A 121896-nucleotide genomic window follows, 5' to 3' on the forward strand; every position below is an offset into this window, starting at 1 on the left:
GAAAGAGCATGTTATTGCAACTACTTTAGCAAGTTTTCCAGCTCAAATAACGGCTATAACATTTTTAAACTTCAATTTTAAAAATGGTTTCGAATATGAACCTTGACACTTGTGATCTTGTTTGACATTCACTTTTTCGACAAAAATGCCACAGGGCATATAGTTTGAACACTGGGGTTGTTCCTGTCTGACATTTCGGAAGGGACAAAATATACCCAACATTTGAGTTTAAACCAAAAGGTGTGACAAAATCATAAAAAAATGTTTTTTGTACTTAAACCAATGAAAATCAATTAAAAATTGAGTAAACATGTGTTTCTGCCCTAAACTTAAGCGTTTGGTACTAAAATTGAGACAGGGCTTTAGGACCGAATTCACCACCCTCAGCGCTCCCATCGTTTTTGTTCGTGTTTGACATTTATACACTACCGCCATCTGTTGGACCGTCGGCCAAACACACCGATTTTAGAATTGGGCATACATGTCTTCGTCACTATGATTTTGATCGAGATTTGTTCTAAAGCCCTAAGCACAATGTGAGCGGCAGCACGGTACAACGGCAAAACGGCAAGCCCATATTGAGCTACACTCTACTTGTCAAGTCAATGTTGAAAAGGATTTAGTCAACATGGGATTGATAAGTAATGTGTAGATCAAAATGGGCATGCCATTTTGCCGTTGTACCGCGTTGCCGTTCACATTGTGCTTGGGGCCTAAGTGTTACGTCTGTTTGTCTGTGTCAATATGGTCTTATCCACTGGTGTACTAAACTGACTCGGTCGAAGAATTTTGACACTAGAGCGGGTCCAGATCCCGTGGAGATCATACGGGAGCGTGCCCCGCTCAAGTGTCACAATTATCAGACCGAGTGAATTTAGTACACCGGTGGATTAGACCATAGGGGGTGGGAACAGAGCTGCCAGATGATTTGATAAAAAACCTGTATCTACCAGGTTAGAAAATCTGTGTCCCATACAAAAAATCTGTGTCCATACAAAAATTGTCGAAAGAAAATCTGTGTTCCATACAAATTGAATCTGTGTCAGAATAAGAAAATCTGTGTAATACAGGAAAATCTGTATATGTGGCAGCCCTGGGTGGGAAACTCGGCTCACCTAAAATTGGCTTGTTTAGGGGTATCGATTTTCTTACATATTCTGAATCTACGTTAAAGCGAAGTATGCACTTCAACAGAAAAGTAATCGCCTATCTCGATGCGTGGGAAATGTCTTGCAAAAAATGCTCAAGAAAAGCATTCTTCTTTGATCGCAGTACGCAGTTGAAAAGAAATGTCAATTCAAATGGAGCTCACTGTACGAAATTTCTTGACCATTTCTTGGGCAGAAATTTTTACTTTTCTTGAGCGGAACAGCATACTTAGCTTAAAAATTAAACTAGAATCCAAAGTTTCACAATTTTCCGTTACCTGTAACTATTTTTAAAACACATTTGAAATTAGTATGGAAATCACTTTTGAATAACCCCTCGGCAAATTTTACTTCGGGACGAACTGTCATTGTGTAAATTGAAATGTCATTGATTCGACGGATTGAATTCTTTTTTAATCATTAATAATATCAACATTAAGATATTGAAGTGCAATAAAATCGGGTTATACTTAGAGAGATGAGCTCTTTCGATCAAGCTGGAACAAACAGTGATTTTTTCTCCACTAAACTGTGCCGATTTGTGCCGAATGTGCGGAAGTGAGCGATCTAGTTGACATGTCATATTTGTCTGGTTGCACTGCAATAACTGGCAACTCTGATCGTTCTTTGTTTTTTTTTTGTTTATGTTTGAGATCACCGAAATTGTTAATTTTTCTTGGCGGAGGCGGCTTTTTAGATTTTTGAACATATTTATGGTAAGTTTTAGGAATAATATAAATACATATGTTTTCAACGATACATTTATACAATCTTTCAGTTTAGTGACTTAGTAATCGAGCAGAAATTATCTTAGATTTGAATGCCAACCAGAACAACGGATGCGCTACGGATTTGATGGATGACGGCGGATTGTGTTGAAATAAATGACTACTAAACAAGGCTTTTGTTCCACACCGCAGGCTACTGACTGATATCGCTACCAGCCAGCTCCTCTCTTTTATTTCATGTCTGGGTAAAGATCTCTACAATAGGCCCATTCACATGACGTCTCAAATCAGCTGATCGGGAAGAACTTTGACAGTTCTTCTATGAAAATGACAGGCCCGTGTTAGCACCGGTCCTCCACCGATGTAAATAAATGCATAGACGGATCTGTCACATGAAAAAGCCTATTCATTCACTTAAAATACTACCTCTACATTTCTTAGGGCGATGACATATTGAAAGAGAAGAGAAGTGAAGTGAAGTGTTGGCGAAAAGAGAAGAGAAGAGGTAAAAATGGTATGGCATACTGGGAGAGGTTTCGAAAGAGTTTCAATGCGCTCCGTGTTTTCATTGAATTTGTGCTTCGGCAACAGCATGCTGCCTGCGACCGGAGAGAGAGCGCGCACGGCTGCTTTATTCGGTTTCTTCTCCTTTCCCATGTCCCATTCGCATCAACAGAGGCCTGTAAAGGCGACTCTGTAGAATGCATCAAGTTTGTTAAAATCATTTCTCATCAAGCAGGAAGACTGCTTCTCGATGGCGTGCGAAGAAATCTACATTCTTTGGATGCGATCCATAACCGTAGTAAACAATCATTTCCTGGTCCATATTATGGATCACTAGTTAGAAGTGCTAATATTTGGTATTTAGAATCAACAATCAAGAAAAATGTTTTCCCATGATGATTTCATACTGAATCGAAGCGAACGAGCATGTTTTATGCTATAACATTTGAATTTTACCACCTGTGGGAGCTTATGAATGCTGACGGCACTTCTTACAGAAAACGACCATATAATGATAGCTTTGTGGTACCAACTAAACATTTGTCAAATACACCGTTATTTAGCGGTTGAACATTACAAATGGTAGAAGACAAATAGTATAACATGGGAACAATATGTTTTACGTAAACGTTTATGTTTTGGGCAAGTTATTCGATGTTGAACGCCAAAGTGATCCGTCACTGTGGGTGATCCGTAACTGCGTGGGCATGGAACAACATAAAAATTGGAAAAAAAATATAACAGAATAAATAAGAAATCTAGAAACATTTTTCTCAATTAAGAAACAAAAATTTTGAAAATAAAATTTCTCAATTGTACATTGGCTCTAAGCATTTTTGGAAATTATCTAAAATTTAAAAAAAAAAACCTCAGAAGCCAATACCGGCATTGGAAGAAGAAAACAAATTACTACTAACTAATTGCGAAAAAGCTCAAAAACTTTCTATGCAGTTTGAAAGCGCGCACAATTTTAATTAAGGACTTACTAGTCCAATATCAAGTTACTCAGGACTTCGAAAATATTCTCAATCAAGAGAACGTTTTCGAAAATTCCTGGGATACTGATTTGGAAGAAATGAGAACTATTATTAAATAATTCAAAAATATGAAAGCTCCTGGCGATGATGGAATTTTTTACATCCTCATCAAGAAACTTCTCGAGAGTAGCTTTTCATTCTTAGTTGATATTTTTAACAAATGTTTTCAATTAGCATATTTTCCTGACAAATGAAAAAATGGTAGGGTTGTACCAATTTGGCAACCAGACACAAATCCTGCAGAAGCTTCTAGCTATCGTCCAATCAGTTTGCTTTCCTCCATCAGTAAACATTTTGAAAAGGTTATTTTGAACAGAATGATGGCCCACATCAACGAAAATTCAATTTTTGCCAATGATCAGTTCGGATTCCGCCATGGACAGTCGACCACTCATCAACTTTTACGTGTAACAAATTTGATTCGTTCCAACAAATCTGAAGGCTATTCTACTAGTCTTGCTTATCTAGATATAGAAAAAGCATTCGACAGTGTTTGGCACTGAAGGCTTGATCGTAAAATTAAAAAACTTTAATTTTCCAACATACATTGTTAGAATAATTCAAAGTTATCTGTCAAACCGTACATTTAAAGTTAATTATCAGAACTTCAGGTCTGAAAGACTTCCTGTAAGAGCTGGTGTTCCCCAAGGCAGCATTTTGGGACCAATATTATACAATATTTTCACATCTGACTTACCAGAGTCAGGGATGTCAAAAATCTTTGTTTGCGGCTGACACAGGCCTCTCCGCCAAAAGACGAAGCCTGCGTGTCATCTGTAGTCGATTGCAAAAAAGTTTGGATATTTTTTCTTCATACTTGCAAAAATCCTAATGCTTCCAAAACTCAACTAATAATATTCCCACGTAAACCAAAAGCTCTTTATTTGAAACCTTCAAGTAGACATGTTGTCACGATGAGAGGGGTTCCAATAAATTTGTCAGATGAAGGTAAGTATCTAGGGCTCATGCTAGATAAGAATTTAACTTTCAAAAATCACATTGAGGTCATTCAAGTCAAATGTAACAAATATGTAAATGTCTCTATCCCATTATTAATAGAAAATCAAAACTTTGTCTTAAGAACAAGCTTTTGATATGCAAACAAATTTTCAGGCCAACCATGTTGTATGCTGTACCAATATGGACTAGCTGTTGTGATTGTAACCAGGAAAAAAAGCTCTTCAGAGAATTCAAAATAAAATTTTGAAAATGATTCTAAAGCTTCCTCCCTTGTATAGTACTAATGTGTTACATAAAATATCCAATATTGAAATATTGGAACAAATGTCAAATAAAATAATTGATAATTTCAGGCAAAAACGTTACAATCTTCTATTGCCACGATTAATGCGTTATATTTTTAGGTTAAGTTTAGTAAATTGAAAACGTTTTTTTTCTCTTACAATCAGGTGAAATCAACTCACCTGTAAAAAATCTGAACTGCTACGGCAAATGAAATGTAATATGTTGTTAATAAAATCTTAAATTTGTTTTACCGAATTAGGATGATAGTGTTGTCTAATAACACAGAACACACAGAAGAAATGAATGTAATGTTTGAAATGATACTAATAAAGAAATAAAAAAAATGATATCTATCAAGCCTACCGAATATTTTTTCAAAAAAAGTTATAATTTTCGAGAATTTTGAAAGTGAATGCCTTTTTCCACTCAAAATTAAATTATTAAACTTCTGCTGTTATGAACGAAAAATTTCTTTAAATTCACTTAACACTTTAGTCGTCGCGCTGTTGTATTTTGTACAACACTTTTGAAAAAAAAAACTCGCTTTTCGTCCACAACAGCAGTGTGGTGGTTTGGACGGTGGTGAACCGCGCGACGACTGGAAGTTTAAACAATACACTACACTGAGGAAACGGAACGTATGAGGTACATAAGAATTTCTTATGGAATAACGACATAAGAAGTATTTTGTTCTTCATTCGAGAATCTTATAACATTCCACAACAGACTTATGAAATAACACTCATTACATAGACAGATATAATTCCATAAGAAACTCTTTTTGGATATCAAACGCATTGATCATTGACATTCATAAGACAATCTAATGGAGTACGATTTTCTTAACAATTTCATACGAAAATCTTATGGATAACGTGGAGAGATGCTAATAACAAAATATACACGATTGAGATTCATAAGCGCGCGTATGACAATGATTAGTAACACTTGTGAAAAACAGTCGACTTCCTATCAAAAACCACGTAAGAATTTCATACGAAATTCTTTTGGAATAAAGACATAAGAAGCATCTAATGAGACTCATAAGAAAAACTTATGAACTTCCATCGATCATTGCGTTCATAATACAAATAGGTATAATATCATAAGATACTCTTATGAAGGATCATAGATATCAATTATGGAATTCTTTAGGACCATTATGTATTTAGAGAATCGCTCTTTGAATTTAGGAAAATAAAGATATTCATAAGATTTCTAATGATAACGACAAGAATTTCTTGTGAATATCGGACGTTTTGTGTTTCATAAGAATCTTATGAAAGAGAGAAAACCAGTCAAGAAATCAATTCACAAGCGTTCTCTTATGAAATTCGTACGCAATTTCTGGCTCAGTGTAGTTATAGATATAATATCATGTTTGTATCTATGGAATGAAATAGTATGTTAATTGCATACCTTTTCTACGAGTACTTTAAATGGTTTATGGGAATCTTTTCTTAACTTGAATCATCGATATTATAAACAAGATCACGAATGGTTCCAATTGCAGTTAATTTTTAAGTAAATATTGATTTTCCGAACGGGTAATAATCGATCAAATTTGAGAGCAATTTCCCGTTTTATTAAAGTAAAAGCTATGGTTTTAATGATTGATAACAAATCGACTCTCTTATTTATAAGTCATGGAACATTGTGGTTTTTCTTTTTTTTTTCTACGGAATGGCCGAGTGATAATTTTGCGTTGGGGAATTTAATGTATAAGATCAGTTCAGTGGTACAAAGCACACATTTTTTTTTTTTCAAATATAAAAAAGAACTTTTCTTTTGTGTTTGTTAATTTAGTTTACTGCCAACTGTTTTCATCAGTTCGAAATTCACGCGCAATATTAGTGCTGCCAATAATAGTTCAAATTATCTTCAAGCGTTTTCGCGCGTCGAAGCACCACACGAACTGCTTTCACGCTTGACCACACTTTCCATCCCTCTTCGCAACGCTTCAGTATGCCAGGTAAGCGCGATTTTCATACAACATGCATGGAGAGACCTTCAACGCGTACGCTCCTCTTTCACATTCTCGCTTTCTGTCTGTACTAAGTAATATAGTTTGAGATTTTATCAAACATGCCTTGTCGATTTTTTATATACCGCATTGACAAGTGATCCACAAGGAGCAAGTTAGTTTTACGTAAGCCATAATGTTGCACAAAATATCTAGATACATATTTCACAAAATTTTATTGAACTGGTGCTTGATATTGAAGAAGAACTTTAGGAAGATTTCCTGTTTTTAGAGGCGTTTTACAAACAATTACTTAAGGTTTATCCGATCGAATTGCCCGGAACCCATAATGGCGTTGTTTTGGTTTTGTTTCACATTGGGCTGGATAGATTATTTTAGATAGGTGAGGTTGGGACGGAGAATATTGCTTTTACCTTGAATTTCAATTTTCGATGGAAAATCCTTGAATTTTTTTTTTCGAATTTAGATGTCAGTATTATCATTCTGTATTTCTGTTTATTTGCTGTCAAATCATCTAACAGTGAACAATCTGCTTTTCAAATCAGCAAAATGGAGTCACATAAAGCCAAGAGTACTCTGAAAATTATACAAGAGTTCTTGTTTATATTCAAATGCCATTTCGATCGAAAACAGTTTTTAATTTTCGCCAACAATACCAAGTAGGGATTCTTCCACCACATTTAATGATAAAAGATGTTCTGAAGTAGTTATTAACTGGAGAAAGCAATAAAATAATATAGAAAACAAAAATACTGATTACTGTGATGCATCAAAACCCGGACACCTAAGATGATTCACATATTCAAATGCTCGCATACGATTGGTTAATCGTTATTTTATTATGTATTTTTTTTTTGTTGGGTTAAGCCACTGCGTCCATTGGATTGAACTTTTGTGGCATAATGTATTATGTATTACTTTGAGATGATAGCTTTTAGGTTAGAACTTGATAATTTTCACCAAATTTGCAATGAATTAAATGAAAATTGAGTTAATTCTACATTATGTCGTGTCCATAAATCCGGACACATGAATCAAAATCCGGACATCGGTGCATCAAATTCCGGACATTCAAAAAATCGCAGTTGTTCTTAAAAAAATAAAAACCATTAAACATACCTTGATATCACGATACAAAGATTCATGGATTTGTAAAAATAATGTTGTTCCTCTGTTGGATTATACAGAAACATCATAAAACGTAGGTTTTGAAGTCTTCAAAAGATACTTGTGATATGTGCATCGTTCCCCCAATAATTACACATAATTTACAAACATTTTCAGTTAATACTATTTAAAATCACAACGGTACAACATTCAACGAGTTTTCCAGGTTTTTGAACAATTATGATGTTGTATTTCTTTTTGAATTTTGAAAAATTGTATGCTAACACACTGTGTCAGGATTCGAAACCACACATATAAGTATCCGGACAGTCTTCTTCTAGCACAGAATTACATGCATTTCATTCATTTCTTCGAACCTATTGACTTTACCGAGAACAAAATACAAACAAATCACTACAGAACATGAATCACATATGATAAGCACGTAGCAAACGCGTGATGAATTGCCGAAACGCGATGGCACATTGAGTAGAATTTCTTTGGTTATCGTTAATTTTGAAAGCAAACGCGTCCTAGCGGAACCGACTTTTGTTTTTGTCTTTATTAATGATTTACAAGACTAACTTGATGTCGATTCATGTTACAATGGTCAACAATAGTTAACATTAATAGTAGGAATAATATTCTCACACTAGGAAGGATATTGACCATTGAAATGATTGAATTTCACCAGAGTGTCCGGATATTGGTCCTGTCCGGATTTTGATTCATCACGGTAACAGTTTATCAATAAATCAGTTGTAATTATGATAAGTTACAAAAGTTAATTCATTTAATTATAAAATTCCCTATTTGTGGATTTAATTTACTAGCAAACGTTCTGATCCGTGCTCCATTTACGCCAAAAACGAGCGCAGTCATATCATATTCCTCTAGCGTTCACTAGCGTTCTTGCGCGTCGAAGCAGCAAATGATTTCCACAGATCTCTTTGAACCTCTTCACTTCGCCTTCAGTATACCAGGTAAGCGCGTTTTCCATATAGTTTGCATTGAGAGAGCTTTGACTCTTTTCTCTTCTCTCCTTTTATCCCTTCTCTACTCCTGCAATATGTCATCGCCCTTACCCATCGACATCTCCACTGCAGGGTGTGTGATGTACCTGCTCTCCAACAGATTGTGTAAAACGGTTAACTACAACTCTACAACTATAGGATCTATCCGAGGAACCCCAAGGCAAAGCTGGCAATCAAGAGAGTGGTTGAGCTGAAGCCCTTCGTGGCAGATGAATAGCATTTGCGGAAGTTAAGAAAATTGTTGAGAATTGATCTGGCACAGTCGTTTCTATAAAAGTTTTCAAGACCAAACTGGCTAATCCACAACGCTGGCATCAATGTGCTGAAAGATGACCCATCGGGATTGTTCGTGACCGTGGAAAGTCGCTAGTATTGCTACTAAGTGAAAGCTGGGCTTCAAAAATCGACGTGGTCCATCGCGGATCCTAACATCAATTTGTACGCCAAAAACCAGCTTCCGGAGAACTAATATATAAATGGTTGTGATAGCTTTGACGGAACAATATGAGATGCATGCTGCAGTATTAAAATAGCTGTTACGTCTGTTTATCTGTGATACCTATATACTTGCCAATAAATCTACCTTCAGGATGTGACTTCTATCAACATCAAGAATATAAACCTGAATTCATTAGTTTTCATATATTTGAACCACTATGTATGACTATATACTAATTTGATTATTTCAGCAGCTTCTTTCTCAGCTGCCTACCCTCGACCGGCACATAAATACAAAAACGAATTTATCTTGTGCATCTCTGCCTTGTGCCGGTGGACTCTTCAGCTCTGATGACAAATTCCGCTTCGGTCTCGTCGAGTTGATGTATTTTAATAAAATAACGGTCCAAACTTTTCCGCGTCCATCTGCAACGTGCCATGATTTGAATACTAGGTCAGGTCCGTCGCACTCGGGCTCAGATTGGGTACCACTTCTAGTACTGCATTTGGTCCCTCGGTAGTGCAAAAGGTACCCAAGTTTGGCAGATCGTAGTACACTTTTCACGGCATTCTAGATTACCTTATGAGCCATAAAATTTTGGGAAACTGCAAGGGACATCGAGGTCTTTAATTTGTCTTTGTACTAGGTTTCATTTGACTATTTTCTAGTTCACTTTCAAGCATCTCTTGGCGGAGATTTGGAAACTTGTTTCTCAATCTGATCACAATCAATAATTGATTTGGATTTGGAATTAGTCCACCACTATATTGGGATGGGCCTGCACAAAGGAACAACAGACATCTAGAAAACTTCCCAACTAACATTTAGTGCAAATGTAAACATTCTCTAGGCCCTCTTTATACGGCTTTATACTGAGTAAAGGCGCTGTACATACGAACGAAAGCTTCTATGCGATCCTTTTACCAACAAATCTGGCGAATCTACTCAGCTACTTTTAAGCTGTGTTGGCAGCTCTTATTCATACCGATCATTGCTCTATCTCGACAGTTATACGACAAGTAGCTGTGCAACATCTTCGGAAGGCGCTTTCTCAACCATTTCGCAACTGTTGAATAATTATTATACAGCTTCGCTGTATTATCGATTAAATATTATTTTCAAGCTGTTTCACAGCTTCCGGAATTCATATCATAAGTATCTGAATTTAATGTTCCCAACGTTACCTGCCACCGCTTGGAATCGAACTCACGATCTCTGCATCCACAAGTCTCGACGATGTCCTTGTTGCCACCACAGTCTATATCGAAAGGCAAAGAAAACACACCGTTTTGTTCTACATCGAAAACTATTCACACAATATTTTATAATGATCGTAAAAGATGCCATAGCCGCGCTTACACAACTTCATCAGGCTGTAAAAGGGTGCGAAACGTCAAACGCAATGTTTACATCCAACAAGCTGAGTAGATGCGCCACAAGTTGTTGTTTTACAGCATACTGCTGTATGCTTGCTGAATTACTAACGACAAAGCGCTTCTTAAATATATATTGAGCATCATAACAAATCATATTGTATAGAAGCAGCCGGATTGACGATGGCGAGTTTTATTGCACATCATTAGGTTGCTATCTTTTACGGTGTTGAGTTACAGCTTAGTGAAAGCAGCAAAAGCGATAACTGACGAAATTTATTCAGCTAAGATTTGTAGCTGCAAAACGTTTGCGTTACAGCTGTATTAACGCTAATCGTTCTATTTTTGACAGCTTTCATTTTTTGTTGCGTTTGCTGCTTCAATTCAACTGTTATACAGCACAAAGCAAATAATCTTGGCTTATAGCGCTAAAATTGTTAGTTGGGTTGGTCGTCGGTTTAAATTTGCTCGATGAGAATTTTCTGACCCTTGGTGAGCAAGGTAAAGTTTCATTTCTCGACGCGGTTGTATTGTTGCGGAATGGCCACCTTTCACTGGAAGCTATCTATAAAGAAAGGTACATTCGTTAGACTGGCCATCGTCGGGTGATGTATTTCGGTGGTTTAAGAATGCCTCATACACCGTATACCTTTTGCATTTAGTACTTATGTTCCAAACAAAATCACATTCTGGATGAAAGAAGGTGGTTGAGCTGCACGACAATTTTTTTTTATTTGCTGGTTAACAACAACAAATGTTCAGTTGTCAAATCTAATCAGAAGAAAGATAAAAAAATGTTGATGAGAAGGGTGCCCAGGTGTGCGGAACTGTGGAATAATGTGCCGGGCACAATGAGCCGAGTTTCTCACCCCCTGTGTTAACTATGTTTTGGTAGAGATAACAGATTAATCACAGACAAACAGACGTCACACTCCCATCACTTTTCATCGACCTCCTTTTTAACGGTCGATTCAAAAATATGGTAGGTGGCCAATCCGCCACCCACAGCGCTCGTATCGTTTTTGATCGTGTTTGACGTTTACACACTACCGCCATCTGTTGGCCCGTCGGCCAATCACACCGATTTTAGCATTGGGCGTACATGTTCTTGTGACTATGATTTTGATCGAGATTTGTTCTAAGTGTTACGTCTGTTTGTCTGTGGATTAATGTAGTCGGTTGAAAATCGTTGGTGCAGTTCTCGCTAAGAAAATATTATACTAAATAGATGGCTTAAATACAATTCTAAAATCATATTCGGTCTATTCACTCATTGCTATGCATTTTAGCGTATTAATCTTGGCTAGTATAAACGGATTTTATATTGGTAAATGATTATTCAGACACTATGCATTTAATGCTTAAAATCCTAAAATCCTGTGCTATGAATTAAATAAGCATTTTTTCTTTAATTAAAGTAAACAAAGACCAGAAAAATGTGACAATGTGAATTTTTGCATGTAACGCATTTATTTCTTGTTCTCTCTGTTTTGCTACCCATTGCTTCTGCCAGTCTGTTCCTGTTCTGCTTTGATCAGAATTCATTTCTACCATATTTGCCGCAAATTCGTCTTGCTCACGATGACCGGAATGGATAAGGTCTCCTGCATTATGAACTGTAATAGTGACAAAATGATAACAAAATTCCGAAATAAATATGATAAACAAACTTACCTGTATTCACTGCTTCCTGTTTGTGGTAAAATGTCCTTTACGGGTGCTGTTTCTGATGCGAGCTGAACCGGGAAAATCGCGGAAAAACCGGGTTTGTGGCGGCAATGGATGATCTACTCCTGCTACTTTTTATACACATTTCTCGATTACTTTTTCAAATCGACGTAAGTAACTTTTATACGGTTTTGAGAAAATTAATAAGGAAAAATTACAATCTATCTTCTAAAACTGTTTTAAAATGAATCACCTTTTTAACATTTTTTTTGCCGTGTACTTCGCTCAAATTTTGCATACACCCAGCTCACGTTCAAAAACTAGGTAGTTTCTATTATTTCCCACAAAAATAATTATAAGAAAATGATAAGCCGTTTCATTCAGTTACTTTCGACGTTTTTCTACCAGTGTAAAATCGGCTCAAGTAGTGTTTTGTTTTGATTCGTGGTTAAGTCACTTTGTCTCTCCATACAGCGGGGCGGCGAAAGTAGTGGTTAGGTTGCGAAAGTTGAAAATCTTACTTTCGTCGTTTTGTAAATCCGGAAATTAAACGTTCTAAAAGTGAAAAGTTGAGTTGGTACAGAGCGGTACGTGTAGAATTCCGCCTGATTAACACGTAGGATCGATAAAGTAAGTTTGTATACTTTTTTGACTTGAGTCTGTATGAATAAGTTTTCGAGATTTCTGTTTTTTTTTTCAACGAGTGTCACTTGAGTGGAGTCACAGCCAAATAAACTCGGATTGGCATGATACTTGGAGTAATGTTATTTTAATTGCGGAAAATGCTGAAGAACACGTTGTGATGTTGATACTGACCTAAACAAAATGGTATTTTATTGACCATTGCACGAATTTTTAGATTCTAATGCAATTCTCGCGTAACTTTTCAAAACGTCCTAAGTAACAAATGTAAACAAATCGAGATTATCATTGCAAATCACTTGCGTTGCACCACTCAGCAGCACACTAGAACACTCGTTCTGATATATTAACAATAAATTAATCTATTAAAAGCTTAACAAAATGACCAATGTTCAAAACTGCATCACTTTTAATCAATTGTTACATTGGACCTTTGATCAGAGAACCAACCACATATCCTATGTAACATTTATGAATAAACACGATTCTAATGTTACATTGGACATTCCTGAATAAAGCTTTGGAATGGAGTTTAAAAGGCAGAATGATTTGTAGAAGCGTGTCTGAGACACTACTTAGATGTATAGAATGCCATAATAACTGCTTCTCAATCATTTCAGTCGATATTTTCAGAGTCGCACTGCCTTGCAAAATTGAAAACACTCAAGTGACAAAAAGAGAATGAGTTACACAAATCTGTATTTTGGTCATTTTGCCAAACCATGTTTTACCGTTTCGCTGGATTGGATCAGCTGCAACTTCTCTTTTCATATTATTAGCGCATTGCGTGCATATAGGGGAATGATATTGAGCAGAAGATTGAGCATCATGATGTCATTGTATCAATCTGATTCAGATGCATGATCGATTAAGCATATAAATATGCTTCCCGACAGCAACACGAGCAACGTACATTTGCGACTTGCTCACACATATTTTCAGAGCGATCAATCACCGAAGGGAGGAGAAGCTGTATGTATTTGTTAGGCGTGGGCTCCTTTCTCAAGTTCCTACAACAAGATGGACGGCGTCGTCATCGTCATCATTCCCCACCGCAATTTCTTGTTTCAACCGACGGCTGGTGCTGATTGCAACACAGCCGTCACCACCACCACGTCATGCGGTGGGAAACTCACACATGATTATGCGGGCGAAACCGTCATAAAAACGGGGGGAAAATTGAGGGAGAATCAGTGAGAGAGCAAAATGTCCTACATACAGTTCAACGTTTCCCCTCCTTCTGTTGTTACATAGGACACATAGACGAAGGGAAGAAGTGACGTCGTAGGATTGAGTGAATCAAAACAAAGCACAGCTGGTGTCTGCGATTAGCACACCGCAACAAAACAATTATTGTTAATTTGCTGAATACAACTTACACACTCGCTAACACCAGTAGGCGTATTTTTTAAAAGCTATGACGTTTCAGAATTAATCAAAACAGTAAAGATGGATGTTATCAAAACATATTTATTTTCATGTGAGGTCCTTAGCCTCCAGTCACCCCAGCCACTTCTATCTTTACAGAGGCTCAATTTCATTTTCGTACGGGGCACTGTTTTCATATCAAGTTGATATAAAACTATTAAATGGTGCATGGACTTCGATATACTTTATCAATAATGAAGGTTATAGGTGTCATCTATTCTTTGGCAATGACAAACTGTATTCATTTGCTTAAATCTTTGGAATAATTGAAAAGTATTGAGATTGTGTCTATAATTGACCCAATTCCATATTCGTACACCTAACAAAAAAGAAATATACAGCATTCAAAACTAATTTTCAATGGACTAGATGACTACTTAAGCTCTTCGTTGTGTTGTTCAGATGCAGTAGAATACATTTGGAAAATTTATAAACGGATATATTCGAAACTTAAGTAAATTTAAGAAAAATACCAGTTTTCCCATGTTTTTTGCTAAAATATTCGGTAAGTCGAAAAATAAATTGCATTTTTTTCATCATCACTTCCTTAAGGATGATAATTGCGAATATTTCACAAGTTTTAAAAAATTATAATCAGTTTTAGAGTAGCTAAGAGTGGATATCGACAACTTATACTTTTGAATCTTAGGTAATATAATATTTATAACAAATCCAAAACCAAAAATTTTAGTCAATTTCTTTATGTTTGGCTCCTAAATGTATATACATAATCCATAGTTAATGTTCCTATCAAAACATTGCATAATTATCATTTTTAATTTACATTTTACTACCAAACATGATTACCCGCATAGAGAATCACAGTTCGCCTTACATTCGAAACAATTAATCACTTTTATCTGTTAAGGTTAATGTACTCCGAACAGTTGATTTTATGTTGAACTGTATTCAGTCTAAGGCTTAAGACGTTTAAAAATGGTTTGCGTGATATTTGTCAAACAGTAACAATAAAAGATACTGTCCAGATATTGTAAAATTATACGGAGTTTCAAATCTGCAAGAAATGGTAAAATTATTACTTGACATTCTGCGAAACGGTCATTATCGCAAAACACTAACACATTTACATTTTACCGTATACAACCTATTTTTAACAGTTTGGCAAACAGTGGCTCGCTTTAGTGTTTGTGAGCGAAGTACCTTCAATATTTTCATCTTTTCGCCATTTGTTTTGTTTGGTTTAGGAGTGAAAAAAAACTCGTGCGGAAATAAATTTTCAAGTGGCGGATCTTTATTTGAGAAGGATTCAAGCTTCTTCCCTCTGTTTTAAGGCTTGTGAGCTAGATCCCAAGTGACCTGTTTCATATCCAGATTTCTCAGGTAAGAAGAATTTATTCTGTGTATTGTTCATTTTGTTGAGGAATAGATTCTCGTGCACATTTTGAACGTGGAAAAATAAATACTCACACGTCAGTTTCTATGGCACTTTAATAGAAGCACGCAACTTGCATTCAATGTACAATCCAACATGTTGCGTTACATGTGCGTTACTTGTTGGTTTTGTTAGCTACGACGCCATCCAATATATGGCAAACATAGTGGGAGAATATTTTGGTGGGACAATATTTTTTAGGTGTGAGTCTATTGGAGGGCAAAATCCTCAATAACTTAGATCCAAGTTTTAACGGTCACCAAATTGTTGTTTCCAGGATGTGTTGTTGCAGTGACCTAGAAATGAAACCAACAAATTATTACCGTTACCGATCTTCCCGTAATCTTCTAGCTGAGAAATCGTGCTTCCAAGGCCCAGGATTGTGTGAGCATAAACCTCCAGAGTTTGGAACGGCGAAAAGAGCAGAAAAAAGTTGTGAAATAAGAAGCGCAATCTGTTTTACAGTGTAATTGCTCTAATATGAATAAAAATGCATAAAAGATTAAATCCATTCATCTTTCATTGATTAATCACAACAGGGATAATTCTTGGGTTAAATACCATATCTCACAATTAAACGATAATTACATATACAGTATTTGTTTTGATTTAAATTATAAAGTTCAACCATTCTCTACCTGTTTGGATTACAGTAGATTGATCAAAAAATGGAAGGTATGTGAACCGTTTGGCAGATTGTAATGAAAAAATTTTGTTCGACAAAATCGACCTTTTTAAATGGTTACATAACTTAACCGCCTATTCCCCACATTGTAATTTGTGCAATTACCATTCCCCGAACTGTAAAACCCGTTTATGGTACTGTTGGTTTATTGTTATTTTTAATTTTACACCGAATTATGCGAATACTGTTGTTAATTGTTGTGGATTGAATGGGAAACAGTAGATGTATGGTTCATAATTATGCGGGTATAGAGATTTATAGAATAAATATTATTGCCATAACCGCAACACAAACGTGTTTTTAAAATGATGAAAACAACAGGATATATTCTATTAAATAGTGTATTAATGCTTACTGCTCATTCAAGTTATTTTGTATTTTTCTTATAAAATCAATAAATTGCAAAATAGGGTGCCATTTTGAATATAATTTAAATATTATTTCAAAGATAATTGAATATTACGATGACATCAATTATGTGGAGGTATGTACAGCGTAGTTTAGGGTACTTTATTGTAAAATGAAGTTCGTAGTTCAAATTATTTTTACAGACAAATTCGAAATTAACATTTAACTGTTGTTTAGAATGAAAATTTGGTTTACATTGATTAAAAATATCATTTTAGAAGAGTTTTGAACTTATGGCACAACAATTTTCTGAACTCAAAAGGGATAAAAACTGTTTATGATTTCTGTTAAGTGTATAAATTTCAACTAAATTTCTATCAGAGCTTACGAGTATAATCTATAGATTGGATCCAATGACAAAAATAAACGTAATTGTTCGAATTATTGGATTTTATAGCAAAAATCATTGGAAAACTGGCATTTCTCATAATTTTACCTAAATTTTATATATGTCCACTAATAAATTGTCCAAATGTATTTCACTACATCTGAACATCATAATAAAGCACTTCAGTAATCAAATAGAGCTTCTAAATTTAGTTTTGAACGTTGTGCGTTTGAATTTTGGTAGGTGTACGAATATGGAATTGGGTGAATTTTAGACATCAATTCAATACTTTTCTATTAATCCAAAGATGAATGTAAATGGAAATATTTTGTACTTGGCAAACAATAGATGACACCTATTACCTTCAATGTGGATAAAGTATTTGTAGCTCAATACTTCATTTAATAGTTTTTTACTAACTTGATGTGGAATCAGTATCCTGTACGAATATGAAATTGGGCCACTGTATCTACTCACGGTACTGGCCGGCTACAACCAATCCCGATAGGAACTTAGGTCGTGCGTTGACAGGAAAACGGGAGGGTTTGCTTCTGCAGTGTCTGTACTGAATTCTATCGGAAGTACTTCAAGCAGTCTTAACCGTTCAGGAACGAACTGAGCTGCAGAATCACCATGGACATCTGCAAGTATAGTTTCTGCGCTACTCACTGGAGCTTTCCAGCGGAATTTCTGGCAATGATCGGATTGCCTTCTGAAATTTTAAAATGATGCCTAGAACAAGATGCGTTTCGAGAGTCAAAAATTGATCACTAAAATACGTCGAGTTTCAAACGAAACACTTACCAGAGATAAGTTGAGATAGTTTTGATGTAAATTTAAAAAAATGCACTAGTTTTCTCAAAACCTAATGTCTTATTTAGGTATTATCACCTCGCTCGCGTAAAGAAAAAATAAAACAATGATGAAAAACGTTGGTATCGAAGCAACTTTCATGCTGTTATGCGAGTGTTTAGCCCCACGCACAATGTGAGCGGCAGCGCGGTACAGCGGCATGACGGCACGCCCATCTTGATCCACACTCCACTTATCAATCCCATGTTGACTAAATCCTTCTCAACATTGACTTGACAAGCAGAGTGTACCTCAAGATGGGCCCGCCGTCATGCCGCTGTGCCGCGCTGCCGCTCACATTGTGCGTGGGGCTTTTGTGTGAGGTGTGAAAATGTTCACTGTGCAAAAATTATTTGCACAGTAGTCTAAGAAAGTTCAAAATGCTCAATATTCTTAATAAGTCCCAAGAGTAGCGTGATTCACTACATAAGCATGGTGAAAAATATTTCGCGGATAAGCATGATGAGGGATAAAATATAATAACTCGGTGAATAATTTTTAAGATTCTGAAAGCATAAAAGAGCATTATATTGAACAAATATTATATCGTACACTAACTAGTATTTTCGTTCTTCTCCGTGTACCCACTTCAGCGTTATGAAATTTGTGAATGGGCCCCATACGTGATTTTTCATACAACCTTGAAGTTTGGATTATTTTGAGTGTGACTATCGTTTTTTTTTGAGTGTACATTTATCTCTTTATAATATTTCTAGCGTAACATTTGAAAAGGGCCTAACTGCAAAATGTAAACAAACTTGGTTATTCATTATTCGTATCATTTTTTTACGTAAATTACTCCTACATACTCTTACGGGCATGCAAAATGCATTATTAATGGTAATTTTATTCAAATTTAAAAGGGCCTATCTGAAAATGATAAAACTAAGAGGGCCTAACTGGTCATAAAAGGGCCCAACTGAAAATTTCCATCAAAATCAGATTGGCCCTTCCGTGCATTTTTAATTTTTCTCCATATTTTTCAATATTTAGCCATTGTATAGTGTTTTTCTCACATAATGGAACCTAGTGAAATATTTGAAAAGGGTCTATCAGCATAACGTAAAAATTGAGAAATTCTCGATTGAAGATTCTGTAACATATTGATTGTTACTATTTTAAACTCATTGCTATCTAATAGTTTTAAACTTTTGTTCGACACTCATAGTCTATTACTGGGCCACGTAACGTTTTAAATCTAACATAACATAAAAACTAGTAAAAAATGTTGAATTCAAACATCATCGGCAGATAGGCCCTCTTACGAGTCTTCAAACCAGTTAGGCCCTTTCAATTAGGCCCTTTAATTGAATATGGTTTCAGTTAGGCCCCTCCAGTTAGGCCCTTTTATTTAACATAGTTCCAGTTAGGCCCTCTTGGAATTTGTTAATTTTATTGATTATTGAAGTGAATTGAAGTTTTAGAACAAAATCAATCGATTAGGTATGTGAGAAAATCAACATTGATTAATAAAAATTCTTTATTGAAGATTCAGTACTATATTGATTATTCATATTTCAAACCCTTTCTCCTATTTACTAGTTTTATACTTGTGTTCGTCACTCATAATAGTCTACTAGGTGGCCCATAACGTTTTAAATCTCAAATAACAAAACAACTCGTGAAAATGGTTGAATTCAAACATCATCGGCAGATAGGCCCTTTTACGAGACTGCAAACCAGTTAGGCCCTTTCAGTTAGGCCCTTTGCTTGAACATGGTTTCAGTTAGGCCCCTCCAGTTAGGCCCTTTTATTAAACTTAGTTCCAGTTAGGCCCTTTTGGAATTTGTTGATTTTATTGATTATTGAAGTGATTTTCAAAGTTTTAGAACAAAATCAATCGATTAGGTATGTGAGAAAATCAACATTGATTAATAAAAATTCTTTATTGAAGATTCAGTACTATATTGATTCCTATTTCAAGCCCATTCTCTTTTTTACTAGTTTTATCATAATCTTAATGCGAAGTTAGTTGAAAAACTGATTTTTTATCCTGAAAAAAAAAATCAATTACATTAAAAAATTTGAATAATTTTTATTTGTTGCCTCTAGTTGTGGATTGAGTTCCAAAAGTCACGATTTTCACAAAAACAAATTCGTTTGTTTTGTAACAGCCCTGCAAGAATTCTTCTTATACTTCTTCTTGGCATTACGTCCTCACTGGGACAGAGGCTGCTTCTAAGCTTTGTGTTCAATGAGTACTTCCACAATTATAAACTGAGAGCTTTCTTTGACAAGTTGCCATTTTCGCATTCGTATATCGTGTGACAAGTACGAAGGTACTCTATATTCAGGAAAATAAAGGAATTTTCCATTACTAAAAAACCTGGACCGAGCCATTCTGAAGGTATCTGAGTTCCATTCCCACTCAGATACCTTCAGAATGGCTTTGCTTTGTAGCCGCGGACTTAAACTACTCGGCTAAGGAAGGCCATCAAGTATAAAACAAGTAAAAAAGTGAATGGGTTTGAAATAGATATAATCAATAAGGTACTGAACCTTCAACCGAGAATAGCCAACATTTAGCTATTACATTGTTTTCCTCTCGCTTTATTTTATTTAAGAACTATTAAAATCACAATAAGCAATAAAATCAACAAATTCCAAAAGGGCCTAACTGGAACTATGTTTAATAAAAGGGCCTAACTGGAGGGGCCTAACTGAAACCATGTCCAATCGAAGGGTCTAACTGAAAGGGCCTAACTGGTTTGAAGATTCATTAAAGGGCCTAACTGCTGATGATATTTGAATGCAACCAATTTCACGAGTCGTTATGCTATTTGAGATTACTAACGTTCTGGGCCACGTAATAAACCATAATGAGTGTCTAACACAAGTATAAAACTAGTAAAAAAAAGTGAATGGGTTTGAAGTATCAATAATCATGTTGCTGATTTTGTATTCGTGATCAAATGTCAACATCCCACCGCAAAATCGCTAGTGTTTGGAGGTGATGTTAACCTCCAAATTGCGAAATCATCACCTCCAAATTAGTTCTAATACCCTCCGTTATATGAATTATGGTGGCGCGTCGATCGTCACAAGCTTCTCGTTAAACAGTCAATAGAATAGTTTCCAATATTTAGCTTGTATGATATTGTGTTGTTTTCTCACGTAATCATTAAATGTTGTCGAAGAATTATGCAAATCACTTCAATAATCAATAAAATTAGCAAATTCAAAAAGGGCCTAACTGGTTTGAAAATTCGTTAAAGGGCCTATCTGCGGATGATGTTTGAATTGAACTATTTTTACAAGTTGTTGTGCTATTTGAAATCAAATCGTTGTGAGCCACGTAATAGACCATTATAAGTGTCGAACACAAGGGATTATCCCAAAAAAAGTCCATCAATCCTCCAATGGGGGATGTACGGAAATGTGACAGTGCATGGATTGGGTATTGGAAAAAGCGTGACAGAGGGGGTAGAAGGGTTCTAGAAATCCCGAAAAACGATGGACGTCTTTTTGGATCTTCCCCAAGTATGAAACTAGTAAAAAGCGAATGGGTTTGAAATTGGAATAATCAATATGGTACTGAATCTTCAACCGAAAATTTCCAATATTTAGCTGTTATATAGTGTTTTTTCACATAATCGCTAAATTTTGTTCAAGATTTATGCAAACCAATTCAAAAATCAATAAAATTAGCAAATTATAAAAGGGCCTAACTGAAACCATGTTCAATCAAAGGGCCTAACTGAAAGGGCCTAACTGGTTTGAAGATTCATAAAAGGGCCTATCTGCCGATGATGTTTGAATTCAACAATTTTTACGAGTTGTTTTGTTATTTGAGATTAGAAACATAATGGGCCACGCAACAGACTTTAATGGGTGTCGAACACAGGTATGAAACTAGTAAAATTGCGAATGGGTTTAAAATAGGAATTATAAATATGGTACGGAATCTTCAATTGAGAATTTCTCAATGTTTACGTTTTGCAGATAGGCCCTTTTCAAATGTTACGCTAGATTTGATACCCTCGTCGCGGGCGAAAAACCCGATCAAAACGTCTGGGCGAAAATTGTGCTCTCTTTCTCTCTCGTTCGTTCTTCGCTCACCTCCGCTCTGGTTGCTGCACTCCACTTCGCACCGCGCAAAAGAACGCGAAAAAGGGAAGCAAGCGGAGTTGACATTTTCTACCAGAGACAAACAAATCGATATTTAAAAAGTTACTACACAAGGAGCAAGAAAAGTCTTTAACGCAATTTTGTATTTATTTTTAACTTATATAGTATTAAAAATTATATATAGTTACAAATTTACAAGTTAACAATAGTAGCAAAAGGGCAAATAATCCTAAAAAACATGAACAACAAAGCAAATAATGGTAAGTGGCGATCGAGACGCTGTTTTAGAATGATGGTGGCCTAGCACCTATGCATGAACTTGATGCAATAAAAAAAAACAAGAAATCACAAGGTTCTTCAGCTTAAGGAAACCGTAGGAGGAATTCCAATGTTTCTGATGTACATCCTCATGCTTAAAGTGAGAAATACATAGGTTTTCTAGACCGGAACAAAGAATCTATAGAACCAATTCCACAATCATAATAAATTGTGTTTGGGGGGCAATTATTTTTATTAGCTTCGCACTTATCTTTGTTCTGTACTCTTTCTAATTACAGTCATTAGGCTTAGAATTTTGAAATAAAACAAATCTGGTGAAATTTTAGTTTAACATGCCCTACAGTTAGGTCAAAAAATGTTCTTTCAATGAATAATGTCTTAGTTTAGTATTTCATGAAGTTACACGAAATGATTATGGCGCTATGACTCATGTTATATAAACTTCGCTATCACTCTGTGCATCATTCTTTCTGCAATCTATATCTTTAGTTGATACTAAATTGACACATTTTTGTTTTGCAATTCCAGGTTATCCGTATGATGCGGCTCAACAAGGCGCATATCAGCAATATGTGAACAGCCAAGTAAGTTTAGTATACTGACTTTTGAACAATTTACATTTGATACCCATAAATTAGTTAATAAGTATATACATGCGACGCATCGTCGTTAGTCAGCAAAGTTTGACTGTTTTGACATCCTTCCTTAGCCGAGTGGTTAGAGTCCGCGGCTACAATGCAATGTCATCGGTTGATCCAGGATCTTTTCGTAATGGAAATTTCTTTGACTTCCCTGGGCATAAAGTATCATCGTACCTGCCACACGATATACGAATGCTAAAATGGCAACTTTGGCAAAGAAAGCTCCCAGTTAATAACTGTGGAAGTGCACTTTGAACAATAAGCTTAGAAGTAGACTTTGTTCCAGTGGGAATGTATGTCAAGAAGAAGAATGAGAATATCCCTTTTATACCTAATAAAAGCCTATTTTTCGCTGAATTTATGATCTTTCCCTAAAAACCATTGGTAATCAAGCGTGTAGCTTATTGTTGCCGAATAAACTTGGTTCACCGATAAATATAATTGTTAACACAGTCAACTCTCTCTTAGTTGATATTGAATGGACCATCGAGTTAGGGAGGTATCGACTCACAGAACACAAAACCAGTGCAACTGCGATCCATGGGACCATCGATTTAGCCATGAAAACCAACTTTTACTATGGTTCTCTAACTCGATATCGAGATACGGAATATGAAGTAAGGGAGAGTTAACTGTAGTTATATTCCTTCTATCCATAGTAGACAATGATAATCGGCTCGGTAAAGCTCTATACGGCGTGTGAGTCTTTAAATAAAAAAAACTGGTAAAAGAAACTATGCTTCTTAGACATGTTTCACTTGTCTCATTGGTAATCAATGTTTCCAAATATTTTATTACCTTTTTTTCTTACTATCAGAATTTGATTTTTTATCTAACTTATCTGACTCGAAGTTTCGAATCAGAATTTAAAAACTTCTTGCACAATGTTTAAGTACTCAACGAAATTGGATTTAACATTTTCTTTAGTCACTGAATAATAATGATGAATAATAATGAAATCCGAATGTTATTTATGAAAGCTGCTAATGTGTCTTTAGTTATCTAATCGACTAAGAATTGAATAAGTAAGGTGATAGGTACACATATTTGCTTCTGCGAACTCTTCATTCTTTGAAAAAAAAAAATCGATAGATTAGGAATTGAAATACTTCCAATTAGATTAGTAAGATGCACAAAAGGTACATATTGTTTATAAATATAGGCTTGGCAGTTTTTAAAACAACTCCCTGATTTAAGGATGCTGTTGAAACTCATTATTTAGCTTTCTTTTCTATAAAAAATAGTTAGTAATCTAAACTAATCTAAACTAAGTTTATTTTTTATCTTTCTTTTTTGCTGGGAGTAAAAGGATGGTCAATTCGCAAATTTTAACATAGAGGTCACTAGAGTGACCTAGTGTCAGAGAATGGTAGAAAATTTATAAATTATTGACTTTTTCAAAGCTCTTCGTGCCCGTAGAGAGCCACCGGAAGAATCAATGTTTTATACAGGGTGGATTTTCTTTCCGTTTGCAAACTGCGGGACCTAAGCTGGTTAGGGGCCGTCCATAAATGACGTAGCATTTTTTCACTGATTTTTTACACCCCCCTCCCCCGTCGTAGCATTTCGTCACAAATTCTAATACCCCCCCTTGGAAAATACGTAGCATTTCAAGGAGCCCCCCCCCCCTTTTATTTTTTTATTTCTTCAGTTATTTGGCTTAAACGGAACATTAGAATCCAGAAATTCAAAACAAGGTTTGGTATCAATTGACAATATATGAATAATAGTTTAATATATCGTAGCGTTCAAAAGTCATTAAGAAACAGCTCAAGCAAACTTATTTCCTATTTAAGTTACATAATTTTGGTATCGAGTTTATACAGGTTGAATTTAATTTGTAGTACTTTTGCTGCTTTTTTTCTACAACTAAAAATGTTGCAAAAAGTAAAAATCTTTGTTCGCATTGAAAACAGTAATGAGTAAGGGTACAAGATATTTCATAATATATTAAACAGAAATTCCGATATGTTGGAGGATTTTTTTTTAAATTATTCGTTGTAAAGAAACAGACTTTAGTAAATAAAATCAACAAAATACCTGCATTTATTTCCTGCGAGTTCAAAAAGTCAATAAAGTTTGATTAAAAAAACTTTGTAAATTTTTTTCAACGCTGCTCTTTTCCCCGAGATGCTACGTCCACTAGTTGGGACCCCTCCCTCCCCCCCGTCACACATCGTCACAAACTCGTAAAGACCCCCCTCCCCCCTAAAATGCTACGTCATTTATGGACGACCCCTTACGTAGTCCGTAAAAGCCCTATTCGCATCCGCAACACGTCTTTTCACTTCGCGGGAAACGTCGTTGTCACATGTCACAAGTGTTCCAAGGTAAACAAATTCTTCAACAACTTCAAACACATCCTCATCAAATACTACCTCAGCACCTACACCACCAAGCCTGACTCTATCTCTACCTCCAACCATGTACTTCGTTTTGGTAGAATTAATGGTCAGGCCTATTCTCACTGTCTTCCTCTTCAGAGGCACGAAGGCCTCTTCCACCGACCTGCGATCGATTCCAATTAGGTCTATATCGTCTGCAAAGCCAAGGAACATGTGCGACCTTGTGATAATAGTACCATTTCTCTGCACGCCAGACCTCCTAATAGCACCCTCGAGTGCAATGTTGAACAGTAAATTCGAAAGCGCGTCTCCCTGCTTTAATCCGTCTAACGTCACGAGCGAGGTTGACACCTCGTCTGCGATCCGAACACTTGATTTCGAACCATCCAGCGTAGCACGTATCAGCCTAATTAGTTTCGCCGGAAAACCATGTTCAGTCATTATCCGCCAAAGCTCATTTCTTTTCACTGAGTCGTACGCCGCCTTGAAATCAATAAACAGATAGTGTGTCTGCAAGTTATACTCTCGGAATTTGTCTAGGATCATTCGCAAGCTAAACATCTGGTCCGTTTTCGAATGGCCCTCACGAAAACCAGCTTGGTATTCGCCGACGAAGGACTCCTCGAGCAGTCGCAGTCTGTTAAACAGGATGCGCGACAGAATATTGTACGCCAAATTCAGCAGGGTAATTCCTCTATAATTGGCACACTCCAGTCTGTGCCCTTTCTTGTAGATAGGGCGGATAAGGCCATCCAGCCAGCCGGTGGGCAATTCTTCGTCCTCCCATACCTTCAGAAGTACTCGGTGGATCGACTGGTAAAGCTGCTCACTTCCGTGCTTGAGAAGCTTGACCGGGATCTCTTTCTTCCCAGCAGCCTTACAGGTCTTTAGCTCACTGATAGCCTTTTTGACCTCTCCTATGGTCGGTGGGTCCACAGCTTGATCGTCATTATCTATGTTCATCCTGTTCCTCGTTACATTTCCATTTTCATCGTTCAACAATTGCTGAAAGTTCACCTGGCAGCCACCGCCGTTTTATCGGTCAGCAAATTCCCTTCTCGATCATTGCACATGGCGGGCACTGCTACGGTATTGTGCCGCGCACCATTGATCGTTGCATAGAATCTCCGCATATCATTCCGGTTTATGCTTTCTTGAGCTTCAGCTACCACACTTTCTTCGTGCTGCCTTTTCTTTCTGCGGTGGATTCGCTTTTCTTCGGCTCTTGCTGCCCTGTACCGCTCTCTGTTCTGTCGGGTACCGGTCACAAGCATACGGCTTCTGGCGACATTCTTCATGTCTGTCACTCTTCATCGAACCAGACGTTTTGTCTTCGTCGTTGACCAGTGCCGATCACTTCCCGCGCCTTTGTTGTCACAGCTTCGTGGATAGGGTCCCACAGGCTGTCGACGTCTCCAGCAACGTTGATTCTTCCCAACTGCTCGTCTAGTTGCTGACGGTACTGTGCAGCTACCCCATTAGTCGACAAGCGTTGTATATTGAAGCGCAGCGTTCTATTTGTTGTGGCACTCGTGACGCTGGATAACCGCGCCCGAATTTTAGCTACAACGAGATAATGATCCGAGTCGATATTAGGGCATTGGAAGGTTCTGACGTCCATGACATCTGGGAAATGTCGCCCATCAACCAGCACGTGGTCTATTTGGGAGCAGGCATCGCCACTCGGGTGTCGCCAGGTGTGTTTGCGGATATTCTTTCGTGCGAAGTAGGTACTGCTGATTGCCATCGCTCTAGCAGCAGCGAAGGTTACTAGTCGCAGGCCATTATCATTGGTAACGGAATGGAGGCTTTCCGTTCCAATGAAGGGTCGGAAGAAATCTTCTTTCCCGATCTGCGCATTTGCGTCGCCGATGACTATCTTGACGTCTCGTTTTGGGCACTCTCCGTAGGCCTTATCCATGCTCTCATAGAACTCATCCTTCATGTCATCGGGCTTATCGTTCGTTGGCGCCGATCAGACTGTAGTTGAAGAACTTGCCCTTCATTCTCAACACACAGATTCGGTCGCTTACCGGTTTCCACCGAATAATTCGCTTCATCTGCTTCCCAATCACTATGAAGCCAACTTTACAATCTGCTCTGTCGCCACCGGTGTACCACATCTACGGTACTTGAATGAAATGTTGGCGATGGGGTCCACCGCTCGGAATTCGCGTTCTCCGGTTCTCGGCCAGCGTATTTCCTGGATAGCTGCTACGTTGATGCCGAAATTCCGCAGTTCACGAGCCAGGAGCCCAAGATGCACGGGTTCATTCAAACTTCTCACGTTCCAAGATCCAACTTTCCAATTGTTGTCCTTTATTCGTTGCCGGGTCTGTTGCCGTAAAATGAATCCGTTTGCTCTACTTTTGCCTTTCTTGGTTGGTGAAGAGTCTTCGATAGGCCACCTAACCGGGGTTGCGCTACCTACATCGTGCTAGAGGGGCTGCCTCCTCGGTGCTGACACGATACAGCGTTGTCCGTTTGTTCTCCGGGAAAAACCCGGGAATTTGAAAACTGGTTTTGAATGGACACCCTGAATATGCGATAAATCCAATATAAAACAGAGAAATTCCGTTGCCGTTTATTAAATTATAATGTTTTCTTTTGATATGTACGATTGAAGAGTTGATTTTGATTTCCAATACTCGTCAATATACTGAATTTCCCAAGTGTTCACATAAAAATATGCTTAACACAAATGTTATATTTTTTTGTTTGTTTGTTTTGAAAATGTACATGGAAAGGTGACACTACTACTACTACATCAATGATGATTCTAATGATTCTTTGAGTTACACGCCGCTTCATCTTAAGCAAATTAGAATTCAATTATATTCCTTATGTTGTTGAAACTAACTTTACAGATTAGAAAATTGGAAATAGGACAAATTTTCTACGATCGTTCATATTAAGTCCTCGAATGGAAGAAGAGAAGGAAGAAGAGATTGCAATGAATTTCTCAGCTCAGGGACAGTTTTGATGTTTTTTTAATGTCAATCAAAAATGACGTCCACCATTTGGGGGAGGGGGGTCTACGGAAGTGTGACAGTTCTTGTATAAGGTATTGGAAAAAGCGTGACACAGGGGGGAGGGGGTCTAGAAATCCCGAAAAACTATGGACGTCATATTTGAATCGTCCCTTATGGCTTTTGAATCTCAAAAAGAAGACTTTGGTTGATCAAAGATCAAAGCTTCCTCAAAGTCCTAATTAGTTCTGTTACTAGCTCTGAAAGCCCATTTTTCTTTTGAAATGATCATAGAGCTGAGTCTTTTATACATCTTAGCGTTAAGAAAGAAGAGGATTCAAAAATATACTTCATCATAGATTTAAGGCTAAGTAGGCCGTCATTGAAATTTGTACGCGTCGTTGATGATTGTTGCTAATTCATCTCACGATTTCGAATCAAAGAAAATCAGTTGGTTTTGCACTGAAACAGCTGAAAAAAGTATCAGCATACTTTATGCATGTTAGCGCGTACAGTGATACATTTTCAAGTCAATATAAACTATCAAGACTGAGTTTTATCATTTTGAAATGCTTGCTGAAATGTCATCATTGTTGCCAAAACGAATGATGGACTACTTAGCCTTAACTAAACACAAATAAATTACTACGACACTCTGTTTAAAAAAGAAAAAAAAACTGGAATACCTGCAGCCCACGCCATGTTTCGAGTGCATTATCAATTAGACTGAGGACCACGGAAGTCCTTTTAAGAAGAAGAAGAAGAAGAAGAAGAAGTAATTTGAACAATTTGCTGATTCTAAGTGCTGTGTCAATCTTTGACAAACAATATACCGTTACCGACACAATGAAGCTCAAAGTGTATGCATAAAGTATATAAGTTGACCTACCAGATTTTAGGATTCGACGCAGGGTAATTATTTAATCCGTCTTTGATTAAATAATCATGTCTGACCAGTGGCGACTCGTAACCTCACTTTTTACCTGTTCTACGACTTTAAAAATGACTATTTCGGCAAATTTATCCTAAAATTAATTATTTAAATCGTCCTTTCTAACAAATCTCTATTCATTACATGCAAATTTGTTGCTGAAATTCAAGGATTTCTATTCGTGGAACAGGTAGATTTGAGGTTAGGGAATCGCCACCGTGTCTGACATAAGTGCTGAAAACGATATGAGCAAGAGAAAAACGGTTGTTACTAAAAATGACATCGCCGAAAACGATTCCGTAATCAAAACTTTCATAAATATGTTAAGTTAAGCAGAATTTCCAAATTATTTAGAAGAATGCAAAATTTCCTTAGGAAATGCCTACATCTAGGCGTATTCCAAAATTCAATGTGTTTTTCATATTCAGCATCAGGGACCATGATTTTAGTGAGTACCGTAAATTCGGGTGAAATTGATCAGTAGGGTGAAATTGATCACCGTGTCACTCGATTTTATTTCTTAATAATGGAGCAAAAATATCAATGTAACCTGCAGTGAATGAACGTTGTTTGTCGTAATTTTTGTTGAATTGTGTGTTGTAAAGTGTTTTGCGTTAAAGAATGTTTATTTCTAGGAAAATAATGTAAAATTCCAATATCATGTGCGGTGCAATATTGACGAACATCCATAAACTTCTAGTTCTGAACAAGGATTTGAACATGGTATAAACCTGAAAGTTTGTGAGGATGCTTGAGATATATCCCCAAACCAGATTTCATAACCAAAACTCGTACCAATTTGGTCATTCGGTGGAAATAATTGAATTTCTGTTAGATATCGAGATATTCCTTAGGGAATTGCATACATTTAGGCGTTTTTCGCGAAATTCTTGAGATTTAACTATTCAATTTTTCTATAATTATTGTATTGTTAAGAATTTAGCAAGCATATTCGGATTCAGGGACCTCAAATTTATTATATAGAGTTGGTTTGAAAACTAACAATAATCGCATTGACAAGTGATCAATTTCACCCCGAAATGAGATTTTCCGATTTTTTATTTTAGAGATATTTCTTAGCACTAAAATGACATTTGTTAGAAAATTTCGGTACATGAGTCAATGAGACTCACCTTCGTACTTGTTTTCCTGCATTCAATTGTTTGGCATTGTCAACATTATAGAAAACGGACCAGAAAAACCATGAAAACTGATCAATTTCACCCGAAATTACGGTAATGCTTTCCAATATTACCGAACGTTGTTTTCATGGGTGTTACCCCATAGGGTAAATGATGGCCTCGGCACCCTGAGGGTATTTTCGGCAGCACTCACTTATCGCCCTTGTTAAAATTTATTTACGGAACAAGAGTTACCTTCAATATACTCAATATATTCCTTGAACTATAATCTTCCATGTAAACCTCATCTTTCACAAAAATATTATATAACATGGGTTTTATCATTGAATGAAATAAATGCTTACGAAATTATCGTCATTTGTGAGCTGCCGAATAAAACAACACAAGAACAGCTTAAGAAAAACTCACCACTTTGAAATGTCCAATTCTCCGCTCCAATACCAATTTGTCACAAAAGCTACGCACCGATCACACATGCACTATTAAACTTTTGATTAGTCTATAAAGCACTCGAAAATACTGAGTTTTTATGCTTCAAATCACAAATTAAAATTAATGCACTTTGCTTTCCTCGGCAATAACTATTTATTACGGGAATAGGTTGCCAGAAAACCATATTCAATTGCGGTGTGTTTTTTATTCACATTTCAAATTCATTGAAAAAATCGAACACAACTAATTAATTCATTGGAATTAGGCAACAAAGCATGCATTGGTAATAATTGAGCCTTTCAATACTTTTCTTATCTGAAGATTGTAGCGCATAAACTTCAATATACTGAGAAACATATAAAATATACGTCTTTCAATAGGTTAACTATTTTGGCAACACTCCTGTTGTTCTACAGGCAATCAGCGGATGATGTATTTGTGTCAAATCATAAGTGAATTGATTTGCAAAGGGCCAATTTTGATTTTCTCATACACTCAGAAATAAAAATAGTCACAGAATTACTAAAGTTTATGCATTAATGACTATTTTCTATCTGCCTCTTTTTCATTCTGCTGTGAATTTCTACACTAAATGTTATTTCACCAAGGTTGAAGCTTAGTTATAATTGATAAATAGGAAAAAAATTCCCTGCAGAATGAAAGAGAGGCAGATAGAAAGTAGTCATAAATTACTATAATTTAGTCATTCTGTGACTAGCCGTGTTTCTGAGTGTACACTGAGAATAATATGAACGTGAAAAATGTAAAAAAAGCCTGTAGAATTTCCAATTTTGCGTTACCTTTAAGCGATTTTTTGCGCATAGACACTAGGGTGTGGCTTATTTTTCAAAAGTTCTCAAAACCAAAAATTCGTGTGCTCTTATGAATCCAAATCATATTAGAAGAGAAACCTCAAAGTTTGAGCCAAAAATATTAAGATGTAGGCAAGCGTCTTGAAGGTGAATTTTCAAGTTGAAAAAAATGGCCTTCAGTGTAGTCACCATAATTTTGGTTATTTCTAACCGATTCTGAAACTTTTAGCATCATTATTTTCAAAATTAAATTTATAAAAACTTTGTAAAACATGAAATTTGACTTAAATCGAAACGATTTTTGTGAAAAGTAGTTTTCTCGAAATTTTTCTTCATTTTACTGAAAAATTCATATATGTTTGACCATACCTTCATAAATACTCAACTGATTTCAAATATTTGTATGTACATGTTTTTGAAGCAAAACATAGTTGTTACCATACTGTTCACATTTTTCTAAAAAAATTTCTAAAAAATTGTTTTGGCTTAGTTTTATAACAAAAACTACCCAAAAACATGATTTTTTAAAGAAAAAATCTAACCTCTTTGGATTATTTAAGTTTTTTTTTGCCAAAAATCACATTTTTCCTATAAAACTTGTGTTTATAAAGCATTTTGTTTTATTTACAAGTTAAATAATGCATATATTTTTTAACATGAGCAAAAATATTATTGTTTCAAAATTATTCAAAACTCCTTTTCAAAGGTTTAACAAAATGAGGAAAACCAGTTTCAGCTTTAAAAATATTGTTTAACTAACAAAAAAACTGGAATTTTTGGTTAAAAAATCATGTTTTTGTGCAGTTTTTGTTGAATAACTTGGTCAAAACATTTTTTTAGTGAAATGTGGCGTATGAAAAGTTTGAAAACAATTAAGTAAGCTACTAAACCATGCAAACAGAATTGGAATCGGTTGAGTTTTCATGAGGTTATGGTCAAACAAAGATATGTTTTTAGTAAAATGAGGAAACATTTGGAGTAAACTACTTTTTATTGAAACAATTTTTGATTTTACTCAAATTTGATATTCTACAGTTTCCAAAAAATACAATTTTTAAGATAATGGTGCTGAAAGTTTCAAAATTGTTTAGAAATTACCGAAGTTATGGTGACTTCACTGAAGGCCATTTTTTATAACTTAAAAATTTACCTTCAAGACGCTTGCGCTTCCTCTAAATCTTAATATTTTTGGCTCAAACTTTGAGGCTTCTCTTCTAATATGATTTGAATTCATAAGAGTACAAGAATTTTTGGTTTTGAGAGCTTTTAAAAATAAGCTGCACCTTAATAAACAGTAGTGTGAGTAGCGAAAAGGGGCATGCATGTAACCCATTCAAACGCAACTCTGAAATTCAAGTAATCCGATAATCGTGTTCCGTGGATTTTTCTTGCAGAGCACAATATTATGAGTCAATTAACCATGACGTCACGCTGCAACTTCTAGGTTGGATTCGCACTTGCTGCAAGTTTATAACCTTGACATGGCAATTTTTACAGCCGAAATGCTGCCGTAGTTAGATTGAATACAAAAAATATTCGATGAAATAAATGAACATGAAATCAGGCAGCGTCTATTATAACAAACGTTAAAATGTACAATTTTCGACCATTCCCCCCTCCGCAACGGTCTTTGCATGAAAAAAATAATTTTGTGTTTGAGCCGCAACGTTTGAGCCTATTCCCCTCCCCTTAGAGCGTTACGTAATTTGTAGACGGCGCCTTAGTCTGCATAAAATTAGTGGTGTTGTGTGTACAATTTGACTCTGCTATTTTATTTATAACTGCAATTCTGTTCTCAGTGTAGTCTGTATTTTTCTGCATTAGCCCTTTCAACGAGTCGAACATAATGAGTGACGTTTAATTTCAGGATTTGTCAACAAATACGAAATGTTACCAATACAAAAACTAATTTTTGCGCAGTTTTGGATTGCCGAAGTGAACATTTTTATTGCCGACAATAGTAATTGCATTGCCGATAAAAGAACAAGTGCCTCGTGACTTTGGTGAGGAAAAATAGAAGATTAACCCGTTAACGCTCAAGGTATCTCACAATTGGAATTCAGCTCCGTTTTTGTTACTCATAGTCGTATTCCCATAAATTAAACCTTATTTCACCAAAAAATTCCAAGTCTATGGTGGGGATCCGAAAAAATTCTTGAAAGTGTGTCGTCCATATCTAGCTGTTCTACAAGTTTATTTTCGAGATTAATCAAATATATTTTCATGCAGTTCGACCCATTACAATGTAAACAAGTTGGAAAAAACTGCTGGTGAGGGGTAATTCATAAATTACGTCACGTACAGAAAAGGAAGGAGGAGATTACAATGAAACGTGACTACCCATATAAAAATTGGAATCCATACAAAAAATGTGATACAGAGGAAAATTGAGGAGGATGAATATGGCAAAACTTTGCGTGACGTAATTTATGGACGTACCCTGATTAAGAAATTGCAACATAAAGAATAAAAAATTCAGAGGCGACAGGTGCATGTCAGAACTAAATCATTTAGTGACTTCAATTCAATTTTTTGTTCTACCACGTAAGTAAGATACAGACATACATACATTTCCATACATGTACATGTACAATAATGCACACTTAAGCCATTTATACCAAACACAAAATAAAATCTTACATCAAATTTAGAATTTAGAAAACAAACCTACAGATGTTTCAGAATAGTCTTCAAAAAGATTATATAAAATGGAAACATAACTATCAAAATATTTTTTCTGGCTCAAGTTATCAGTATACAATGTGACTCTGATCTGACAATGATCAAAATTTATATTTGGCAATATCAGAATTTCGTTAGTGCTGATCAAAAGTTAGTCCTTCAGTCCCATGACAGTCAAATATTGGACTCCAACTATTACATGCTTTACAGATGTGAATATTTGAAGCCAACATTATTCGGCTATAACGTTTAAGTTACTGCATCACTGATGCATATAGTCTTATTCACTGATAGAACCGAATCCACGCGGTCCAAGCTTTTTGACACTAGAGCTGACCAAAATACCTGGGGAGCATACGGAAGCGTGCCCGCTCAAATGTTACAATTTTTGGACCGAGTGAGTTCAGCAAGGAAGGCTCTTTACAGCTACCTCAACGCGTCGCTGGTTCTAAAAGGTAAACAGCCATACAAAACTACGACCAAACAATGGTGAAGCCGTAATAAATTTTCGCGAAAACTTTCATTTTGGGAAATAAGTAGAATTTTCTGATTAAATTGGCAACAAAGCATTGCAGTTTATTACCTGTAATTTTGCGAATAATTATTTTTACTTTTCCACGTTTAAGTCATAAAACTGGTTCTGGACTTAGGTTGGCGGCTATTCAATTTTACTCCCATTTGACAGCCGCCCTTCACCATTGGAGTTCAGTTCATGGATGGATAAGTCAATTTGTCGTTTTTTTCGTTCTTCACTCCCTTCAAATCTCGCATAACTTATGATCTCGCCCTAAAAGCCATTGGTAACCATGTGTGTAGATCATTGTTTCTGAGCATTTGAATGGATTTACACGTTGTTGAACAATTCTATGGTGAAGAAAGGATCATTATCTACCTACCAGTGATGTTGGTTTGGATATTTATTCCTTCACTTGCTCAGAAACAACGAGCTACACACACGGTTACCAATGGCTTTTAGGGCGTTATCTCAGAGTATGCGAGAAATGATCTAAATGGTGAGAATGACTTCCGAACTAAGAAGGTTTTAGGCGAATAGCTTTCTTTGGATTTAATCAGTGGACTGATATATAAGCGAAAAAAATGTGTGCCCAGTAGTGACATTTAGGTGATTTCCAAAGTAATAAGATTCCAGGCAAATAGGTCTCATTCAGTTCTCCAACTTTGTCAAAAACACTAACTTTGTATCCAATCTCTAGATTGAGACAAAAGTAAATAATGTGTTTGTCTACTAGCGCCTCCTTGGGAGAATTTTCCAAACTACTATGTTTCTGGGCGAATAGATCCCATTCAGCTGAACACTTTTGACGAAGATACCAAATTCGAGAGTTCGATTTTTTTCAGTCTCATCGCTGGACTGATATAAAAATAAAAATATATTTGACCACAAGCGCCACCTTGTGAGTGTTTTCAGAACTAATATGGTTTTAGGCGAATAGGATTCATTTAGTTGTTCAACATTGTCCATGACACAAACTTTGTATCTAATCACTTGACTGAGATATTAGCTAATAAAATCTTTGCCCACTAGCGCCATCTTGTGAGTGTTATAAGGTTTTATGTGACTAAGTATCATTTAGTTGTTCAACATTGCCGAAGACAACAATTTAGTATCTCATAACAGAACTGAGATGCAAGCAAATACAATATTTGCCCACTAGTGCAATCTAGTGAGTGTTTTCCCAACTAATACGTTTTCGGGTGACTAGATCTCATTCAGTTAAACACATTTGTCGAAGACACCAACGTTGTATATCATCACTGAACTGAGATATAAACAATCAAAATGTTCGACCATTAGCGCCATCTTTTGAGTGTTTTCCGAATTTATAAGGTTCTATGCAAATAGGTATTATTTAGTTGTTCAACTTTGTCGAAGACACCATTTTTGTATCTCATAACTGGACTAAGATATAAGCAAACAAAGTTTTGGCTCACTAGCGTCATCTTGGGAATGGTTTCCGAATTTTTAAGGTTCTATGCGAATAGGTGATATTTAGTTGTTCAACTTTGTCGAAGACACCATTTTTGTATCTCATAACTGGACTAAGATATAAGCAAACAAAGTTTTGGCTCACTAGCGTCATCTTAGGAATGGTTTCCGAATTTATAAGGTTCTATGCGAATAGGTATTATTTAGTTGTTCAACTTTGTCGAAGACACCATTTTTGTATCTCATAACTGGGCTAAGATATAAGCAAATAAAGTTTTGGCTCACTAGCGCCATCTTGGGAGTGTTTTCCGAATTTGTAAGGTTCTATGCGAATAGGTATTATTTAGTTATTGAACTTTGTCGAAGACACCAATTTTGTATCTCATCGCTGGACTGAGATATAAACGAAGCAAATATTTGTACGCTGGAAAGTTGTTTCATATGTTGCTTATATATGCGACATTTGTTGGCGTCTGTGCGCCACCTGGTGAGTTAATTCTGAATTAAAATAGTTACCAAGTGGAAGTCAGCAGTCCTGTGATCAACTTTGCAGAAGACAGTTTTCTCCTAAACCTCTTTATTTTCAAGATATTTGCTCTACAAGTACTGTCCTATTTATAGGACGCTGAGCGTTCGGGGCTTCTGTCCTATTTTTAGGACGCTGGGCGGATATGGGTTAAGAGAATAAAATAGTGTTTTGTGTATACTAATTGATAAATAAAGAGTGCTCAAGTGTAGTTCCGGTGTCTCCTGCTAATTGTTGTGCTCTATTGTTGCGTAAAATTGCCCTCTTAAAAGTTCAGCTGCTTAGGCTGCCGGCAATACGTAAGTTCCCCTAACAGCCAAATAAAAATATCACTTAAAACATTTTTTAAACATGCTTTAAACTTTCAGAAAACAAAATATAGTATATAGGCATGAGCAATAGGTGTCAGTACTTGTTTTAAAAATATAAAACTGGCAAGATATGCATTTTCAAATCAAATGTTTAAGTAATATCTAGAAAAAATGATAAATGTTACCAGGGATTATGGTAATTGAAATGAATTCGGTGTGCTACATTCCTGAGGTGACGCTACCTACAATCTTAAATTATTAACATGACATTTGTCTCCATTTAATTTCAGATTCCCGCGCACGCACAGCTACCGCCATCTTACAACTCCGTGGTAACGAGCATGACACCGGCCGGTTATCCACCGTATCCGCCGGGGATTGTTCACCAGCAGCAGTTCTATCCGACCAGCTGGAGCGTGAATCCGTCCGCACCGCAGGCCGCCCCGATGCAGTACGCTCCTCACCATCTTCCCCCGCCGCCCCCGTATGCCGCTGCCACCCAACAGGCAGCCGTTGCGGCCATTCCGGCTCAATCCGTACATCCGACGATGTATCAGTATCCGATTGCGACCGCTCCGCAACCACAACCACCACAAGTGTATCATCAAACGCCAATGTATCAGGTCCAGGTGAGAGTCGTTCGTCTTCAGGTTTCGCCATGGGCAAAAAGCCTATTTAATAAAGATAAATAATAATAATAAATTCTACAGTATAAGATCACGGAACTCCGGTTTGAAATCTAAGATCGGTTTTATCTCCCACAGGGTGCAATGTATGACGCAGGGGCACGGTTCGGCAAGTCCGGTGGGTCGGCCTCGATTCCCCCTCCGCCACCTGGAATCGCCCCCAACGCAGCCCAGATAGCCGCCATGCAAGGCCAGCAGGTTGTGATGACCAAAAAGAAGAACAACTTCCTGCACGGTGGCAACGGATCCGGTTTTACATTCTGGTAAGCACCGAACTCTTCGGCGCAAACGTGTTTCGTTCTGCGCGCTGCTCATAGCGGTCACCCAGAAAACCACTTATTATCCAGTGATGCCGTAGTTTTCTAGTATACTGATTGGTTCAGTTTAGGAGTGAAGCCCTCCGTTCCATTTATTTACACCTGGCAGACTTATATATTTTTTGTTTCTCACTGCCAGGAAAAAATGCCATTGATGTATTTCGATTTGTAGTCAAATTATTTGATTTTTTTGTTCCCCGTTGTTCCTTTCCATTTACGACTAGATTGTACATTCTGACCATTTATAATACGAAAATTAAGAGAAGCAACCAATAAATTTCTGAAACGAAAGCGAATTGTAACGAATTGTGTAAGACGACGAAGATAGACGACGCAACAAATAGCAAACTACTACTATCTACCACAAAACAAGGAGTTATTGAATTACTATTAACCACGGCACGATGATTAAACAAAATGGAAGAACAGTCAAAGTGAATTACAATGTACCAAATTAACGTGAATGCAGCAATTATCAATTAAATTTAAACGGTATAGCACAATTATTATTCACAAACAAATTAATAACAACTGATGAAACAAAAAAAAAGCTAAAAACCATACTTATGGAAACAGATCAGTTACAGAAACAAAACAAAAAGCACACACACTCAAAGCCCATAGAAGACATGGAGATTTCAAAATGAGTTTACCCAACATGGTATGAAACAGTTATCGGTAGAGATGGTTTACCAAAAAAAAAAACACAAACGAAACAACTAACACACAAACTAGTTTAGAAAAGAAAACGGTTCTTAGGATCCCCGGTTTGCGTTACCACGGCCCTGCAGGAACATTACCAAGAGCAATCATGCCTCCTCATATACAGACACACACGCGCAAGCATAGCAATAGAGAGTCCTTTTTCTGCGGAAAACGGTAGCAATAAATCGTCCCCAAGCATATTATTTAGGTATTTCAGTGTAGCACAGTACCGTGAGTTCGGGTGAAATTGATCAGCGTGTCACACGATTTTATGTCTCAATTGTTTTTTGAAAACTAGTCATGGCTTCGTTGTTTGCTTTAACTACCATCAATTTGTAGTTTGTAAAGATTTTTGTGATAATTGTTCACGGAAATTTAATAATTTTGCAATGTTCGATTTAGTGAAGCAAGATATTTATAAACTTTTAATTCTAAACGAGGATTTGCTCATGGTCTGTAGCTTGAATAACCTCTAAAACTTTTATATAGGTACCTAGCTTGGAATGTTCAATTTGAAGTTCATAGCTACGATGTTTAATTTGAAAATAATGTTGAGAATAATTGATGAGAAAGAAGGAGGACTTAATTTATCTCACATGACTTTCTTCACAATTTGATAGACAGAACTAAATTTCTGTCAAACTTGAACAATAGTTGTGAGTTGAGATGGTTCAATTATGGGAGCAAATCGCAGGTGCCTCACCCAAAGTGAATCGACTCTTTTTGATTTAGTGATTCATTCTTTAGCACAAAAATTGAATCATATATCTCACATAAGGACGACAAACATAATCATTTTGAAACTAAAAATTTTTCCGTATAATTAATTTAACTACTCATACATATCTACTGCCGTGAATCGCAAGTCAGTCCCATCTGTAAAAAGTATGCATTGAGAAAATGGGCTGTGAAGTTTTTAAACTCGTTTTCCATACGAATATTCAAAAAATTCCAGAAGATTTAAACATGTTCAAATCTTAAACTTTCACAATTTGCTTTTTACTATGATATCTTTCCGAGAAAAATATATCAAAACACGGTTCATTTTTGTGTTACACGGTGCGAGAATCTGTAGTGGGACTGATATGCAGTTACTTTTCATTATGGGACAATTTGCCTTGCTGTTTTTTCCTATTTTTTTCCGAAAAAAAAATTTGTTATCTTATTAGTGCAGCTGAAAGAGCATTGGAAGATATGTTGAAAACTGAACTCAACTCAATTTTGACAAAAATGCAGATGGGACTGACTTGCGATTAACGGCAGTCTGGTCCACTTAACTACGATAAGTCCAAGTCAAATATGTTATCCCTGGTAATTTTTAAGTACCCCTACAAAAATTGCGGTGCAAGTGAATCAAGACTCTTTTTAAAAGAACCCTGACTCGTTCACTCATTTTTGAGAGTCGAATCTTTTGAATGACTCGTGAGTAAGTCGCCCATCTTTAGTTGTGAAAGGGTTAAATTAATCAAAATCAATCACCACTTATCATAAAAAAAACATGGGCTAGATTATCACATGATCCTGGACATAACTGTACACAATTCTGGGATAGATCTACGCAAGATTCTAACATAAATCAAATAGATTTCTCACATATTCCTGGACAGAATTCACTTAGAACAGTGGTTTATAACCTTCTTGGGGCCTTCCTTAGCCGTGTGGTTAGAGTCCGCGGCTACAAAGCAAAGCCATGCTGAAGGTAATGGAAATGTTGGCTTTTTGTTTCAAAAGTACTGTTTTGGAAATTTGACTCGCGAATCAAAAACTGCAAATGCCTAAAATGATTCCTCAGAACAGACAACGTCATCCGAATTTGTACGAGTTAATTTATATCGTAAAAATAATCAAATTTCTATGCTGTAGAAAATATCTACCTTCAGGTGTTTTACACTGTAGTCTTCAAGGGTAATTCATATTATATCATCGCATATAGAGGTCGTTTACTTCAGAATAGGATCGAGCGATCTTTTTTAATCACCTTTGTAAAAAGTCTCGGCTTAAAGTTCAAAGTCAACTATTATACTGGTTTTCCTGCATTTAGTTTGTTGAATTTTATACCGTACTATATTAGGGAGACATGGAAATTTGTAGAAAATGATCAATTTCACCGGGAAATCACGGCTACCTACATCAAACAGTAAGCAATGCCATACTTGAAGCGTGAAACGGAACGGAATATCCATCACAATCTGCAGCAACGCAATCGCCTGAAATCTACCCGTAGAACGCCATTGTATTCTGTTGTTTCTTCGAGCGTCGAACGCTAGTCAGCATTCACTGTATTAACTCCTCCTTTCGATGTTCATTGCGTTGAAATGTTTTACACGGTCAAGATTCTATGATTAAGTGGCAAATAAAAGTGTTTGTAAAATGCTGAAATTAGGTGAATGATTGATACTGTGTGTCATGCTCAAGGGACTGCGTGGCTTATTTTCCGGTTTAGATGTAACTATCTCTTATTTTTAACTATATTTTCAATACCTTGACATATAAAAAAAATTAACGATTTGTATGAAATTTTAACAGCACTTGTCTGTAATGTGGCCAGTGCTAAGATTCTTCCTTTCCTTTTTGAAATACACTTATGTCACTATTTTCACAAAATTGATCTTCAAAGTCACTATTTCCGTGATGTAAAGATAAAGCAACTATATCGTCTTCTTTAACTAAAACAGCAAGATGCGGGGATTTTCGTTTTTTTTTTCAAACATTATTTTTGATCTTGACATCTAAACTTCAAGTAAGGGAGGTATCCCAGGTGAATTCTCAGCAAAACACCAAACAATAATTTGTGGCAGAATGCCCATAATTTGTAGAGGTCTAGGCAAAATTTTGTGGTGAAAACTCTGGTACAAATTTGAGGAACAATGTTTGACACAATTTTATTTTATTTTATAGTATGATTGAAACCCGTGAGAGTATTTCCGTCAGATCTGTTTAACGAATTGCTATCTTCATACAACAGTAATTCTCGGCGGATATCCAGAAGGCATCTCTGACGTACCTTCTAAAGAAATTTCCACAAAACCATCTCAGAAAATTAGTTAATAAGTTCACTGGAGTTCCAAAATTCGTTCAGTAATTTTTATAAGAATGCATTCTTGGTTTTCTGTCCATTCCACTAAAAACATTAGAAATCAATCCTCAAAGTTTTCAAGAAATTCACCAAAAAATCTTTAAAGTTTTTGTTTAAAATTAACCTTTTAACTCTTCCAAGAATAAGTCGGTATTTCTGGACTTAATAAGACGTTACATATGAAAAATGTTGGAATAATTTTGGTTCTTTATAAACACTTCAATTCCGGAGTACATCGATTTGCAATTTGTATTGACGATCCATACATGACGTATTTTGATGAATAAAACCAATTAATAAATTCTAAAATTGAGCAATTAAGTCGTGTCCTGGACTGATAGCTGCTAAGACATATTTAAATTACCCCGGTGAGAATCAGCCTATGGTATCCCACAATTTTTCGGAACTGGCTAAGAAAACTGAAACTTTCGCGTTGAAAAGTTCTTGAAGTCGGTTGGTTTACTGGAAGTCCTGAGTCAAGATGTTCCTCAAGCCGCTCTAGAAGCAGTCAATTTAATCGAAAAGGATAGCAGGCATTGAATTATCGACTTATCGACCTGATTCGTGACAAACAAACTGCGGAGGAAATCTGGGCAACTATGACTAACGTATATGCGAAGAAATCTGTTTAATCTAAAACGCTAATGTGGAAACAACTGGCGAAGCTGAACATAACTGAAGGATCGTCGGTAAAGGATTACCTGAAGACTTTCGACGAACTTATTCAGCTGGCGCTAAATTGGAAGAGGGTAATCTAGTTTTGCAACTGTACCTCACACTTCCTTCGATCCCCTGGTGATCGCATTAGATAATCTTAAAAAAGACAAGCTGATGTTGAATGTAACGCGAGAACGTGGTGAAGAAACGCCTGCAGCATTTGTTGGATCCAAGCAGAAAATATGGAAATTCAATGGAAAATGTAACAAAGGCTCGAAACCAGGACATATGGTCAAGGACTGTTATCTGAGAAAATCGTTGGAAGAATCTGTCATAGTTAGCAATGGAGGATACCAATTTTACAGTTTCAACTTATATAATTTAGTACTAGAGTCCCACTCGTATGTGCGTTTTGAGGGATATTCTAAGACTAATGTTTTCAGTTTTGAAGTCCCTTTTTAGTCATAATTTAATCACTTTTATGTTAATTAAAGTAACGATTATTTCGCTGTCTAGTCGCTACCAGCCCTGTTTTAGGTGAAGATGAATCGAAGCCAAAACTCACATTTTCAAGAGCACAAATCTGGAGAACCGAACATCCGTTTGAGCTGAAAACTTAATCGATTGGTCACCTCCAACTAGTGACCAATCGATTAAGTTTTCAACTCAAAGGGATGTCTGGTTCTCCAGATTCGTGCTCCTAAAAATTTTAGGTTTGGTTTCGATTCATCTTCACCTCAAGCCAAAGATTTAGTACTATACCAAAAGTTCAAGCGTGTGCTGGAATAAGGGCGTAAGTCGATTTCTCTTCATCGATCTTCTCTTCTGTGAATAAAAGTGACAAGATGCAAATTTGTCAGCATTTTTTCTCACCTCAGGATGCAAGATTGCATCACTGCCAAGCGATCTGAAGTGAAAAAATGTTGACAAATTTGCATCTTGTCACTTTTATTCACGGAAGAGAGGATCGATGAAGAAAAATCGATCATGCGACTTACGCCCTTATTCCAGCACACGCTTGAGTTATGGTTTCGATGTTCATTCGTTCATTTGCTCTGAAACGACGTGCTACGCGGACCCACAAATCTATTCAATTTTGACTTTTTCAAACAACCCAACTGTGGGTAAAAACTAAATACTCTTTCCCCAAATTTGAGTTTAAAGAACATATTTTTTGGGTAGTCTGATTTCTCCGTGTACACACGCGTATACCAATGACTTGAGGCGCGTTATCATAAATTAAGCGAGATTTATTGAAGCTACAAGAAGACATTGTCAAGCATATCTGTTAAAAAATCTCCGAAAAGACTATGCTGATCCCTTGACATCGACTATCACTATTCGCTCGTTCCCACAGCTATTGCACATTACAGCCTTTCTGGTCCCGATCAATCATTACATCTAAGCCATCGAAAAGCATACAAAAATACAAACAGCCCCCGCCTGCAAGCAAAACTTAAACGCAGTATAGTAGTAAAGAAGAAGAAAACACAAGTGATCGACTTATAGCAAAACATTTTATTCCAAATTTACACTCTAGCAACTATCGCAGAGACACAAAAAACATTGAGGTGAGTTTTTTTTTTATTATTATTTATAATTCCGGTTAATTTTTTGAACCGTTCTAAAGTGATTACGTTCTAATGTATCGTTTCGAACTATCGCGCGACTATATTTAATGAAACTATTACAATGAAAAAGGAAAGAAATACAATAAAAATCAATTAAATTGAGACCAAAACCGGAAGTGGCATTTTCATTTCGTTTCTTCCCTCACTCGGCCATCTTCTCGACTGGATCGGCTTTCGGTTCCTGGGCGTCGACCACCGGAGCAACCTCCGGCACTGGGTCTTTTTCGGGGGGCGTCGCTTCCGGCTGTTCCTTTTCGGGTTCCTCCGTTTGGTTGGGTTTTTCTATTGGGATCGGCTTGGCAATTACACTCACGGGAAGGGAGTCCTCGAGGCTTGGCGGTTCCACGTCGTGAGCGATGGTAATGTTGTGCTCGACCAGCGGGGGCTCGGAGGACACTTCCTGATCCTCGGTTTCGGCTGCTGTCGCGGTGGTGCTGGACGACTGCGAAGGGGAATGTTTTTCGAGCTTTGGTTCCGACAGCGGCTCTCTTTTGATCTCCTGCGACTGCAGGTCTTCTTCCCCTTCCGACTCGGATTCATATTTCTTTTTGGTAAATGTTTTCTGGGCAGGAAGTTCTACATGTAGGTAGCAAGTGGCATCCTCAAAGATGTTTGCCAAAGGCTCTTGACACACGACGCCACTCTTCTCGACTCCACAGGATTTGAATAACACTTGTTTCTTATCCTCGAGGATATGTTTCCGGCAGAATTTGCAGCATGGAAGAGTTCGCTCGCCACACTTGACGCCTCCCTCGGTAAATGCACACTTCGGATGTTGCGGAACTTTCTGGTGCAGCCCTTCGGTAGCTTTGGCGCGCTTTTCCAGATATTTCCGGTGCAGGATAGCATCCATCCCATATTTCCGATGATAATGATCCAAAGCTTTCAACTTCTCGTACAGCTTACGCTCCTTTGGGGAATCCTTCACCTGATCGTGGATACTGCAATACTGTTCCCGTTCGCGACGCACCTCGTGAAGATATCGCCGTCGTTTCTCCTTCAAAACGTGCTGCAGACGATGAAACTGATCAATGTACAGCGTCTGAAGCCGGATCAACTTCTCTTTCGTTATCATTGTGGCTTCCTCGGCCGTGTAGATTCCGGCATGTTTCAGCAGATCTTCGTTCTGTGAATCGACGCTCTCATTGTCCGAATTGTCCATATCGTACCCTCGCCAGGTGTTTCCCACCAGAGTGGCGTCTTCATCAGTACTGCTATCCGAAGCATAGTCCAGGACAACGCGAGCCGAATCGTTGATCGTCGGCACATCGATGTCGACTGAAAAGAAACAACCAAGATTAGTTCGCATATCATAATTAGGGCTGGTTAGTGAATGGGTGACTAAAAAGACAAACATGGAATGAACAAAACAAAATAAAACCATACACAGGGCTGGTAGCAAAAAATGGTACCGAAAAAAGTTATTTTAGTGACCAGATTTGAGAAAAAAAAGTGACTAAATAGTTATTTATGCAACAAGTTGCAAAATGATGATTTTTTCAGCACGAGTTGTAATTGTAATTTGTAATTGCTCAATCCACACCCTGGCAGACAATTATCCGCCCATCTAGACACGGGCTGGGTGAGGACCTACCAAGCCTCCCCCGTTAACATGTCCTATACCGTTTAGCACACCGGGATCTTCCACAAGCAGGCGCCGGAATTAAAGCGGTCCCACAAGCTTCAGATACATTAAATAGATATAGTCCCTCTGGCACTAAACCGAATGGCGCCCTCCGCTTCACCACTAGTACTGCTTCCCCACACGCCAAGCACAATATCGAAAGTAGCGCGTTGTATAGCAAATACAGTACACCACCTCCGACACTATGCCAAATGTACAGGAAAAACAGCACCAGTAAGAAAGCGGAAGGCGCACCACTCGGTTCAGTGCCAGAAGGACTATAAGTATAACGAAGAAGAAATGAAAAGATAGTAGAGTTGGTTCGGTTATTTGATTGCTGAAACGAAAAAAAACAGAAAAACAGAAACAAAAACAAAGTGTTAACATTAAAACGGGGTTTTATAATTGATAAATGTATCGATAGTTTCTCATCTGTTACGTTTCCTTATCGTCGCGCTGTCGATTTTTTCCATCTCCAGGGTGTTCGTCTCCGCTCGAGCAATGAGGACCATGATGAAATGAGAATATAAAATGTGAGCATTAGTGTTGATCTAGTAATAGATTAATTTAAACTGCTTTTCATGTGCTAAGTAACTTGTAAACTCCTACTCAATTATGTTTTGTTGGCCTACACGTTTTATTTAGACACAATTTTTATTTAGAAAACTATTTGGATCCGAGATTTTAGGTGCAGATTGAGCATGTTTGATAAAACAAGCATCCTGTTTTCAGTTAAAGAATGTTCAAGAAGTTGATGATTCTGTTATTTATACTGGCTACATACAAGAATTCACTATTGATGTAATATATGGATATTGAAAGTTCCAACGCGCGATTATAATACTTCAGTTTTCGTGCTGTTGTATTGGTGTAAGTAGTGGGAAACCAATCAGTTTGGTGATTCTAACGGTAACAAATAGCAAGACGAAAGGAAAGTTGATAATCTATCATCATTATGATTTCAGTCCTAATTTCATGATCCGTTTAATAAATTCCGCGTATGATTCGGCAATTTTAACAATTTATACATGTGTATTCGAAGAAAACAGACTACGAGCATTTATTACCTGTTGCAAGGTTCCTAAGTGATCAGATATTTATCATTTTCTACAGCCTAATTTAATAATACCTACATTGGGTTGTAACAAAAATTTGATCTTGGGATGTTGATTTGCCTCCTAATCATAGTTTCGACAATAGTCACATGCTTACTATCCCTTATGGCAGTGTTGTTGATTCTATTGTCTATCGCTCATCAGTTTCGCGCTACCCGGCAGGGACTTGGTCCTATGTACCCAATACTCTGCTGTGTCTTAACTTCACGCAATACATTCTGTAGATGTGTGATACAGTTTGCGGAATATTATGATTTATCACTTCGTTCAGATGGAAAATTCTGTTATGGTACCATATTCACATATCAGATAACTCCCACCTGGAACGATGTAATACATCGGAGACATGTAGATTCAGATCTATGCCTAGTTCGGCTCTGATCGACAGGCAATCAGTGTATTCAGTTTTTCAACTAGCTTGAAGCGACGAACGTTTCAAGACAAGCTCTCCACTATATCTGCTAGCAATCACCGGTCGTCGATAGACATTTCGGTTCTTTTCTGCTAAAGATAGATCCGATTGTATGCCAAAGACTATGGCTCATGCTTTTCAATACAGCTGGAAAAACAAGAACTACACCCAGCACCAAATAGTACGTAACTATGAGGCGGACCGGAAGGTTTGATGAGCAATCCCCACCAACGATTTTTTCAGCACGAGTTGTACATTTATCCAACGAGGCTCGCCGAGTTGGATAAATACAACGAGTGCTGAAAAAATCGAGTTTTGCAACGAGTTGCATACAACATTTTTTGCTATTACGAAAAACTCCGTTTAAGCTGCATCATTTCCAAAAGCACAAACAAACATTTCAACAGAAACCACGTGAGCATACATCCACGCGTATTACTTATCATTTCAGTATTTTTCAATCGTGTAGGCTGCGACTTAGTAGTATCTACGAATGTCACAAAGTTTGTTGTCCACAGACCTACATTTCCTATTGGAGGACAGAACAGGTAAGACAACGCGTATAGTATTGGATTCTGCTGCAACCTCTACGAATTCTGGACGATGCATTCTCAGTTCCGCAGTTCGCTGGTAACGGATGTTTCTCGGTATCCTAGCAAAATACACTGCATCGAAAGTAGGGTGCATAAGTGCATGTCCGGATGCGTATTGAATGCACCCCTGCCGAAGTTAGGCATCTCGCATAGTTTTTGAGAAAATCCAACTTCGGCGAGAAACCGATTCAATGTTTTTATCGCGCAGACAATATCACCAGTCTTGCATCTGTATCGCACATCAGCTATAGAATCAGATGCTATAGCAGAATAGACTGGGATATTTTGCTGACGCCTTCCAAACAGAACTGAAAAGTGCTACTTTTCAGCACCGAAAACAGTGCTGAAAAGTAGCACTTTTCAGCATTGTTTTTTTGGTAGGAAAAGTAGGCCATTATGTAGAGCAAATTATCAATGAAAAGTTGATTAGATTGCAACGGAATCGCAAAAAAGTGACTTTCGATTCTCGAAAAAGTGACTAAAAGTGACTTGAAAATCCAACCGAAATCAGTTTTATTTCAATTCTAATATACTGTTTTACGATCAATATCCAATAGATTGGGAATATTCAATATGATCTTCTGCAAGTAGTAAGTCTAGTTGAATACCATATTTGGAAATTTTTATTGTACTTCCAAAACTTTAAGATATTCCCAACGATTTTTCAAACAGAAAAGTTTACTTTTACATAAATATTCCTTTTTTAGCAAATTTTCAATCTTTTCAAAATGTTGTGTCTAAGTATCACCAAAGTATTTTATTTTGTAAATTTCAATACGATTTGGAACATTTGAAAAAATAAAATTTTTGTCGTTTCACATTTCCATCCAAACTCTCCTACCTAATAAGGTTAATATTTTATGTAACCAGATCAAGATTACGGAAAATGTTATACTTGGGCATTAATCAATATTGCAAATAAAAAATGATGATAGAAGATCGAATATGATTGAAATACCTCTTAAAACCGCGTCCTTCAAACGCCGACTTAAAAAGAACAAATGGTTGATATAAGTGACATTGGAGTTTTCCATCAGTAAGTTTAATGGGAGGTACGTTTGGCTAAATGGACATTTAGCATAAAGACGATAGGTTTAACAGGATGTTCTTTTGAGTTATTCTTTTAAAGTAGTTGATAGCACTAATCTTCTAATATTTCAATCAAAATTACTTGGACACTTTCATGATTCACTTGACATTGGGGTTTATAATTGGTCGAATTGGAATAAAAAATACTTCAATACCGCGCATATTATTGTCAAATATAAACTCTGTAGTTTTCAAAAACCTCCTGCCGAAGTGAATAAAAAAATCCAAGAAGAGGACGCCCCACATTTCTTTGAAGAATGCATGCAAGATTTCATGAACGATTCAATGAAAACGATAAATTGACGATAAATTAATAGTCGAAAAACACGAGTCTTTTTTACGTCGTTTTTAAAAACAACTCGGTTTTACGCCGTTTTTTGAAACAACGCGTTTTTTTTACGCGGGACGTCGACCGACGTAAAAAAAAACCTTAGGCCATTTTTAAAGGTTTGGTTTGCAAATAAAGTCTATCCTAGGATGCATGATAAGTTTTTACTCTCAAATAGAACATTAAATAATTATTCTTTGTTATTAATATCTGCGATAAAATAACTTAAATATAATCATTTTTTTTATTTATATGATGCAATGGCGTAGCCAGAAATTATTTGTAGGAATATTAGGAGTCTTGAGAAGAAAATAGAAAAATACACTAAAAATAACCTTCTTAAAACCCTCTTTTTTACCTACGTTCAAAACAGCTAAACTGTTCATATTGTTTATTGTAGTACTAAATTATCTCAAATGCATATGCATAAAAACTGAACATCAAGAATGTAAAAAACATACTCCGGATAATCGAGTCTAAAATTCCGGATAATCGAGTCACCGAGTAATCGAGTCTTCGGATATTCGAGTCCGACCTGCATTACAAGTTACTTGGAACTCAATGAAAGATTAACTTTTTTACAAGTTTTTTTTTCACATGGAAACCATGAACCACTATTTTGATACCGACAAGAAGATGTTCTGGTGATGACCTAACTTAAAACTTAGCCTAAATTAAAAAAGACCGGTACATTATTTTCTCCCGAAAATTTAGCTCAAAATAGTTGAAAAAAGTGACTTTTTGACGTAAAAAGTGACTTTAGTTGAAATGGCTTCAAAAAAAAGACTTTAAAGTGACTGGCCTCAAAAAAAGTGACCAAGTCACTAAAAAGTGATTCGCTACCAGCCTTGACCATACAGCAACCAAAAGGTAAGAAGAGCAACTCGGAACAACGGTACAGGTGACCTTGTTTCTCTTAAATAATCGACTATCCTTCTTCAGTCTCAAGCCGAAGGCTAGATAAGTGCTGGATTACAAATATGTTGTAATTTAGTTTGAATTTCCATCATTATGGTTTCGCGTTATGCGTTTTACAGTGTATTCTGTGCTTTTGGCCTTTTGCGATTTCTAATTGATACCAATCTGTTTTTTTTTCGCTGCTGATCTTTTTCGTGCTGAGATTGCAACAAGCTTAATCCGACCGAGTTTGAGTAGAGGCTACGCTGAGGATAGCTCAGATAATTCTATACCATAAAAGAACAGCAAATATCACTTCTTGCAGAGTCATATATATATATCTATGCCAGTTCATGCGGGAAGGTGTAAGAGTGGTGATTTTTATGGCAGAGAGGCTTGCTCTTTGGTTAGCAGACTGCCTATGTATTAGACGTAAGGAAAGGCGTTCTATAATAATGAAAAGTTTTTTGTCCGTCTCTGGTTCCAGCTGATGCTATGAACGAATAGATCAACTGTGATAGATTGAGAGTGGAAGATATGAGCAAGTGAAAGATACAAGGCGGCATCCATTTATTATGGAACGCTAAAATTGGAAATTTTCGACCCCCTCCCTCATCCGTAACGCTTTTTGTATGAATTTTTTGTTTGAGTCGTAACGCTCGAGCCTACCCCCCCCCCCCCTAAGAGCGTTACGTAATTTGTGGATGCCGCCCAACTATAAAGTACGAGGAAAGGGACGGGCCTGGAATTGGAGCCACGACCTCCTGCTTACGAAGCAAAAGCGGTAGTCATTAGACCCCGTCTAGGAGCTACAACACCCTTGGTTTTGCGAATATCCCAGTAGTCTGACCACTTAGAAACATGACGTCTTCGGTAAAATTGTTCAGTAACTCAAGAGCTATCACTATTTTAGCAAAGAAATTCGGGATTTTACCACTAGGCGGCGCTAGTGAGCATGAAACTTTTGTTTCGGAGATCTCAGGATCCTGACCATTTAGAGAGATGACGTCTTCGGCAAAGTTGTTCGGTAACTCAAGGACTATCATTGTTTGAGCTAGTTGATCTTGACACCAGGCTGCGCTAGTGAGCATAAAACATTTGTTTCGCAAATATCTCAGGAGCCTGATCACTTTGTAAAGATGACGTATTCGGCCCAGGAATTGTTCCAAAAAACCTTCCAGGGATTTCCTATTCCAGCAAAACTCTAAGGGATTCCTCAATAAATTCGACCAGGAATTCTTCATGAATTGTTTCCAGAAACTTCTAGATATTTCTCTGGCATTTCATCCACAGATTACTCACATCAGTAATTATTCCAATCAGTCCTTCAGAAAATCCTGCGGAATATTATATAAAGATATGATTTTTTTTTTGTTAAATGCTTATCTTAGCAATTTATCTAAAAAAAAACCAAAAATTCGTTATGGGTCTAAGAGTCCTTTCGGAATTCCTCGCAAAAGCTCATCAGAATCATCCATAAGCTTCATTAAAAATTAATATAGGATTTTCTTAGGAGATGAATCCCGTATTGTTTGTGGAATTTTTATATTTCTTCTCTGAAAAAATCCCTTGACAATTCCATGCAGACATCCCTGGAAGAATGCTTATCTATTAGGAACATTTGCATGGATTCCTTATGAATTTCGCTTATTCCAGTTTTTTTCTCCTGAATTTCATACAGGGATTAGTTCTGCAGTTTTTCTTTCAAACATATATCGAGTTATTTCCCCATGGTTTTTCAAAAGTTAATCTGAGGTTTTATCCAGCATATACTATAGAAATATATAGTCGACTCTCCACATCTCGATATTCTATAATTCGATATAATCTATAACTCGATGGATTTTACGGTCCCTTCAAATTTCCATACATCGTGCTCTCCATAAGTCGATATTTCTATAACTCGATATCTCCACTTGTCGATGTCGATGTAAATTTCTCTCCATAACCCGATATCTATTTTATTTTTTTTATTTGCGGAAACGCGATCTAATTCTTGTTTGAAGGAGAATTAATACTTGCAAGTTGTAATGAAAGTTGGAAAACATGAACATAATAAAAAAATATTTTTTGAGCATTTCGAAACAAGTTTTTAAATAAAAATTTGTAAAATATTATCATCAAAATGAATTTGCTTTCTTACAGAAGTGATCATATATGTATAAGAAATAATTTGTTCCTTCGATTTGTATTTTTTTTTTTGTGTCAGTATATTCTATAACTCGATGGTCCCTTGAATATCGAATTATGGAGAGTCGACTTCTAATAAATCGTCCGAACTTTTTCAGTCACGGACTTCTCCACTAGACTGAGGCCTACGACGAGCAGTAATATTTTTCGTAATATCACGAGGAATTCCCAAAAACTCTTATAAATATTTGAAGAGTCTGATGTCTGAATGAGGAAATGTCTGATTGGACTACTTTTGAGACCTCATGCCTTAAAGAAGAGACCAAACAGGAACTGAAAAGTAAAAAAAAGAAGTTAACCTTCGGGCTGTCGCGCTGTTGTACTACCCCGTTTGGCATAATGTCGTATGGCATAATGCCGTTTGGCATTATGTCAAACGGGGTAGACCCCTCAGGGAGTGCGGTCAGATATTTATCTAAGGATAGTTCTGTTCGTGTTACTGTATGTATTTTCCATAATTTTGTTATGAAACTTCAGAATGTTCAGATATTACTGCGAAGATTTCTGCAGGAGTTTATTTAGAGCTTTTTTACGGACTGAATTCATCCATGATACCTTCAAGAATTCATCATGAAATTATTCTAAGGATAAACACAGATATTACTCTATAAAATCCACAAGAAATTTCTTCAGGAGTACCTTCAAAGATTGTTTCACAAATTTCTCATGAAAGTTTTAAGTCCTCCATGAATTTATTGAGTAATTCTAGGTGGATTTCGATCGATCGATAATTATTGGAAAAAAAAATCAATCAAATCCTTTAGAATTTTCTTAAGGAATTTCTTGGAATCGATTAAAAAGTTACGTAGGAATGATAGGAGAAATTGATAAAAATTTTGAAAATAACATAGAGATTTTACTTGAGAAATTACTCCAGAAATGTTTGAAAGAAGCTGCATAAATGAATCCCCGGATAAAATGCTGGAGTATTTCATAGATAACTTTCTAGAGAAATTTTATGATGAATGTCTGGCCTAATTTATTGCGGAATTGCTCGAAGTGTTTTTACTAGATTTCCAAAAATGTTCGAAGGAATCTTGGTTCAAAAACTCTGGAATAAATCTTTGAAGATTTTCTTGGAAGAACTTTTGAAGGAATCTTGGGAAGATCTGCAAGGCTAGAGCACGCTAGAGTAACAATTGGTGGAATAATTAATGGAAAATCTTAGGAGGAAATCCCGAGAACCCCTTGGGAAATTTCCAGAGTAATCCATGTGGTAATTGCAGGAAATAGTAGCGTTGGACTTCATGCAGCAAAATCTGGAGAAAACCCGTAGAAACATCTTATTCTAAAATGCCTGATAGAATTGGTTGAGGATATCTAGAGACATTTCTGGAGAAGTCACAGAAAGTATTTAAGAAGAAATTATTAGAACTCCTAAAGCTTTTCCTACAGGAATTTGCGAAGAATTTCTCGATGAACCTTTGGAATAACTGCATTAGAATCTCTGTAGACTATACTAGAGCCTGTAGAATTTTGCCTTAAGATTTATTACAAGGAGAAAAAAGAAAAAAGTGACCTAAGAGACCAGTTTTTGGTTGAAGACTTCTTCTTTCTGGCGTTGCCTACTTTTCAGCAGCTTTGTGTTCGTATGAGCACTTCCACAGTTATTAACTGAGAGCTTTCTTTGTCATTAGACCATGGTTGCATTCGTGTGGCAAGCCCGAAGATACTCTATACCCTGGTAAGTCGAGAAAATTTCAAACCCGAAAATATCCTCGGCCACTGGGATTCGAACCCACGACCCTCAGCTTGATCTTTCTGCATACCTGCGCCTTTACCGCTACGGCTATTTGGGGCTTAGAGACTAATGCATTTAAATAATGACAAAGTCTCTCAAAAGAGACCCGCTATCAGCCCTGCATAATCAATCATAATTATTTCAACTTACCAAACGGATCCACCGAAGGGGTAACAACGTCCAGGTCGCCCTCTTCCTCGTCATCGTGGACCGTGATCTTCAGCGCCGACGAGCAATTGGCAAGCTGATGCTGGTGCTGTTGTTGACTTTGCTGCTTCGCCTTGTCCACCTTGACATGGTGGGAGAGATTGTGTAGGAGTGTTTCGGTCGTTTCCAGCGGTGTGTACTTCCCGATGGTAGATTTGGTTTTGGTCAGCTGCGTCAGCCGGCTGTGTTCGAAACAGTAATTCGTCCCGTAGTCCTTCTTGTTGTCATACTTTGGAGCCGGTTCCAAGCAACGTTTTCCATTCGACGCAAAAAAGAATGCGCACTGCTTGTAAGGGGCGCGGGTATCCTGGAGAATATGACGCTTGCAGTAATTGTACTGCTCCAGACGCGGAAGCGTACACTCGTAGGACTGATTGGAACAGGCTTTCGACTTCTTTTCGATCTCCATGTGAATCTGATTACGCAGTGCCTTTTCCTGATCGATTACGTTTGGAACTGTACTGCGATGGTGGCTTGATGACGCCGCGATTCGTCCTCCTCCCGATACTGCTGATGGCGCTCCGGAATTCTTCCTCGAATGGTGCTGTTGATACGGCCGAGTTCTCTGCTGCCCGCCGCGAGGATTGCTCATCTTCCTGGGGGGATTCTTGGGAGTAAAAGAATCACATAGCTTGGGTGAGAAAAACGGACACACAGTCAAACAGGCAGACAAACAAAAACGTGGAATTCTTACTGGATTGTTTTGATTCTGCATCATCCTGGGATGGCAGAAAATTCATGTGACAAAAGACAAAAGGGCGGTTTGTACTAAATGCGTACACTGCAACAAATCAACGAGAAAGTATTTTTAGAACAGTTGGCTGCGCTATTCCTGTGCACTGTGTCAAATTAACAGTGTATTCTCGTGTGACAATTCAAAAGGGCAAATTCTCAGATTGTCAATTCTATGGAAATTCGATGTGAACATTGTCAATATGTACACGCTAAGAAAATATTATATTAGATGGCTTAAATACCATTCTAAAACCATATTCGGTCTATTAACTCATTGTGATGCATTTTTACGCATTAAACTTGGTTAGTATAAACATATTTTATATCTGGAAACGATTTTTCTGGAATTATTTAGTTCATGCATAAAGATCTAAAATCCTGTATTGTGAATAAAATTAGCCATTTATTTTTCTTATGTAAACCAAAAACAAAACAAAATGAAACAACGTTACATATTCGCATGAAAAACATTTAATTCCACTTAAATCTTGCAAGTGTGAACATTTATATTCCATTTGGTGCTCTTCGTTAACCCAAATCACTCCCACTTCTCTGCCGTCTCGAACCAGCATCCACAAGCTTGCAGTTTTTCTTCTCACATTTTTTTTCCAGTCAGCTACACGGAGAAAGGCGAAAATACTAATTAGTATGAGATTTAATATTTTCCCAACTTTATCCCATTTTAATCATTGAGATACTTTAAAATTAGTCACCGAAATATTATGTTTTATACCTTTCCATGCTTACCCGGATAAAAACGTATCATTCCGTGAATGGAATAAACCATTAATGTACAATATAACGTATTGGATACAATACAGCGTATTGTAATTGAATGTCGAAGCAATATTATTCATGTTTGGATATACAATTCAAAATCAATATAATATATTGTAACAGAACATTGTATTGTTTTTTATTGGTTTTATACCTTACAATTTTGGTCAAATTCCTATTTTCGCGTAAAACAACTGTTGCTTTTTTCTATGTAGCTTTGTTGAAAGAAATAAACAAAACAAGTTCAAAAAGCAAGAAATGTTGTGTGGAAAATATTCAAAAAGTCAAAATAAGTAGTTTTTTAGAAGTCACTTGACATTAGCTGACAAGCAACCATGATACAGTTTGTTGAATTGTTTTTGTATTGTACAACAATACACGAATTGCTTATCAAGACAATACATGAACAATATATCATATTGTGTTTTTAAAATGTTTGTATGAGAAAATATCTATATTTGTATTGTTACGATACTTAACCACCCATATATTATATTGCAAAAATCTCATATACCATACAGTGAACTGTTCAAAACAATATATTGTACTGTAATTGTATTGTCATTTTACAATACACTGTATTGTATTTCCAATATATTGAATGGTACTGTTTCAATACGTTATATTGTTTTTGTATTGTATTTTTTATCCGGGTAACCACGAAATATTTTTTGACGAGCATATGTAGTGAATCACACTACTCTTGAGACTTAACCAAAATTATTTCTTGTTATTTTGTTCTACACTATCTCATTGTAATCACGTCGCGTCAAAGATCTCCAGTGGTTTCTTGAAAGTACACGTTCTAAGAAGTTTGATGTGCAATATTCAACCAACAGTGAAGTCTCTTCCGCGTGAAAATCATTGAAAACATTTAAAATCAAAATGTGGAAAGAGTTCCCTAAATAATTTGTTCTACAGCAAACTATCCGCCACCGCCACAAGCAGCGTAGGAGTGACAAAACGAAGCAACCAAATGCATATGAAGGTAAGTTCGTTTGTACCATACATCCTGGTATTTAGTCGTTTCGACTAACTTTTTCAGTTTGATACAGGGAAGAGCTCCATTGCGATCGTCGGTAGCTGACTGGAAAAAAAATGTGAGAAGAAAAACTGCAAGCTTGTGGATGCTGGTTCGAGACGGCAGAGAAGTGGGAGTGATTTGGGTTAACGAAGAGCACCAAATGGAATATAAATGTTCACACTTGCAAGATTTAAGTGGAATTAAATGTTTTTCATGCGAATATGTAACGTTGTTTCATTTTGTTTTGTTTTTGGTTTACATAAGAAAAATAAATGGCTAATTTTATTCACAATACAGGATTTTAGATCTTTATGCATGAACTAAATAATTCCAGAAAAATCGTTTCCAGATATAAAATATGTTTATACTAACCAAGTTTAATGCGTAAAAATGCATCACAATGAGTTAATAGACCGAATATGGTTTTAGAATGGTATTTAAGCCATCTAATATAATATTTTCTTAGCGTGTACCGACGATCGCAATGGAGCTCTTCCCTGAATCAAACTGAAAAAGTTAGTCGAAACGACTAAATACCAGGATGTATGGTACAAACGAACTTACCTTCATATGCATTTGGTTGCTTCGTTTTGTCACTCCTACGCTGCTTGTGGCGGTGGCGGATAGTTTGCTGTAGAACAAATTATTTAGGGAACTCTTTCCACATTTTGATTTTAAATGTTTTCAATGATTTTCACGCGGAAGAGACTTCACTGTTGGTTGAATATTGCACATCAAACTTCTTAGAACGTGTACTTTCAAGAAACCACTGGAGATCTTTGACGCGACGTGATTGCAATGCGATAGTGTAGAACAAAATAACAAGAAATAATTTTGGTTAAGTCTCAAGAGTAGTGTGATTCACTACATATGCTCGTCAAAAAATATTTCGTGGTTAAGCATGGAAAGGTATAAAACATAATATTTCGGTGACTAATTTTAAAGTATCTCAATGATTAAAATGGGATAAAGTTGGGAAAATATTAAATCTCATACTAATTAGTATTTTCGCCTTTCTCCGTGTATGATTTCTTCTTCGTTGAGTGTCTATTTCTCGCGGAACATTACTAAAGGACTTATCTAACATTGAGAGGCTCTCTTTGTTTACTTTCTCTTTCATTAATAACTGAGTCACATTAATCTCTTCTGTTGCGTTTTTTGTATGAAACGCTAGTCAAGGAAATTGACTTTGGATCTATAGTGAAAAACTTCACAAAATCTTTAGTGTTCCACTGTTATAATCGAAAGAGAACGAGAGAGGAGAGAATCTCTCATTTGTACATAGGTCCTTTAGTAATGTTCCGCGAGATTTACTACCGGGTAAAAAATAATAAATAACGCCGTTGGTTTGACCTCATTCAATCTGAACACTTTCTAATCTGTACCCCGATAATTTGCATCGTTCAGATTAAAAATGGTTCAAACGTCATTTAGCTCATGGAACGGAGTGAAGTGCGATGGAACACTGTGGAACGGAACGCAGAATCAAAACAAAACAGTGAAAGAGATAACCAAAAACACGTTTCTAGGGTGACCAGATGTTCAAATTAAAAATGAACCCCGATGGTTTGCATGAGGTACCATTCAAATTAACGGGGGTGCACGGTAATAATACACGATAATGATCGATTTTATTTTGAAAAGCGTCAAAAATGTTTAAAAAATTTGAGTTTAAATACTTTGCCCATTTTCGATTTTCATCCGGGAATTGGCCTTTTTCATGAACCTTTTTCATTATTCATAAATTTCATAACGCTAGGGGGTGGGTGGGTGCTCTCATGACAAAATTTGTATACCTTTAATAAAAAAAAGCGTTAGAAGGGTGCCAAAAATGGCCATTTTTCTGCGTTATGCATTATGTGAATGAACCCTTGAATTTTGTAAGCGTACCTTGGCCCCTAAGCACTAATGACAAAAATTATTGTGTTGACCATATCTTGCCAGAAATTCCTCACGCATCGAGATAGGACATATCTACCAGGATGGGTGTACGGCTGTCAACTACAAAAAAACTCGCCTAACAATCAACTCGAAACGCAGGTCGAAAACGCAGGCAGCAAATGCTGATGCTTTTCAACACTCGAACAGCGGGATGTCTAGCAGGGTTGTGAGCCACACGAACACACCCACAAATCATGAACGGTAGGCGTACCACAGAGAACAGACATGGAGGCTCGAACAAAATTTCATCTAAACCATGTGTAAAGGTTCGAATCAACCATCATGTGCCCCAGTGTTAAAACTATCTCCTGTGGTGTCTTTGTCAACTAAGCGAACGTCAAACATGATCGAAAGTGTCAAGGTTCATTTATGGACCTGATTTTTAAATTTTTGAATTCGGCTGGTGAAAATTGATTTCGTCGGATGGTGCTATGCCACGTGCAAATGTTCTGTGGAAACATGTTTTCGATTTGCTTGCGTTTTACTCGAGAGTACTCTGTGATGGCTCCAGCAATTGAATTTGTTTCGCGCGACTCGTTTTTTTTTTATCTCCTGTGTGTGTTAAGCGTTTTGTTTCAAAAATTGAATGTACTTCGTGAATGTTCGGTTCGGGATGTTTTAAGAACTGCAGATTTGGTCGATTTTTCGTGCGGTGCGTGCATTTTGATGAGCAATGCCAAGTTACGGCTCACGCTGTTGTTCAGAAGACCGACGGATTGTAGAGGAATTTCGAAAAAGGAATTTGGCGGCCAGAACGTCTACCGAATGTATCCTATACACCTATGAGAGGACGTAGAGTTCTCTGCATCTTTCTTAAGTAGGTGTTCAATCAATCATCCTTTCCCATTTCCCAGCTTTCGCAAGAACGTGGCCAGGACAGCTCTCGATTATTGGAGGATGCGTCAATCTTGTCTAAGAGTTAGAGGTTAGTCCCAAATTTCTAACTTTGGTAACGGACGGGAAGGAGGCAATCCTCATACAATGGTCTAGGGCTGTACCACCTACGAATTTTGCTAAGATAGTTGTAGTAACATGCTCTTCCGTGTCATGAAATAAGAACAAGATTTCATTAATCATTTCAGGACCCAATTAATCTTGTTCTCATCGAACAAGTTTATAGTTTTACAATGGACCAATGTACGAGTTTACTCGTTGAAGAATTAGCTGCGTCGTGTTATTTACTGTTAACGAAGCAACACTCGACATATCGGTAGCTGAGGTAACCTGAGCGTAGCAACCAATAGTTGAGGTATTTGTTATTTTTTTCATTCCTTCCAAGTAACTCAAACTATCAAGACGTTATTAATAAACCTTCTGTTCATTATTCGGTGTTTGATTCGTCCCGTTCCCGTCCCGAAGTTCCAAATCTCAATATTTACGATCATGACACCGTTCCAACGTCTCATCCGTGAATCATATCGCTATTCCATTTGAAAGCTGGAAAAATGAAGAATTCAATAATCAAATTCAAGGACCATAGCTAGTTGAAAATTGACTCTTATGAACTTCAATTCACCAATCATTGTAATTTGCAGCCTCGTTTGCATCTCGATTTGTACATCATATGAATATATCTACATAACTTAGAACAAGACGACAGATGCAACCCGGGGCCCAGATAGCCGTAGCGGTAAACGCGCAGCTATTCAGCAAGACCAAGCTGAGGGTCGTGGGTTCGAATCCCACCGATCGAGGATCTTTTCGGGTTGGAAATTTTCTCGAATTCCCAGGGCATAGAGTATCTTCGTACCTGCCACACGATATACGCATGCAAAAATGGTCATTGGCATAGTAAGCTCTCAGTGAATAACTGTGGAAGTGCTCATAAGAACACTAAGCTGAGAAGCAGGCTCTGTCCCAGTAGGGACGTAACGCCAGAAAGAAGAAGAAGACAGATGCAACCCGAGAATGGTTGGTATTAGTAATCCTTTATAAGAGAGATTCGCGGAAGCTGACATTTCTGTCAGTGTGAGCCAATCGAGCAGCCAAACGAACATGCGTTATGTTTTGAAATTATTTCGGAAAACTTAATTTTGCATGAAGCAAAAATATGAAATATTTTTCTTTTTAAAATTTTTTTCAATGTGATTTTTATTGGTTGATTTTTTTCAACTGTTTATTAGTTTGGATATGTAGCTCAAAGATCTATAAGGAAACAAAATATACTTTTTAGCAATAAGGAAGTCATGTCCGTGTTATAATATTATTCTCTACGCCGAGCAAAATCAGCACTGCTGGTCTGTCGCCAAATCATTCCATTTTAATTCCGCTTATCTCTCTATAAAGGATCACTAGTTGGTATGCAATTCCTGTAAATATTCTACGCAAAAAGGATTTTACACGGCAATTAGGTATCAGAAGGCCGGCTCCAGAGGCACGTTTTCCACCATTGATTTTGCAGAATCACATCCTAAAGCACCTCAAATTTGTAGAACGACAAGCAATAAAAAAAAAACTTCAGATTTCAATGTTTGCTGAGGAACTATTCGACTTGCTATTTTTTCTTAGCAAATCTTATTATCTCATGAGCCTATGCATGCTATAAAACGGCAGCTGAAAGAGTATTGAAAGATATCTCGGTTACTTTTTCAAATCGACGTAAGTAACTCTCACACGATTTTAAGAAAGTTAATTAATAAGAATTAGAACATGTCTTCAAAAACTGTTTTGAAATGAATCCCCTTTTTAACACTTTTTTTCTGTGTACATCGCTTAAATTTTGCATTCAATCAGCTCGCGTTTAACAGTAGGTCCTATCGTTTTCCACAAAAAATGTATGCCAAAATGATAAGCCGTTTCATTCAGTTAGTTACGGCGTTTTTGTACCAGTGTAAAATCGACTCAAGTAGCGTTTTGTTTTGATTCGTTGTTAAGTCACTTTGTCTTAGTTGCAACCCAATCTTCGCCTCTCTCGCTTTCGTTCGCATTTCGTACAGAATGTCCGGTGCGCGGAAAAATACTCTAGTGGTTGACTTTAGTGTCCTTCCCGTTCGCCCTGATGTGGCAAAAGTGAAGGATGTTTTGGAGAATGAAATAAAGCTTCAGCTTACGGACCTTAAAAGCATACAGTTGCATCACACGCGCAACTGTGTGCTTATAGAAATTAAAACGCAAGAAATTGCCGCTCGCTACCAATCAGAGCATAGTTGGAAGCGTACAATGCTTTGCGGTAATAAGAAATTTCGGATTACGGTCCAAATCGATTGTGACGAAGTGACGGTCCGTGTACACGACCTCCCACCGTCGATGAGTCACGTTACCGTTGCTGACCACATGATGAAGTATGGAGAGGTAATCTCCATTAGAAACGAGAAGTGGAAGCACTACTTTCCCGGGATATCTAACGTAGTGTGAGTGCTTAGGATGAATTTATTTCGACAAATTCCTTCTTTCATCACTATTGAAAACGAGCCTACAATGGTTTCGTATATCGATCAGCCCAAATCATGTCAACGATGCGGCCAACCGTCTCATCCCGGCAAGAAGTGTCCGAATTCAAGTCCCGCACCAACTAATAAATCATCGCGAACATCTACTGCATCCAAATCGTCGGACGAGTTGTTTAATCAGGATGACTTTCCTCCGATAAACGACAACCAGCAAAAATCACCATCTCCTGCTCGTGCAAGTGAGCCAGCAGAAGCGAAACAACAGAACGACGACGACTGGACCGATGATGACAATACGTCAAACTCATCCACGGAACACAATGAGGCTACAAAGGGCTTATTAACAAATTTTATAACGCTGAAGGGGGTGTGTGGGTGTCCTTGTGATGTTACGGCTCATACAAAATTTGTAAAATGTTCATACAAAAAGTGTTACGAGGGGGTGGGTGGGTGTCAAAAATGACCATTTTTGGCGTTATGAAATACGCGAATGAACCCAGATAAGCGACGGCGATCGAGGCGGGTCAATGAGAACAGCGAAACCAAAAAGGCTTGTTCTGATCAGTGTTCCCCAAACCCTGATCATACTGCGACCTTTGTATCATCGGAAATTGATAAGGGTGTAACTAATAATAACCATATTAAGGGTTTGAATTTTTCTATTCATAATAGAAGCTGAATATCGGCTCTGTGATGCCGGATACGTCGTGTGAGCCTTCACATAAACGTAATAGTATAAAAAGTTACTTTGTCTGTCCATGCAACGGAGCGGCGAAAGTAATGGTTAGGTTGCGAAAGTTGAAAATTTTACGCCATTTTGTAAATCCTGAAATAAGGCGTTCTAAAAATGAAAAATCGAGTTGGTTTAGAGCGGAATGTGTATTTTTTATATTGATAATGTAAGTTTGTTAACTTTTTTTACTTGAGTCTGTTTGAAAAAGTTTTCGAGATAAGTTGAAAACTGAACTTAACTCAATTTTGACGAAAATGCAGATAGGACTGACTTGCGATTCACGACTGTATAGCAGTTGAAACTTTTTTGTTACTGTTGGCAAAAATATCCGGTAAATTAGGAATAATCCATAAATATTCAATCAAAATGCATTTTCTTGATTTGTTTGTGAATTGTAGAATACACAATTTGCGATTCAGAACAATACAAAAAACAATATATTTTGCTAAATTTTGTTACCAATAAAAACAACGTACCTTATTGTTGAATTCAAAGTAATGTAATGTATGAGAAAATATCAATATTTGTATTGTTACAACAACCCATACATTATATTGTAAAAACCTTATATACTATACAGTGAATTGTTCAAAACAGTATATTGTACTGTAAATGTATTGTTATTTTACAATATACCGCACGCAAAAAAATTGTGCGGTAAAAACTACCATTGTAGGGGGTTAAATTAAGCGCTCGCACCGGCAATTTTCAGTCGAAATCAGATTGTTGTAAATTATTTCTCTCAAATGTACCAGTAATGTGGTGGGCTGTACCGCAAACATGGTAAATTGGTCTGAAATTCCATGGTAGTTTCAAGAATGGGCATAGTCAGCTAAAATAGTAAGTTTTACCACAGAATTTTTTCCCGTGCGGGTACCTCCGTTGGTTTGACCTCATTTAATCTGAACACTTTTTAATCTACCCCGCTAATTTGCATATCGTTCAGATTAAAAATAGTTCAAACGTCATTTAGCTCATGGAACGGAGTGAAGTAAGATGGAACACTGTGGAACGGAACGCAGAATCAAAACAAAACAGTTAGAGGTAACCAAAAACACGTTTCTAGGGTGACCAGATGTTCAAATTAAAAATGAACCCCGATGGTTTGCATGAGGTACCGTTCAAATTAACGGAGGTGCACGGTATTAATGCACGATAATGATCGATTTTGGAGTGAATGGACCAATGCACGAGTTCACTAATTTGACGTTTGAACGGTGCCGAATTTACTTGTTGCCATGGTCTCGTAAATGACACGGCACCACTCAAAAGTCAGATAGTGAACTAGTGCATCGGTCCATACTAGAATCAAAAAGTACGCAGCCCATATTTAGTACAATTGTTAAACACACCCCTGCTGATATTCAGCCATCCAAAACGTCAAATCTGACGCACACGTCAAACTCCGACTGCTGGCTGAATCCCGTGTCGTTGTGCGAGGTCGGCCATTACGCGGAGTGCGAAAGCAACACACTCAGGCTGAAGTGAAGTGCATTTTTCTACGCGTGAAATCCTCCGGAAAATCGCGCATACCAACCGCTGAAACCGTTTCCGTCCACCGCAGGACACCCGCCGTCAGCCAGTTCCGGTAATCGTCATCCGGGGGGAGGAAAAACGGGGCTCAAATTCGAAAAGAAATTTTGAGTTGCTCGTTCCTTCGCTTGACACACGGGGGAGAGAGACAAGGTGAAAGTCTGCGGTTTCGGCGGAACACACGTAACATAGCCTACTTTGCCTGCTAATGGCGTCTCAGGGCTTTTTCCATGAGCGTGGATGATGAAATTTCTTTGCAGCTCGGAATTTGTGCCCTACCGGAAGCGTCCGGTGCATCAATTTGTCCGATTTGTGTCGCGGGGGTTTGAAACCGGCGATCAGGGGGTGGTTTAAAGGTACTTACCGTCGTTTACGGGTGGAAAATTGAAAAAATCCACACGTGAAGCTCTGGCAGCGATCCGCACGGGTAACAACAAATCACTAGACTGCGGTCGCCATATTGGAAAATTTTTCTGCTTCCCTTTCGCACACCAACGCACGCTGGGTTAAGGGAGTGTGAGAGTGTGATTTGTTTTGGCGAAGAGGCGCGCGCGTTTGTGTGCGTGAGTGTACGATTATTTACCGATCGTCGTCGCGAAGGGATCAAAAAACAGGAAGCAGTTGCGTTAGTGTGGGTGTGTGTGGAAGAAACGTCACTCGAGCGCGCAGGATCTGATTGCTGCGATTGAGGACACTCTCAATCGACGTTTTGTTTTTCTCCACCTGAATAATCCTGACGGATTTGTGCTGTTTTTGTTTACGAAGATTTAGAGAGCAGTGCTTCGGAAGTAGGAATACAATCAATATTTTCCTCTTAAAAGAAAGTCGGGAAAGTGAAAAGAGTTTAAGCTGAAGTAATAGCATAAGCATTATAAGCTGTGATCAAAAAGTGTACGGTGTGAAGATTGCCCAGCGGAAGATTCCGATTTCCGTTGCGCTTGGATCTTCCGAAATTGTCCCCGGTCTATAAATGGCATCGGGAGCGGGAGGAGCTGGTCCCAGTGCTAGTAGTGGATCCAGTGGCAGTAACAGCAGCAGCGGAACTCTAGCCCGGGATGATTCCAAATGGTACTTTACGGCGGAACAGCTGGCCAATTCTCCGAGCCGCAAGTGCGGCATGGATGCCGACCAGGAGCTCATGTACAGACAGCGGGCGGCAAACCTAATCCAGGACATGGGCCAGCGGCTGCAAGTGTAAGAACCTTCTCTTTCCTTTTCTTATTCTAAATATCTAGATTAAAGTACGATTTTATTTCACAAGATTGCGCAAATTGAGGAAGGGTATGAAAAATCGATTCTTTGCGGAGTTGCATTCATTTGCCTGAAAGGGCACACAAATGAGGAAAAGCTACCTATCATATGCGTTCTTTTTCTCGAACACGCTGGAGAAAATAATGTTGAGGCGTAGGTATTACACTACGCGGACAGGGAATTGCGACGTTAGCAATCAGGCAGTGCGTGGTTGTTTCTCAGCTGCCAGGCAAAGATAACAATGTTTACGATGTTAGGGATGAATCATTGTTTTAGGCAGAAGGGTTTTACAACAATGCTACAAAGCTTCGCATCAATCCGTCTAGAAAACTTAGATTGTACATAGGACATTTATAATTTTGTCTTCAAGTAAAATTAAAAAATATCTCTCCTACTCAAACTTCGGTAATAAGACTTGATATAATAACTATCCGAAAGAAATCTGCTGCGTTGAAATTAATCGAACTCAATAGTTCAATATTTCATGATTTGTTGATAGGGATAGATGATCATGTGCATTGGAGGTAGAGAATTTAGGATGTTTACTACCTGAAAAAAACCCTAAAATTATCAGGCAATTTCGAAGGCAATTAGAGAAATTTCTTTGAGGCAGTAATTCATTGTAGAATATGTTCATGACAAAGAAATTTCGCGTCAAAACCCTCCAAAAAATTAAGGCTGCTTAGCTATCAAAACGCTCCTTGAGCTGTTAGGTAGGATAGTTTCGGATATGAAATGTTTCCAACTTTCCGAGACTTTATTGAATTTTATGAATAATATTTCATAAATAATGGATCTTTATGCATGATTTTTAAAATTATTCGAAATTTGAAAAACTGGCAAATTAATTTTAAAAAAATAATCTGTAATTCAAACAGTTTTCAATTTAAAACGTCGAAACAATCAATTTATCAATTTTAGGGCTGGAAGCGGGCCTCTCTTTAGAGACCTGTTCTCTATTCAAATGTACCGTCAAACGGGGTAACTTGCAACACTTTGCAATTTCAAAGCTATGTAGATGAAAAATTTAAGGATTCAGATGAGACAGAAACCATGTGGTATCCTAATCGCCACGTAAATAATACCACGCGATATTAAATTTATCAGCATTTGGTTTTCTGGGATCGGGAGAGACGAAAAATATACATTTTTCATGCTACTCCTGATGTGGGGTAACATGCAACACATAGTGCTACCAAAAGTTCACTATTAAAAAGCTAATCTATATCGTGTTACTTTGAATATATAAAAATTTTCTGCAGTAAAAGCATGACAATAATCAAAAACAGAATTATCTACTCTTAGTAAACTAATTATCATTGTTTGAATTATGAGTATTGAACCAATTCGATTGACAACTCTATTGGAATTGCATTGGGTGTTTACATGGGGAAATTCTAGCACATCATAAGTCTCTAAAGTTATTGAAAGACAACTTTTCTACAAGTATAATGGTATTCAAGTTATACTTCACAAAACTCAAATTTTTATACATACTTCAATCAAAGCGACGTATCACATATTGATATGTATGCCTTAAAATATTATCTGTTGATGTTTTGGCGTTATTATCATCATATTTCATGCAAAAAGTTTCTAATGGTCTGCTAGTTAATTTTAAAACAGATTTTCAAAATTAGTCATAATTTTTATGAAGAGAATAAAAATAATTCTAATTATAATGAACCGTATTGTAAATTTTATAATATTTTGTACCAAACGTGTATTGAATTAACTGAGGTACACAAATTTTAATGTTATTGAACAAATAGATGTTACATTTTGCTATTTCATGTGTTGTTGTTGTTGACGTGCGGAAAGAAATATCGTACAATTAATGCAAGTTACCCCTCAAGGGTAGTCAAAAAGGTTTTTGAATTTTTATAGTGTTTAAGCATAAAATTATCAAAACTATTATATTGTCAATTTGTACACTACTAAGTACTGTAACTGATACCAAATGCCTCGAAGGACACATTTCTAACGTTTTTGTGGCACGAAGAACGATTTTCAGCATTATTATCATACAATCCAACGTGTAATACCGTCAAACGGGGTAACTTGCAACAGGGGTGAAACTTGCAACACTTCGACATGTAACCGAATTATCGTTTCGTTCAGCATTGAGTTTAATTTTTACAATTTATTCCACCACTTATTGACCTCAGGTATACAACAGAAGACTTTGGCAAGAGTTTGGGTATTATTTGTTTTTTGCTTGGTTTGCTGGAGATGAAAATCATATTAAACATTGAATTGCATGAAATTTATGCTGAAAAACGTTCCTCGTACCACAAAACCGGTTTAAATTTGTAATTCGAGGCATTTGGTATCAGTTACAGTACTTAGTAGTGTACTAATTGACAATATAAAAGTTTTGATAATTTGATGCTTAAACACTATAAAAATTCAAAAACCTTTTTGACTACCCTTGTGGGGTAACTTGCAACAGCTATTTTGATCTCAATTGTTTGATATTTTTTGCCGTTTATCATCGAAAACACAGACAAAATTGAACATAAATTGGTTCAGTAACTTCAACATTTTTGTACCGCAATTAATTCAATACACGTTTGGTACTAAATATTGAAAAATTTACATGAATCGCATTGTTATTAGATTTAGATTTATTTTATTCATGAAAATAATGGAAACAAATTGAAAATCTGTGCAAAAACTAACTTGCAGATCTGCCATTGGGGACTTTCTGCATGAAGTATGCTAAAAGTTGTTTTTGAACACCAATAGAGACCATTTTAAAATATACATATCAATATGTGATACGTCGCTTTGATTTGAATTTGTATAAACAATAAGTTATGTGAAGCATATCCTGAATTACAATTGTATTTGTAGAAAAGTTGCATCAAATCGTTTTAATGGTCTTCCAACTATTGTCAAGACTTATAATATGCTAGAATATCCCCGTGTGGACACTCTATGCAATACTAATGAAGTTTTCAATCAAATTGGCTTAATACTCATAATTCAATCAATAATAATTAGTTTTGTAAGAGTACAGTAGTCGTTTCTAATTATCGTCATACTTTTATTGCAGAAAATTATTATATGATCATAATAACACGATATAGGTTAAGTTTTCAATAGTGTACTACAGGTAGCACTGTGTGGTGCATGTTACTTCACATCAGGGGTAGCATGAAAAATGTATATTTTTCGTCTCTCCTGATCCCAGAAAACCAAATACTGATAAAATTTATACCGCGTGGTATTCTTCACGTGGCGATTAGGATACTAGATGGTTTTTGTTTCATCGGAATCCTCAAATTTTTCATCCATATAGCTTTGAAGTTGAAAATTGTTGCAAGCAGGCTTTCCAAATGTACAGCCTCGACACGACAGCTGCCGAAAACACCCTGCCGACATTCGCTGTGTGTTTTCACTGCCTCTTGCTGCTGTAAGTTTCGCAACAAACATTGAACGTAATGGCAACCAGACACACACGCATGAATGTTGGCTGTATTGGAACAGTCGCTACCAAACGAACTCAGCTGACAGCATTCGTGATCATGTCGTAGCGAGCCGAACGGGCTGTCTCACATTGCAGCCACCGAAGGGCTGTGACAGACTTCGGCTACTCAAGCCAGCTGTCGCGAGAATGCTGTCGTGGGCTGTCATGAAACTTGAGATTCACGCTAAACATTTTTCACATAAGAATACAATGTTGTACAAAAAGGAGAATATGAACGTAATTTGAGTAATATGATTTGAAAATCATTGATAATATGATTATATTCAAAACTATGTTCGTCTTATAGTCTGGTGATTGCAGAGCAAACATTTTAAAGATTCAAAAAATACGTGTGAAAATGCTTAAGCGTGACGTATCACATTGCGCAAAATACAGAACACGAGAGGCCCCGACTGCATATTCATTTTGCCAGTACGACGCTCGGGTGTACGAGACATGTTATGAATGAACAACCGAGCTTGTCATCGGCAAACGAACACACTACAGGCAATGTGACCAAACTGCCGTGTGCTGTACAAGACGGCATCGTTACATGTCGCATGACCACCTCATGGTAGGCTGTCATGGATAGTTCATTCAAAAGGCTGTCATGGGAAGCAGTTGATGACAGCCGTCGAAATACTGTCGTGAGGCGGTACATTTGGGAAGCCTGGTTGCAAGTTACCCCGTTTGACTGATTTTCATCTCTAGCAAACCAACCATAAAAGTAGCAATACAGTAGCACTCGCCAAAATCTTTTGTTTGATACCTAAGGTCAATTAACGGTGAAATAAATTATAATAATTTAACTTAATGCTAAACGAAACGATAATTCGGTTATATGTCGAAGTGTTGCAAGTTTCACCCCTTTTGCAAGTTACCGCGTTTGACGGTAAGTCTCTATTTTTGAAGAAAAGGTCTCTAAAATCTTTATTTGTTGATTATTAAATGGTAAAAAAATTTTTTCATATCTTACTTGGAGTGGATTCTGATGATTTTTCTCAGGGATTACTTTGATTTTTTACCAAACACTATCTTAGGACTTCCTCCAGATATTTTTCCACTAATCCTTCGACCGAACTCTCCAGTTGTTACTCTAGGAGATTTTTACAGATTGTTTCCAAGAACATCCGCAAAGGTTAATTCCAGAGTTTAAAAAATGTTCACAGTTTTCCAATAACCCCGACAAAATTTTCTACGTCATTTAATCTACAGTAGCGTCCGAAAAATCCTCCAGGGGTGTGTTTCAACAGTTCCTCTCGATTTTCTTCCAGGAGTTTCTCCAGAATTTCATCGAAGAATTACAACTGTAGTTCGTCGAAACATTTCTCATAAAAATCTAATGGAATCTACAAAAGTTTATTTAAGGTTCTATACCAATTAACACTGCAGCATTTTTCCAGAATATACTCCTAGGCATTTTTTAAGGAATTCTGTCCGATGTTTATCAAGGAGTTTCTTCAGAAAATGCTGCAGGATATTATCCAGAGTTTTGATTGATTCGTTTTTTTAATCAATCTAACAATTTAACAAAAGCTAGTTTAACGTTTGGTCATATACAAAAAATATGGACTCATGTTCGTGTTGTCTTTGTTCCTAAAGCTAGGTATGCTGTTCCGCTCAAGAAAAGTAAAAATTTCTGCCCAAGAAATGGTCAAGAAATTTGCTACAGTGAGCTCCATTTGAATTGACATTTCTTTACCGTCTTACAAATCTATGAAACAATTAATGTAAAAAAGAAACATTGACCCCAAAGTTAAAGTTTGGATAATAAAATTGCGGCCTAGTAGAGAACTGTCTTCCGAATTGGGGGAATCTTCGATAACAATAAAGACCACTAAGGGGTGTCCTTAAGGAGGTGTATTGTCGCCTCAATTATGGTCCCTTGTTGTTGATGACATTCTCAATAAACTAGTAGAAAGCCATAATAGTACGTGGAAAGTTTGATCATATCATCACAGATAGAATGCAATCTGCACTAAACTCCACTGTTGAGTGGTGCCAAAATGAAGGGCTAAATATAAACCTATCAAAAACCGTTTTAGTTCCATTTCCTCGTAAGCGGAATATTACACTTGAAAAGCTTGACAAATAATGGATCCATTCTACTATATACACTGGATGATGTAAAGTATCTAGAGGTAATTTTAGATAATAAACTTAACTGGAGCCTACACTTAGAGCAGGTCATAAGTAAAGCCACGAATGCTCTCTTGGTGAGTAAGAAAACATTTGGTAAAAAATGGGGGCTTAAACCTAACATGATTCATTAGATTTACACAATTATTGTATGACCCAAAATTGTTTATGCCTCATTTGTTTGGTGGCCTAAAACAATTCAAATTACATCCCAACAAAACTTTGCGAAATTACAACGTTTGGTCTGTATGGCTATAACGGGACCAATGCACAGTATACCATCGAAGGCCTTAGAGGCAGTTCTTTATAAGCTTCCATTGCTTCCATTCCATTGCTTCATACGTGCAAATGGAAGTTGAAAGTGCTCTAAGGCTGCGCAAAAAAAAAAATTAGAGAAGGCAATCTTTCTGGGCATCTTAGTATACTGAAAGATTCTCGTATTGATAAATCAGTACAGATGATCGAAGACTGGATAGAAAAAAAACCGTAAACCTAGATAAACCGTATGAAGTGATCGATGCGAATTGCCAAATATGAGAATCAGGACACCAAATTCTATTATTTTCTACACAGATGGTTCCAAAATCAACGATAGTGCCGGAGCATACCTATGGGAAGATGGACAACCGTCTTCTTTGCAGAAATATACGCCATCTTAGAATGTGCTCAGAAACGCGGCTCTGAATGCATTAAAATGTTTCACATGCCAATCAAAATTGGTTTGGGAATGTATAACAATTCTGAAGCTAGTGGCTATGGCTATGGCTATGAAAAACCATGTCCATCTGTACTGGGTGCCAGGCAATTGTGGGATTGACGGAAACGAGAAAGCCGATTCACTTGCCAGACAAGGCGCAAGTTCTCAGTATGTAGGACCAGAACCTTTCTGTGGAATATCTAAATATGTAAAACAATTTGAATTAAAGAAATGGAAGGACAATATGATTCAGTCAAATTGGAAAGCTATAAAAACTTTAAGGCAATCAAAACTCTTCATGGCTCCAAACAAACAAATAACGGAAAATATCTTGAATTTAAATGAAAAATCAGAATATTTATTGAACTACTTACGGGACACTGCCCGGCAAGATATCATTTGAAAAAGATAAGTCGAAGTCAAACTGATGTCTGTCGGTTTTGTGGCTGTGAAAAATAGACCTCTCAACATCTGCTTTGTGACTGTCCAGTATTATTTGCACGTAGGAAAAAAAAAATTTTGGCATTCTAATTGAAATTTGGTTACAGAACCCTAATCTAGGGGCCCAGATAGCCGTAGCGGTAAACGTGCAGCTATTCAGCATGACCATGCTGAGGGTCGTGGGTTCGAATCCCGCTGGTCGAGGATCTTTTCGTGAAGGATATTTTCTCGATTCCCAGGGCATAGAGTATCTTCGTATCTGCCACACGATATACACATGCAAAAATGGTCAATCGGCAAAGAAAGCTCTCAGTTAATAACTGTGGAAGTTGCTCATAAGAACACTAATCTGAGAAGCAGGCTTTGTCCCAGTTGGGACGTAATACCAGAAAGAAGAAGAACCCTAATCTAGTAGTTGAATTTATTTTAAAGGTCATTCCGGATTGGGATACCTCGCATCATCAGACAACGGCAGTTATCCTGAATGGTAGCTCTACGTACTGAGCACGTCGTTCTGAGCACGATAATGAACAGGGGTATACCACAATAGATCTATTAATGGTCGCAGTGGTTCAAATCCCAAAAAAAAAACAATTTAACTAGAAACTCTTCTAAAATTTCCCCAAGGGTCTATGAGTTCTTCTAGTAACCCTTATTCATCAAGGGTGATTTTTAAAACATACACAAGTTCCATGAGAGGTTATTTTAAAATTTGCTTAAGAAATATATCAGGTATTTTTTTTCTCAAATTTCTGAAAAGTTTCATTCACATTTCCATGGAGAAATGCCTGGACAAATCCATAAAGACTTCTTTTAGAAATCTAAAAGAAATACTGTAGAAAATCCTAATTTCTTTCCAAATCGGTTCCATTATCCTGACAAAACTTAATAAATCATCCGGGGATTCAAAAGTTTTATGGATTATTTGTGTATACTTACACTGACACTCCCTCTTTTAAAAAGCCGAAAATATTGAAGGGGGAAAAAGATTGAATATTATCTTTATCTCTGTTTGGTTTTTGAAGTGTTTAAATTAAAAAAAACATCTAAAATGACGGTCCAAAGAAAATTAAAAAAAAATACAAATATTAACGTTAAAAAAACTAAAAAAAATACGTTTTTTTATTTTTATTTATTGTTCATTATTTATATTTATGAACCCCTTCCTCTCGTATCTTTCAAGTAGTATCTTATGTAAGATAAACATAAATATTTGTATCAGCCTAATCATAATCACAAGTAAAACATTTAAACAATCATGTATCAAGCATTAAACAATAAGACAACAAATTTTACAACACTTCCTTTTCTATATAAATAAAAATGGAGTGGTGTTTGTATGTCACGAAATGGCTTGAGAACGGTCCAACGGATTACCGCAAGATTTTCACTGTTGCACTCCTCAAGGGATGCGACGTGTTCGTGCGAAGAAAAAATGTAGGAAAGTCGCCGGGTTTATCGGGAAAACGGGAGAAGACTAAGGTGTAATTTGTATGGGGAATTTCTTGACGTTTTCCAACAGCCTACTTGATGGCAAAACGAAGTTTGCCGGGACCACTAGTTATGAATAAATAAATGTACCGTAAAAACACCACACACAATTCATTGTGGACCTTGTAATACTTGAAAACTGATTTAGATAGTCCTCTGATATAAACATTGAAGTCCAAAGTGTCCCATTCGATATTGTTTGTACCATTAAATCACTCATAATCCTACTTCTTAATTAGCAGCCTCTTCTTTCATTTGCTATTACGTTCCACTGGAAGTCTACATCTCAGCTTAGTGTTCTATGAGCTCTTCCACAATTATAAACTAAAAACCGTATATAGTTGGTGGTAACTATAACAAAAGGTTGATCAAATTTGCCATCTGGCATGTTAGAATAAATCAATCATCAATCACTATCACTAATCACACTGAGTTTAATCATTGATCATAATTATTAATCTCTTGTTTAGAATCAATAAATGTCCTAAATGTTATTTTGTTTATTTGTTCCTGAAAATTCAAGTAAATCTTCAAAATCTTCATTATAAAATCCATACCAAGTAACAACGCCGATGAGAAATTACTATTCTCAAATGAAAGTGTTTTCAAAATATTAAAATGTGTATATTTCTTTTTTATATCTTTCACAGATTTATAAATGTACTTTGGATTTTAGATCAATCTTCTGAAATACATACATCCATTTTATGATCCTCAAATTCTGGTAGCATGTAAGCTTCTCAATATCACTCGTCCTATAAGAAATCTTTTCCACGAACGCTTTTATTTCGTAATGCCTGACCACATCGTTCACCGAACGGTTAATTAGTACAGTTTGCTCTATGCTCGTCTTTGTTCCATAGTTTTCCTCTTCTGGATTAGTAATCGATAGCGTAGCAATAAACGCGCAGCTATTGATCAGGTGGGTTCGGATATCAGTCGTTAAGAAACTTTTCGGAACGGACATTGTCTCGACTTCCCAGGACATGGAGTATTATCTCGCTTGGCACACGCTATACAAATGCTAAAATGATCAATTGGTAAAAAACGGCAGTGCTTATGGAGCACTAACCCTAAAAGCTGGCTTTATCACAGTAGCGACGTAATGTCGGAGAAACGAAGAAGTAAAGATATGTTTTTTCTAACTTAACCTTTGCGATGGTGAGTATACTCAACGCGACTTGGCATAACTCTGGCTGTTGAACATGTTCTCTGATAAGCTATATGCTCTAATTTCTAATTCATATGTAATTATAATGCGATAATACTCTTAACACAATTTTGGAACGGAATCATCAGTCGCACGTTTTTGTGTAAAAGCATTAAACGACAGTGTTTTATAACAGATCCCAAGGCAAATCGTCAAATTCTTAGTCCCTTACTACAGTCAACTGGAACTCTCCCTAACTAGATATTGAAAGGACCAGAGCTGGGAAAAGTTCTGAAATTCACACTACAGTAGGCAAGCGCAGCACAGTCAGCGGAGCCAGTGAAACTCACGCCTATTGCTGCTGTAGGCAAAATGCCTTGAAAATAGCAAAACACCCGTTGCTAAGGGCAACCCAAAACTATTAGCTTAGCTTAGACTGACTACACATATCAATGGTTGCTATTCCGTGATTGACCGAAGTCAGTGAAAATGCACAAAGAATCAACTAGAAGTTCGGCTGGGATTGGCCATAATCTTCTTCAGTGTGCATAGATCAGTGCCTCTATTTATACATGGTCAATAACGGCGCCGGCCACGTCCTTGCAGTCAGGTGGGATTGGGGGAAGGAATGTTAGTGTGTAACCTTTGCTATTTGGAGACCGTGTTTGCCTCTGCATCTCGACAAAGGTTACTGGGAGGGATGTTTGTTAATGGGGAGGATCGTTGGGTCACAGGATTCACTTTGATAAATGATTAGACCATGATAAATAATTATTTGTGAGATATAAACATGCTTATATGTAAATATAATATTTTCATTTGATATGAACAATATCTATGTAGAGAAAAATTATGCCGACACTTGAGGTGACGAACCTTTCAAAGTTTGTTGAATAAAGTGAACCTTTCGCAAGTCTGCACTTGTAGTGTCGAACCATTCAATGTTTTTTTTAATTACAAAAATAAAGGTAAAAAGAAAAAAGAGTCTTGAAAAAAAAAATTGGACATAAATAATTTATAAATCAGAGTTTATGTCGACACTCACAGTGACGAACCTTTCAAAGTTTGTTGAAATATCATATTTACGTCTCACTGTTGTAACGATTAAAGGTGCAGTCATACATATTTTATAGATTAGAAATAGTAGCATGAAACGAGCTCACCAATTGATCCGTCATCCTTGAGCAGCAACAATCCTCTTTCAGCTTCACTCGTTTGCTCGGCTATATAAAAGCTCTCAGAGAAAATAGGCACGCGCCCCGAGAGTGAAAACAACTGACGACTGCTCAGGCTTTCTTGACGCACTGCCCAGGAGCAAGCGTCAACGTCGAAAGATCAAAAAGAACTAATCGAACGCGGCACTTTTTCACTTTACTCGACCGATGCGCGACATGTTTGATCTTGCCCTCATCGCCAGCCCCCGCAAGAGCAAGCGTCAAGGTCGAAGGATCAAACACAACTATGCGATCACGCCACTTTTTCACTTTCCGCTAAGGGCAACCCAAAACTATTGTAGAAAAATGTTCTATTTCCCGCATTTACAGCCTTCAATGACACTACTGATTTAGAAAATTCATGTACCCAACATAGGCTACTTGATGAGATTCGCAATTTTGAACTGCTGTATTAGAAGAACCACGTGATTTTCGCAAAAACTCAAGCCTACTACTATTACCATTCCCAGCTCTGGAAAGGACCATCGAGTTAGGAGGTATCGAGATACAGAAGAAATAATTTTCAATTTTCATTATACAATTACATTCAAACAAGTAATTTTAACGCGACATATTTGCCAAAACGAGTTTTTTGCACCGTCTGCACAAACAAAAAAATCGATTTCTCTGAAATAGGTTGTAAACCTTCATTTTATTATCAGCGTAATCATGATACTCAAGTTCAAGAAATTTATCAACTTTTGAGGAATATTCGAAAGTTTTCATGAAAATATCGATAACTTACATAGGAAACTGAAACCAAAGTTGGGAATGGTAATAGTAGTAGGCTTGAGTTTTTGCAAAAATCACGTGGCTCTTCTAAGGCTGTGAACCGTTTCACTGGTTCGTTTAACTTTTAGTTGAAATTTGATAGTTCGATGGTTATTTCCCCTGCAGTCGAAAATTATCCTGCTCGGGAGCATGGTTAAACCTGACAGTTGAAAATAACTAACCATCTGTCAACTTTGTTCTGAAATACAACTCGACTGTCAAAACTCAAATGGGTCGACCGCGAAGTTAAATTTAACCATTTGAGGGGAAAATAACTATCGAAATGTCAAATTTTAACTAAAAGTTAAACGAATCAGTGAAACGGTTCACAGCCTAGTACAGTAGTTCAAAATTGTGAATCTCATCAAGTAGCCTATGTTGGGTACATGAATTTTCTAAATCAGTAGTGTTATTGAAGGCTGTAAATGCGGGAAATGCAGCGGGAAATAGAACATTTTTCTACAGTAGTTTTGGGTTGCCCTTAGCAACGGGTGTTTTGCTATTTTCAAGGCATTTTGCCTACAGCAGCAATAGGCGTGAGTTTCACTGGCTCCGCTGACTGTGATTTGCTGCGCTTGCCTACTGTAGTGTGAATTTCAGAACTTTTCCCAGCTCTGACTGAAACAGAGAACATCGAGTTTGAAACTCTAACGCGTGAGGGAGAGTTGACTGTATTTTTATTCGCTGGATAATTAAAGATTTGAGGTTAAGTTATCATGTATACTCCTTACACTTTGTGACAATGTCATGGAACGACTAGAAACAAATAAATAACATGTATATTTTTAATGGATAACACATAGCAACAAGCATAACTGAAAAACATTGAAGACGCATTCAAATTAGTATCATTCTATGACACGTGACCACGTGAATACCATTCTATTACACGTGAGCCACGTGATTTTCGCAAAAACTCAAGCCTACTACTATTACCATTCCCAACTCTGGTTCTGAATACTGGAGATAGTTTACGAAGTCTGATTAAATTTGAACCAGAGACTTTTGTTTAGGGTGCCACTCAAAATACGGTAAGTTATGTACGTAAGAATCTGAAAATAAAGTCAACTCTCCATAACTCAATATTGAAGGGACCATCGAGTTATGGAGGTAACGAGTTATAGAACACAAAACCAGTGCAAATGCGATCCAAGGGAGCATCGAGATAGCCATGAATACCAACTTTTAATACGGTGCTCTAAGAGACAATCCATAAATGACGTGGCATTTTAGGGGGAGGAGGGAGTCTACGATGATGTGATGAACCATGTATTAGGTATAGAAAAATAAGCTACGATGGGGGAGGGGAGTGTCAAAAATCTGTCCAAAAATGCTTATGGACGTTCCTTAACTCGATATCAAGATACGAAATATCGACTAAGGGAGAGTTGACTGAATCTCTGAAAAAGTGGTTAAGTCTGCAACTGTAGATGTTCTAGAGTAAACTGCCGTGGACATATTTACGAGTATTTCGTCATAAATTAGGTGCTAGAATATTCCTGAAGAATACCAAATTTGATCGAAAATTTAGAAGTTATTTTTTGAGGGTTTTCTTGGAAGAAATTCCGTAGATATCTTTGAAAAATCTCCTAGAGTAACAACTAGAGAATTCGGTTGAAGCGTTAGCAAAAAAATAACTGGATGAAATGTTAGGATAGTCTTTGGAAACATTTGCAAAGTAATCTCTGATAACATTACTAGAGGTAGAAATCTGTTGAAGAATTTCTTGAGAGATCCTTGTGGGAATATTTGGAAGTATTCCAGATAAAATCTCTGTAGAACCACTAGGATAATTCCTGGAGCTATTTCTAGAGAAATCGTCACTGAAAGTCTCGGAACAGCCTCTGAAAGTGTCTCGGGAGCCTTTTCATCTGAATTTACTGCATGCATTATAAGGAAAAAAAGAGACCATTTCGTTTGAAATAGAGACTTTATAGACCTTACGTCAAAAATAGATATTTTTCAGTGACTTGCGTAAAACTAGAGACCAAGTGCTTAAAAAGAGACCTGCTACCGGCCCTGCCTCAGCCATCGCCAGCAACATCACGATCGTGCTATGCATAGGGGCGGTCCATTTATTACGTAAGACGTCCCCACATGGTAAGATTTTTTGTATGAAAATTAAAAATAAATTGTATGGTGCGTAAGAAATGTTGGACACCCATTCCGCCATAAACCCTTACGTAATTAATGGACAGTCCCATAGCCACATTGTGTGCTGAGTGTGTGCATCTAGAAAAAAGCTCGCTTGCTATGCATAGCATGATCGTGGTGTTGCTGGCGATGGCTGAGACATCTTCTAAAAATTCCTAAAGAGTCCATGAAAAAATCCTAATATATCAATGATGATTTAAGGACTAACAAAAGTTTTATCAGCGATTAGTTTCAAATTTGCTTTAGAAGTACCTCATTTTTTTTTCGCCGATTTCTACCATTTCTGTAAAATGTTATTCACAACTTTATGGAGAAATGCATGGAAAAATTTATGGAAGAATGCTTGGACAAATCTTTGAAGATTTCTTTGAGAAATCTTTTAAGAATCACTAGGGAATCCCAAGAGATATCTTAGGAGCAATCTCTGGAGTAATTCTTAAATAGACCCTTAGAGAAATTTGTAGTTTAAATCACAAAGAAATTCTGAAGGACAACTTTGAACGAAGTCTTAAGAAATCCCTTAGAGAGTGTCGGGGTCTTCCTTAGCCAAGTGGTCAGAGTCCGCGGCTACAAAGCAAAGGCATGCTGAAGGTGTCTGGGTTCGATTCCCGGTTGGTCCAGGATCTTTCCGTAATGGAAATTTCCTTGACTTCCCTGGGCATAGAGTATAATCATACCTGCAGGGCTGGTAGCAAGTCACTTTTTAGTGACTTGGTCACTTTTTTCGACCTGGTCACTAAAAAGTCACTATTTTCAATAAAAAGTCACTAAAGTCACTTTTTTCTGGAAAATGGTCACTAAAGTCACTTTTTAGTGATCTGATGATTATGAAATTAAAGGCAGGTTAGCTTTTCAAACATAAACTGACAGAAAGAAATATTTGTTATTATAAAAGCAACTATAGTGTAAATTTGAAATTAATGTGTCAAGATTCTTGACTAAAGAAAAATAGAAACTCCCGGCTAACTTTCTGGAAGAATTCTGGTGAATATTCCGTAGACATTTCCAATGGAAAAATTCTGTCAAAACTTAGAAAGCGACTTAGGGATGAATTTTTTGTCCGAAATATTTTGATAATTTTGACAAAAACCAGGACCATTATCTGACAGACTTGCTGGATAAATTACCAGTGATCTTTCTGCAATAATCTACGGCTATGGAAAGAATCCTGAACTTGCCTTAAGGAAGAACATCATCAAAACTCATCCGAGAATAAGCCAGAGACGGTTAGAAATAACATCCACAAAATTCAAAGAGTTTGTCAGAAATTCGTACATAACCTAAAGCGAGTACTAACTTTGCTTGAAATCATTTCAGAAATTATATTAGAAATGCCAACAAATAAACTATACATTTATCCATTAATTAACCCTCTCTTTCCCATGGTAGCACAGGTGATCCACCGATTTTCAACGAAAGCTAGCTAAACCGAATTGGTACGAGTAGCTCAATAATGATTGGAATAAATTTATACGCTCATTTGTCTTATCAAACATCGAAATAAGTGATCTAAGGGTCTAACTATTGAAAAAAAAAACAATCAAATTTTTTTATTGTGATTTTGAATAATATAGCTTACTTGCAACATATTATGTTCAAGCACTTTTTTAGAAACGCCATTTTGATAGTTAAATTGTCGAACAAAGCTGTGAGAAAGAAAGGGTTAATTCTTGGCACTGTTTTTCATACGACTTTGGTCAACTTTTTCTATACATAAAACATGTTTCTATAGTGAATGCATGAACATTGTAGGGAAATAATAATTGATTGCAAGTGATATCAGTGGCTATTTCCTAGCATCAAATCCACCTATTCATGCAGTAATAAATAAGCGATTTTTATCGTTTACTGTTTGCTTTATAGTGGTTATCACGCCCAATGGTATGGGTGCCCTAGTGTAGATGTAGTTGTGAACCTTAGAGGAAAACAATATGCACTCTGTCTCGAAAAACACCTAGAATCCGGGTGTAAATTTTTCAAATTGGGCAATATATCCATATGCATTTTGATGAGTCTGGAAAGCGTGTGCAAGTTTCTTTGAGGAAAACAAAAACAAACTGTGTATGACGAGCGTATGCTAGTCTACGTGTGTTCAAATGTCACTAAGCTCTATAATCTAAGTATGCAAAATTAGTCATTTTCAGGACCGTAGATCAGATAAAACATGTGGATACGAGTCGCCACTGAGTGATATGATTGTTTTCCTAACCTAGTTCATTTATTGAAACGATCAGTTGGAATATTTCAATTGGTTGGTTGGTTTGACTTTATTAACGAGATTTTTAGCCCTGGGCTAGTTCATCTCGGGACCAACGGCTTTACTTCCCTTCCGAAGGAAGTCGTCACTATAATTTTAGTGACTATCTCGGGGATGGGATTCGATCCCAGGTCCTCGGCGTGAGAGGCGAGTGTTCTAACCACTACACCAGGTCCGTCCCCTGCAATATTTCAATTATGCATAGAATCATTTTCTAATGCTTTGTGCACGACATTCATCTGATTCGGTTAATCAGTTGTGTTTTGGAGTTATTGTTGTTTATTTAGAAAAAATAGTTTATTTTTTTTTCAGAAATTCTGCCACCAATTTAGCGTTTAAACTTTGAATTCATTCAGGATTTTTTTTCAGAATTTTCTGAAATTCATTCACGATTGTCGTAACTTAAAATTTTCCCTCGAATTGTTCCACAGATTTGATAAGAAATGCTTCAAGTAATTCGTTTTGCATTACTATTTTAAAATTTTCAATGGACTTTTTCCAGTAAGTTTCTCATTAACATGAGTTTGTTTACCGTAATTCATATATTTGAAATCAGAAATTTAGAGTAATAACCTATATCAAGCTAATGTTCATCTCGTAAAAATAATCTACAATGCGCCATCTTTTTGTCTCATCCCGAACAGATAATTGTTAGGATTTGAAATAACTGCGGTTCTCTCCATTCTAAATTTACTTAATATGTAAACTTTCGATAACTGCATGTGTGTAACATTCGACAAAAGGAGGCATTGAGTAAATGGAATATCAAGTGTGTATTTTATGGCAGTATAAAAAAAACTAAAACTTCTTAAAATTACCAGAGACTCAAAAGTGCTTATTGGAGGATGAAATTTTGTGCAGCTCATACCCAATATTAGGTGAATAGTCACAAAAAAAAAATGTTGATAGGAGTTTCATTTCTACTACATTATGAGGCTCATGTATAATCTTATTGTGACTGTTATGCGCTTACTTGTAGCAATGTAACAAAACTTGTTTTTTTTATTTTCTAGAACAATCTTACATATATCAGTACCGAAAGTGTTTATCATTTGATGACTCTCCACGGTATCAACTCGAAATTGGTTTGTTTAGGGGTATCCAGTTTCTTACATATTCTGAATCTACGTTAAAAATTGAACAAGACTCCAAAGTTTCACAATTTTTCGTGGCCTGGAACTATTTTCAAAACACGTTTGAAATTAGCATGGAAAATTTTGAATCACCCCTGGTGTTCGGTTTTCGCGTTTTGCTGGGCAGTGCGAATCAGAAGCCCAAGCATGCAGTTTTGTTTTTATTTTCGCATTAAATTTTTCATTCAAGCGTTTTGCTGAACTACGTTTTACTACGGCAACCCAAGCCATCAGGATCGTTTACACCACCCCGAGTAAAGAAAATTTGTTTTTGCGATGGTCGATTGAACGTTGAATTGAAGAGAGGTTTCAAATGCAGAATTTTGTGAGCTTGTTCCAATATGAACCAATGCCAAAATATTATTCATAGGTGCCAGAACGTCGGCCAAACGTATCCAATGGTCGTCCACATCCCATTAACATTCCACAATATCCCATAACACCTATGAGAGGTCATAGAGTTCTCTGCATCTTTCTCAAGTAGGTGTTCAATTAATCATTCCTTCCCATTCCTCAGCATTCGCAAGGACGTGGCCAGGACAGCTCTCAACTGTTGGAGGATGCGTCAATCTTGTCTAAGAGTCAAGAGTTAGTCCCAAATCTTTGACTTTGGTAACGGACGGGGAGGAGGCAACCCTCATACAACGGTTTAGGACTGTACCACCTACGAATTTGTACGAATTGCTTAATGCTAATGCTAATGCTAAAATTCACTTTTGAATCACTCCTCGGCATATTTTACTTCGGGGCGAGCTGTCATGTAAATTGAAATGCCATTGAGTCGTCGGATTGAAATCTTCTTTAATCATTTCTTATATCAACATTAAGATATTGAAGTGCAATTAAATCGTGTCATACTACATAGAAAGTATTTTCATTTCTAGCCATTTTTATTACCAATACTTGTAGTTTTGAAGTCACTTTTAGGTCACATTTTGGTCACTATTTGGTCACTTTTTGGTCACTATTTTGATCAATTTGGTCACTAAAGTCACTATTATTTTGCTCTCTAACTGCTACCAGCCCTGTACCTGCCATACGATATACGAATGCGAAAATAGCAACTCTGGCAAAGAAAGCTCTCAGTTAATAACAGTAGAAGTGCTCATAAGAACACTAAGCTGAGACTCTGTTCCAGTGGGGACGTAATGCCAAGCAGAAGAAGAAGAATGTCCTAGAAAAACCTATAGGAAAATCACCGGACAAAATCTTAGAGGACTTTTTTGAAAAATATCTAAAATAATATTTTAAAGAATTCTTATTCCATCAAGAATTTTTGAGGTAATTTGAGTAATTGGCGTTTTTTCCTTAAATTAAATCCGGTTGTTCTTTTTTGGGTATCAAAAACAAAATACTTAGAGGAATTCTTTAGAAAAATTCTTGGAAGGATTCCATGGGAAATAGTCATTAAATAAACACATGAAGAAGTTTAGAAGAGAGGGCCAGCTTCGGGCTGCAAATCTCTCAAATAAAGATATCTATCCATCTATTTTACCTGTAGAAATCTTCGGAGTGATAGAGTATCTGATTTTTTGGGTAAATATCTGAAATAATTTCTGATGTAATTCTTCATAAAAAAAACATTGAAAACGCATAATATATATATAGTAATACGAGCACTATTATTATTTAAAAAAAAAAAGTTAAAAATTATCTCAGATAAATTTCTGATCTGGATCCATGACGAATCAAACTCTTATTTCCTGGTTCCTGTTAGGTTTGGTTTTGTTATTTTGATTCCTATTCAGTCTCTTGTTAGTTCCTGTTTGGTCTCTTTTATCAGGGACGAGGTCTCAAAAGTTTCTATTTTCAAGACACTCAGTAGCTACCAGCTCTGCTGAGATCGCGACCGATTTGATTTCTCTGGGCATTTGGTAGAAGTTTTAAGCTGATTTGCCGTAGCAATTTCTGTAAGAGAGAAGCAGATCCTGTTGACACTTTTGACTCACTTCGGCTGTTTATTTTTGAGGCTCACATTTGGTTGAAGTTCAAAGTTTCAGACAATTCGACCGAGAAAAACTCGCATGCCAAAATTTATCATGAAAGTGTCCAAGTAATTCATTACTCTAATTCTTGTTTAGTTCCTGGAAAATTGTATATTTTGCGACTTAACCAATATAGGAATTTAAAGAATTTTTGTAAGAATTCTTGTCAGAATCAGTGAAAAGGCTTGCGGAATTATGGAAGAAATATGTGGAGGAATTCTGCACAATGTTTTAATTGACACTTTGGCCATTTTTCTTGGACCATTCTTTTAGCTTCGTTTGAGAAATTTCTTCGTTTTTGGGAGTTTCTAGCTTATTTCAGTAATATCCAGTTTCCTCTGGTATGCTCTGTTTAGAGCATTAAAAAACAAATTTGTGGTCCAGGATCTCATTGGGTATTGCTTTACGAATATGAGCGCTTTTTTGTAGAATGTTTCGCATTCTGCAACGGAAAGTGGGTGGTATGAGATACAGTCAACTACCTATAAATCGATATTTAAGAAACTAGGGAGGAGGATATCGATTTATTGAACACATGACTAAATATTTGCTCTCAAAAAAGGATGATATGCGCATAATGGCATATGGCATATGGAAATAATCCCGAGATGAACTAGCCCAGGGCTAAAAATCTCGTTAATAAAGTCAAACCAACCAACCATATGGAAATAATGATCCCCATATCTACACATTAAATTACTTACCTACTTTATAAAAAATAAACTCTGTATTGTTACAAAAACAAAAGACATAATAGGTTTATGTTTTTTTTTCTTCTTTTCAGGTCACAACTTTGCATCAATACGGCAATTGTATATATGCACCGCTTCTATGCATTTCATTCCTTCACACAATTTCACCGTAATAGTATAGCTGCTGCTGCCCTGTTTCTCGCGGCAAAGGTAACGTATATTGTATACGATATATCCCATCAGTAGAGTTAATTTTAACGATTCCCTTCTACCCTAAACCAGGTCGAGGAACAACCACGTAAACTCGAGCACATCATCAAAGTGGTACACATATGTCTGGGCATGGAGGCGCCCGATCCACTGAAAGAAAACTACGCTGAGCAAGCTCAGGATCTGGTGTTCAACGAGAATGTGCTGCTGCAAACACTCGGTTTCGATGTTGCCATCGACCATCCGCATACGCATGTCGTCAAAACATGCCATTTAGTCAAAGGTACCTTAGCTGAGTTGGGATGATGTTCGCATACTTGACGCAACTAACAAGATCATATTTGCATTTCAGCTTCCAAGGATCTGGCCCAGACCTCCTACTTTATGGCTTCTAATAGGTGAGAAACTGGACAATTGTTTCCCTAGCTATCCTAATGAAATGAAATTGTGAAACTTACATGAGCATATTGTTCCTCTATTACAGTTTACACCTGACAACTATGTGTCTGCAATATAAACCGACAGTAGTCGCTTGTTTTTGTATACATTTAGCCTGTAAATGGTCCCGATGGGAGGTCAGTATAACCACTCGATTGTTTAATAAAAATATTCTTTATACATTGTTACAAGCATTACAAGAGTCTATTTCCTTCCAAAAAACCTTTGTATCACCAGATTCCACAGTCGAATGAAGGCCGACATTGGTTTCATTATGTGGACAAATCCGTCACGTTAGACCTGCTCAAACAGCTGACAGACGAGTTCCTTCACATCTTTGACCGGTGTCCCACGCGGTTAAAGAGCAAAATGAAATCGATACGGGCCGAACAGCCACAAGCGGTAGGTTTACTCGGTTTGCCCCACAAAAACAGAACGTACGATTTAAACATGAATCTTACTCTCAGGATGACTCGAGTCGGAGAAGTTCCTCAGCAATGCCGAGCTCCTCGTCGTCGGCCATTGCCCGTGGCCTTGACGACGCTGGTCCGTCCTCTAGTCATCATCGGTCGTCGTCCCATTCGCACTCTAAGCAGAGCTCTTCAAGTGGTGAGTTTTCCATCAGTAGTTAGCTGTTCCGTTCGGTTGCGTATGATTGTAACGAACGCAATTTTGGGGAAATCTTTTCTTGTTACTATGTTGTTATACTTTCAGTGTTGTTAATTTGTTTACTCAAGATAAACCAAAACACATCTAAAATTTTCAAGAGCGCAAATCTTAAGATCCAGATAGCCGCTAGCTAGCCAAGATGAACATTTATGATCGAGTGGTTTTTAAGAGGCACAATTGGCTGTTTGGTTTACTAGGTTTGTGCTCTCGAAAAAAGAGGGGCTTCGATTCATCTTCACCTTGGGTTTTTTAATTAAACAGTGGAGAAAACTGCTTGGACGCTTGTTGCTTAAGAATATTCAAGCCAGTAGACAAACAGCTAGAACACTGAATATTTTTAAGCCCTCTACAGAACTGACAGTTGTCTGAAGTCTCTTTTTTCAAAAATTAAAATGGTGTCTGAAGTTACTATTTTTGTTCTCTTCGCAGTGAATTCTGATTCGAAAAAATCAAAACCAGGAGTTTCCACAGCGATTACTCTAAACAAACCCAAAATGCTATTCCTGGATTTCCTTCAGAGCCATATACAACAAGTCCAGTTTCCACCGATTTTCCAATTGTTACGTTAGCAGAGCTTCTAAAGATTCCTACACAAGTTCTGCCAAAAAATCCTCAAGGGTTTATTCTAGAGTTTTTGAAGAACTTCGTTGATTTTTTTGCAGGAACTCCTACAAGAATTCCTCTTTCGCATCGTGAATTCATCAACTATTAATCTCAAGAATAGCTAAAATTGTTTCCAGAGATTTTGCCAAGAAATTTATTGAGAACTCTGCTATGTTGAAGAACTTAATATATTCGACCAGTGATTCATCAAGATGGCTGTGACAATGGCCGACATGTGCCCCTACTCAGGCACTAAATCGTTTTTTTTAGCTTTCTGTTACACAAAGCCTATGTTTACTTCGGGAGGCTTTAAAATTTCGATGCAATATTGGAAGTTGGGTTCTAGGCTAGTTCACCTTAAGCTCCTCCAGAAATGGCCACGAATTACGCTTACAGTTCTTTCAAAAAAGTTCTCGAGAAAACTTCGAAATAAATTCTCCATGAATATTTAAACATATCTTGGAGATATTGAAAAAATGCTACCACCAATTATTTCGATCATTTCTGCACAAGTTTCTTAAAGGATTCTGTTCAATATTTGCAAGAAATACCTCCAAAAAATCCTGCAGTATTTGATCATTTTTCTCAAATTATTATGCTATCAATTCATCAAAAAACCTGCAAGGAATTCACCAGGAAAGTATCATCAGCTACTATAGGATTTGTTATAGCGATACTTTCAGGATTTTTTCAGCGATTTCGCCAATTAAGTCTTATAAAATGTTCTTAAAAATGCCCTGGAAAAATTAATGAGTAATTTCTGAACTTCCGTAAGAAATTTATAAAAGAATTTCGGCTAGACTATCATCAAATTCATCAAAATTCATCAAATCATAAGAGGAATCTCTAAAGAAACTTCTATAGAGAATTTCTTAGTTAAAATCTTTGCAAAACTGAACGAAAACTCTGGAGTATATCCTAAGAAATTAGTATAAACATCTTCTTCTTTCTGGCGTTACGTCCCCACTGGGACAGAGTCTGCTTCTCAGCTTAGTGTTCTTATGAGCACTTCCACAGTTATTAACTGAGAGCTTACTATGCCAATGGCCATTTTTGCATGCGTATATCGTGTGGCAGGTACGATTATACTTTATGCCCTGGGAAGTCGAGAAAATTTCCAACCCGAAAAGATCCTCGACCGGTGGGATTCGAACCCACGACCCTCAGCTTGGTCTTGCTGAATAGCTGCGCGTTTACCGCTACAGCTAATTGGGCCCCTAGAAGGTATCTTGCACAAATTACACGGAGGAATTCCTTGAAGAATCAATGTTAAAAGAATTCTTTGGGTAAAAACAGTGGCCGTTCGATTTTGTCAAGGTTCGATTTAGGCACGTACGATACTGGCAACAAAACCGTTTGATTTTGGCAACACGAAAATGCAGATACACTTAAACCTCTTTTTAAGACCGTTCTTTTTACGACGGTTCTTTTTACGACCGAATTCAGATTACAGATCATTTTTATGAATGATCAATATCTTAAAAAGTAATCAAAATAAAGGGGACTGATGTTCAGCAAAACTTTTCAGTAGATTATAGGGTAATATGCGGTGGTCATTGAAATGCGGAATTCTGCCATTAGGCAACACTAGTGGGCATCGAAATTTTGTTTTTCTGATATATCTGGATCCTGACTACTTAGGAAGATGGCGTTTGAGTTTTGTGGTTATCTCAGGATCCTAACAACTTTGAAAGATTCGTCTTCGGCAAAGTTAATCAGTAACTCAAGCGCTATCATTAGAAAAGCCATGAGATTCGAAATTTTGCCACTAGGTGGCGGTAGTGAGCATGACATTTTTGTTTTGCGGTTATCTCAGGATCCTGAGCACTTCGGAAGATGACGTCTTCGGTAAAGTTAATCAGTAACTCAAGCGCTATCATTAGAAAAGCCATGAGATTCGAAATTTTTGCCACTAAGCGGCGCTAGTGAGCATGAAACTTTTATTTTGCGGTTATCTTAGGATCCTAACAACTAAGAAAGATGACGTCTTCGGCAAAGTTGTTCATTAGCTCAAGGACTATCATTAGACAAGCCATGAGATTCGAAATTTTGCCACTAGGCGGCGCTAGTGAGCGTGAAACTTTTGTTTTGCTATAATCTCAGGATCCTAACAACTTAGAAAGATGGCAAAGATGTTTTGTTGCTCATGGTCTATCATTATTTTAGCCATGAAATTCAAAAACTTTCCACTAGGCGGCGCTAGTGAGCATGCAATTTATGTTTTACGGTTATCTCAGGATTCTGAGCACTTCGTAGGATAACAAAAAGCTCATCTCGAAATTCATTGCTTAAATAATGGTAGTCATTGAGTTACTGGTCAACTTTACCGAGAACGCCATCCTCCTAAGTGGTCAGGACCCTGAGATAAAAAAAATCTGTTCTAATCTATCTGTTGATACCACTCTCGTTCTTGTTTTTAGTAACTAGTACTAGATTACATTTTGATAATTTAAAATTTAAAAGAATCTTTATTTTATGAAAATATTTATACATTAGTTTACACTAATTCGAACAAAAATACATTTTAACTAGAATAATTTGAACAAAATTCATCCATTTATACATATAAGTTATACAGAAGTATTGTAGGATTATTCCTAACGATGTTTTCGAAAAACATCCGTAGTTTAAAAATGTTAGTAACGTTTACTTTTGTTTAACAAACTGTAATCTTTTTATTCTATTTATGAATATATCAGTATCATCTGTCTAGAACAATTTGTATGGTCAGATAAAGTACGATAATATGCTTTTAATTAGAAAATTTGTATATTTTGCTCTTTTGCAACTCAGCATAGATAAAATGAAAAGTTTTATTTAAGTTTCCAAAAATTCATTCCTTATATTTTTTATGCCAGAAAGAAAAAAAAAACCTTTAAAAAATCAAATTTTCTTTGGTCAATTTTACAAATTTAAGCTAGGAATGAATAAAGATAAAAAAAAAACAACATTTTTGAATATTATAACTTAAAACTACTAATTGAACTTTAACACTTCACTTTTTCATTTTCATTTTCATTTTGCAGCGTTTGGTGGGGCAATGAGAGCGCAAGTCAGTCCAAAGCCGGGGTAAGGGATAGGTAATGGCCGTAATAGTCTATGCGGACCACTTGAACACCATCGGAAAGGATAAGAAGGGTTGGGGTAGGGTATAGGGAATGGGGAAGACTTGGCACAGTAATGCGATTAATGCTGCAAAATGTAAATGTGCTGAAAGCAATTTAATTTGAGTTTTAAAGTTTGATTTGACTTATCAAAATTCCAAATAGATCGGCCATTGTACAAGTAAGAAAGAATATGCTGATCGCTTTCTAGAAATTTTATAAACAACAAAATAATAACAATATAAGAGTGATGCTAAGGGCTGCTGATGGCACAATGCGACGCTTTAGGAGATTTTGATACTGATTGAACATTACTATACAGAGCGCAAATTAATCGATGGTAATAACTTTACAAACTTTATCTGTTTTTACACTGATTGACGATGCTGATTTATATAAAAATATTTTAAAAATCTTTGATATTAGTTCATTTGTTTGTGTTATCTAGGTGTTAATAATGGAAAAATTTTACATACCCTTGATAAAATACTTCCCTGACCAGAAATATTATATTTTGAGCGCCCTTTTCGAAGCTATTCTATCCAGGTATCCATGTACTGCTTTCAATCCTGAAATTATTCTTATTGTGCATGCTCATGCATTATATCAGTGATGCTCATAATCATGCAACAGATAAGAAGGAGAGAAAAAGAGAATATAGGAACAGTGATTAGTAATGAGTTAATTATGTAGTTTTGTTAGAATTATAAACAATTAAACAGCAGTAATGAATAGCTTATAAAATTACATTGCAGCGTAGCTGAGCCCTTCGGAACATAAGACCGATGTATAAAAATAATTTGTTTCGAAATTGTCCGCGTGGTCTTCTAGTGCCCCTATTAGATAAGAATCAGTCATAGACATACATACCGAATGCTCGCCATGACCCTATGACCAACATTTGTATATGTATAGACTTAGTTGATGTGGCTTTTCGAATAGGTAGTTCTTTCACTCATTGATTGTCTTCAAAACCTTGTCAAGTATAGAAAATTAATTTTATTTCATTTATTACTACATTGAAGCTACATTGTACTTATTAAGTATTAGGTATTATTTTATGTTTTTATCACTATTGATATTATCAAGGCCAGAATTCCCAGTGAGTGAAGAATTTTATAGTACTAGAACACCATAGAAGATCGCTAAACATTACCTAATCATGGAACGGCTTTTTGCTCTATTATTTTAGGTAGATGCTATTGATCTCCCTTTGCTCCTATCCGCAACCCGGTGCACGCGCCCTGTTGGTTTTCGAAAACCTCGTAGAAGATTACAAACCGTCAATGGCATTCCCAATTACTACCCCACATTGCACATTCAAGGGTCTGATTGTGCTCCTAACCCACCCTCAGTCTGTAATCTTCTCGCCAGTTTGAAATTATATTTTCCCGAAGTGAAAGTAATTTTGATGAGTGATAGCGTAGTGCAGCCCAACTGCATAGTACAGTAGTTTAACCAGAATCTTTAGGTCAGAAGATGAAATCTAAATTTTGTAATAAAAAGGTTGCCATTGCTTTGAAATTTACCCAACATCTAATCAAAACTACTAACAACAGCGATCAATTATCAAAATTCATCGCTCCCTGGAAAATATAATCCCAAGCCCAGGGTTTAACACTTCACTTTTTGCAAAAAAAAAATAAAATAAAGTCTTGGCAGATAAGCAACATTTTAGAGTTTAAAGGTATTTGCTCGCCTTACTAGTGATTTTAGTATTTAATTTTCTGCAAAAAGTGAAGTGTTAAAGTTCAATTAGTAGTTTTAAACATATTCTAATAATCGCTCCCCTAAATTAAAAAAAGTGTAGTGTTTATAATTTATTCAAATTCTCATAAGCAATCTGCCAATAAATGATAATAGGGGAGGTGTACCAGTTTTGGCCACCCTAAGGAAATATATGTTTTATACAATAATCAAAAGACCTTTGGTTACTGTCAATACATTAAGCGAAAGCTTTCAATCCATGCTAAGCAAGGAAAATATAAAAACTGATCAGAAACTTTGTTTTTGTATTAAAAAGGGGGGCGAATACTGGACCACTTGCACCAGTATTCGCCACGATTTTAATTTCGGTTCCTGAATTCGCCACCTACGTTGATTTCTTATGGAGGGTGGCGAACGAACGAAATGTATGATAAAAACTTAGTCTGATTTGTTAAATTACTTTCGACGTTTTTGTACCAGCATATAACTGACTCAAGTAGTGTTTTCTTTTGATTCGTGGTTAAGTCACTTTGTCTTTCCATACAACAGAACGGCGAAAGTAGTGGTTCGGTTGCATAAGTTAAAAGTGAAGTAGGCCGTCATTGAAATTTGTAAGCGTCGTTGATGATTGTTGCTAATTCATCTCCCGATTTCGAATCAAAGAAAATCAGTTGGTTTTGCACTGAAATAGTTGAAAAAGTATCAGCATACTTCATGCATGTTAGCGCGTACAGTGATACTTTTTCAAGTCAATATAGACTATCAAGACTGAGTTTTATCATTTTGAAATGCAAGCTAAAAAGTCATCATTGTTGCCAAAACGAATGACGGGCTACTTAGCCCTTATTACGTCGTTTTGCAATTCCAAACATTAAACATTATAAAAGATAAAATCGAGTTAGTTCAGAGTAGAACGTGTAGAATTTCGGCTGCGAAACTAGTAGGATCGATAAACTAGGTTTGTTTACTCTTCTGACTTACGGCTGTTTGAATAAGTTTTCGAGAAATGTTAATGTTATTAGAAATCGTTTATTCAACTGTAATTTTTAAATTCGTCGGTGGTTTGTTAAGCAAAACTGTTTACTTTCAGAAATTATACTTAAATTTGCAGAACACACCAATCTCCCGTAACTTATCGTTTTGAATTAAATTAAAACATCTCTCGGTTACTCACTTTTGTCTTTTTTGTCTTTGAACAACCCTACAAAACTTTTTGGAATATGGCTGCAATGTAATGCATGAGCCTCTGTACGTGCCATAAATTCTTTTGTTCTTTTGACTTTTACTGTGCGCCTTGTGTTGGTGCTGTCTCGCTCTCTCTCTCTCTCACGGGCAACTTGAAAACAGGGCGCACAGTAAAAGTCAAACGTTTTATAACATGCATAGGCTCATTCACTGCAGACAAAAGTTCAAGTTATCTGTACTGCCCATAACTGCATATTTGTAACATTCGACAAAAGTAGGCATTGAGTAAATGGGATATCAAGTTTACATTTTATTGCAGTATGGAATGTAACTAAAATTTCAAAAAATCACTAAGAATTCAAAAGTGCTTATTTGAGGCTGAAATTTTGTACAACTCATATCGCATATATTCTGATAATAGTCAGAAAATAATTCTGATAGAAATTTCGTTTCTACTGCATTATGAGGCTCATGTATAATCTCAATGTGACTGTTATGCGGTTACTGGCAATTGTAATGTGACAAAACAACTTGGTATTTTTTCTCGCATTTTCTAGAACAATCTCACAGATTTCAATAAGTTGATCGAAAGTATTTATCATTTGATGACTCTCCCTCAAATGTCAGCCAATTCAACTACCAGAAACTGAGATACATTACAAACATAGGCATGGAAGGACATTTGGTATAATGGTCATCAAAAAAAAGCACCTTTTTAAAGAAATGATTTTATTTTATTTGTGATAAATGTTCTTTATGCCAAATATCCATGCAGCCGAAGGACTTTATGTCAAATGGTTTTATGGCCAACAGTTCGTTCTCTTCGCAGCCAGTTTTTTTCTTTAGGGGAAACATATCGTAAGTGTTCCGTGGTAAATAGGTTTACTCTGAGAGAGACTCGCGAAGAGGAAAAATATCAAAGTCATATGCAGCCCAGATTCTGCTGTCACGAAACGTCAAATGCAGCCCGCCGTTTTTATGACTGCAAAAGTGAAAAGTATTGTATTCACAATAAACTGTTATGAAAAACCTCAGTCGACGGAGTAGTTTTTCCAAAGTTGCTGATAAATCTAAACACAAGATTAGTTATTTCGAATGTCTGCTACGTTTACTGGTATGAAATTTCACTCAAAAGGCTTTTTATGATTCGATTTGATGCAAACGCAATCATTTTTTGCTGAGAGGTTCATGTGAGAGTTTGAACGGCTTGCGCATTGATGGCATAAACACAAAGTGGAATAAGAAAAAACAACTCAGCAATCACAGAAAAAGAAGACCGTCTTTGCGAGTCTCGTTTCAGGGTTTACTAATCTAAATATTAAACGAATACTTTATTTACTACAAAATACATCGCAACCGTCTAAACCCCTACTTCAGCGGCTCAGCGCCATTATCACTAGACGCTCCTTGGTCTATATCTGCAAACATGTACTTCGTTTTTTTTTTTGGTGGAACTAATGGTCCATCCCAGCATATCTTAGCAGTATCATTTTAAAAAGAACGAAAGTCTTTTATACTCCCTTGTATCAATTCAAATAAGGTCGAAATCGTCCGCAAAGCCGAAGAGTACCAGTACTACTTTTTACGCTAAAAATTTGATCGATTGGTCAACGACTGGTGGTAACCAACCGAACAAATTTTCACCTCAGCACACTATTTGGTTCTCTAGTTTTGAGCTTTTGAAAAATTTGAGGTGTGGCTTCCTTTCGGAAAAGACGGATCTCATTTAGTTGAACAGTAGCTAGATTTGAAAGTATTGTTTTGGAGTCTTCCATCGTAGCACGTATGAACCATATCATCAGTTTTGCTAGGGAACCATGATCATGTGTCATCTGCCCTTCACTAAATCGTATACTACATTTAAACCAATAGGTATAAGTAGATGATGAGTCTGTATTATATTTCTTTCATCTAAATAGGTACTTTCTCTGCTTCTTGTGTGTTCACAAAGGAAAAGTTTGAGATTTTTTGAAATTACACGCAATGACTTTATCAAGCAACCTTACATTCAAATCTCAATATTATAATTATTCATAATATTTGAATCGTGAAATTCTTCACATTAATCGCACGCTATATTTCAGGTGATCCATCGCTGAAAGCATCACAATCGTCATCTTCCAGCCACAAAATTCCTTCATCATCCGGTAGTTCTCGTTCGCGCGGTGAACGTCCACCGTCGTCTTCAGCGCAGGCATTACACCAGAGGGAGATGATGGCCGGTGCTGGTGGTCACTACGGAGCCAGTGGTTCCAGTAGCAGTAAAATGCAGCCAATGCCGCATCACAGTAGTAGCCGTTCCTCCGGCATGCCACCACAGTCGTCTTCGTCGTCGTCTTCATCGTCTAGATACGGCGGCAACCTGCATGAAGGTTCCAGAGATCCAAAGAATCGCATGATGCCAACGGCGGCAGCAGGCAGTTCCTCTTCATCGATACCAATGCATCCGTACGGCCAAAGCAAGGTTGATCGCCACAGCGTTAGTAGTGGCCAAAAAGGTCCATCTCTTATGGATAGTAAAAATCAGGGCAAATCCCAAAGCTCCATAATGGCAGCGCCACTGTTCAGTGGCAGTAGTAATCCTGATTTGTCCAGCCGGTCGTCAGCATCGATGATGAAACAACCTTCGTCAGCATCCTACGGGTCTCACCCACCTAGCTATAGTCAATCGATGAGTAATCGAAACAACATGCCTTCTAATGAATCCGTCCCCAATCAACAACCGCAGTTTAAGAACCAGATGCAACCACAGTTACCATCAGCTGGTTCTGAATCATCATCATTCCGCCTTATTGACGATAGTAATCGATTGACCGAACCGATGCAAATCTGTACACCCCCCAAGCAGTCATCCAAGCCTTCGTCGATTTTCAGCCCAGACTGGAAGGACACGCAAGCGGACAGCAACAATGCCAACGTATCGAATAGTGGTGGCAAATCTAGGTCTCAAGGCCAGGCTAACGTTCAGAAGGCTATCAAGGAAAGCCCCAGCAGCAAGGAGAAGAAACCTTTGGCAGCTGGATATCCAGATCAACAGCAGAAGTCGCGTTCTATCACTCCAAAGAAGGAGCGACGAACGGAAGCTGTGACGACGACGCCCAGCGGAAGTCAGTCGAAGTCTTCGAACGAGAAGAAACCTTCCTCGACATCTTCGAGCCTGAAACGTACTTTGGACGTGACTCCAACCGGGGCAATGTCTCTGGAATCGACGGATTTACTAGGTATCAATAAGCTTTCTAGTGGGCAAGCGCCAATGAAACGGTCGCATCCCAGTAGCGAACAAGTTCGCCAGGAAGACGGTACCGACTTCCGGGAGTTTAAGGTACGGAAAGTGGAAATCCCCTCGCCGTCGGAGAATCTGTTTGCTTCGTCATTCGATTTGTCGAGCACATTCGACAAGCAGGACGACAGTTTTTCGATGTTTTCGTTCCACGATCCGGGGTCATTGCTGTCGCAACCGTTACTGAGCGATTCCAAACCGGCGAATGTCGGTAAGACCAGCTTCAGTAATACGATCAATGGAATTGAAACCAATCCAGCGTTGGTTAGTAGTTTACTCAAGGAAAGCCTTTGTAGCACTGAAAGCAAGTTCGGCACGCTCAATGCCAACAGTAGCGGCAGTAATAGCGCTACCAATGCTCCAGGTGCTTCTACGACAAGCAGCAGCACGATAATGGGCACAGGATCGAGTACCGCTCCTTCACAATCGGTTTCTAGCTTGAGCGCTTCATCGGCCCCAAGCATAGCGTCCAATGTACCTGAAACTATCAAAATCAAATCAGAGGCTCCATCATCTCTAGACGTGAACGCACCATCTGCAATCAGTAGTTTACTTGCACAGTCCGCACCAATATTGTCGACTGCCCCTGCCCTGATCAATCCTTCGATGGGAAGCGCCAGCAGCGAACTTACGACCCTAACGGGCGATGCAGTTTCAGCGCTTACCAAAGAGGAAGAGCATCGCCGGTCCAAGTCGGAGAAGAAGAAAAAGAAGGACAAACACAAACACAAGGAAAAGGACAAATCGAAGGACAAAGACCGCGAAGAACGGAAGAAACACAAGAAGGACAAAGATCGGCACCGGGACCGAGAACGGGAAAAATCCGAACAAGCCAGCGATGCAGCTCTGGTCCCCGGTCCGATCAAGATCAAACTTCCAAAGGACAAGCTGAATCTCCACCCGCTCACGGCTGAAAGCACAACCGGTGGCAATCCGGCACCGGCCGCCGACATGGGACTGAAGATAAAAATTCCGAAAGATCGACTCTCTGGTGCTTCTTCCATCAGTGGTTCCGCCACGGGTGGACCAGTTGCCCCCGCGGCAGGAGGAGGTTCTGCGCCCGGTGGCCAATCAGCCCCCACCAACCCGCTCAAATTGAAAATCTCCAAGGACAAAATTGAACACTACAACATCAGCGACGGTGGTTTCAACAATGGGTCCGGCCACGGACATGGGGGAAGTCACCACGGCCACAGCAACAAGAAGAAAGACCGCGACAAGGAACGCGACAAGAGCAAATCCAGCAAATCGTCGACGGGGTCGTTGGGTGCGGCGGCGGTGGCTGCGGCCACGGCAGCAGTCCCCAATGATTACAACAAACAGAATGGTAACGGTGGCGGTGGTGGTTCCTCCGCCGCCTCCGGTGGACAGACAACTGGCAACTCTTCCAGTAAATCTTCCTCTAGCAAGGTAAGTGACGATCTGTCGTTGTTTTTCTGATAGTAAATGTTGGTAATTGCCTTCCTAGAGAATATGTTGAAACGTGTGTCTGCTGCGGTCGGTGTAGCTTTTTGATAGCTGCCTGGGCTCGATACCTGCACACACGATTAGCACTGTTGATCAAATTCTTTAACTATTGATATGCGTACTGTGTAAATAAATTATCACCCGTCTGGGCATGGTTTGCGATTGCCCAAAGTTGCGCGAGAAGAGTGGTGAATCGTTGGACCAGATGAAGTCTCTTCATATCAGCCAAATCTTCGTGTTTCATTATGTAGCGTAAGTCGAGTAAATTTTCATATTGACCCGTTTGATTCTGCCATTCCTTTTAGGATGATTAATTTTGTCGTTATAAATTGAATAAAACAACTGAATACCTCTTTGTTTCCTTAACTTTGCATTAATTATGGATTTGTTGTCCTACCAAAGCTGCTAACCATTCCTCGAACTGTGGCGTGGGGATAAAATATGTTTAACTGTAAGCCATTTAAACTACAATAAAAAGTATGGTTTAAAACAAACAAATTCAATCAAATTAATCAAAGTAGCTGTTTGACTGTATAGTGAAGTTTTTTTTTCATGAACTTATTCAACAGATAATTGTTCTTTTTTTTCTGTTTTACAGTCAAAATAGCAGTGGATCCCTTTTCAAATATGTAGTAATGACTTTCCTTTCTACATGGGTTACTCCAAAAATTCCTCCACGGATTTTCCCAGCAAGTGCTTCAGAAATTCCTTCAGGGATTATTCCGCGAAATCATTTTTTTTCACAAATCCATTAGCTGTTACTGGTAGCATACTTGTCCCGTGATTGCTGGGATTTCCCATTCATGTTAAACACGTAGTAATTGCTGAGATTCCTAACTTTTTCAGTAGTTTATAACTGAGCTTTTCAGGTTTTATTTTAGAATAATTTGCAAATATTGCAAATGCAATTATTCCAGACATTTCTTCAGAAATCCTTGCAGGAGTTCATCAGGTATTCCTCAAAGATTTTCGTTATAGATTACTTGAGGATTTCCCTTAGAAATACTTACCAATAATTTCTGATGGTTCTGTGAAGAAATGCCTTGAAGAATTCTGGAATTCCTGAAAGGAGCCAAGGAAAAATGTATAAAGTAATTATTGGGAATATCCTCTGAGAATCCTCTGTTTTAAATCTTAAGAAACCCTGAGCAAAAATCTTGTATTACCCGTAACGGGGGTAGATAACCTTTTCGTGGCGCGTTACGGGGTAAGATCTACCAATTTGAATCCTAGCCTCATCTTGTTTATCGGACTAAGGTAATATGTTCTGGTAATTCAAGGATTCGCAGTACAAAGTCCTTGTTACTGGTAACAGTTTCTGAATTTAAATCTATTTTACCTAGCAGATGGTTAAAGACTCAGAATTTGTCAGTCCCGAGACTACTCTTAAAGCCAGGATAACAATCATGAGTATTAACTCAACAAGGACTGTTGAGTTCTGACAATACAAGGACTCACATGAATGCTGATTACTAAACAAATTTTCTAACTTAATTCAGTTTTGCTGCTAGTAAAAACCCCCTTTTTTCTAGTATTTTTTCTGGGACTAAACTAAAAGCGAAACAAGGGATAGGACTAGAGTTCCGTTACATGGTCAAATATCAGTAGTACCGATTCGGTTCCTAGCCTTCGCTGAGATGTAAGTCTCTATGAAGGGTGTAAATAGCGGGACCTTTTCATCACATTCGATTTTTATCAATCTCTGAGTAATCAAAACCAGAACTGTACAGAAATCAATGGAAATGGAGTAATGTGACATGTGCTACACACTAAAGATATGGGTAATACTACAATAGATCTAAATAATGGTCCCAGTGGCGCATCCGAACAGAAAAAATTGTAATAAATACTCCGGATAAATTTGTTGAGAATTTAAGAATTTATTTGAAAATTTTGTTAACAAATTTTTGGCGTAATATGTGGAGATATTCCTAGAAAAAAAAAACCTGGTTGAATTTAGAACATGACCTGAACGAAATCTCAGAGGAATTCTTAAAAAAAATATGATTTCCTATTCCTAATAGTGTCGATGAACGAAATGATGCGCTTGGCGTAAAAAGCTATTTACATGTTATTTACAGAAGCAGTTACACCATTTTGAAATGTTATAGCCGAAACGTTTTTTAGATTATTTCTCGGTTTCTGTCTGGTCTCTTTTTTCAGGCATGTGGTCTCTAAAGATACTGTTTTAGAACAGTCAGTGCTGCCATGGGAAAGAGAGGGTTAAGATACTTTTTAGTAGCATCGAATCAAACTTTTACAACATGACTTTTTATCGACGTGCTTCCACTAAACAGCTCGAAGATTCATTATCAGACGTGCGTTCTTCAACAAACTTTTAACGTACATGTATAGCTATAATTCCATGAAAAAAAAACATTTATTTTTTGTTATGTTTGTGCTTAGTTGTGGGTTTTTCAATATCGTAAACAGTCCAAAACAATAAAATCGATTTTAATGAAAATGGATGTAATTTGAACCGGCTACTTATTTTACGATGTCAATCAAGATACCGACATGAAATGAGGGATCTGACTACTTGTTTTAAAAAGTGAAAAAGCCTACTGACTAAACATGCAAATTATGTATGATATTTACGAATAATAAAAAGTAGGGCTATGTTTCCCCGAATTTTGAAATTGAACCAGCTAATTATGACATGCTATCGCAAAACCTATGTTTAATCAAAATTCTAATCATAACCATTTTCCTATAAGTTTTATCATAATTAAGTTTGTCTGGCGAACGCCAATCTAGATACTGACAAACGCCAACCTAGTTATCCCAAAAATTAATCTCATTTTTAGTCGCTAATTATCATTTTCTTTTGATTTGTTAAACCTTATAAGCTTGTTCCGTAATACAATTAATAAATCAGTTGTTCGTTTTATATTGATGTGTCTAATTGTATGACAATTGATTCCATGCGACATGCATGCTCTCAAAAATACATGTGTAGGTAATACTTGAAATTGAAGACAAATTTTAAATGTTACTACTTGCTCTTATACCTTTTAGCAACATGGGTCCAGACTACTTTTGAATGAAAGCAAAAGTTACCGTTGATTTGGAAAGGTGAATAAATCTCTAAACAAGAGAATACAAGGTGATCATAGTGGCGTCTATTTGAAAATTTACTCGACCGTACGTACCCTCCAAAAATAACGATAGTTCCCAAACAACGATTGCACTGAGTGGTGATAATTTAGTTTTTCTTCGCTGTTTTCTTATGTAAGTAGGTCGCAATAAATTCAACCTTTGGCTAATGTATAGTTTAAAACAACGACAATTTAGATAATTCGTCCGAATATAAACATCAAGCTCAATCCATCTAATGGATTGATATGCTCGAACGAAAGAAAAAAAATGCTTTAGACAAACAAAAAAAAAAATGTAAAAACTAAAAATTTGTTCAATTTTTGCTAAAAACACGCGCAATTTGTTCTATTCCATTGTGTTTTCCATGTGATAGGGTTGCTGATTTGCCAGAGAGCACGATTTTAAGGGAGGTAAAGATATGGCAAGCAATTTGACTTGAAACTGTTGTATAGTACGAAACGAAACGAACGTTCAGCTGTCACGAACTGATGAGAAGCACTAAAAATGGTATTAAATAAAAACGCATTTTTTACAGAAAAACCAACCCGTGAATGTGCCACTTCTTTTTTTCTGATACCGTTTACGCTAAGAATCACGCTGATCTAGCTTTGCTGGAAAGCGCCGAAAGAAATTTTCCGTTTTTTGTTCCATTCCCCAAACTTTTTCTCACTTGTTGCTTCGATATGCTTATGCATATTTTGGTCCACTGCGTTGTTTGTAAAGGTATGTCAGGTCAGTCAAGTAAAACAATAAATCATTTTCAAGTATAATATCAAATTTCTTTATAGGTATACTGTTCAAATTGAAAGAAAATATTGCACATAAAAAATAGATTTTTAGGGAATCATTTGTATTTTCGGCAGCTGTGTTCTTTTCGTCTTGTAGTGTTTTTGACCATTCAAATCATTTGATATACGGCAGTAAGATGCACTGTAAGCAAAGAACAGTTACACATGTTTGAGTTCATGAGAGAAAATTCTCTTACAAATTGACGAAGATAGCAAAGCTGCCGAAAACATAACGAGTTCTGCAAGAAGCATTTACCTTGACATTAAATAAACCAAAAACTCTTTGGTTTTCATTTGCTGTCGTCTTTTGGGTGGTTCTAATAATTGCTAAGTAGAATTGTTTATTGTGTACTGTCAAATCTTGCTATTACGACAACTCATAGCGACATTGTCATAGCTTGCCCACCCACCTGTTCTCCACAACGACTTTTCCCTTTAAGGCGGTCTCTGGCGATGTCGTTATGATGAGCTTATACTGTATTCGCAATTATTCTGTTTTAGTTTCGAGGTAGGTATTAAACGTACATATTTAAGCTACAATTTTTTTTCTTATCATTTTCGAATAATCAAATATATTAATTAAGAGTTAATAAGTATTTTGTTTGACGAAAACAATACCGTCCTCTGGAGTGAGAATGGGTCAAAAACGCATATGTCCAAGTTGATTGTTGGACAACTTTCCTAATTTGACTTGAAATATATTTTCCAGTATGGGAATACATTCGTGGATAATGCATTTGCCAAAGTTGAAAACATATTTTAGTTTCGTTTATTTTTTACTTATCGTTGAGTAAGTTTAAAATTAGCGTGACCGCCCCTAACTCTGGGCACTTTCACCGAAATCCATCAAAATGTTCGTTCAAAATTTATTATATATTGCTACAATAGCAATCAAAAAGAACGCGAATAATTTTCTCGACAGACGTTTGAAATTGAGCATAAGCATGAGCCACGGTGCCCCGACAGACCGTTATTTTTTTTTTTAAATGTCCATCAAATCTGAGCACGGGGCTCAATTCCTGAGGTCATTCTGCACCTCTGGACCTATTTGTAAAATAATCCCTAGGAGGAATCCCGAGAAATCTTAATTAGAAGTTTTTAACTTAAAAATTCAATATAATCCATATTAAAATTACGTAGGGTCGATGTTCCCTTAGAAGACAGTCCCCTATAGTCGCACTAGTGGCTTTTTATGGCCGTTTTGCTATAAACCGCTGCAAAATATTTTTTGACATGTGGGTCAGGCGCTATTTATCTAAAATCCATACACATGATACACAGCTTGATTTTGTTGAAAAAATGATCGAAATAAATAGTTTTGTTTGAAATATGAGCTCCCTTGAGCCTATAGTAAGCCTATTGTTCCTATAGTAGCACTACTGAGAGAAACTATTTTTTTATTACCGTCAAGCTACCATTCACCGTGCATTTAAGAAAAATTTGCACTTCAATAAATTGTATAACTTTGCCAAATAATTTGATGCGTACTAGAATACCACTACGTAGCGTGCAATTATATAATAATTCAGGAAAAAATATAAAACTAGTGTTGGATAACAAAAAATACTCTAAAAATATGTTTGAAAATGTAATGTTAAGGTCGCCTCGTACCGTGCTGTCACCATTTACCGTGCACACTAGTGCACCATTCACCGTGCATATAGTTTTCGACATGATTTAATTTTGTATCTTGAAGAAACGTTGGTAATGGAGCAACTATGTTGCTAGTAGTGTGCACTCATTTTTAAGAATTTTAAAATCTTCATTTATAATAAAAACCATAAAACGTTTAAAAATTTACTAAATAAATAATTTTTCATTAAAATCGTTATAGGAGGTTTGACTGTATTGTCCAAACCATTTCATATTCACTCAAACACTCAAAATGAATACCGAAAAGCTAAACATTACATATAATTTGCAATTGGATTAGATGGACAAATTGATGTGAAGATTTGCGAAAAAGTTACACGTCTTCTCAGTGAGAATCGAACTCACGACTCCCCGATCTCTAGTTGGGGCGCGTTAACCACTACGCCATGAGAGGACTCATGAACGCAGAAGTTAACCTGAATTCGATTTCAGCTCAATAATCACGTGGTTCTTTTTCGCAAAGTGCACCTCTTTCGGAAGAATTAGATGCCCATCCAAACACAACGCTTTCTATATATATCCAATGCCTAGCCCGAGAGCGCATTGTTTTTTAGGTATAGGAATAGCACACTACACTAGCCAGCAACTGCGCTGGCTGAGGTATCTATTGTGTGGGCTTCCAATGGGTCGCGACGTTCTCAAACGACCGGTTACGGAACATGAGTCCGTTGCTCGATAAATACTTGTTTTTAATTATGAAACGTGGTTTACGGCTAACCAGCCGAGTGGAAGTTTAACAACTACCGAAAAGCTAAACATTACATATAATTTGCAATTGGATTAGATGGACAAATTGATGTGAAGATTTGCGAAAAAGTTACACGTCTTCTCAGTGAGAATCGAACTCACGACTCCCCGATCTCTAGTTGGGGCGCGTTAACCACTACGCCATGAGAGGACTCATGAACGCAGAAGTTAACCTGAATTCGATTTCAGCTCAATAATCACGTGGTTCTTTTTCGCAAAGTGCACCTCTTTCGGAAGAATTAGATGCCCATCCAAACACAACGCTTTCTATATATATCCAATGCCTAGCCCGAGAGCGCATTGTTTTTTAGGTATAGGAATAGCACACTACACTAGCCAGCAACTGCGCTGGCTGAGGTATCTATTGTGTGGGCTTCCAATGGGTCGCGACGTTCTCAAACGACCGGTTACGGAACATGAGTCCGTTGCTCGATAAATACTTGTTTTTAATTATGAAACGTGGTTTACGGCTAACCAGCCGAGTGGAAGTTTAACAACTACCGAAAAGCTAAACATTACATATAATTTGCAATTGGATTAGATGGACAAATTGATGTGAAGATTTGCGAAAAAGTTACACGTCTTCTCAGTGAGAATCGAACTCACGACTCCCCGATCTCTAGTTGGGGCGCGTTAACCACTACGCCATGAGAGGACTCATGAACGCAGAAGTTAACCTGAATTCGATTTCAGCTCAATAATCACGTGGTTCTTTTTCGCAAAGTGCACCTCTTTCGGAAGAATTAGATGCCCATCCAAACACAACGCTTTCTATATATATCCAATGCCTAGCCCGAGAGCGCATTGTTTTTTAGGTATAGGAATAGCACACTACACTAGCCAGCAACTGCGCTGGCTGAGGTATCTATTGTGTGGGCTTCCAATGGGTCGCGACGTTCTCAAACGACCGGTTACGGAACATGAGTCCGTTGCTCGATAAATACTTGTTTTTAATTATGAAACGTGGTTTACGGCTAACCAGCCGAGTGGAAGTTTAACAACTACCGAAAAGCTAAACATTACATATAATTTGCAATTGGATTAGATGGACAAATTGATGTGAAGATTTGCGAAAAAGTTACACGTCTTCTCAGTGAGAATCGAACTCACGACTCCCCGATCTCTAGTTGGGGCGCGTTAACCACTACGCCATGAGAGGACTCATGAACGCAGAAGTTAACCTGAATTCGATTTCAGCTCAATAATCACGTGGTTCTTTTTCGCAAAGTGCACCTCTTTCGGAGTCCTCTCATGGCGTAGTGGTTAACGCGCCCCAACTAGAGATCGGGGAGTCGTGAGTTCGATTCTCACTGAGAAGACGTGTAACTTTTTCGCAAATCTTCACATCAATTTGTCCATCTAATCCAATTGCAAATTATATGTAATGTTTAGCTTTTCGGTAGTTGTTAAACTTCCACTCGGCTGGTTAGCCGTAAACCACGTTTCATAATTAAAAACAAGTATTTATCGAGCAACGGACTCATGTTCCGTAACCGGTCGTTTGAGAACGTCGCGACCCATTGGAAGCCCACACAATAGATACCTCAGCCAGCGCAGTTGCTGGCTAGTGTAGTGTGCTATTCCTATACCTAAAAAACAATGCGCTCTCGGGCTAGGCATTGGATATATATAGAAAGCGTTGTGTTTGGATGGGCATCTAATTCTTCCGAAAGAGGTGCACTTTGCGAAAAAGAACCACGTGATTATTGAGCTGAAATCGAATTCAGGTTAACTTCTGCGTTCATGAGTCCTCTCATGGCGTAGTGGTTAACGCGCCCCAACTAGAGATCGGGGAGTCGTGAGTTCGATTCTCACTGAGAAGACGTGTAACTTTTTCGCAAATCTTCACATCAATTTGTCCATCTAATCCAATTGCAAATTATATGTAATGTTTAGCTTTTCGGTAGTTGTTAAACTTCCACTCGGCTGGTTAGCCGTAAACCACGTTTCATAATTAAAAACAAGTATTTATCGAGCAACGGACTCATGTTCCGTAACCGGTCGTTTGAGAACGTCGCGACCCATTGGAAGCCCACACAATAGATACCTCAGCCAGCGCAGTTGCTGGCTAGTGTAGTGTGCTATTCCTATACCTAAAAAACAATGCGCTCTCGGGCTAGGCATTGGATATATATAGAAAGCGTTGTGTTTGGATGGGCATCTAATTCTTCCGAAAGAGGTGCACTTTGCGAAAAAGAACCACGTGATTATTGAGCTGAAATCGAATTCAGGTTAACTTCTGCGTTCATGAGTCCTCTCATGGCGTAGTGGTTAACGCGCCCCAACTAGAGATCGGGGAGTCGTGAGTTCGATTCTCACTGAGAAGACGTGTAACTTTTTCGCAAATCTTCACATCAATTTGTCCATCTAATCCAATTGCAAATTATATGTAATGTTTAGCTTTTCGGTAGTTGTTAAACTTCCACTCGGCTGGTTAGCCGTAAACCACGTTTCATAATTAAAAACAAGTATTTATCGAGCAACGGACTCATGTTCCGTAACCGGTCGTTTGAGAACGTCGCGACCCATTGGAAGCCCACACAATAGATACCTCAGCCAGCGCAGTTGCTGGCTAGTGTAGTGTGCTATTCCTATACCTAAAAAACAATGCGCTCTCGGGCTAGGCATTGGATATATATAGAAAGCGTTGTGTTTGGATGGGCATCTAATTCTTCCGAAAGAGGTGCACTTTGCGAAAAAGAACCACGTGATTATTGAGCTGAAATCGAATTCAGGTTAACTTCTGCGTTCATGAGTCCTCTCATGGCGTAGTGGTTAACGCACCCCAACTAGAGATCGGGGAGTCGTGAGTTCGATTCTCACTGAGAAGACGTGTAACTTTTTCGCAAATCTTCACATCAATTTGTCCATCTAATCCAATTGCAAATTATATGTAATGTTTAGCTTTTCGGTAGTTGTTAAACTTCCACTCGGCTGGTTAGCCGTAAACCACGTTTCATAATTAAAAACAAGTATTTATCGAGCAACGGACTCATGTTCCGTAACCGGTCGTTTGAGAACGTCGCGACCCATTGGAAGCCCACACAATAGATACCTCAGCCAGCGCAGTTGCTGGCTAGTGTAGTGTGCTATTCCTATACCTAAAAAACAATGCGCTCTCGGGCTAGGCATTGGATATATATAGAAAGCGTTGTGTTTGGATGGGCATCTAATTCTTCCGAAAGAGGTGCACTTTGCGAAAAAGAACCACGTGATTATTGAGCTGAAATCGAATTCAGGTTAACTTCTGCGTTCATGAGTCCTCTCATGGCGTAGTGGTTAACGCGCCCCAACTAGAGATCGGGGAGTCGTGAGTTCGATTCTCACTGAGAAGACGTGTAACTTTTTCGCAAATCTTCACATCAATTTGTCCATCTAATCCAATTGCAAATTATATGTAATGTTTAGCTTTTCGGTAGTTGTTAAACTTCCACTCGGCTGGTTAGCCGTAAACCACGTTTCATAATTAAAAACAAGTACTCAAAATGAAGTTTTTTAATCACGACATAACAATAAATCTAATATTACCGAATAATTTCAAGCTTTTTACAGTAATGCACGGTAATGGGAACCATACATATTGAAAAGGGTCCATTTACCGTGCATTTGGATTTTGACTGAAACACAATGAAAAATTATAAATTGCATAACATTTCATTGCTCATACGATGAAATACATCTAACTAGTGGTATACAAATGTAAACTTGTTGCAATTTTGAAAAATGTCATGCTCTAACGTTAAAATGAAAAATGGTAATTTTTGGCGTTTCTACTAAGAGTGTTGAAAAATCTCATTGTCAAACAGAATTCACATGATTTTGACTACATAAACTAGGTTTTTCAAAATGCTTTGTGACAAAAACTACTTCATTTTATTAGTTTTATCTTATTTTGCTGACAAAAGAATAATTTGTGAAAATTGTATGAATATTTTGTAGGAATTTGTATATGTGCACGGTGAATGGAGCCCGCACGGTGACTGGTGACTTAACGGTATACGAAAAAATTGATGAATTAGGATTTTTTTTTAACACTTCAGTCGTCGCGCTGTTGTATTTTGTACAACACTGATGGAAAAACCTCGCTTGTCGTACACAGCATTAGCGTGGTGGTTTTGACGGTGACAAACCGCGCGACGACTGAAAGGTTAAATCAAGCGAAAGCCTTTGATCCACACTTTAAAGCTAAGTATGCTGTTCCGCTCAAGAAAAGTAAAAATTTCTGCCCAAGAAATGGTTAAGAATTTTTTTTACAGTGAGCTCCATTTGAATTGACAATTCTTTTCAACTGCGTACTGCGATCAAAGAAAAATCCTTTTCTTGAGCATTTCTCGCAAAAAATTTCCCACGCATCGAGATAGGCGATTACTTTTCTGTTGAAGTGCATACTTAGCTTTATAAATAATAAAATAAAATAATAAAATAAATAAATAATAAATATAAAAGTGTAGTAAAAATACGGTTTTAATTTGTATTTTGCCAACGCCGTGAAGCTAGTGCTACTATACGAACAGAAATTAGAAATAGTGCTACTATAGGCACATGTGTTCCTATAGTGGGTACAAGCGATAATAAATTCAAACATATGAGTTTTCGTAGTTTTCATACTTTTCCCACAAAACCAAAAAGCTTTCAGATGATGTTGAAATAATTATTTGTCGATTTTATACGAATATTTGTTCTTAGCGTTGCGGCTATTGGTACATCGACCCTAATAGCACTGAAAAAACCCACAAAAACGCTCAAAAAGTTCACCAAACTGTTCTCAACTGATATATAACTGTTACCGTTGTTATAATTAAACATATTTACAACTGACTATACTTACCAGAATTGATTAAGTAAGTTTTTACATGGCTTAAACCAGTAAGTTAAGTTTAATAGAATGTAATCTAAGAAACAAATTTCTATATACAATGTTCATTGTTCAATAAACGTGAAATATACATCGCTGAATATGATTAATTTGCAGCTTAATTTTCGACACTAAGTGACCAGCCCATCAAAGTCTACCGCATATATTTTGCTTAATAAAATTTGCTTCTTTGTACATCTGTAGAAGTATCTCTTGATGTTTACGTCTAGTTTTCCTCCGATTATTGCCCTCAGCACTTTCGGTAAAAATATCCTGTTTAGCATTCTCAGCCACAACAGGATCATAACTACACGGGAACCATAACTGCCATATGTCACAAGTCTTAATTAGAATACGACTGTTGTTTAACTTCTAAAATTAACGGCTTCTCAGTCTTACGGATAATTCAAAATGCTAGGTTTTTTTTAAATCCAATGTCCAATGGCCGTAGCGGTAAACGCGCAGCTATTCAGCAAGACCAAGCTGAGGGTCGTGGGTTCGAATCCCACCGGCGAGGATCTTTTCGGGTTGGAAATTTTCTCGACTTCCCAGGGCATAGAGTATCTTCGTACCTGCCACACGATATACACATGCAAAAATGGTCAATCGGCATAGTAAGCTCTCAGTTAATAACTGTGGAAGTGCTCATAAGAACACTAAGCTGAGAAGCAGGCTCTGTCCCAGTGGGGACGTAACGCCAGAAAGAAGAAGTCCAATGGCCGAAACGTTTAGCGTTTTGAAAAAAAAAAACGTTATTTTCAATATACAATCAACCCTCCATATCAGTGGCGATTCCCTAAAATCAAATCTACCTGTTCCACGATTAGAAATTCTTGAATGAGTAGTGATTTGTTAGAAAGGACGATTTTAATCATAAACTTTTTGGTTTATAATATAAATTTGTCGAAATAGTTATTTTTAGAGTCGTAGAACAGGTAGAAAGTGAGGTTACGAGTCGCCACTGCTCCATATGTCCATATTGAAGGGAATCATCGACTCATCGACACCATCGTGATATGGAATAGAAATGAATGAAAAATTGTTTGAGGGGACCATCGTACTTCTTCTTGGCAATACGTCCTCACTGGGACAAAGCCTGCTTCTCAGCTTAGTGTTCTTATGAGCACTTCCGCAGTTATTAACTGAGAGTTTTATTTGCCAAAGTTGATATTTTCGTATTCGTATATCGTGTTGCAGGTACGATGATACTTTATGCCCAGGGAAGTCAAGGAAATTTTCATTACGAAAAGATCCTGGACCGTCCGGGAATCGAACCCAGACATTTTGACAGACAGGCTTTGCTTTGTAGCCGCAAACTCTAACCACTCGGCTAAGGAAGATTCTAGTACTTAATTTAATAATGAAGATTCTGAAGGTATCCTAGTAATAGTAATAGTAGTTTACGGAACAAGTTGCAGAATGATAATTTTTACAGTACGAGTCATGAATTTAATTTCGTAGAAGACCACTTGAGGGTATCAGATAATTTCGGAATGCATTCTCCATCATTTTACAATTTCTGAAAAATTGTTGTGTAATGATTCATTACACAACTCAAAACAGATGCGTAATGAGAAAGCGTTGCGTAATGAATGATTACAGTACTGGTTTCAGTTGCGTAATGACTATTCCCGCACTGCATACTTCAGTGCAGGAAAGTAGGCCGTTTCATGACAGATTGGCGGGATGAAAAACAGCCTATTACGATGAGAAATTGCAAAAACATTTGTCTGCTAAGCACCCGATATTCGAAGATTCCAAGTGCTTGCAAGCCCTCCTCGAGCATCGTCCACGTTTCATGCCCGTAAAGGACTACCGGCCTTATGAGCGTGTTGTACATGGTACATTTGGTGCGAGTGTGTATTTTTTTGACCGCAGCTTCTTGTGGAGGTCATAGTAGGCCCGACTTCCACTGATGATGCGCCTCCGTATTTCACGACTAACGTTATTGTCAGCCGTCAGCAAGGATCCATGGTAGACGAACTTGTCGACCACCTCGAACGTATCTCCGTCTATCGTAACACTGCTACCTAGGCGAGCCCTGTCGCACCCCACCAGCTAGCATGTACTTTGTCTTAATCGCATTCACCACCGGTCCAACTTTTGCTGCCTCGCGTACAGGTCTGCCATTTTTTTCAAATGTTCGACCGAAAATGTCCATATCATCCGCGTAGCAAACAAATTGACTGGATCTCGTAAAAATCGTACTCCGGCTGTTAAGCACGGCTCTCCATATAACGCAATATTGAACAGCACGAGAGTCCATCACTTTGTCGTAGTCCCCGGCCGGACCCAAACGAACTGGAATGTTTGCCTGAAACCTTCACACAATTTTGCACAGCTTTCATCGTCGCTCTTATCAGTCTCGTAAGCTTCCAGGGAAAGCTGTTCACGTCCATGATTTTCCATAGCTCTACGTCCGCAGTACAATGTGGGCTTCGTGGCCGTGCGATTCCCGCTTCAGTCCGGAAAATTTTTCGCCGGGAACGTATTTCGACTGTGCCACTGGGCGTTGCATGCTAGTCCGTTGTATGGCGTGGTGCTTCCTTCAAAGGGCAAATCGTCCACTGGAAGCATTAACGTGTCGGTGTCGTTTAAAAATACTGACGAAGGCATTTCCTCCGTTGTCCAGTCCTTCATTGCCTGTGCTCGCAGTGCCATTCAGGTGTTCGTCGAAGTGCTGCTTCCACCTTTCGATCACCTCACAAGCATTAACGCACACTAAAAAAATCTTAGATTTATACGTAACGTAATTTTAGCTTCAATCATGCAAAGCCTGTTCTCATGTATTATTCAATGATAAAACCTACAAACACATCTATTATATCCAACATTGCTAGAAAAATCCTTAATATTGAACACGAAACGTCTTCTTTTAAAGAATGTTGCATGCAAAACGGCTCAGTTTACATGATTTTCACGCTGAAAATTCAATCATAAATAATGCACATCAAATGACAGGCCGTCGATTCATCATTATATATCATTATATATGACAGAACATTCAGCGTAGAATCATGTAAACCGAGATTTCTTGTTTGCAATTTCACTTTCAAGATGCAAGAAAGCATGCAATATTGGCGAATGTTGGATGTAAGATCATGAAATGATTCAGTTTCCCTCAAGATTGCAAGCATTTTCGAATGCAATGAGAGAGTTTACATTAATTATCGTTGAATGTTCAGTTGCAACTCCCTTTTCATGATTATCATAAACATTTACGTGCCATGTAAATTTCAGAATTGTTTGCTGTGCGTGTCGTTTAAAAAAATACTGACGAAGGCACTCCCTCCGTTGACCCGTCCTTCATTGCCTGTGCTCTCAGCGCCATTCAGGTGTCACATCTCGGCTCGTGTACGTGTTTCTTGAAACCGGTACAGATGGAACTCGCACTCCGTCTCCTCCAGGCGGCGTTTTTCTTCCGAAACAGGCGGGTCTGCTGTTGTCGTTTCCGTCTATGTCGTTCCACATTGTGCCGGGTCCCTTGCTGCAGCATGACCGCCCGGACTGCATTATTCTCCTCCAGAATCTGTCTACATTCCTCGTCGAACCAATCGTTCCGTCGACTCCATCCCACGTCCCCGACGTTGCTCTCAGCTGTATTGTTAATGTCTGCTTTCACTGTTCTCTATATATTCTTATATTACCTTTTGAGTTACCGCAAATCTCCCATTTTGCAAAAAAAAAGCATATATTAAATTTGTGAATATTTTGAAAACAATTTTTTTAAGGCAAACAGAGCACTACAATCATACAAGCCTAGATCCAAGTCCCCAAACTTGACAATTTTGTATATAAATGCGGCCAATGCGTACTATATTCAGTCCTAAGCCGTATAACTGATTTTTTATTAGATCCTTGGAGAATCCTTCGCTAACTCACCGGCAGCTGCCATGGTATATATTTGCAGTATTTTTGGAAAGATGTTCGGCACATTTCCTGATTCCGAGAAATTCTTTGTGAATTCCTGAATTCAAAATTGGTCACACATTTACTAGGGTTTGTATCATTTGACACATACACGTATTTCGACCTCAACTGTAAGGCCGTCTTCAGTGTCGTGTACTAGACTCGAGAAGTCGATTCTAGTACACGACACTTAAGACGGCCTTACAGTTGAGGTCGAAATACGTGTATCTGTCAAATGATACAAACTCTAGTGGAATTAAATGGTATAGTACTAAATTCGTTTTTTTCATCTACTTATAGGTATTCTACTAAACAGCTTGAAGATTTATTATCACACATTTGCCTTTTCTTTTAATTTCATAAATGATCTTTCAAGGAATCCATTAATCATTAGGCGAACAGCACATCGAAAGTGTTGAAAAGAATCTGTTCATTAATCCAATGATCATTGATCATACTACAAATAGTTCCGTTAAATAACATGCTGATGAAAGCATCCCGTGAAGAACATCGGTTTATCATAATTTGTGGTACTTTTAGGAGGAAAATTTCAGAAGGAATTCAGAGGAAACATCATCGTTTTACGAATTTTTAAAACTAGTTTTTTGCTCAAAATTAAGACAATGTTTATGAAAAACTCTCATTGCATTGCACTTGCACTTGTAATGCAATTCCACCGAACATGACGATTTTTTTTTAATTTAATTTTTGTATTTTTTGGATCGCCTGAAAATTTTCATACAGATTCTTTATGACCAAAAATGCCATTTTGCACATTCAGACCGCCATTTTGAACCTCGCCTTATTTTTGAGAAGGGCGTATCGGAAAATGCATAGCAAATCTTTAAAAACTGTAACTCGAAAACGGTTTGTCCGATCGATTTGAGATCTTCTACAAAGTTGTAGGCATTGCTTAGGACTATATGGAGAAAAATATGCACGGTAAAAAAAGTTACAGATTATTTTTTATGCCAAAAACAAAATTTTAAAATCGATTTTCTCCAGAAACGCAGTTTCGATTTTTTTTTTTGGATATGTTTTAGGGGACAACTTATGTGATTTATTGCACAATGTTTCAAAATAGAAGAATTATGGACAAAAAAGTTATGATTTTTAAAAAATTACAGATTTTGAAAAAAAATCGAAATAGAGGAAAACAATATTTTTTGATGTGATTATTTGAAAGTACAGAAAAATTGCAATCGAAAAGTACTTAAGTAAATTTTTTCTAGGTTGCATCAATTTCGAGATATACTCATATTTATATAAAATTTTCAAATAAAAAAAGTAAAATAGGCCCTTTTCAAACATATTTCGTGTTTCTCCATTCCAGAAATATTTTAATTTGATTGAGTGAATCGTAGCTGAATTGTTTATTGTTTGATCAAAACCTGTATACTAAAGTTTTTAAAAAAGTATGCACGGTAAAAAAATATGAACGAAATTTTCAAATGAAAATTTGAAGTTCTTCTTCTTCTTCTTGGCATTAACGTCCCCACTGGGACAGAGCCTGCTTCTCAGCTTAGTGTTCTTATGAGCACTTCCACAGTTATTTACTGAGAGCTTTCTATGCCATTTGAAGTTCATTGTTCTTAAAAACCGCAAAATTGATGTTTTTAATTTTTGGATATGTTTTGCAGCATATTGTTTGTAATTTCTTGCACAATGCCTCAAAACGGAAAATTTTTGAATAAAAAATAAATTTAAAATCAATAAAACGTATTTATGTAAAACGATATTTTTGGTGCGTTTTTTTTTGAGTACAGAGTACTCAAGTCAAATTTAGCTGAGATGCATCACTTCCGAGATATACACGGTAAACCTAAACGTGGCATTAAAAATGTGATTCTATCACAACGGTGTACCTTTGGTCCCCAGGGCCCGGCTAATGGGTAAAGCCCTCTCATCGCGGCAAGATCGTACAACCAAGAAGTTTGTTTTTTTTTTTGGTTTTTTTGTTTTTTTTTGTTTTTTTTTGTTTTCTTTATATATATATATATATATATATATATATATATATATATATATATATATATATATATATATATATATATATATATATATATATATATATATATATATATATATATATATATATATATATATATATATATATATATATATATATATATATATATATATATATATATATACTGCAATTTTATTTTCTTAATTATATCAACTACTTTCTTGTTATCGTCACAGCTCGAAAATTGTCTAACTTCAATGTGTGTTTCAGAGATAGGGATAAACGAGTGATATTTCTGAGTGCCTTGAACTGTTTTTGCACTTGAAAATAGTTTAGTTGGTTAAGTTCTTGTGCAATGATATCATATCATATTTGTGTAAGCTGCTCTTCTTTCCGATTTTGAGCCCAATCATATAGTTCCTTAGCATTTTTTATCGGATGTTCACGTTCTTTGGCAAGACTGGCTCTGGTAGCCATACGTTTTAGTGTCCCTCCTATGGCATCGCATGGCCCTTTTCCATGTATGCATATTTCAACCTCAACTGTGAAGCCGTCTTCAGTGTTGTGTACTTGACTTGACTTGGTTTGTGTTGTTGGAATCAAAATACAATTTTCCGGAATGGAGAAACACGAAATATGTTTGAAAAGGGCCTATTTTTCTTTTTTTTTTTGAAAAATTTATATAAGTATGAGTATATCTCGAAATTGATGCAACCTAGAAAAATTTTACTTAAGTACTCTTCCAATGCATTTTCTGTACCATCAAATAAACACATAAAAAATATTGTTTTCCTTTATTTCGATTTTTTTTCAAAATTTGTAATATTTTATAAAATTATAACTTTTTTGTCCATAATTCTTCCATTATGAAACATTGTGCAATAAATCACATAAGTTGTCCCCTAAAACATGTCCAAAAATAATAAAAATCACAGATGCATTTTCATAGAAAATCGATTTTATTTTTTTTTATTAAAAAAATCTGTCATTATTTTTTACCGTGCATATTTTTTTCCAAATAGTCCTAAACAATACCTATAACAATCGCAAAATATAGCTACGATTCGCTCAATCAAAAGTTTTTTTTTCTGGAATGGAGAAACACGAAATATGCTTGAAAAGGGCCTATTTTTCTTTTTTTTATTTGAAAATTTTATATAAATATGAGTATATCTCGAAATTGGTGCAACCTAGAAAAAAATTTACTTAAGTACTTTTCGATTGCAATTTTTCTGTACTTTAAAATAATCACATAAAAAATTATTGTTTTCCTCTATTTCGATTTTTTTTTTCAAAATCTGTAATTTTTTAAAAAATTATAACTTTTTTGTCCATAATTCTTCCATTTTTAAACATTGTGCAATAAATCACATAAGTTGTCCCCTAAAACATATCCAAAAATAAAAAAAAATCGAAACTGCGTTTCTGGAGAAAATCGATTTTAAAATTTTGTTTTTGAAATAAAAAAAAATCTGTAACTTTTTTTTACCGTGCATATTTTTCTCCATATAGTCCTAAGCAATACCTACAACTTTGTAGAAGATCTCAAATCGATCGGACAAACCGTTTTCGAGTTACAGTTTTTAAAGATTTGCCATGCATTTTCCGATACGCCCTTCTCAAAAATAAGGCGAGGTTCAAAATGGCGGTCTGAAAGTGCATAATGGCATTTTTGGTCATAAAGAATCTGTATGCAAATTTTCAGGCGGTTCAAAAAATACAAAAATAATCGGGTTTGCGAAACGGCGTGGAACCGCTCTGCAGTGATAGATTTTCAAGACGATAGGGGGAGATCCCCCAGTGCCGGACAGCACCCAATACCGGACAAAGTTGAAACATTGAGAAATCATGGTCCAGTCAAGATGGTGTATTAGTAGAAAATAAAGCTATTATGTAGACTAATGTTTGCGTAGAATAACACATCCTTGAAATATGCATCCCTTTTTAAAAAAGTATAAAAGTTTGAAAATCATTAAAAAATTGATGTATCTTCTTAATTTTGAGCCTATTTAGTAATTATTTTGAATATGAAAAAATACTTTGGATCCCGCAAGCATGATCGAACATAATCCTAATTTGATAGTATGAATGTATTTTGTACCATAATTGAAGTAAATATGGACAAATTATAATTTTGGTTAAGCACCTCCTGTCCCTCAGTTTCGGACAGCTTGATTTGTTATATGATATCTTTGTAATTATTGCATCAGTGTCTCAAAATACTTTCATTTTTCATGGGTTCCGTCGACCATGGTATCAAACATGCAATAAAATTAAGAAGAATGAACATTCATAACAACATCGTAAAATGTGCTATTTTTCATCATATATGAAAGAGGTTTTTGATAGGCATCTTGCAAACTAAGAAAAACTCAAATTATTTTTGTAAATGTTGCAATTGCATTGAATTGGTAATTATAAACTATTTCTATATAGTGTACACATTCAATGATGTTCAAATTTACAGAATTCGAGGCATTTCCAGATCGTGTCCGGTATTGGGTACCACCTTTCAAGATCGATCAATTTGGTACTAAAATACATCATCAAAACACAATGTCAAAATTCATATTTATTTTTTCAAATTTATTTTTGTGCACTATAAAAATGATAATATTTATCATAAATGGGTAACACGAGCCCATAAAATCAATATTTTTCGAATTATGAATTTAGTGGCTTAAGTGTCCGGTACTGGGGGATCTCCCCCTATCTTTAAATTTGAACGAAAAAACTGGTTTTTCATTTTTGATGATTGCTGATGATCGATTGATGGATTCATGAGCCTTAACGTTCAACGCTCCGTCATCGTAATCATCGTCATCATCGAAACTGCAAAAGCTGTTTTTCTCTTCAAAACTGAAAATTATTCCATGAAAATGTGTTCACTGTGTTGCGGTTGGAGAATAAAATACAGTGAACACATTTTCCTGTAAATTTTCTTGATTTTGAACGAAAAAACTGCTTTTGGAAATTCCAAAATTAATAACGGATCCTGCCCCCTTAACCCGTATAGGCCTGAGTGAAAGAAACATTACTAAAACTCTCACCGCTCAGCGAATACTAAACGGATTTCAATTACGTTTTGGTAGTATACTCGTACTCATATCTAGTTTATAAAAGTGGTCAAAGAATCTCGGGAATGTTCCTGTGGCTGGAGTTATTGCGGTGAATCTCTGGGTCAGGTCGGGTGACAAGGGTTTTGTGCTTCTGTGCCTCTGGAGGAAGGCAAATTTCAAGTCACAGATAATTTCTAGAATCGGCTATAATGTGGCCACTATATCAAAAAGTTTTAAGAAAAACGCATCAGCGTAAACCTTCTGATAATCGATTTAATTTAATAATTATTTCAACTGCATTTGATTGATCCTACAAATGACCATTTTCGGGTCCTCAGGATGCCTAAAATTTATGATAAAGTGCACAACATGTATCTTAACATTGTGTCAAGCTTATGGGAATGCATTTTAGTGAACTGTTATGTTCGATCTATTCTTTTAGAGATTCGAAACGGTTTAATACATAACAAATCTGGAGCCGGTTCTTCAGGACATTAAGCCCGAGTGGCCGCATCTGGTTCACTCTAAATGGTGCAAAACTATTAATTTATTATGTTGAATATCAGATCTTAATGATTTATGCAAAATAAAATAAATGTAATTGGAAATAAATAATGATTATTTAGAATGTCCCAAAAAATCGCCTTTTTCTACCCGACTTGACCCAGTGACCCACCGCAATAACTCTGGCTACAGGAGTATTCTCGAGTTTCTCCGGCCATTTCTAGAATTTAGATATGTGGGCCAGTATACTGACAAAAAATATTTAAATCCGTTAAGTATTCGCTGAGTGTTAAAGGTTTTAGTATTTTTGCTTTCACTCAGGCCTATACGGGTTAAAGAATATCGTTTAAGTTCAATTTAACATACTAGTTATGCTATCAAATTTAAAGCCTCACATTTTTTAAAATTACATTTCAATGGCGACCCAGAAGTTTCTCTTTAGGCGTACACTGGCATGGTATTGCACCGCATGCCTTTGACTGTTACGTTCCTCCGCATATCGTCCCGGATCATGCTATTTTATGCTTCAACTATCACACTTGATTCGTGTTGCCTCTTATTCCACTTCTGACGGTTTAGTTTTCACTCCCAATCTCGGATATTTTAACAACGAAGGTCACAAAAAAGATTTATTACATGCTAATCTAACTAATTTATCTTTTTAAACAATTCAACATTTTATGTTAACCAACATATTTTTGTGTTGTACTTGAGCTGGTATGACTAGGTTAGGAGAAACACCTGCTTTGAATAAAAATAGACCAGTTAGTATCACACATTTCCACCGGCAAATTAGACTAATTAAATATCATCATAAAAACTAAAGGGTTCTGAAGGTTCGTATAAATTCAGCAGCCCTAATGCCACTATATCCGCTTTCGTTCACAGCAAAGTGCTCTTTCAGCACAGCAACAATATTCCCTCAAACACATGACGACGACAGAGCAACAGGCTACTGGAGGTCCTCAGCATCCGGCTAGTTTCGATTACATGCAGCACGCTCAGGCTCCCACGCTGCAGCAACAGCAATACTTCAGTCAGTTTGGGGCGTTCAACGCCCAACAGCAGCAGCAACAGAATGTGCTCCTGAACAGTGCGACGAAGATGTCTGGCAACAATCTTGGCACGTCTCTCCCAAACTTTTACTACGGCACGAGTAATCAGAACAATGGTAATAACACTATCAAAAAGTAAATTATAGAGAACTATTCCGATAGCTTGTAACGTTATGCACACACTCCAAGAGGTGTGACGTACTGGTATACCCAAGTCGGATTAAAAATGTATGGCTTTAATTTTAAATTTAGTTTTAAAACATCATCCTTTGTGAATACATGTACATAACTTTGATTGTAATGAAAACAAGAAAAGCAATAAATTAAGTTTTCTTTACGTTGCTCTTTTGGTTAGAAAAGTTATAGTTATTATAGTTGAAAATTCTTGAACGTTGATCCAACGCTAATGCACGCAGTTTGAAACGAACAACATTTAAAAAAATTGTGCTTAACTATCGTAGAATAATTCCAACCAAAAAAAGTCGCTGCAAACGTGAGAATTCTGGAAATCTCTGCGAATTATCATACAGAAAAGCAAACAAGTTACGCAGTAATATGCTTTCTTTGCAGCAACACATTCGTTGGTAGCTAACTAATTAACAACATAGAATAAACAAAGAGAAATAACAAATTCCTATTAGTTACATTGAAGATGCAAAACATCTAGGAAGAAATTACAAGTCTGAACAAGCGAGAAGCGAACACTTCTAGAAGGAGAATAATAAACACTGGCACTCATCAATTTTCTTCGAAATGTATTGAACGATACAGAAAACAGGTGGTTTGATGAGAAGTAGCCTATAAGTTAGTTAGATAATGCTATCACATTGTATTCATGTTCACCAAACTATTAGCAATGAATCAACTCAGATTAGCAGTTGTAAAATAAATGAAACAAAGGGACATTTGTTTCGGGTGAAAAGTTAAACAATCGTACGCCGTTATATTGTTTTTAGATCCGAAAGCCTTGATGAAACTTGCTAATAGTATTCATGTTTTCTGCTGAGTTTAGAGACTTGATCATTAGGTATTTTAATTCTAGTAAGGTACCGTGGAGTAAGTGGGTAATGGATTTCGCATAGTTGGGATTCATCAAATTCTAGAGACCTGACCTTAAATTAAAACAAATGAGATCGTGTATATTTTTTAGCTAGACTCCCACCAAATATAAGCAGTATACTGACATTGATTTATATGTAAATTTGAAGAAAAAAGTACAGAAAAGTTTTTGAAAAACGTCTCCTTTCTTACCCCACAGGTGGGGCAAGCGAAAAGTTTATTGTTTTGAACAATAAATTCAAAAACTAACAGTTACATTCACGATTTCTATTACCTTTAACATTTGTTAAGGCATCCCAATGAACAATAACATAAGTAACATGTAGACAAAGAAAATGTTATTCTTGTTACTTGAATTTTCTTCTGTTCAGTTATGTTTGTTGAAATGATTCGGCAAAATTATAACTGCAACATTTCCAATGTTAGTTCTCACATCATGGGACAGCAATTGCATTTCTGCTCTGTAGAATTTCCATTGCTCGTTATTTGTTTTTAAGAAAATCGGGTATGACGTCGGATAACTATTCAAGAGAAATCAAACGGAATCCTTCAATAATGTATTTAGAAACTTTTTTTTATGTGGATAAACCTATACCCCATTTTTTATGTTTTGAACTAGCTTTACATAGACATTCCACAAGATTTTCGTGCGTTCTCTTATATTGGAACTTCTTCTGGAACAATCAACTTCTTCCTTTAAATCGGCTGTCCGAAGTAAACATATTAAAATCGTAATATTTGGCAACCTTTTTTTTATAGAACGTTTTGAGTATAGTGTTTCTTAAATTATCAACACGTTCTGTTGTTCTGATAATTGCGAACCTTTTATGTGCTTTTATACTTATAGCTACCTAAAGAGAAAACAAAAATTCAAACTCTAATGAGAAAATTTTCACTTGCCCCACGTGATTAGAAAATTGACAGTGTTTCAATTTTTGTTATTTTTAGGTCTATGTCGAATTAATTCTAAAACTTTTTTTTATTGCAGTTTGAAACTGTCAGAGGGGACAACTTAAAAGCGGTACAGAAAATTATTTTCCGCAACTTTTTTCCACTGAAAATATTAAAATAAAATTGCACGCTGCCAACTTGTTACGGAGTGATAGTTGACAGGTTAACAATATTTTGCTCTATTATGCAATAATGGCTGAAAAATCTCAGAAATCTCTAACCTATCGTAATGTTCTCAATGGCCTCAAA

The 121896-nt window shown here is 36.9% G+C and overlaps 3 protein-coding genes across 9 annotated transcripts; 2 read left to right on the plus strand and 1 right to left on the minus strand.

The window, feature by feature from the left end:
- The first annotated feature begins 22079 nt into the window (after positions 1–22079).
- LOC5565550 (DAZ-associated protein 2) lies at positions 22080–38797 on the plus strand. The gene is made up of 4 exons (XM_001649860.2): positions 22080–22331; positions 22879–22934; positions 37380–37718; positions 37854–38797. Exons 1-4 carry the CDS (start codon positions 22310–22312, stop codon positions 38040–38042), a joined length of 606 nt encoding a protein of 201 aa, XP_001649910.1. The 5' UTR covers positions 22080–22309; the 3' UTR covers positions 38043–38797.
- A 5231-nt stretch (positions 38798–44028) lies between these two features.
- LOC5565563 (KAT8 regulatory NSL complex subunit 2) lies at positions 44029–64936 on the minus strand. 3 transcript variants are annotated; one of them, XM_001649859.2, is made up of 3 exons: positions 64854–64936; positions 54301–54964; positions 44029–45439 (listed from the first exon to the last, which is right to left on the minus strand). In XM_001649859.2, the coding sequence occupies exons 2-3, from the start codon at positions 54947–54949 to the stop codon at positions 44304–44306; spliced, it is 1785 nt and encodes a 594-aa protein (XP_001649909.1). In that variant the 5' UTR covers positions 54950–54964; positions 64854–64936; the 3' UTR covers positions 44029–44303. The 3 variants fall into 3 exon arrangements, with proteins under 3 accessions (XP_001649909.1, XP_021697731.1, XP_021697730.1); XM_021842039.1 differs by lacking the exon at positions 64854–64936 and adding an exon at positions 55052–55152; XM_021842038.1 differs by lacking the exon at positions 64854–64936 and adding an exon at positions 55052–55105 and having other exon boundaries at positions 54301–54988.
- On the plus strand, positions 64354–120565 carry LOC5565562 (cyclin-T). Of its 5 annotated transcripts, none has more exons than XM_021842033.1 (10): positions 64354–64845; positions 65255–65683; positions 85429–85546; positions 85619–85829; positions 85881–85944; positions 86031–86121; positions 86222–86386; positions 86452–86593; positions 95337–97942; positions 119471–120565. In XM_021842033.1, the coding sequence occupies exons 2-10, from the start codon at positions 65460–65462 to the stop codon at positions 119774–119776; spliced, it is 3927 nt and encodes a 1308-aa protein (XP_021697725.1). In that variant the 5' UTR covers positions 64354–64845; positions 65255–65459; the 3' UTR covers positions 119777–120565. The 5 variants fall into 5 exon arrangements, with proteins under 5 accessions (XP_021697725.1, XP_021697726.1, XP_021697727.1 ...); XM_021842034.1 differs by having other exon boundaries at positions 64354–64642; XM_021842035.1 differs by having other exon boundaries at positions 64354–64544.
- The last annotated feature ends 1331 nt before the right edge of the window (positions 120566–121896 follow it).

This window comes from Aedes aegypti, chromosome 2, assembly GCF_002204515.2.
Source record: "Aedes aegypti strain LVP_AGWG chromosome 2, AaegL5.0 Primary Assembly, whole genome shotgun sequence".
Classification (NCBI taxonomy): Eukaryota; Metazoa; Arthropoda; class Insecta; order Diptera; family Culicidae; genus Aedes; species Aedes aegypti.

Excerpts from the sequence above, each read along its gene's own strand:
- LOC5565563 (XM_021842038.1), bottom strand. The coding sequence starts at position 55,075 with ATGATGCAGAATCAAAACAATCCA. Across the intron at positions 54,989-55,051 it reads TGCAGAATCAAAACAATCCA|CTATGTGATTCTTTTACTCC; the intron begins GTAAGAATTCCA and ends TTCTCACCCAAG. Across the intron at positions 45,440-54,300 it reads CCCTTCGGTGGATCCGTTTG|TCGACATCGATGTGCCGACG; the intron begins GTAAGTTGAAAT and ends GTTTCTTTTCAG.
- LOC5565562 (XM_021842033.1), top strand. The coding sequence starts at position 65,460 with ATGGCATCGGGAGCGGGAGGAGCTGGTCCCAGTGCTAGTAGTGGATCC. Across the intron at positions 86,387-86,451 it reads GGGCCGAACAGCCACAAGCG|GATGACTCGAGTCGGAGAAG; the intron begins GTAGGTTTACTC and ends TCTTACTCTCAG. Across the intron at positions 86,594-95,336 it reads TAAGCAGAGCTCTTCAAGTG|GTGATCCATCGCTGAAAGCA; the intron begins GTGAGTTTTCCA and ends GCTATATTTCAG.
- LOC5565550 (XM_001649860.2), top strand. The coding sequence starts at position 22,310 with ATGAACAACAAAGCAAATAATG. Across the intron at positions 22,935-37,379 it reads AGCAATATGTGAACAGCCAA|ATTCCCGCGCACGCACAGCT; the intron begins GTAAGTTTAGTA and ends ATTTAATTTCAG. Across the intron at positions 37,719-37,853 it reads CGCCAATGTATCAGGTCCAG|GGTGCAATGTATGACGCAGG; the intron begins GTGAGAGTCGTT and ends TATCTCCCACAG.